This window comes from Monodelphis domestica, chromosome 1, assembly GCF_027887165.1.
Source record: "Monodelphis domestica isolate mMonDom1 chromosome 1, mMonDom1.pri, whole genome shotgun sequence".
Classification (NCBI taxonomy): domain Eukaryota; kingdom Metazoa; phylum Chordata; class Mammalia; order Didelphimorphia; family Didelphidae; genus Monodelphis; species Monodelphis domestica.
In genome coordinates this window covers 455,018,193-455,150,656 of record NC_077227.1, presented here as the reverse complement: position 1 = coordinate 455,150,656, position 132,464 = coordinate 455,018,193, and the positions used below count along the sequence as shown (strand labels likewise).

Here is a 132,464-nt window from a genome sequence, read left to right as displayed (position 1 = left end):
TGTTTGCCTCAATTTCTTCCTCTGTAGAATGAGCTGGAGAAGGAAATGGCAAAGCATTTTAGTATCTTCGCTAGGACAACCCCAAATGGGGTCATGAAGAGTCTGACATGATTGAACAACAAGATATATGTACAATATAGGTAACTTCATTCTCCACCAGTAGCTCTGTTTTGTTTTAACTTTGGGTACATCATGTCTCACCCAGTGTTGTGGGGGTGAAGAGGTGTACCCCTGGGGTTTGGGAGGGATACCTTTCTGCAAGAATGCAAGTCTCTGAAACTTAGCTTAAAAATAAAAAGAGAAATTTATTAATTTAGAAAGTAATGTTGAGAATGGCCAGGAGGATAGTACAGGTGGAACAGCAAGATGGAAGGCTGCTCCCAGAACCCATCAATTCTGGGGATTTTATACTCTTACAACAGATGCTGTGTCATGGTATGGATGGGACTCTAGAGTGGTAGCCACTCAGGCATTGGGGGGTGGGGTTTGGCCATCTGATTGGGGTCTGCCTAGAGACATAGGGAATGACCCTCATAAAAGATTATTTAGTTTTAGGGAACAGAGAGATGTCTAAGATGTTAGTATCAAGGTATAGCCTGGAGGTGCATCTCTCTGTCCATCTTAAATCTAAAGGAGGATCAAAGGAGCACAATCATCTCAGTGTCCTATAGGGGTCATTAGAGGTTTTAGGTTAGGAGTCATGAGGATGTAAGGGAGCAAAGGAATTTCCTTGATAATAGTTTGCCTGAGTTTCTGGGGGTACAATGCTCATGTCACCAGGATGAGGGCTCAGAACTTTCCAGGGAACTCTCCATTTTCCCTCTGCAGCTCTGATTGATTTTGACTCCATGGAACATTAGTCTCTGGTTCCACATTCTACCAGTTCCCCCCCCCCCCCCCCCTTTAGTCTTTAGTCTTTTATATTGTCTTCCTTCATTATTCAGTAAGCTCCTTGAGGCCAGGGACTTTCTTTTTCTTATTTGCGCATAGTAGGTGCTTAATATAGTAATTGAATTGAATATATAAGCACAAGAAATGGCTAATATTAAGAATCCAGAGAACTATGGAAAGACCTATATGAATTGATACAAAATAGAGTAAGTAGAACAGGAGAACAATATGTACAATGTCTACAATAAGGTAAACGGAAAGAAAAAATGCTGAATTCATAATTATAGTACCAAGCTTGGCCTCTGGGATGGTTGAGAAAAGGCACCTCTTTCCTTTTATTGTAGAGGTAAAGGACTATGTGTGTGTAAAATTGCATATAATTGTCAGACAGCTTAAGTGTTGGTTAGTTTTACAATTTCTTTGTTAATCCTTGAGAGATGGGAAGGATATATTTAAATTTGAATGATATAAGACCAAAAGGAATTTTTTAAAAAGAGATAAAAAAAAAACAACTTACTTTCTGTCTTAGAAACAACACTAAGCATTATTTCCAAAAGATCAAAGTGATAAGGTCTAGGCAATGGGGATGAATGGCTTGTCCAGGGTTACATAGCTAGCAAGAATTTGAGGTCAAATTTGAACCCAGGACCCCTCCTGCCCTTCTAGAGCCTTAGTTCTCAATCCACTGAGCCACTTAGCTGCCCCCTAAAGATAATTTTTAAAGTAACAAAAACCTTATTGTTAGCGTAATGGAAAAGTGACTTCAAAGGGAATATGGAAGAGGACAGCTCTAATCCTATATCAACTGTCTGTTGGACACATTGAACTAGATATCTCCAACTCAACATATCCAAAACAGAATTCATTGTTCTTTCCCCTTAATACTTCCCTTTTCCCAACTTCCCTACTTTTAATGAGGGCACTACTATCTTAATCATCCACATTCAACCTTTGAATTATTCTTAGCTCCTATCTTTTCTTCAGCTCCCACCCCATCAGCTACCAACCATTTCTGCCTTCCTATCTCTTACTTCTAACCTCTTTTCCTAATTCTGACTGCCATCACTATTTCAATAACCTCTCTTCGATCTCTGTCTCCTGCCTCTTCCCTTTCCAATCCATTCTTCACATAGCCAAGGTGACATAGGTCTGATCATGACACTGTGCCCAAGAAGCTCCAGTGATTCCCAGAGAGTGATTGCCTCTAGAGTCAAATATAAACTCTTCTATTTGTCATTTAAAACCTTTTACAATGTGACTTTACCTTATCTTTCTAAACTTATCGAACATATTCCATATCCTCCATATTCCAGTCCAGTTGGGCATTTTTATTGTTCCCTGTACATGATATTCTGATTCCTGTCACTGTGTCTCCATGCTTGTAACATACACCTTTTTTTTACCACTACCTCTTAGAACCTTTGGGTTGATCAAATGTGATAGATTTTGCTATTAACAGCAATACAACGATCCAGGATAATTCTGAGGGTTTTATGAGAAAGAACACTATCCACTTCCAGAGAAAGAACTGTGGGAGCAGAAATGCAGAAGAAAAGCACATGAACGATCACTTGTTTATTTGGGTATATGATTTGGGTAAGATGATCCTCTTACAAAAACAAATAATCTGGAAACAAATTTTGAGTCATAATACATGTATAATCCAGATTGAATTGCTTGTTGGGCTCTGAGAGAGTAGGGAAGAGGGGAAGGAAGACAACATGAATCATGTAACCTTGGAAAACTTGTGTGTAAATTTGTTACTAGAATAAAATAAAGATAAAAAAAATTTTTAAAGACTAAAAGAAAGAGAAAGAGAGAGAGCGAGCAAATCCCTACCTTCCTTCTGGGCTCAGTTCAGGTACCACCTGCTATTGTAGGGTTCTTCCAATCCCTTCAGTTGCCAGTATTCAGTTTTTCCACAAAAATGGCTTTATATTTCCTTTGTATAGGTTTTGTAGTACACTTTTTGGGATACTCCAATTTGTCACTTAGATATTGCAGGTCATGTTTCCAAGGACTTGCTGCTTTAGCTTCAAGGGATTCTGTAGTTCTGTGAGCCTAAAACTATAACTCCCACTAGTAAGCCTGCCTTTATTAATTGGATAATTAGACATGACTAGCTTGACAAAGGCCTTTTACAATGAAGGAATGATAAAACCAAAAGAAGAGTTGCAATAAAATATTTCCTCCATAAACCTGGGTCACATTCTCTTCTAAATGAATATACGTAGCATTAGTGGAAAGAGTGAGAACAAATAAAATATATATGAAGTAAAATATATACACAAAAATATAAATATTAATATGATATAATGACAAAAATATATAGTAAATAACATAAATAAAAACCATATATATAAAGGCACACATCATGAGCATACATGTGACCAATTCAAAGGGCTTTGATGCCCTTTCTCTTCCTGTGTTGTCCTCCCTCTCTTGAGCAGAGCATCTCTGCTGGGCAGATTATTCAGCTAGGTTTCCTGAGGCTATTTTCTTCACTGCTCAGTTCCAAAAAGTAAGGGTTGGCTCTTTTCTTGATTCACACAGGTGGCAATCCTTAAGACCTGGACTCTTTTTTTCTTTGCTTCTAAGGTGTGGGGTGTCTTGTTGGGCAAGTAGGCTCACCGCAAGATGACATACCTCTCTCCAAGAGGTATGAATGATCACCTCTCAAGGGCTTGGCTTTTCTTCCACAGCTGATCTATTCTCTTCTGCCAAGTGTCACACTTCTCAGAGCTTTCTTGCTTCAGTTGATTGACGTAGGGAGTGTTTTTTTTTGTTTTGTTTTTGAAAGTGCTACAAGGGACATGACTGATCCTTGGCTGGCCAAGGACTAAGCTACTTTCTAATTTCATCAACTTTGACTTGGGCAACTCCCACATCTCATAAAGGGTAAAGACATACCTTCGTACTTCATTTATGACCTTAATGCTTGATTGTCTCTGTTATTTTGTTCTTTTATGATTTCATCTGTTGGATTGGGGAAAATATATTGATCAGGGCTATTCTGATCCATTGACTCCCACAATATTTTGTATTTACTTATCTGTGTACATGATGTCTTCCTCTGCCTCAGAATACAAATTACTTCAGGACAAAGATTGCTTTTTTGTTGTTTTGTATTTAATCTTAAATACCTGGCACAAGTAGGTGCTTAATAAATGTTTGCTGTACAAATAGCCATTAGTACTTTCTACCTCATAAAATTACCTCCTTTAGCCTTTATTACTTACTTCAGTATTTATCTGTCCCCAGTAGAATGTAAATTCCTTGAGGGCAGGGGTTACTAAAAAAAAGTGTCTGGGGGGCAGCTGGGTGGCTCAGTGGATTGAGAGCCAGGCCTAGAGACTGGATGTCCTAGGTTCAAATTTGGCCTCAGACACTTCCCAGCTGTGTGACCCTGAGTAAGTCACTTAACCCCCATTGCCTAGCCCTTACCACTCTTCTGCCTTGGAGCCAATACACAGTATTGATTCTAAGATGGAAGGTAAGGGTTTTTAAAAAAAAGTGTCTGGCACAGGGTGCCTTGGACATCATCTAGACTCTAGAAATATTTGCTGAATTGATTTGGAGGCAATGTGGTGAATTTTAAGTCTGAAACCAGGTTCCAATCTTATTCTGAAAATCATTACCTTTGTGATATAGACAAGCCATTGTTAGCTTATTAGTTTAGCTTCATGATTCTGAGGATTGACCAGAGGTTCACTTAGGACCATTAAAAAAAATCTTTATCTTCCATCTTAGAATCATTTGTGTCTAGGTTCCAAGGCAGAAGAGTGGTAAGGGCTAGACAATGGGAGTCAAGTGACTTGCCCAGGGTCACATAGCTATGAAGGGTCTGATGCCAGGTTTGAACCCAGGATCTCCCTTCTCTAGGCCTGGCTCTCAATCCACTGAGCCACCCAGCTGCCCTCAGGACCATCCTTAATACTACATTCACTTTATCATGGTCTCTTAAGGTTAGTCTTTTCAGCCTGAAAATCTGAAAGGTTACTGTTTGGCTTGTTCTGCATAGGAACCTTGGCTCTAACCTGTGGCTCCTAGCGCTAATTATTCAAGAGAGGAGAATTTTGATATCCAGAGAGGAAGAAGATGGTTTATTTAGTATTCTCTCTGCCTTCTCCCAATCTTAATGTCTGATTCCCTTCTACCTTTCACCTGGACTGGCCTCCTCTGTCTCAGTTATGGTTTCATCGCTATCTTTTGCTTTTAGATCATATAATTTCTTCATAGACCCATAAATGCCCTCATCAATAAGCCTTACTTGATAACAAATAGGAGGAAAGAAGTGTCCACTCATTTTGATGACAAGACATATTTGCTCATGACTTCATTTAATACCAAGCCTCATTTGGGAGTGGAGAGGGTAGGTAAGGGTGGTGGTGCCTCTGAATTTAGGTGGATTTCCACATCTGAATTGATCTAATTAGATAGGCAGGCAGGTCCCAAGTTTGAAAGAAATTAAACGAGTCCTATAAGGTGCTCCTTCTTTGCAGGCATAGAAGAATATAATATGGAAACAGAATATATTGTTAGGCTCTTTTTGAGGTCTTCATTAATTTTGCTGAGCCTTTTCCCCCTCTTTTTTTCTTTCTATTCTTTGTTCTAAGAACTGTCTCTCTATGATGGGATCAAGTGGACAGAGACATATTAGGAGATGTAGATGATACAAAGGATATCAATAAAAGTTTACTTTAAACAAGTCAGCCAGTGGCAGGTGGGGTAGAGGGTGGAGAGGGGATTTTCCAACTCAAGGGACTGAGTTGGCTCCAGCCTAGTCTGGGAGTGAGCAGTGTATATCAGGCCTTCTTTAGGCTATAAATGGCTCTGTTGTTTAATCAACAGCTGGCAGTTTATTCATTTATTGGGAGTTTTGGACTTAGGCTGGGTCAAGGGTTAGGCATGGGGAAGATAAACAAAAAGCACAGAAAAAAACAAGAATATTTCCGAAGGAATCCAATGTCATGTTCTTGAAGAAGTCCAGCCACTCTGCTTCACCCAATAGATATTGGGCTTATGAATGACCTTATTCTCTCTCCACCTAGCATGAAACTTAGGGAACTCTGAAAACAAAGACTCTCAGAATCAAGGAATACTTAGGCTAAAGGGAAGGTCAAAGAATCAAGTCTTCTTTTGGGGTCTTAGTTTCCTCTTTTGTAAAACAAGGGGGTTGGACTGAAGTCTTTTAAAGCCCTTGCCAACTCAAGCATTCCATTCAGTGATTTAATGACTCCAGAGGGTGAGATTCATGTGTGTTAACTGGCTAAAGTTCAAAGGAAAGGGAGAATAGTAGTAGCCGGATTCCCATCTTCTCTCTTACAGGAGCCATCCCTGCCCAGGAGTCCCTCTAGGTCACCAAACTTGTCAGTGCATTAATCCCCATTAGGACTGGTTTTGGGGCACAGCATGACCAGGGCTGTGGCACTTGACCCTGAGAACTTTCCCCTTTGTGCCAGGTTGGGGCTATTCCAGTGACACCAAAGGTTAGGACCCAGTCAGCAAATTGAGTCAGGGAAAGGAAATAGACAAGAGTGATATTAGGGTTGGACATCTTCCCCAAAGCTAGCTAGGCAAATGTTCCTGAAAAATATTTCCTTCTCCATAGAAAGGGAACATAAAAATGTCTCCCAGAATTTAAAATGGAAATCTTGATTCTCCATTTCAGTCCAAATACTCAAATAATGCAGAAATTTCCAACAACCTCAGAAAGACTTGAGTGTAAATCCTACTTCAGACGCTTATTAGCTGTGTGACCCTGGACAGGCCACTTAACCTCTGTGGACCTCAGTTTTATATCATCTGTTAAATAAGGGAGTCAGACAAAATAGCCCCACAGGTCCCCCAGCTCTAAATCTATTATCCCATGAATTTCTCTGACAAATGGTTTTCCAGACTTCTCTCAAACATAAAATAGATCATTGAGGGAGCAGCTGGGTAGCTCAGTGGATTGAGAGCCAGGCCTAGAGACAAGAGGTCCTGAGTTCAAATATGACATCAGTTACTTCACAGCTGGATGACCCTGGGCAAGTCACTTAACCCCCATTGCCCACCCTTTACCACTCTTCTGCCTTGGAACCGATACACAGTATTGATTCCAAGACGGAAGTGTTAAAAAAAAATAGATCATTGGGTTGGAAAGCTCTCCTCTACTGGCCACTCTGCATATGGTCAAATCCCCTGGGTCAGGTCCCTTTTTTGTCGGTTTCCCTTCTGCCAATAACCTGAAATTTCATTCAAGTTACAAAGACCTCTCAGTATCGGTCTGCCATCTAGTGGTATTAGTGGAAGCTACATCCATGACTTAACTGGCTTCCCAGGAGAGGTCCCTCTAGGGATCACTCAGAAAAAGGTCATTCTTTCTAGAGCTTGCTGGCATCTTAACCACTCCATGCAGCTGAGGACTAGTGCTCTATAATTTTTCTTCTGTCTTTTCAGATTTATATTCTCTTTACCCAATTTCTTTATACAGTGTCAGAACTGGAAGCAGGCCATTGTTTGGTTGAGTGGTTCCCAACATTTTTTGTTTCTTTAATTTCCTTCAACAAAAAAAGTGTTTTGAACTCAGTATATTTTAATGTTACTCATAATATTCTTTTATATTCATTAAGTACTTATAATAACTATTTTCTCCCCAAGAGCTACAAGTTAAATTTTACATTATATAGTTATATTATAGAATGTAAAATTTTATTTTACCTATAAGGAAGGAAGGAAACAAAGATTTATTAATTGCCTACTATATTCCAGGCACTGTGCTAAGTTTTACAAATATTACTCATTTAGTTCTTATAGAAACCATGAGGAAGAAGTACTATATATCCTCATTTTTCAGTTGAGGAAACTGAGGTAGATAGAAGTTAAATAACTTGTTCAGGTTTGCACAGCTAGTAAGTACCTAAACTGGGATTTAAATGCAGATCTTCCTGCCTAGTTAGACTAAGTACTTTACCTAGTTAGGTCAAGTATTTTATTTGCTCTAATTATATAATAATTAAAAATAGTTTTATGTGGGATAACATAAAAATTAAAAGAAGTAATCTAGCAAGACTTCATATGCCTAGTTATTTTTTTTATCTTAACTTAATCAATCAAGTACTTGGAGTGCTCTACCCTTTTTAACTTAACAGTCAGGAACTTGAGGATCCTTTTGATAAAAGTTCACACCCTCAGACGACTGAAGGTGGATCCCACAGGCACTGCCCCCAGGTCAAATTAAGAAACTATGTGATAGATCAGCCTACAGTGAAAGGAAGTAGAAACCAGAGAGATAGGAAATGACATGGGAAAAGGATTATAAAAGACGAGACTGAAGAGCTGAGTATTGAATTCTGCATTGGATTCATTCTGGGTTCTGGAGCCTTCTGTGTTGGAGGGCTTCTGGGTTAGAGGAATTCTGCTGTGTTGGTGTCTCTGTGTTGGATTTCATTCTGTCTTGGTGACTCTTGCTGAAGAGACTACCATGACTCTTGGTTGGAGATTGGGACCTGAGGGAGCCTTTGTCAGAGTTGAGCTGGGTTTCTTTGGATTGGCAATTTTAGAGTATTTAGCTGGGCAATATTTTCTACATTCTTCCTACATTTCCCCCTTTACTACCTCTACCTTGCTGTAATAAAGCTACTAACAGTCTCATGACTTGAGTTAATTTTTATAAACAGCAACCACAACAACTTTTTATGACTCTTAATTTGACCAAAAACCATTTTAATTATTACAATTCCTTGCTCAGTTATTAAGCATTGGGTAATCAATCACCCTAATTATAAAAGTCTCATGCAAAGGGATTTGATAGGAAAGTTGCAAAAAAAATTAAAATGAAATGAAAATGCGTATTTACACAAATATATGGTGGAAAATGGTAGAATTTTATTTACAAGCTTTCTTGCAAAGAGAAAAAAAATTCATTTTTAGACTTTATTCCCAAATTTATAAGGCTGTGATAGTTCAGCTGTGTTTATAGTCTAATATCCATTGATATGTCAATTAAATTTTATTTTTTTCATTCATTGTTAATTTATCATCCAGAAATGTCAAAGATATCCAATTTAAATCCAATGTAATTATTGAACATTTCAGGAAAATACTCACTGAAAGTCACTTCTAAACTTTTCAAATGATCACTGGCATCCTTCTTGACAACTTGATTCAAAGAGTTCATATTTTAATGAGAAATTATGTAATGTCACAAGGAACTCAGTATTTGTTTTCAGTAATGTTCTAAAATTTTAGTTTCTTAATTGTACTTTTCACTTTGTTTTGAACACTTATATTTGCATTTATATCATAATGATGTATTGAATTTATTAATTTATGAAAAGATGACTGTTAAATGTGCTCATCTCTACTGTCATATCATATCACATGTATACTTACTCTGGTGAAAAGGATGGTCAATGAAGACAAGGAACTCTTTTCTCAATAGATGAATAATAACTCTGGTATGGGAAAGTTACCTAACAACTCTCTTTGTGAAAAGAGTAACATGCTTGCTGCTCATCTTTGCATGAAATGATAAACAAAGAGTTAATGGGTCTTTATTTTTTTGTAATTAATTTTTGATAGCATCATTTATGTCAAAACTTGCTTGTATGTGCACACATTAATTTTTAACATTAATAAATAATAAATTTAATATTTTAACATATCAAACAACAACCCCAATTTTATCAGGCATTGATTTTGCTCCATCTGTGCAAATTCCATACAGGAAAAATTGATTCATTTTCCTTCAAAAGTGTGTTTTAATTAAGAGCGTAGTCTCTTCCACTCTACAGAGGCATATATCTTGCAAATATAGTTAAAATGACTAGGTTTATAAACATAAAATGGGTAGGTTGACTCATGTAATTGCAAAGTATCTAGGACACTAAAAAATTCTTCCTACAATGGTTTAAAAACTATTAGAAATGTTATGTGTTGGAAGAGACAGGTATCAACTTTTTAAAACAGCATCTTTAAACATATACTTGACAATTACTTTGGCACATAGCAAAATTAATATTTCTTCAATAGTGAGCTCCATCTTCTTTTCCAATTTGATAGCTTATTATATGTAAGACTTTAATTATTTTTTGCTTTCTTATTCATAGAAATAAATGAATCAATATTTTGTTTCCAAATTTCAAAAGATTAGCATATCTTTCATATTTTGATTGTAAATGCTGAGACAAAAGAGAAAGTTTTAAGCTGCTATTTGCAAGAACTCCACAAATTATAAATTGTGGTCAAAGATATTAATAATCCCTAAGAAATTAAAAAACAAATTTAATGTATTTTTTCTTTTAAAACCCTTGCCTTTGGTCTTAGAATCAATACTATGTATTTGTTTCAAGGCAGAAGAGTGATAAGGGTTAGGCAATGAGGGTTAAATGACGATCTGGGTCACACAGGTATAACGTATTCTTTATTATATTTCTTCTTTCACACTTTTTTTTAACCTTACCTTTTGTCTTATAAATGATACTAAGTATCAGTTCCAAGGTAGAAGAAAAGTAAGGAATAGGTAATTGAGATTAAGTGATTTGCCCAGGGTCACACAGTTAGAAAATATCTGAGGTCACATTTGAACCTAGTACCAATTACCTCCAGGTCTGACACTGTCTTCTGTGCTATCTAGTTGCTCCAACTCCCATTGTAATATTGTTTTCTCAACTATCTTTGAGTATCATTTTAGAATCATGACCTATTGCAGTGATGGAGAACCTTTTAGAGGGGTGGGCAATGTCCTCAGGTGTGTGTGGAGAAAGGGGGGTGGTGGATCAGCCCAGCCCTGTGTCCCTCTGGCTTTCCAGTAATGAACTCTGGCAAACTCTGTGCTGGGGTGATGGCGCGCGTGCCCACAAGAGGACTCTGAGTGCCCCCTCTGGCACATGTGCCATAGGTTCGCCATCATGGACCTATTGAATGACTTATTAATTTTTTTTCTTTTGACTTAATAACTTCTTGATCACAATATGTTGAATCTGAATGAATATTTTGAGATTCCTTATTTAACACATTTTCCAACATTCTTATTTTGGTTCCATTTTTGTTTTTATCCAATGATCCTTTGGAATTGCTATATATTTTTTTAAATCTGCAAATTTAAATCTGCAAAACTATTTCTATATTTAATACTTGCAAGTGTAGCAGTACAATCACTGCAAATGTGTATTACTCTAAGCAACTTTGTTTCATAACAATAGATAGTCCTAAGAACCCTCCCTCATACCTAGACACCAGTTTTCCTGGCACACTCGGATTCCAGATATTACCTAACCAATAAATAAAAACAAATAGGTGATTTTGATATAAAATATTTACTTTTCTACTGGCTAATGACAAGCACTATAGTAAATGAGAAATGTACATAAGTTCAATTGCATAAATTGCTTCATTTTTTAAACAAGGTTTAGTTACTCAATTCAATGAACATTTATTAAGTGACTGCTCTAGCAGTGTATTGTAAAAGTGGACACTATTAGTGCCAAATACTATTCTAAGACCTGGTGATAGAAATAAGAAAAAGAAAGGCAGTTCCAGCCTTCAAGGATTTTATAATCTTATAAGGGAAGAAATCATTTAAAGGAAGCTGGAGAGCAGGGTTGGGGGATGTCAGGAGGTTCCCAGCTTATCTGAAACTAAGCAGAGCTATAAATGGAGACTAGCCTAAGTTGCAGGGTCTAGATTCTGCCGCCTATAAAGGAAAGCTTTAGATGGAGTTTATGCTTAGTTTCTGGCCCTCCAATCAGAGGGGAGAGGAGAGGGAGATAGGAGAGTGTTGGCTATCCAGGGCTGAGTTAGCAGCATGGTGGAGAGGTCTGAAGAGATGCACTTATCCTGGTAGAGGTATCTTGCTCTGTGGAGTTGAAACCAAGCAGGGTTGCAGATGGAGAGGGAAGAGGAGATAGAAACTAACCTTTGTTTGTTTTTTAACTCTTACCTTCTGTCTTAGAATCAATACTAAATATTGGTTCCAAGGCAGAAAAGCAGTAAGAATTAGGCAATGGGGATTAACTGACACAGTAACTTATCTGAGATCAGATTTGAACACAGGACCTCCTGTCTCTAGGCCTTGTTCTTAATCTACTGAGACACCTAGCTGACCCCTAAACCTCTCTTTGTGAGGAGCGAATCTCTTCAGACATGACTTTCTTTTCATCTTTCATTGGAAAACCTGCTACATTCCCGCTGAAACTATTAAATGTTTGATCCGTGTTGCCAACCAGTTAATTTAAAAATCTTTCAGTTAGTGTGACCTTGGACAAGTCACTTAATCTTAGTTGCCTAGCTCTTGTCACTCTTCTGACTTGGAATCGATGCTAAGTCAGAAGATAAAGGTTTGTTTGTTTTGTTTTTTTTTAAGGAAAGCAAGAAAAAAAGAAGGAAAGAATGAAGGAAGAAAGGAAGGAAGGAAGAAAAAAGAAAGAAAGAGGAAGGAATAAAGAAAAAATAAAGCAATAAATCTACCAGTTAGATGAACAGTAACATAAGTGGATGATAAGTTGAAAAAGTAAAACAGCCTTCATAACGCAATCTTCTTGCTCTGATGCCTTGTTGGCCAAGGCTGACACCTATAGTCTAGCCAGTAGGACATAAGTTCCTTAAGAGAGACTGTCTCACTATATAGTAGTCAATATAAAGTATATGGTAGTAGGCAATAAAAGATTTGTTTCTACAGAGTGTGATGATTCAGAATGGCTCTGATCATAGTTTTCCACTCTGACAGTGCACTACAAGAACAATTTGATCATGTGCTTACATAGCTACTGAGGTATGATTATAAGGTAAAGGAATGAGGGAGCTATTTCAGTACAGTAAAAATAATGCATTTGACTTGTAGCTATTTGGAAACAATTTGAGGACAGATGAAGAAACTAAGAACAGACCTTATTTTGAAGTGGTAAGAGTTTAATGTAATCACTACACAAATACCCAAATTTTACTGTGTCTGATCATGATGGATTCAAATCACTACTGAAACGAATTTATAATGTTTCAAACATGCACATGCTTGTTGTTAGAAGGGGGAAATTTTTTTTAAACCCTTACCTTCCGCCTTATACACCTTCCGTGTATTGGTTCTAAGGCAGCAGTGTAATAAGGGTTACACAGTGGTGGGTAAGTGACTTGCCCAGGGTCACACAGCTAAAAAGTGACTGGGATCATATTTGAACTCAGGACCTCCTATCTTTAGGACTGGCTCTCAATCCACTGAGCCACCTAACTGCCCTAAAATATCTTTGTAAAATAATTGTACAACTATTTGATATGTTAAGGTGCCAATAAAGAATTTTTAGTGCAAACTCCTTTTGTCATCATTACAAACTTCTAAATGGTTCATTAATCACTAAATGGGAATCACTGATCTAGTTTAATCCTCAACTTTTATAGAGGAAACTGAGGACCAAAGAGAAGACTTGACTTAGGTTAATGAGATTTAGAATTGGAAGGGACCTGAGATCATTTTGTCTAACCAGTTCCTTAAGGGCAGGGGCTGTCTCATTTTTGTACATAGTTCCAACCCCCAGTCCCTCATCTGAGTTTTCACAGTCATTTCAGGGAAGGAGGGAGGGGAGGCAGGAAGAGAGCTGGTGACAGGTGAGGGAGGGATCCAGTATATGGTTCAAGGATACAAGGAGGCCTGGACTGAGCCCTGGGGAGGAGGTCCACCCACAGCAGCAGTCTGCCCACTTTGCCACTCTCCACATGTCAGTTCTGCTTCACTTGGGAGGTTTTGGGGTTTTTTGGTGGTGAGGAGAGGGTAGGAGGCTACAGAGCATCTAGCAGGGCATGGGGCAGGAGCTAGGAGAGGGAGAACATAGTACTATAAAATAAAGTTAACAAAGGTGTTAAAGCAAGAACTCAATACTGTGTATTGGTTCCAAGGTAGAAGAGTGGTAAGGGCTAGGCAATGGGGGTTAAGTGACTTGCCCAGGGTCACACAGCTAGGAAGTGTCCAAGGCAAGATTTGAACCCAGGACCTCCCATCTCTGGGCCTGGCTCTCGATCCACTGAGCTACCCAGCTGCCCCCTTAATAAATACTTATTGATTGATTGAATCCTCTAGACTCTAGGCTTGGTGTTCTACTGTGCTTCCCAGGTGCCCTTCCACATCCAAACTAATTCAGTTAATTCAACTCAACAATTATTTAAAAACCTACTATGTTCAAGGCACTATCAAAACCAAAACTACACAGGACACAGAGAGGACCTTACCTCCCACTTTGTCAAGGAAATAGAGGTCATCCATTTCTACCATTTTGCTTTGAACTAATTGTATTCTCTGGACAACCAGACAAAAAGTAAGTGTGTTGGTGAGAAATTGTGAACTATAATTTTGGGCTGAATGTAAGTAGGATTCAGAGGTGCAAGATCATCTAGTCCAACTCTATAATTTTTTATAAATGAGGAAACTGAATCTGAATCCCAGAGAGGTTGTGACTTGCCCAAAGTCATACAGGTGATAAGTGGTCTACCCAGGATCTTGTCCTGAAAATCTAGCATTCTCTTCACTAAATTATGTGGTGGAGGCTCAAAACACCTTGAACTTAGAATAATTATTCTAGGTACTTCTTTCCCAAGGGGAATTTCCAAGAGCTACACTGAATTATCTGTTATAATTATATAGGGCTATATAATTATAATTCTACCTTTCCAGTAGAATTTAAGTTCCTCGAGGGTAGTGCCTTCCTTATAGTATGTCTATTTTATTTTATTTTTGAGACTGAATTGTCCTATCTTGCTCAGGGTGGAAGTACTACAGCCTCTCAAAGGCCCAATTCTCCTGCCAACTCACCCAGGAACTTTGGCCTGCTCTGTTTCGAACCCCTCCTTAGGCAGCTTTTATACATTTGGAGGCTCCCACAGTATTGGTGCTAGACTTAGTGAGGCTATCTCATTGGCATAGCTCACTGCAGTTCAGAGTGCCTGAGGTCAAGTTATGGAATCCCAGGTGTGTGTCATCACTCCTAGGATTCCTGTTGGGAACTGGGAAAGGCTTTCATGTAGAAGGTGTAAAAAATAGACTCGAATACAGGACTACAATCCCCACAAGCCTTTGCTCCACTTCCCCAAAATGCTTTGTAATCTCACAGAAATTCTCAGGTGGGCTGAGATGGAGAAGGTATTTAACCTGGTGGCAAAGGTTTTTGGATCTCTTTTTGGACTTCCGTTTTGGAGCAGACGTGGCTCTTTCCATAATGTAGGTGAGGTCTTGTCTAGGCCTCTGGCCTAGGCACATTTTCCTTCTTCTGTAATTTCTTTAATCCTTAATAAACCTCTAAAAAATATAATACTCCTTGCAGAGAGAAACTAATTTCTACCTGCCTCAGTCTCCCCTAAATTTTAATCTTAACAAAGTTAAGATTTTTGTGGAGACTTAGAAGAAGCCAAGAGGTAGAAATTAAGAGGGAGGCTGTGGGAATGCTGTTAAGGCTAGCAAATTCAAATGGATTTGTTATCTCATTAACAGTGGGTGAAAAGAAAAAAATTAATTTGTTCTTCTCAGGGTGGGGGACCTCTACCCTAGACCCCATTAAGGAATGGAAGCCTGCTTAGGGTTTCAAAATAAGACCTGAAGGACATTCTGTTATTGCTACGGGCCCAGTGAGTTGGGAGGCCTCTTATCTCAGGAAAGAAGACTAATAGACTATCCTACCTCCTTATCTCTTCTGACCTTTGGAAGCCAAAGGATCCCTTCTGAAGGTCATGGCTATGTCTCTATAACCTCCCCCACCTCTGGTGGAAGCTCTGCTATGTAACTTCTTATTTTTTGACTGGGTAGACTTTTGCACCTAGATTATAAATTCTGCCCCCAGGCCATGGGGTACAGGACAGAGGGGGTGGGGTCCTTGAGTCAGGAATCTAGAAAATGCTTGTATCTGTACCCATGCATTGGGCATTGCCATTAGGGCATGTCCCCTCACTCATGAGTAAGAATAAAGGCTGCATCTTCTACTATCCACTCTCTGACTCCAGGGTTGTAGTTATAATTTGGGTGGGTGGTCATTTTATTTCAGCCCATGTAATAGCAACATTCCCATTTATGTCTGATTATTCTGTGTAACTCTTGTCCATAGACTCCCATAAATTAGCCACTGTGGGCCAACCCAGGGTACGTGGGACCTTTCTTGATTTCTCTATTTGTCTCAAGCAATGCCAGTATACCATTTGGGCTGCTGTTATCCCTCAATCTTGCCACATGATTAGTACAATTTTTTCAATCTCACTGTTCTTTGATGACACCCTTTCTTCCAAGGCCTTTCAATGTTTCTTATATATGTTGCTGACCATTTATACCCACCATATGCCTCTTCAATTGTGCTACATTGTTTTATGTTTGATTTTTCATAGGCAGTAGTGTACCAACCAATAAATCCAATAGGAGTACCAGTTGGTACTCAAAAAATGGAGAAGTGTGGAGTCTGAGACTTAAAGATATAACCAAAGTCTCTGCCCTTAAGGGTGTCACCCTTCTCGAAGATTCTCTCTTGCCTACATCAGCCTTTAATGAGCTTCCCTTCTCTGATTTTCTGCCTCTCTATCTACAGTTCCATTACAATGTGGAACTCACCAAATATTGCCTTGCATTTTTCATTTGTGGTTCTGTGTCTTATCTCCAAAAGACTAATCACCACGACTTACACTTCTAATGTTTATTAATGTTTATTAATACATTTTTTTTCACAACCCTTTGAGGTAGATACATAGTTCATAGACCTAGAACTGGAGAAAACTTTGAAGCTATCTTGCTCAAACTCCTCATTTATAGATGAGGAAGTTGAGGCACCAAGAGTAACAGTTGGCCTCTGACTCCAGAATTAGTGCCTTTTTCATTGTAACAAGTTTGTTCAAGTAGGATAATAACCAAATCATTTTACAAATGAGGAAGTCAAAGTTCAGAAAGGATAAGATACACTTCCAAGTCACAAAATAAATTAAAGAAGTGGAACTTGAACTCAAGTCCCTTTCTTTCTAGTTCAGAGGAAGTCCACAATGCCCAGAGGGCTTTCATTGTATCCCTGCCCTTTCTATTCAAAGAAAGAAAAAAACAACAACAGTCTTCTAGAAGCTTACTGTATCAGTGGGAGATAACAGGAATAAGTACAAAATATTCAGTAGATGCTCAGCATCTGAATGAAAGGGGAAAGGGAAGTTTAGGGAACCCTGGGAGGAAACTGAGGCTGGTAACTTTATACAGGGTTGAATAATAGAATCTCAGAGTTAGAAGGGCCATTAGAGATCATTTCAACCCTTACAACAGAAGGTCAAAGACATCTAGAGCAGAGCCTTGGGGGAAATGACTTGGCTGAAGTCATATGTGTAAGTTGGTGAGAGATCTGGGACTAGAACCCAGGACTTCAGACTCTACAGTTCAAGCTCATTATTTTATGTTTACCAAGTGCTTGGATCAGTGCTGCCCTACTTTCTCTTCAACCCAACTGAAAGGTTTAGTAGGGAGGCTGGCTAGAACCTGTGAGGGATGAGGGAATGTTTCTCCATTTCAGTCATCCTAAGAATGAAATATGTACATATTTCATATATATATATATAAATACATATGCTTAATTTAAAAAAGCCACTACACATACACATGCATGGGCGCACACACACACATACATACATCCTCCATCAAACTTATGTTAGCAAGAAGTTGGTTTTTCCACCATCCATTGCATCATATTAGACTCTGTTTGAGCTGTATGGGGCCTTTACAGGTCATCTAGTTCAAATTTTTTTACAAATGAGCACACTGAGGTTAGAGAGAAGGAAGAACTTGCCAAATTTCACACTGACCAACAATGGGGTTGTCCTGTCTAGTCAGTCCAAAGTAAATACCTTTCTTGAGAGTCTATGCAGGAGAAGAGGGATCTGTCTGGCAGATTGCATCTTGATGACCCCACATCATGGAGACTCCAGGACAAGGTGAGGATGCCCTGAGTAACCAGGTGGGTGGATGAGGGTAGCACTAAATCTAGTTGGCTCCCCACTCTGCAAAAGGGGCATACATCGACCTTGCATGGATCTGGTGAGCTCGAGAGAAGAGTTCTGGGCCTCCACTGGGGTTGGTTAGGAGAAGTTCAGTCTAGGATCCTGTCCTTGGAGAAACTGGGCTATATCCTCAGGAACTGGGTTCTTCCACATGCTACAGAGGAGGAAGGAATGAGAGGCCAAATTAGTTCTGTTTTTTGGCATTCCCAGAGGTAATGGGGCCACAATATCATAGATTCAGACCTGGAATGGGACTCAAGGGCCAATTAATCTAGCCCTCTTGTCTTATGGCCCAGAGACATAAGGGGAGTTGGTCACACAGTTAGGAGGTGGCAAAGCCAGGAGTCAAAACCAGGACCTTTCATTCCAAATCTAGGGTACTTCCGCTGTACTTGGTTTATACTAGATGTTGGAATTGGGGACTATGATGCTTTTCCTGTGGAGTCTTCCAGCTCATCCCTTCTGGGGCATTTTTCCTTGTCTAAAGCCACATCATTTTTTTTTCCTGTGGAGCCTGGCTTTCCCTTCCCAATTGGTCAAATCTCCATCTTTTCCTACAGGAACTTCTTATATTAGTTAAGAGGTGAACAGGAAGGTTAGAGGTTTCTCCAAACTCAATAATCTTCCTTCACACCCTGATCTAGAAGATCTAGAAGAAAGGAAGAGGAAGGGTGATTGGGAAGCTCTGAACCATGTTTACCTTATGACTTGAATTCCAGGACCTTCAGCTAGCCCTTTTGCCAGCAGCTGTGCTCCCAGGGAACCAATCTGATTGCCCTCCAAACTTCCCAAAGAACCAGAGAAGAAAGAAATAGAGATAATGGGTGAGATCAGAAGCAGGGGTAGAAGAATGTAGTTATCATTCCCTCCCTTAATCTCAGACCTGGGTCTGGAGAAGGATAAGGTTTTTCTTTTTCATGGGTTCCTCCTTTAGCAATGAGACCCCAGTGTAAGGCAATGGACTCAAGTGCAGAAGAGGGATGAAGGATACCATCACAGGGGAGACCTGCCTAAGTGCCAGGGCAGACAGGCTGTAGGAGAGTGACTCAGGGAGGGTGGTGGCACTTTTGGCCTGGTAGATGACCTTTGTTTAGAGACAAAAGGATGGAGCTAAAGATCCTTCATCCAACTCCATCCAACCCCATCCAATCCAATCCCAGGGCCTCTGCTCTTTCATTAATCCTTCCCTGCCCATCTCCCGTGAATTGGACTCTGATTTCTTTCTCCCTCCCTTACAGTGTCCCCATACTCACTCCAATTTCTTCAACTGGTTCATCTGAGGCAGAACATGGGCTAGCTCAGTGGCTCCTTCATTCCCAAGAGAATTCCAGGCCAACCTGTGGAGAACCTCAAAGATAAGAAGGAAGAAGGAGGAAGGAGGGAGGAAGTGTTTGATGGAGGAAGGGAGGAGTCTCCTAGGATGGGAGAGAGTTTTTATGCAAAGGCAGGAGAATAGATTTAGATGGGGCAGATAGAAAGGGGTAGGCTCGTTTCCAGACCCAGGGATCTGAGGCTCAGAGAATCCTCTCTCCCAGTTCTGCTCCTTCAAGCTTACATTAAACAACCTAATAATCATTCATAGAGTAAAGCCTCTCTGCATCAATGGCCTCAATAGATTCTTACATCTATACCAGGGAAGCAAGGCAGTGTTTCTGAGACCCATTGTAGAGATGAGAAAATTAAGGCTCAGAGATGAAGTGACTTGACCAAGATGCCATCAGGGACAAAAGCCAGGTCTCCTGCTTTCTAGTTCTGATATTTTTATACTCACAAGATCTCTTCAAGGTCATGACAGAGAACCAAGCTACTGGCAAGAGATTTGGCCATCAGGTCATTAATCTTGCAGGATGTGAGGCTGGAAGAAAATAGTGGCATTTGACTGGGGGAGCCCTGAACAAGCCCTGAACAAGGGATCTACCAACCTCCCTTAGGCCCTGCCCACCCACCCTGGTCATTGGAAGTCAGAATTGGGATTGGCTAGGGTGGGGCAGTCTATAATTAGGTAGTGTCCAAGGCAGGGAAAGCTCCCAGAACCTTTGAGGGGATACCCCTGTGAGCTAAGCAGTGCATGGGAGTTATAATCTTGCCTAGGGAGAAGCAATGGCCCTGGGCTCATGCTCCTTACAAGGCAAGTCCAACCCTCTAGGGGAATAAGAAGGAACATGGCCTTTCTGTCTAGAAGAATGAAGCAGGGGGGACTTACTTAATTTTTCTGAGCTTCAGGAGCCCCTTTGAGAGGGGCAGAAATCCTTCGGCAAAGATGTTCCCTGCCAAGCTGCCAGGAAGATGAGAAGAGTCAATAAGAAACTTCCCTGACAATATATATCCCAGCCCTTTTCTCTCTTCCTCCTTCCCCCCTCTCTCCATCCTCTCCTTTACCTGATCTCTTCTATGCAGTGGCATTTGGCAAGGGCCTGGCCCAGGCTCAGGGTCCCCTCAGGGCCAATCTGGTTGAAACAAAGGCTGGATAGGTAGAAGAAACAAAGTGTAAGAGCCACCAGGAGGCCTCTGTGGGTATAGGGAAGCCCAAGGGGATGAAGGAAAGCTGGTGGGCTTTTCCACTAATACATTTACTTACAGACTACATCTGTGAGACAAGGTGAGCCCCTTGTGGAAGTTCAGTAGGATCATGTGGTCCTTCTTCTATGCTTCAGCTTCCTTTTTGCCTTCCCAGTTCCATTTATAAGTCCTAGGATCTTTCACTGCTATATCCCATTCAGGCCAGAGGGTAGAAGTACCCATGATAAATATCACCTGGCTCACAGTTTCACTGAAGACTGGCCCTGCTTACTAGTCTCTTTTGGTGAGTAGCACTCTCTATATTCTGCTCACCCCACAGACTACCCTTTGAACCATCTTCCCCAGGCATCAAAGGGTTTCCCTTCATTCCTCTCCACCCTCATATCCCATCCTATCACCTTCTTTCCATAGCACAAGGATACTCACTACAAAACCTTCAGGTGCCTTGGAAGATTCTGGGCCAACTCCATGGCCATCAGGTCCCCCATTGCATTGGCCCCTAAACTGAGAGGGAAGAAGAAATAACTCCAGGTTACAGAGATCCTCTGATCCCTCAATTCTGCCCTCATCACAAGGATCCCAGGACACAAAATCTGGAAGAATGGGAGTAGGGGCAGACTGGGCTGGGGATGGGGGTAAGGGAAACCATTTTCCCATCCAGTAGTTCCCAGGGGGGAAAACTCACTGTAACTCCTCCACTCTGTGACACAGTGCCAGTGCCTCGGCTAGCCTCCTGCCTCCTTCTGGGCTGATGCCATTCCATGAGAGGCTAAAATATACATCCCCACCCCCCAGAAAGGAGCCACATCACATATAGGAAGTTATATTGAGAAGAGAAGACATAGAAAACAGAAGTCATTTGCTAATCTACATTCCCCCATCATTCTGCCCAGCCTCCTTAACCAGATTTCAGCCTTGAGTTCCTGCATTTAAATCAGGGGCAGATGTTATCCCTCCTCTATTCTTTAGGCCTTGTGTCCTTGTTCAGATTTCAGCAGGGTTCTCTTGCCAAGAGTCTGCCTGAGTTCTGGGGAAGAGTCAGGGTAATAAAGGAGAAAGAACACCAGAATGGGAATCAGGGGGCCTGGGTTTAAATCTTAGTTCTACCACTTACTGCCTACATGACTTTGGGTAAGTCACTTGGCCTGTTTTCTCATTTATAAAATGGGGGAGGGGGTGTCTCTAAGGTTCCTTCCAACTCAAACTTTGATCTTATGACTCCAGAGAGGTTACCAACTTCTGACTATCTGAACCTGACTGCTACCCACTCCCCAATTCTTTTCTAATATTCTCTTTGATTTCTGGTCTTGGACAATGCATATGAGTTCCAATCTGTCCACCAGAAGAGGGTCTCATGGATGTGCAGGGGAGGCAGGGGCTTTTGGTGTCAGCTTGAGACTCAAAGGCCACATTGCTGCTCTATGAAATCAAGTATGTCTCCAATCCTCCTTCCCAGGCTACCCTGGGGAGGTGTTCAGATATGTATCTTCTTATCAGCTTTAGTACAGTTCTGGTTTGGGGGAGGAGGAATGTGGCCCAAAAGGGGATAATATTTCCCTGTGGGCCCCCAAGTTACTCACTCAATCTTTCTGAGTTGTGGCAACCTGGGCAGGATAGCTGCCAAGCACTGCACCCCAGCATCTTCTATCTTGTTGTGGCTCAAGCTTGGAGACAAAAGACAGTATTACTCAGGTGAGGTGCTCCATGGAACTTTAACTTGACCACTGATAATTCTAGCCAGCAAACATGTACTGTTGGTCACAAGGGGACCTGGACAAGGCAGTGGGGATGGTTCAATGCAAGCAGTTCCCAGTGCTGGAATTTCAATCTGAATAATAACAACAGCTGATATTTATATAAATGCTTTAAATTAGACAATAACTCTTCATAGGAATAGCTACTAGTATTAGACCTGTGATTTTATTGGTAAAAGACATTTCCAGGAAGGAAGAAAAGTAGGAAAGAAGGAATGAAAGGAGGGGGAGAGAAAGGGAAGAAGGAAGGAAGGAAGGAAGTAAGGAAGGAAGGAAGGAAGGAAGGAAGGAAGGAAGGAAGGAAAGAAGGAAGGAAGGAAGAAAGGGGGAGGACTTATTAAGTGCCTATGTGCCAGATCCAGTGCTATGTGCTTCACAATCATCTCATTTATCCCAGATGAAGAGATCCCTTCTACTATATCAGAGCAGCACATTCTTTCTGCAACTTAAAAATCTAAAGACTTGCCAAGAATACCAAGAGGTGATTTATCCAGGGTCATCCTGCCAAGATGTGCCAGAGGTGAGATTTGAACCCAAGTGATGTACAAGAGGTATCTCTATTTTACAGATGAGGAAGCTGAGACTTCAGCAAGTGTCAGAGTTGGGACTTGAACCCAGGTCTACCTTGACCCCCAAGTCCAAAACTCTTCCTTTCCATGACGTCTTATGTCTACACCACTCATAGAGTATGAGAGCATCAAGTATGCATGTGGATTAGTCAATCAATAAGTAATTATAAGCATCTACAATATAGCAAGCACTGTGCTGGGCACAGTAGAAAATAAAATAATAATAATAAAAAATAATAAAATAATCCTTACATGTAAGGAACTTGCTTTCTACATATATTCTACAAATACCTGTATCTATATGTGCATATCTATATGTACACATATATGTGGGTAGATTTATCTGCAAGGGACTCCCTTGCAGAGATATATACACATACATAACATATGCACACACATGTAGAATGTAAGTTCCTCACATACACACATATATACATATATCATAAATAAAAAGTGATTATATTTGTATATACTCATATGCCAACTATAGTGGTAGTCTCTCAGTGATTGAGTATGACTATTATATGCCAACTATGCCATACCTATATCTATCTATGTCCGGTTTCAGAGCATAGAAAACCTAGGACAGGTCCGAGCAGTCAGTCCACCTAAGAATATTATGTAACAGGACAATCTGTGATTATATACGTGTGTGTGAAATCATTATATAGATCATTAGCATAGAATAATTACATGTATAGAAATGATCTATATATTTATATAGACAGACTTGTATGAAATCATTAAATAGAATGTAAATTGGGAAGGAAGGTAATAGCAATTGAGAGGATGGGGAAAGGTGTTTTCTTTTTAACCCTTCCCTTCCACCTTAGAATCAATACTGTGTATTGTTTCTAAGGCAGAAGAATGGTGAGGGCTAGACAATGGTGGTTAAGTGACTTGCCCAGGATCACCTAGCTAGAGGGGTCTGAGGCCAGATTTGAACCTATAACCTCCGATCTCCAGGCCTGGTTCTCTTTCTACTGAATCACCTAGCTACCCCCACCTTATGCCTTCTCTTTAGAAGATCCCATCCTCCATATGCTTTATAAAGATCTCTGTGTTACCCAGTACCCCTTGGATCTCAGCTGTACAAATGAGAGGAGATGGGGCAGGGCAGGGTGGAAATCAGAGAAATCACAGACCTCTGCCCCACACCTGACACTTCTGAGGTCTGAGAGGCTGGAGAAAGGGACAGATAAACTTACTGCAGATCTTCTAGGTTGGTGGCATTCCTGAGGGAATCTGATAGGCAGGAGCAACTGATGCTGCTGAGGCCACTGTTGCTCAAACTGTGGAGAAATTTGGGAAAACATCTTTAGTGGCCATTAGTTGGGGATTTAAACTTGGGTGACAAAATCCAGATGAGAAGACTGAGGATAAGGCTGGAGTTTAAGAGTAAAATGAGCTTCCTGATGGGTGTGGGCAATACAAGTTTTCATGATGTTAAGCCAGTGGATGGAGCATTGTATGAAGATGGGATTAACTCTCCCCTGCCTATTTTTAGATTTAATCACCAGAAGCATAAACATCCCACTTATCCTTAAGTATGGGGAGGTCTGTGACCACTTGTGTGAAAGTGAGTGACAAATCAGAATGACTGACTGCTCCCTGGGCAGTCCTAACCAAAACTATAGCTGCAATTGGTTCATGTAAAATGGAAGGAAGGCACAGGAAGTGACAAAAGGAAGGATCTTTAAAAGTGGCAAGAACTTCCTGTGACCAGATCTTTCACCTTGGAACTTCACCTTGAAGGAGATCCAGCTAGGGACCTCAGACTGCTCTTTGATTTTCCCTTAGAACTACCATGTAGGTCAGTGAAAGGGGGTGGCTCCCTTTCCTGGATTTCCTCCAGGGAGGACCTATGAGGCCTCATGGCTAAAACCCTTGTTTAATATGCCTCTGGGCCCCATTTGCTGGGGCCTCTGTAGCCCAGCCTGGTTCTGACCGACTGGAGTAATTATCTACTTTCTCTCTGATTTTCTTATTTTCATTCTTTTCCTCTATTTCATAAATAAATTGTTATAAAGTCATTCTGACTTGAGTAATAATTTCTGGCAACCACATTTTTATATATTTAGTTCAACCCTTTAAACTGTAACCCTTACAGTTGGACATCAAGGGACTGATGACACCAGGGAATTGAGAGAATCTTCAAAAGTCCTTTCACTAATGCAGGGGATGGAGATGGAATCTGACAACATCTGTTCTCATGTCCCAAGAAATGCAGAGGCAACTTTGTGGCTTACAACACAACTTCCCAAATGCTCACTGAAATAACCTGACTCTATACTCTGATTCTTCCCATTGCAAACATTCCTGGAGCCCATTGCTAGAGATAGGGGAGGAGTTGATTTATTAAGGCAAATTAAGTGAATTTGGGATTTAGAGCGTGAAGGACCTTGAGATTTAGTCCAACTCCCTCATTTTAAAGAGGAAGAAACTGAGGAATTTAAAAGTGAAATGATTTGTCTAAGATCACACAGATGGTAAGTAGCATATCCTGGAGTTGAATTCAGATCCTCTAGCCCTATTTCTCTTTCTGCTATACATGACCTCCTCTGGTCACTAAGGACTATAGGGTTGGTGGGATAGAGATGACCCCATTGAAAATCTTGAGATGTAATAAGTCCCAAATGAACTTACTCAAGTCTTTGCAGGAGGGGCATTCTCTGAAGTCTCTGGGAGAGTACATCCAAGGCCATCTCGTCCAGTTGCAGGGATCTGAGGCTATGAGGAAAGGAATCCAAGGCATTTCAGTCTGAGTATCTCAAGGAAATTTGCTGAGGTGATGGTTTAAATGCTGCTTAATCAATGTCTGTTCTGGAAAGAGTTTTGTTCTTTTGGAAAAAGTATTATAACTGAATCTTGCAATTCCAAACTCAAGATTAGAGGCAAACTGTAAAGGTTGCTCTTGCTAAGGGAACACTTATATTGAAATTTCAGGGCATTGAAGACCTGGGAAAGGACAAGACCAAGGGGTCATTCTACCTATAAATATTATGTAACAGGAAAATTTGTGTTTAAGAGAGACAGTAGGTCAGCATTCTCCCCCTCCCCCCAATTTCACTCCCACCCTCTTAGACTAGCCACTTTACTTACTTCAGATTCTTAAGTTGGCACTTTCCTTCCAGAGCTCCCATTAGCACCCTGGTACCTTCCACACTGAACTCATTATTGGATAGACTGGAAAGAGCCAAGAATAGAGCAGAGGGATGGTCATATCCTTGTTCTCCCTATTCTGGGGCCTCTGAGGATATCTCTGGGTTTTTTTCTGAGTAAGACATCCAGTTTTGGAGCTAGACCTCCTGGTTTCCTTGTAGAATAGTCCACCTTCCTGGGCCCCAGATGAGGGGAATGCTACTGGCTGCAAGGGCTCAGGTCCATAGGCAGCCCTAGCATTAACTGAGGATGGGAAGGAGACTATGATAGGGTAAACAAGGTAGCTGAAGACCTGTACATTTGTACTCTGGAATCTCCTATGGCAGGAAATGGTGAGAAGGCAGGCTCTGATCCTAGAGGATCTGGGGTGGAGGCCTGGTGCTGGAGGGGGGGAGAGGTGGAGGGACACATGTGGTCAGAATCTAGCAAAAAAGTTCAGTTTGTGTCAGCCCCAAGAAAAACTGCTTCGCAATGGAACTCCTGGCTAAGAGTTACAGACAGTGGATTCAGAAATGACAGGTTGACACACAAACATGTAGAAGTAAAAAGGGGCAAACAGTAAATGTTCTCTTTTGGAAAATGGGGAAATTGAGCTCCAGTGAGCAAAAAGATTTGTCTAATAAGGTAACAACTATTTCCTTATAGAATGTTTCACAACACTCTTACAAGGTAGGCTGTAAAGTTATTATCATCCTCATTCTACAGATGAGGAAACTGAGACTTGGAGAGGTAAAAATCACTTGCTAATGATCACAAAATAAGTAAGTGACAGAAACAGAACTTGGGTCTTCTGATCTTCAGGTGGCTGAACTTTTTGACTCTACCACTTCCATGAATTGTGCCAAAGGACAAAGACCAAAGTCTGGGGCTATTTTGAAATGCTTTCAATTAAGCCTAGCAAGGGTCCACTGACCATATTTTCAGAAAAAGCATGGTGACCGTACCAACCATACCTCTGGCATGACTTCATCAGTTCAACTTACTCGAGTTCTTCTACAGTATGGCAGTGACTCAGTCCAGATGCCACCTGACACATCCCGACAGGGCTCATACTGCTGTCTGTCAGTCTGACAAGGAAATAAGGATGGCAACATTTGGTTTAGTGTTCTTGAGCATGGGGGGAATAATTGGGGGAGGGGTAGAGAAGGAATCAGAAAGCATAGGAAGACCATCAGGAACAAGGAAGACCTCTTTCACTGAACAGACTTCCCCTTCCCAACTTCCCTCCTCCAGCTTTCTGAGATCATTCATCTAAAGACTAAGAAGTAGGGAGTAGTCTAGATGATGTTTGGGGTGGGGGTGAAGGGATGTCATCTCTTTTAGCCCAAGTGTTTGGGATTAAAAGAATAGGAGCAGAAGTGGCTGAGCCAAGGTGTGCATGTGACAGTATTTTAAAATGTTTCCATGTCTTACCTGAATTTCTTCAATTCAAGGAGAGATAGAAGCAGAGTCTTGAGCAGCTGGGTGCTGGTATCACATAGGTGAACCTGGGACCAGCTGGGAGAGAGAATAAATTGTTCAGAGAGCATTAGAGCTAGAAATGATTCTGAAGATTACTTAGAACAACCCTTGTCTTAAAGGATGTGGGACTAAGACACAGAGAAATAGTGAAATGCCCCAAAGGTTACCCAGTGAATCACTGGGTGACCCAAGACAAGATGTGGGCTGAGGAATCTGCTGCCACCTGAAGTCTTAGAAAAGCTGCTACATTTTTGTAAAACAATAACAAATGTGAAGTATTATTACCTTTATCATCATCCTATTGCCCAAGTTTAGATATTTTCTCCCTCCCTCCCTCCCTCCCTCCCTCCCTCCCTCCCTTCCTCCCTCCCTTCCTTCCTTCCTTCCTTCCTTCCTTCCTTCCTTCCTTCCTTCCTTCCTTCCTTCCTTCCTTCCTTCCTTCCTTCCTTCCTTCCTTCCTTCCTTCCTTCCTTCCTTCCTCCCTTCCTTCCTTCCTTCCTTCCTTCCTTCCTTCCTTCCTTCCTTCCTTCCTTCCTTCCTTCCTTCCTTCTTTTGGGAGCCTGTCATTCAGTATATTTGCTAGCCAACATAGCTTTGTGTCATCTGCAAATCAAAGCACCATGCCATCTTTATCTTTCTCCAAAATCAATGATAAAGATTAGTCAACAACAGGGTCAAACACAGATCTCTGAGACACTCCACTCTTGCCAAACTGACACTGAATCATTAACAACCATTGAACTTTGAGTTTGACTCCTCAACCAGTTCCAAATCAACTTAATTGTTTTACCATCTGGTCTACTTCTCTTTTTCTTTCCCACCAGTAAGTATGGAAAATATTTTGTATTTATATTGTAATATAACTTATCTGGATCAGGTAACTTGAAGTCATCAAGGTCAACTAGGTGGAATCTTCCTAGCTCCTCACTTACTTGGGATATCATCTTCCAGTGAGTTATTTGTCATTGCCAATGCAAAAAAACCCCAAAAACAAAAGACCAAAAACAAAATCCAACCCTCAAAATGAAACCTAGAAGCAAAATGAGATTTGTGTAGCTCAATCTTCTCTGTTGTCAGTTATCATTGTCCTATCTACCTTGGGTTATGGAAAGATACCATCTGGGCTTTCCTGAGCCCAGCCAATATCACTCATCTCTGACATGACATTAGGGAGGGACATTTGGTCTTGCCCCAAGGTTCCTAATCACCTACACCAAAATTTTCACATAACCCAAAGGCAGAGAAACAAATGGAGGCTAAGTCTCAGAGATATACTCACCTAAGCTCTTGTAGTCTGATGTACTTCTCAACCACCCATCTGATAACAAATGTTTGGCTGGCTCCTAAGTCATCTTGGGTGAATCTGTAGGAAAATTAGGGGAAAGAAAATTCAGCTAAATTGCATAAACATTTAGTAGATGGCTACAATGTGATGTGTTGGGTATAACAAGTCAAAATGATAGTCACTGCCCTCAAAAAGCTTATGTTTCTTGTAAAACTCAGTGGAGTTGCTCATTGGCTACAGGAGGGGAGGGGTGGGGGGAAGGAGGGAAAGAACATGAATCATGTAACCATGGGAAAAGTCTAAATTAATTAATTAAATAAAAAATTTTTAAAAGCTTAAGTTTCTTTTGCATAAAGTCTATAATCTTGTGATTCTCTCAACTCTCCTCAGCCTTAAAAAAAATGATGCCACTGTCAAGAGGAGGTGATTTATAGAAAGACCTCCAAGGGAATGGTCATATGTGAATCCAGGAAAGTTCCAGGTTCATCATGGGCTTGGATGGTATTATCTTAGTGCTGAGATATTTAGTCTTGGGTCCATGAACTTGTTTTTAAAAAATGTTTTAATAATTGTATTTCAACATAATTAATTTCCTTTGTAATCCTATGTATTGTATACATTAAAAATATGATTCTGATAAGTGATCCATAGGCTTCACCAGACTGCCAAAAGGGCCATGATGCAAAAAAGGTTAAAGACCTATGAAAAGGAAAGTTTCTCTCTCCCCTTTCTGGAGTCAGGCAGGTGATGTTGACTACCTGGCATGAGCCTGAACTTGACCCAGAGGTGAGGATTGTATGAAGGAAATCATTGAGTGAATTGGATCTCGAGGATAGAATGGCAGTTGGAAAAAAAGCAATACAGTCAAGTGATCACGAGACAGGGGCAGGGTGGATGTCCCCTGCACTGCTCCCTGAACTTCTCCCCTGGGTGGCACAGGAAAAAATAGAAAGATACAGTTGGCTCCTGAGATGTGATGTGTGAATTAGTGGGTGGAGAAAAAGTTTGATAAACTGAAGCAAAAGGGGATTTCTCTCTCTTCTTTTCTGTGTTTGTTAGCTGACTTCCCTGTGAGCATAGCTAGGGGACCCTAATGGAGGCCCCAGAATAGCAATCTAAATGGAGAAAAAAGGAAAGTACCTATATATCTCTCTCTTGTCTTTCCATCTTTTCCCCCTACTATTTTTGATTAATAAAATTATTAATTTATGGCCAGTCTCATAATTTTCCCTCTTACAGAACCCTGGCTAAGTGAGTTAAAAAAAAAGTTCAGGGTAGTTGGGGCCAATAAGTTCCAAGAGGACATATCATGTTAAGTATTTAGTACTAGGATGTTAAAGAACATTTCTCCCTTCAACATGGCTTTCTAATGATGGTCACCAAAGTGTCTCTGGAGTTCCTTTTGAAATTAAAAAGGGACTAAGAGTGTCCAGTTTTGTTTATGAGGAGGCTGGGGCTGATGGACAGTTGGAGCTCTGTAGTTCTGAGTTGCTGTAGGGTTAAAGCCAATCAGGTATCCATACTAAATCCTTTACCAATATGGTGAGCCACAAGGGGAAGGAGGAATACTAGGCTGTCTAAGGGAAGGCAAAGTGGTCCAAGTTGGGAAAAGAGTAAGTCAGAGATTTTGTGTTTATTAGCAATAGGATCCTGCCATGAACTGCTGATGAGAAGGAACTGTAGAAAGAGGAGAAGAGAAAGAGGAGGACAAAGGAGTGTAACCCAGTTTGAAGATATAAGCAGCTTCAATAAAAGTCTGTCTGAATTCCTGCATGATAGACCCTTCCTGGGTCACTAAGTGAAACTGGAAGTTTGAGACCTTTCTCTTCTAGACCTCACAAAGCTCTATTTGTACGATGTACTTGTATATTGTGCTATAATTATTTGGGTTTGTGTTGTATGTACTTACTAGATTATAAGCTCTATGAAAGTAGAGGCTGTGCCTTATTTAAAATTTGCATTTCCCCCATAACCTGGCTTAGAAGCTCACAGAGAAGGCACTAAATTGTTTGCTGAGTTCCTTGATTTAGAATTCTGTTCTATAGGCTACCACCTTACCAGGGCATGTAACTGTCCACTAGGCAGGGAGAGAGAGAAGAGGGATGACTCCATGTAACTTTTATCCACTCTTGAGGAAAGAACGCAAAGCACATGTCTCCTGGGTCAAGAGTTTCACCCATCTTGGTATGGGTGAAATGGCCATGAGCTCTGCCTAGGGCCTAGACTTGTCTGTATAACTTTGAAATATGGTGCTTAATAAGGCTATGATATATCAAATTAATATTGGCTTATCAGGGTTAATAAATTAATCAATTCAATCTTCATACCATGGGGCAAGAGGAATTTCTGTTGTGTTCCATGGCATTAAATTAACTGCGGAAAGGGCTCTGGAGGATTTATTTAACACCAGGGCCTGCACATTCATCCTATCACCCTAGACCCAGCCTAGAACACAGAAGAACTACTTGAATACTAGAACTTACCTGAAAGTTGTAGCTCCAGAATTTTCTGTCTCCCCGGAAAACACTTCCTCAATTTGGAGAAGGAGTTCTTGCCTGGAGATGCTAGAAGAAAGAAGCACAGTGTGCCTAAGGGGAAGGGATGTTGTAATAGGGGGTAGCTGAAAGGGTTGAGAGGGAAGAGAGCCTCCTGTCTGGACCTTTTCTTTCATCATAGATTTTAAGCTAGAAGGTACCTTAGAGGTAATGAAGTCTAACCCTTCTTTCCTTATAGAAGAAGAAATGAGGCTAGAAAGGTTAAGAGACTTATCTAGGGTCCTACAGTTATTATATGTCTAAGGCAGTATTTAAAGCTAGGTTTTCCTATGTAATCTATCTACTATATACCATGATGTTACTGAGAATATATCAAGGACCAGATGACTCCTAAAACTGTTCCTAAGTAGCTCTGTAAAAAAGCCATTTTTTTTCTTTCAGTATATGATCCTTGACTTCCAAGAATCATGGAATATTAGACCCCAAAGGGTCCTTCAGGATCTTCTGGCTCAGAAAGAAGTGACTTGCCCAAAGACACAAAGCTAATAAATTATAGAGCTGGGTCTTGGTCCCAGGTTTCCTGACTTCAAGTTCAACACTCTTTTCAATAGAACTCCCCCATCCACTCTCTCTACCTCTGGTGAGCAGAAATTAAAATTCAAATTGAAAAATTTCAAATTCAATTTCAAATCAGTCCATGTTTTTCTTTGATAACAGTAAGAGGGTAAAGAGTTATTCTGGATCATCTCTCTCCCTGTCCCAGTTCTCCCTTGTTCTCCAAAGGGAAGAACTAGAATGAAAGATGAATTGGTCTTGGAAATTCTCTAGTCTAATTCCCTCATTTTACAAATGAGGAAACAAAGACTTGTCTAAGATCACATAGTCATTAAATGGAAAAGATAGGATTTGAACCCAGGGCCTTTGGCTCCACATCCATCATTCTTTCCACGGCACCATCTCTATAAGGCTCTGTAATTTATGGAACCACTCCCAAAGCAGAAAAGAGGAAGCTTTAGCCATGTGCACAATCTGGGGTATGATTTTAGGAACTCTGGATCCCTCAGGTTCCTTCCTGGCTCCCTTACCTTATCTTGGTGATATTGCCTGAAGTATGGATGCCTGCTTCCAGCAATGACGTAACACTGGTTTTAGCCACCCATGGCTCTTCAACACTGTAATCAGAACCAGAATGAACTTCTCAGAGCCAGCAGGGGAAGGGAAACTGGAGCCTATTTAATTCTTTTTAAAAGTTCTTTGTTGTTCTCAGTCTATTTTTTTAACCCTTACTTTCTGTTTTAGTAATAACTTTAAGACAAGGGCAAGGGCTAGGCAAATGGGATTAAGTGACTTTTCAAGGATCATATAGCCAGGAAGTATCTGAGGCTAGATTTGAATCCAGGTCCCCGTGACTCCAGGCCTGGTGCTTTATCCATTGTGCTATCTAGTTACCCCTCTCAGTCTATTTTCCCTAGGTCCAGATTGCAAACCACAGAAATATGAGAAACAGTTTTTTGGGGGTAGAGGTAGCAATATATTAGTCAAAGGAGGTTCTAGGTTGTTGAAAAGAACTGTTCTAGGTACATCAATAAAAACCCCAACAAGTCCAAATATCTCCAGAAATGGTTTAGAACACTACAAAAGAAGTCATGAGCTTCCATTTCCCATGTTCCACCCTTGCTATATATCAAAGAATTTCCTAAATTTGATTAATTCTGCCTATAGGCATACCTGATTCTCAGTATCGCCGAGGGCATCTTTACTAAATTCAAGAGGAGTTGCAATCCTTCTAGTGATATTGTATTATCGGTCAATCTAGGAACAAAGATTTTTGGAATGAAGTTCAACCCAGGCTTAGCACAGGAGTGGAAGACATAAGAATGGCTTCTTCCCATGGAGGAAGAACTGCCCTAAGGAGCCAGAGTCACTTGAGAAGAACTGAGGGGGGAAGATGGATATCAAGTTAGTAGTATCTTTTCTTTGATTAGTAGGATCTGGCTCCAGGATGGGACAGAACCTCAGAAGGGAATTCTGGTTGTTAGACAATAGGAAGACAAATGGGAAGTAGTGGAGAGTGCATCAGGTCATCTCTTTAAGTCATCTCTTGCTTGATCCTCCATCCCACAGGACTTTACCAATCACAAAATAACAATGCCCTATTTGTGGAAAGAGCTAAACTTTTCTATATGATGTTCTTTCACATACGGTCATGTGCAATATTTTTTTATTCTTAGACTAATTCTGTGTGGTAGGCAGTGCAGGGATTATTATTCAGTTTTACAGAGGATGAAACTAAGGCTCAGAAACAGTAAGAATCAGCACTGGTTTTTCAATTAGTGGCAGAACCATTAGAGTTCAATTTTGTGGTTGAACCCTTTAGCCTATGATGGTACAATCTATAGAGTTCTAAAAATATCATTCACTCAGCCAACACTCCAGGTAGGTGGATGGCAGCTGGAACCTTGGATTGAAACCATTTTGTGGTGGCACTGATCTGAGTGTATGGACATAGCTGCTCCTTTCAGAAGGTGTTGTGGTATTCTAGAAAGGCTCTGGGATTGAATCCTAGCTCTACCACTTTTTATCTCTGTGACTATAAGCAAGTCCCTTCCCTTCTGTGGACCTCATAGAATCAGAGATTTAGGGCTAGAAGAGGACTTAAATTTCAGTTAGCCCAACTGCTTCATTTTCCAGATGAAGAAACAGGCTCAGAGAGGTTCAATAATTTACCCAAATTCACATAGCTAGTAAATAGCAGAGCCAAGATACAAACCCAAATCCTCTCACTTCAAGACCAGAAGCCTTTCAGCAACCTGTCAGGATCAGGCCTCAGGATACCTACTGGGAAGGGCCAGTCCTCTAATGGGACAGAGAATCTTTGATTCAGCTTGTGTATCATTCTGCCCATTTTCTCTTCTTCCTCTGTAAAGTGAGGGATGAAGACAAGATGACTTCTAGGTTCCCTTCTAATTTTAAATCTCCTTATTCCAAGGATACACATACAAGATACATATATGAGGAGCAATCCAGATTGGTGCTTGATTATCCTGACTTCCAATCGAGAATTCTTCCTATTCTACCACATTGTCAAATGCCTCCCACAGGCAACAAATATTTATTAAATATCTACTGTGTGCAGGGACTAGAGTGAGTCACTAATAAAGCACAGATGAAAGAGAAATAGTCCATCCTTTAAGATGACACTGATGTGTTTGGAGCCTGCAGAAATTTCCTACTGGGAGCTCTTCCCAGTTAGGGTTGATCTTGGCTACTTACATGAGGTCAGTCAGTTTCGGTACTTGCCCCACCAGGGTGGCCAGCTTGGCAATGTGCTCCTGCTGGAAGCTGAATCTGGTCAGCCTGAGAGGGGAAAAGAGAAGGGAGGGGATCATGGTCAGGCTCATGAGAGGGAACCTGTAGCTTGAGAATGAGTTAAGGGTTTATTAAGTTCCAACTGTTTGCTCAGCACTGGATGGAAACCTCACTGTGGGCAAAGACTTGAACTAGAGCTGGGGATGGAGCTAAAGAAGGCAGGACACAAATCAGTCCTTGCCTTTGGGGAATGCACAGTCTAATGTAGAACTTTCTAACCTATGAATTTGCTTTAAAATATTTTGATAAGTGTGTTTCAATATAATTGGCTTGTTTTGTAATTTTTGAGTTTTTATCTTATTCATTTAAAACATTATTCTGAGGAGGACTCCTTAGGCTTCTCCAGACTGCTAAAGGGATCCACAGGAAAGAAAGGGTTAAAAAACTCCTAATGTAATGGAAGGATCAACAAAACACCAACAAGACAAACACACCAAAAAGCCAAGATGTCTAAGATCAATATTATGCCCATTTGTGATTCTAGAAAATGTTATTCCAGAGAGGTGATAGATTTGGGCTACAGAAAAAGACCTTATGCATAGCCATTGATGGAATTTGTTTTGTCTGACTGTGAATATTTGTTGTAAGAAATTTATTTTTCTTTCTTTCCCATTGTGGTGGGAGAGTGGGAGGAGAGAAATACAATCATGTTCATTATTTCTTAAATTGAGAGGTGGGGGGGTGTGTGTGCTACAGATGTGAAATGTCACATGTGCTTCCAGATGAGAGTACTTTATTATTAGTTTTACTTAACTGTTTTATTTTGTAACAAGACACCTCTCACAAAGTGGAAATAATCAGAAATTGCTGGAAATGTAAAAACAAAACACATCAATAAAACTTAAAAATAAAAGATAAAATGAGGATACAAGGACTGAAGCAACAAATGACAATGAAATGGAAGATCCAAGCTAGAGAGTCACAATCTAGGAAGACTTCCTAAGAGGAGTTATGGAATTGTAGATGTGGAGTTAGTGGGGATCTTAAGGCTGTGGAGTCCAATTTCCTCATTTTACAGAGGAAGAAACTGAGTCTCAGAAAGGGAAAAAGGAATTTTCTAAGGTCTAGCAGATGGCAGAACCAGGATTTGAACCTATATCCTCTGGCTTTAAATTCAGTGCTCCCTCTTTAATAATATGCTACCAGGATTTTGATGAAAGAGATATAGTTGGAGGAGAAGAAAGGAACTAACCACCCAAAGATAGAGCTCTAACTTCTCTTCCGCTCTCTATCTACCCCAACCTCATATTACCTCAGGGTCTTTCTGGCTTCTGGGTGTTCTGTGAACTGTATCAGAAACCTCTGCTCCGGATCTAGGCTGCATAGAGAGAAAAAGGTGATACCTGACAGAAACACTGTATAGTGAGCCCTGATCATAGGAAAAAAGGGATAAGATGTCAAGGCCAGGGTGGACCACAGGACTTCTGAGAGAGCTGGCAAAGATCTTTAATATAATTTAGTCCAACCTATCATTGCTTACATGGAAAAACTGAAGTCCAAAGAAGAGAAAGCACTTATCCAAGGTCACAAAACAAGTAAGTGTCAGAGCTGGGAGTAGGATTCAAGCCTTCTGACTCCCAGACGAATAGTCTTCCCAGTGTACTCCCAAAATATCAGCATCCAAGAGACTTTGAGAAAGTGAGTTAAGTCTCTGTTTATCCTCTTTTCCTTTGCTATTCTGAGGAGACTCCCAAATTCTAATGGCAGGAAAAGTGAAATTGGAGGGTGGGTCACTCACCTTACTGAGACTTCATGGACCTGTCTCCAGGCAGAGAGAGCAGTGATGAATCGCATAGCTCCTTCCCAAGAGATATCATTGTGGCTTAGGCTACAGTAGGAAAGAAGAGAGAAGGGGCTAGAGCTGTGTGGCTGAAATCCTTGGATGTCACTGTATGGAGAACATCCAAGAACTTCCCTTCTGACTCTTCTCCTCACTCCTCAAAAGATTCTTAGGATCAACAATGCCAGTCCCTTAGCTCCTCCTCATCTATCATTGCCATAATAAAAATAATAAGAATAAGAATAATTGGCATTTATATGGTGCTTTAAAGTTTGTAAAGTATTTTACATACATTATCTTGTTTGAATCCCACAACAACCACATGAGAAAGGTTCTACAGGTATTATCCCCATTCTACAGATGAGAAAACTAAGGGTCCAAGAGATTAAATAACTTGCCCAAGGTCACAGAGCTAGTTAATTGTCAAAGGTAGGATTTGATATATTTCCAGCTCCAAATTCACCACTTTAGCCTCTATATTATTTTGCATCTAGTTACATGCTTTTGGATCACCTCAGTGCCCCCAAACACCATTCATCCTCAGGAAGGGATGGTGCTGGTCTTTCATTGAAATCAGATCATTATTAGTTTGCTAGGAGTCAATTAGGCTGGTGAGTTGGAACAGTTTTAATGAGGATAAGGCCTCAGGTTCAATCTCTATGGGGCCAGCTTTGGAAAAAGAACACTACTATTTATTGATTACAGTTTACTGCCTTCCCCTTCATTAACCTTTGCTAGCCACAACTTAAATACATGGCTTGAAACCAAGGGGACTTGGATGAGAAAGCATGAGTGGCTAATTATACCACCATCCTCACTGCCAGGGACATAGTTCAAGGCAAGAAGTAATTTAGGCTAAAGTGAGATTTCTGGATTATTTGTGAATATCAATGATTTGTGCTTTCCTTGCCATCAATGATTATGCAACTCAAGTTCACAAAAGAAGAACTATTTGGGTGAAATGAATAGCAATAATAAGACTTTCAGGGGGCAGGTAGGTGGCTGAGTGGTTTGAGAGCCAAGAAAAGAGATGAGAAGTCCTGGGTTCAAATCTGACCTCAGACACTTCCTAGCCACATAATCCTGGGCAAGTCATTTAGCCCTCATTGCTTAGTCTTTTCCATTTTTCTGCCTTGGAACAAATATATACTATTGATTCTAAGATGGAAGGTAAGGTTCTATTTAAAAAATAAAAAAAGAATGAGACTTTCAGCTCTGGTCAATGTTTTTTCTCCCCTGTATCTAGCAAGAATTCTTTTTTATACAGTAAGTGGGAAGAACAAGGGACAGAAAGGACCTTAATTCTTCCTGAAGAGATACCAGAGTGATACTCATCCTTATATCTTTCCCTTCTTTACAGCAGAGTTAAAATTTTTTCCTTAATTTCCTATCTTGAGTCAAGTTCTTGGTCCCCAAAACTTGGGGTTCTTATTTAAAGATAGCCCAATAAGTGCCTTCAGTTGATGGTCTCTTTTTGTATTCCCCAACTTCATCCACTTCTCTCCCTTTATTCCATCTTTGCCTCCCCGCAATCCTGTAGGATACTCCCTTTCTTACTTAAGTGAGCCAGAGAGATTCATCTGAGGTAAATGCTCCAGAAGATATTTGAGTCCTTCATCACCCAGCAAGTTTCTCGACAGACTGCACAAGATGGAAAAAAGACTAGGTTACACTTATTGAAGGTTCATTATCAGCATCACTATCACCACCATCAACAATCTTTATCCATTTGCCTTAATAAGCATACACAAAACCTACAGTTTTAGGAATTCCAGAAAAATTGAATAGATATAGAATATTGCCTTCAGGGGCTTATGCTGTAGTAGAAGAGATGAGGAAACAAAAGAAAAAGGTAATATCCCAGAGTGCTACATGGGAGGAAGCCAAGCCTAGACCCAAAGCTACCCAAGATGAGAATGTTCAGTGATCCTCCCTCAGCTTCCATCTCTCTATCACACAAGGTATCTTCTATTTTTTTTTAGAATGTATGTCTGCCTCTGAAAGAACATGTATAACCCAATGGAATTGCTTGTCAACTCTGAGAGGGGGGTAGGTAGTGGGAGGGAGACAACATGAATCATGCAACTTTGAAAACCCTATGTGCCAATTTATTAGAATAAAATAAAGAAAAAATAAAATTACCATTTATCATTAAAAAATAATGTATCCCTGCCTCATTTCTGCCTCTCAGAATCCTTGTCCACCTTTAAGGTGTCAACTCCATGAAGCTTTCTCTGAATCCTCTCTCCACAAGTTGCTTATGGTCTCTCCTTCCTCACTTTACCTCCTTCTTTTTTTTTTAAACCCTTACCTTCCCTCTTGGAGTCAATACTGTGTATTGGCTCCAAGGCAGAACAGTGGTAAGGGCTAGGCAATGGGGGTCAAGTGACTTGCCCAGGATCACACAGCTAGGAAGTGGCTGAGGCCAGATTTGAACCTAGGACCTCCCATCTCTAGGCCTGGCTCTCAATCCACAGAGCTACCCAGCTGCCCCCACTTTACCTCCTTCTATGGCTATTTGTATATCTTGTCAGTAGGCTGGAAGTTCCTCAAGGACAAAGATTGTTTTTAGCTTTGTCCTTCTAGCACCTAGGACAGCTACCTTGCATACTCACTCATTTCTTAAATTTTTCCCCAGCTCTAACTTACTCAAGATGACTCAGATCTTTGCACTGTCCTAGAGTCCAGTACAGTTGCTTCATATCCACTTGGCTGATGCAGTGACCTGTGAACCTGAAGAAGGAAGGATAAATAGGAGATAGTGTCAGCAGCAGGAAAGTTTAGGGTCTTTACCCTTATCCACTTTCCCACAAGTGTGCAGCTCCTCTCTCTGCTTGGTCCATTAGGCAACAATAACAATAATAGCTTTTACAAAGTGCTTCAAAATTTGCAAAGCACTTTACAAATATTATCTCACTTGATCTTCACTACAACCCCAGGAAGGAGGTGCTGTTATCAGCTCTATTTTTCAGAAGAGAAGACTGAAGCACACAGTGGTTAAGTGGCTTGGCCAAAGTCACACAGCTAGGAAGTATCTGAGGCCACATTTGAACTCAGTTCTTCCTGATTCCAAGTCAAGCTTTCCATTCATTGTGCCACCCACCTAGCCGCCAGAGGATGCTGCCTCAGACTAGCGATGTGGTCACTACATCAAAAATCTTTAGCAAAGTTTTGACTATTATCATATTCTTGATAGTTTAAAGCTAGTCTCACAAATCTTCAGGGAAGGATTATTAGAGTGGCTGCTGGTTCCTAAGGAATAAAAAACGAAAAGCAGGGATGGTCAAATTGTGACCCTGGTGATGCCCCAGAGTTTCTCTAAGGGATAGAAGGGATGACCTCAGAAGGCTACAGCTTGGTGTCAAAGTGACCAAGATTGTGGCTTCTCCAGTAGCTTGCCTATTCCCTAGTCATAAGCTATGCTCCTACACCAGGCCAACTATCTCACAAATGAAAGCCCTTGGTCCCATGGGGGTGACCTGGAAGAGAAAATGTGGATGGTTTGGTGCAAATATGAACCTACTGATGAAGACACAACTCAAAGCAACTGTCTTACCAATGGAGACTTTACCTTCCTGCATTAAAGTTGGCATTATTATCTCAAAATCAACAGCACATTTTATTCCTTTGATAGTCAATCATCCTGTGCTGTGTATCTGAGCCCCCAGTGTTAAAAAGTTTGGGCATTAGTTGGGCTGTCAGTCTGGGCACTGGCAATATCTCTAATCTCAGCTGGGAATCCCTGAAATGGGCATGTGAAGGTTGCCTTACCCACAGGATACTCCTTTCCTCCTTCCAGGAGTAAAGTTCAGGCAAGCAAACTCCTGAGACCTGAAACATATTTAAGCACAGATCAGGACTCCCCCTGTAGCTCTCACTGCCAAAACCAGATCCCAGAACACCCCAATGGGATAGAAACAATCCTCTTAAGGGACCAGGCACAGAGATGGAGAATCTGGGGCTCAACCTATAAATTCCCTCATCTTGAGGAAAGGGATCACAGAGCAGGTTCTATGTTCTCTCTCAGCCTTTAAGGAGACCCCAATTTAGATGAGAGGCACATGAAACCCTTAAACCTGATTCATCTCAGGGGACTTGTTATTCCCATGGGATATGACCACATACCTGACTTCCACCTTTTGAATTTGTTTACATAGGTTAACAGCACTGGCCAACAAGAAGGTGCTCTTTTGAGATAAATTGGTTTGGCTGAATCTGTGAGGGATGAAAGGAAAGAAATTAAATCACTAAGAAGGAAGTCAGACAAAGCCTAGGAGTTTCCCTATTTCTTCATTGTAGTATGGCTTCTTTCACATCCAAAGATGGTACTACTGTCTCCATTCACCACTGAGAGGGACACTCTGGGAGTTGAACAAGACATTTCTTAGTGAATTAAAAAGAACACTGGACTTGCACTCAGGAGATTCAGTAGAATTTAGTACTAGACCTGATTCCATCATTTAACTAGCTTTCTACTTGTAAGCAAGTCACTTTACTTTTCATTTCTCTGAGCCTCAGTTTCCTCATCAGCACAACAGACTTACAGATACCTATTGTCACTGCCTCAAGTGGATAGAGTGCCTGAAATCAGGAAGAGTCCCCTTCCTCAGTTCAAATCCAGCCTTGGTTTACTATGTGATCCTAAGTCACTTAACCCTGTTGGGGGAAGATAATGGCAAACAAATCTTAGTCAAGAACACCCCAAATGGAGTCATAAAGAGTCAGATATGACTGAAAAATTAACTAAAAACCAACTCTCCCAGTCTTACAGAATTACCATGGATTTCAAGAGATAATGTAAGGTATTCTCAGAGCCTCAGTTTCCTCATCTACCAAATAAGAGTAATAAAACGTATATTGGGGGCAGCTGGGTAGTTCAGTAATTTGATAGCCAGGCCTAGAGATGGGAGGTCCTGGGTTCAAATCTGGCCTCAGACACTTCAAGATGGAAGGTAAGGGTTTAAAAAAAAAGATATGTTTTTTTTAACCCTTACCTTCTGCCTTAAAATCAATACTGTCTGTGTATTGGTTCCAAGGCAGAAGGGTGGTAAGGGCTAGGCAATGGGGGCTAAGTGACTTGCCCAGGGTCACACAGCTGGGAAGTGTCTGAGGCCATATTTGAACCCAGGACCTCCCATCTCTAGGCCTGGCTCTCAATCCACTGAGCTACCCACATGCCCCTATGTATTATCTTCTAATGACAAACTACTATATCATTAGCTCCTAGATCTAGAGCTGGTATGGACTTCAGAAGGAAAAGAATCGAATCCACTTATCTCATAAACAAAGAAACCTGGGTCTAATACACAGATACTGGTACCAGAGGCAGGATTTGAAACTACGTCCTCTGACTCCAGAGTCAAAGTTCCTGTTATCCATTCATGTTCTTTTGACTTATTTAATATTTGTAAAAAGGCCAACTTGGGTTAAGGGCCTGTAGGATAGAGTAAGCAACTTAGTTTACCCAGGGACAAAACAGGTGTCCTTGACCTCCTTGCAAGTATACTCTATTCTGTTGAGTTAGCCAGCCCCATTTATGAGCTGCCCTTCCCCTTTCCTGCCAGAGAAATTATTAGACTAAAAGGAGATAGAGATGTGACAGCTCTTTAGGATTCTCAGAAAGAAAAGCTCTATAGAAATCTAGAGAATTATTATTATTATTGTCATTATCATACTAGTTTAATTTCCTGTCATATTTTTCCAGCTCAGCTGGCCTTTTGGGGGGAGAGGGGGTGTTCTCTCTATGTATTTTTCTCCCTCTAACAATTTATCTGTCCCTTAGCCCTGCAGAAAATATTTAAAATAAATCCTTTCATTTGAATAAGTCCAATCTGAAATGGGAAAACGAGAGTTATAAATACAAATGAGGCCACTGCTCAAAAACACTTTCCTTGTACATGCCTGATTGTGACCTTTACAAATCTTTCCTGAAACATACTGCATTTGTAAGTTCCCACTCCTCAGGCCCTTTCTGTTCCAGGTACCACACACCCTACACCATGTTTAATTTGGCTTCCCAGTGACCTTAGAGATGATAAGAACAATGATCCCTCACATCCATGTATAGTACTTTGCAAGTTCCAAAGTCTTCCTAATTCATTATCTCTGGCCATAGTAATAAAGTACCAGAATGGGAATTTAAGGTCTCTTATCTCTGCCTTTTGAAACCAGAGAATAATAAAGAGCTGGTATATCATATGACTTTGCCAGGAAAGGTTCCATGAAATTAGTGAAAAGAAATATTTAAAAAATTCAGTAACATCATGGTATATAGTAGATAGATTACATAGGGAAAAATTCTTACTGTAATAGGTTCAGACTATGGAGCTGGGGTAGGTGGTTCAGTAACTCCTCAATGCTCTCATCACTCATAATAACATGGGAGAATCTGTGGAGGGAAAAATTCAGCAGCAGTTACAGACCAAAAAGAAGTATCGTGTTTAATGCAAGAGGGTGAGGGAGATAGGAGGACTACTTTATTTTTGAAAACCCTTATTTTTCCCTCTTAGAATCAATACTGTGTATTGGTTCTAAGGCAGAAGAGTGGTAAGGGCTAGGCAATGGGAGTTAAGTGACTTGCCCAGGGTCATACAGCTGGGAAGTATCTGGGTCCAGATTTGAACCCAGGACTTCCCATCTCTAATGGCTGGCTGTCAATCCACTGAGCCACCTAGCTGCTCCAGGATGACTAGTTTATAGTTATAACTGGAGAACTCAATATTTATTAAGTACTTGCTAATGAGGCAACTGTTCTAGGTACTGAAGATATAAAGATTAAAAATGGTAGTTGCCTTTGAGGAATTTTTAACCTTCTGAGGGCACAACATACACACATGCACATATACACACACATACATAATAATACTAAACTGAGGAAGGAGAGAACATAAGCAACTAGGGGAGTGGGAAGAAAGGGAATGAGGGGAAGAGGATTATCAGAGAAAGAGATGAGGATATAGAATATTCCAGAAGGGGGATAGTTTGTTTGAATGCATACAAATGGGAGACAGGAAACAACCAGAAGTTAGTTTGACTGGAACCCCAAGTTCCATGGAGGAGAAAGCATCAGATAAGACTGGAAAAATAGGTGGGAGCCAGATTGCAAAACACCTTAAATTTTAGACTGAGTTTGTATTTTGTTTTAGATGCGAGGGCAATAAGATAACCATTGAATGTGCCTGAGCAGAGGAATGACAGTCAGACCCTTCTTGGCCACTAGATAGAGGATGTGGGAAGGAAATGAAATGACGGTTCTCAGCCAATGTGCATGGCTCCATCTCTGATCCTTTCCAGAGATCTCTTTGAGACCTTTTGCAAACTACCCTAAGTTGAATCTCAGAATGGGAAATCACAGAATGCCAGAGTTGGAAGGGACCTCAAAGGTCCTCTAGTCTAACCTGTAACTAAATAAGAATCCCCCTTTTGCTCCCCTTAACAAGTGGTTATTCAACATGTGCTTGAATACCCAGAAAAGAAAGTTCTTGCATCAAAATCTTTGACACTGTCAAATGGTTCAACATCAGAAGCTGATATATATTATCAGTAGATGTACTATCCGAGAAAAGTCATTATCATCTACTTTACTGTTCCTCCTAAGAGCCATGGGACCTTTCTGTATGACTTGCAGCTGAAACCTTGCATATGAGTAGTCTCCCTCATTAGAAAGTGAGCTCCTTGAGAGCAAATATTACCTTACTTTTTTATTCCTATCCCCAGAGCTTGGCATGGTGCTTTGTACATAGAAAGCACTTAATAAATGTTATTGATTTATTTATGTGAAACAGGAAGACACAAAGAGATCAATCCAAGGCAGAAAAGTTTCTCTTCCCCATTTCTTCCCCTTAGTGGTCAGAATCACCTTTGCAGTAATTCTTGGGAAGGGGAAGATTAGTTGGTGGCCAGGACTAAGCCCAAGGCTCTCCAACCTCCCATTCTGTGGGATCATCGGCATATGACTTTTTACCTGAGTCTCTTTCAACAGAGGTTTTTGGAACCCAGAGGTCAAACTGCTCAGTGTTAATTCAAAGCCAGGTAGATGCTAAAACCAGAACCATTAAAGGAAGCAACAAAGAGAAAAGTATGTGCCATCCCCACCAATGAGTTAACTTGAAAACTGTTTTAGGAATATCTTCATGGAGGATGAAACAACCAAAAATCCTGGGTTTTATCCCTCAACCAGCAACTTATTTCATCTATTACACAAAATGCCCCTAATTACAGTATACTTACCATATAATTGGCATCTAGGCTATAATGTAGTAGTTGAGGAAGGAAGACAGGAAGGGGAAGAAGCTTGAGTTCCTTAGTGCCTGTCAGTTCTGCCTCATAGAAAAATGGAATGCCAATGTCCTTCCAAGAGATTCCAAATGATCCTTCCAAGTTGGCTCCTTCACCCCCACCCCTGTCCCACTAAACTTTTGCCTTGACTACCTCATTCCTCTTTGCCAACCCTTTTGTTAGGCTTTTACTGCCTTCAAATACAAATGAACAGTGATTTTCAAGGAAAGGTATGCCCTTTCTCATCCGCCAAGCATCTCTGCTTTAAGTAAACTTCTTTATCCTTTCAGAGTTCATTCCAGACCTCAGAGCCAAAGGTTGGGGATAAAGGACATTCTCATCTATAAGTCCTCCCATATATCTTCCTTTCCATTCCTGTTACTACCATCTTTATAAGACCTTCATTTTTCCAGATTGCTCCCAATCCTGTGGGGTAGGTAATAGATGAATTTTAAAATGAGGAAATTTGAAGCTCAAAAAGGTCATAGCTCAGTGTGGATAAGTGACTTGCCTATAGCACACAGAGCTAATTAAAGTCAGAGAAGAGAACAGATTTGAACCCAAGTTTCCTATTTGAATTCATAGTTTCTCCCACTCTGCCAAACCACAATGCTTCAACACTGGTCCAAGCCCTTATGATCTCACACCTGGACTATTTCAAAAGCTTCCAGCAAGGCATAGGCAGGTGATAAATATATTTGTTGATTGACTCACTGGTCTCTCTTTTTCCAGGTTCTCTTTCACATTCATCCTGCATCACAATGCCAAATGAATCTTCTTACAATACTATTTCAGTCTTACAATTGAAAGCCACCAACTTGTTTTACTCATACCAGAACAGGAATCCTCACTAAGCCTGGATGGAGTTGCAGGTGTGCCTAGGAAATGGTAGGCTGGCAGCTGTTTGTGTGCAAAAGGAGCCTTGTGGTTTCCTGGAGAAGATGCTTGAGGAAATCTTAGTTAAACAGTGACTGGCTAGTGGACTACCTCTCTTTTCTTTTGCTTTTGGGCTAGGATCAGGGCCAAGAAGGGAGCTAAAAGCCCTGACTTGGAGTAACTGGCACCAAAACCAGTCTCTCCTTGCCCCAAATGACCTTCCCTGTTGACTTTTCATAGGACCTATAATTCTTATCAATGCCCCATGGGCTCTAGCTTTAGAGGCCCTTTTAAAAATGGAAGGATGCTACTTGGGAGAGGTGACTCCTCAGGCCATAAACATTCTTTGGCAAAATCAGCTTAGCAGGATCTTAAGACAGAATACATAGAAACAGATCCTTCTTTATGATGGAATGGCCCAGAACACTGCACAAAAAGAATAGGCTCTTGGGGACACCATTAGTGGGGACTTAGAGTGGCCCTGGGTGGAAATATTCTGTGTTAGGACGCTGGGCTCTTGGAAGTCCACTAAAGACAAACTTCATCTCTTTTGTATTTCTGCCATGGGTGACATCTCTCTCACATGTGACATCACCTTGGTTTGGTACTTTTATCCCCCCATTCCTTGAATATATCTTACTGAAATATATTCATGTTAGAAATAAGCTTCTTGAAGGCAAGAACTGTTTTCATTTTTGCTTTTTCTATCCCAGGCTCTTAGCAAGTCCCTAGCACATAAGCTGATACATAAGAGCTACTTAAATGTTTGCTGGTTCATTGACTTAGTCCTGTGTAGACAGCTCCCCACAAACTGGCACCACTAGCAAGTCTTTTGTTAGTGGGTAGGAAATACCACCATTCCCAGCATCTTCCAGCAGGAGGAAAGGCAAACCCTGAACGGAGTTGGGTCAATGTTCTTCTAGGCATCCCTTCCCAGCATAAGACTTTGAGTCTAAGAGAAAGAGGCTGGCTGGATTGTATTGGTTATGATGACTGTAGGATAATATTAAGTGGTTTGAACCTCAGCAGTTATTTCCTTGGCCCCCCAAAATTGTGAGACTGACCAAGTGCCTGACAACCCTGCGGAGGCATCCCTGCCAGAAACCACCATCTTTGAGTTACAGGAGAAAGGCAGGGCAAAGTGAACCTGAGAAGACATTTATTCTACTTACTTGATCTCTAGACATCCATGACATGTCTTCAGAATCTGGAGCAGCTTTTTTAGGTCTGGGGGCTCCATTTGACACTCTCGGAGACTGAAATAAAAACAGCAGTTCCAGGGCCTGAAACCTTTCTCTTTCTAATTCTCCCAAACCTCCAGTCTTCTGGGAAGACCTTTACCTATCATGGGTTCATCAATTTACAAATGAAAGGGCACTTGGAGACCATCAAGCTCAACCCCCTCATTTTACAGATGAGAAAACAGGCTGAGAGATTAAAAGCTTCTTCTGGGGTCATACAGCTAGTACATATCTGAAATAGGATTTGAGTTCAGCTCTTTCTGGCTTCAAGTCCAGCATTCTATTCATTATATCTCTTGCCTTCCTATGTTCACTGAGCAAAGCTGCATTTGGAGTACAAGAAGTTCCTGGGGCCTATTTTAGTCTCCATCAACAAAAGAAGAAGTTAGAGAGGGAAGAGTACCATACCAAAAGCGCTTGGGAAAATGTGCAATCCTCTCTAGGGATTCCTGTTGAGTATTCTGCTTAGTCCAGTGTCCAGTGGTACTTTGTTCCCTTGAATAGAGGAAAACACTTTATGAGAAACCCTGTCCAGTAACTAGGTAAGTAAGAATTATAAGATATCTGAGCCAGAAGAGACCTTAGAACGTAGGGCATGGAATGTTGGAATTAGGGGGCACCCTAGAAGTTGTCTAGTCCAATTCCCTCATTTTACAGGGGAGCAAACTGGGACTTAGAGTTGCGAAGAGACTTACTTGTTCAAGGTCATACAACTAGGCACTGTTGAGACAGAGCCATGAGCTGTCCTCTCACATTTGGCCAGGCCCTACAGCCCCTGGAAGGGTGATTAGCTATTGCTTCTCCCTCTCTCCACCAGTCATGACTTTTGGTATCTGCATCATTTATCCTCTAGACCGGTGTTGCCTCATGGCCAGTTTCCTATCTCTTCTGGATCTTTGAGGGTCTCCAGTATCCAGAAGTAGCCACAGTCTCCACCAGTCACAGGCTACTACCCAGGTCTTATACAGACCCACCCCTAGAAGTAGATAACTCTGTTTCTCCATGTCTCAATGCCCCAAATGCCATTTCCCATTCTTTGATATGTGTCTGTGTCAAACTCTGTACATATCAGGAAAGTACAATAGAAACTCTGTTATATGGTATGTGCCAAGAGAACTAGTTTAAATTCATTCTTCAGATATTCTGACCGAGTTGTTGGCTTCTGGTGGACTCACTTTTGATTTTAAAGTATTCTACCTTTCCCTTCATAAAGCTTTTAAAGCACTTCTCTGGCAAACAAAAGTTACTATTTGCTCTAACGGTAATGAAGTTTTTCAGTGAACCCACTACTCTCACTGCTCTCAGCTTTGGAGATGCTCTAAGAAGTTATAAGCCGATAGTGAATTTGTAATGAATTATGCCTGGAAATTATCACTGTTTGCCAAAGTACTGTGTGACAGAAATTTAACTTTTCTCTTCCAAGTCATCATCATCCAGATTCCTGCAGCAGAAAAGTACATAAAAATCCTCTTACAACCCCAGGGTTTCATGATGGTGAATTCAGGAATCATTCATGATTACTTTACTGGATAATAGTCCTATTAGAATATCAGAAATGTCCCTTCAGACATCTGAGATGACAATATTTCCTACTGCATGTACTGGTGGAGTGGGTATCATGGATCAAGGTACTGATCGGGAGAGGGGAAGGGGAAGGATATTGGTCACTTTTGCCCTTACCTGGCTCTCCCGAAGCATTTCACATGGATGGACTGTTGTCTCCCCAAGCTAGAATTTAATTAAACATTTTTAGATACCGATTATGTACACTGTACTTGGCACTGGAAAAAAAAAGTTGTTTCTACAAGATAGCATCCTTGCATTTTGCAGAATTAGGAGGTGGGTGGGAATATTACATGTGACATATAAACTTTAAACTCTGATACAAAATACAGCCTAAGAATAGAAAAGAGACATAAGCAAAAACAGATGGAAAAGGAGGGCTCTTGGAAAGGCCAGAGAACTCATCCCCTAATACAACTAAAAATTGTTCCCTAAAAAAGGAAGTAGGACAATAATTATGCTTCATAATTTATATTTGGCTGATCCCTAGTCAAGGAAAACTAAAGCAATGTGAACTCTGGAATCCAGAAATTGAAGGTATCTTTTGATGAACCTGAGATCAAGAAGGGGAAGTGATATGAGCAAAGTAACCAAGGAAGTAAGATGCAGAACTGAAATGAGGAACCAGGTCCTCTGTTTCCATGATATCATGCTATTTTCTCTACTTCTTAGTGGCCAAATTGTCATATCCATTAGGATAATGCCCATTACCCTGCTAATACCTTTTACTAAACATGAACCAAATCTCCATTATTCACATTAATAGAGTGTGTATCTAGCACAGATAACTAACTAAAAGCCATAGATAATCCAAAACCAATTTGTATTTATCTGAGTCATAGTTTTGGTGGCAAATTTCCCTTCTTAGGTTCAGGTCAGCATGAACCTTTAGTACCTATTTCCTAAGCACATATAGGCTGGATTAAACTGCCACAGATAATCCACAAAGTAAACGAGTGATAATTGGTCAAATTCTGTCCTTTAGACATTAGAATTTCCCTGCTGTCTTCTTAGGATGAGCTTCATCAAAGGTTCCCAAATACAGATGTTCTAGGACTGTGCTGTGAACACATGGCATACATGCTCTGTGTGCCAGAGGGGGCTACTCCATTCCTCCTCTCCACAACTCCCAAGGATATTTTTCACATGCCCTGTCCCTTTGCCCAGCAGCCCAGTGCAAGCACTTCCTCCCTCCCCTGTCTGAGATAATGTGGGGATCAGCTTGAGGGTAATGTTTGGCCATGCAATCTCTAAAAGGTTCACCAACACTAGTCTGGGAAGACACAGAGAGCCAAACTCACCTGATATCTACCTCATAGATCCACTCCAGGTTAGAAAAGGTTGAGGCTAAGCAGAACACAGCTTCCAAGGATGTTCTATTCTCATTCAAACTAGAGAAACATGGGAAGGGGACCATTAAATCAGTCCTGCCCAAGAGCTAAAAGTACAGTTATGGTATATTCAGAGTAAGATTTTTTTAAGGAGTCAGAGAGAAAAACGTATTGACCATCAGAACAGAAAGGGCCTTTAAGACCATTTAGACCAATCAACTCATTTCCTTGTTTTTTAAAATAAGAATTTCTATTAACATCTTTTGGTTTTTTATCTCGGTCATTTATGAATATAAGCTGTCCCCTCTTCCCCCAGTAAGTTCTCCATTGAAACAGAGAAAAACAATTAAGCAAAACTACCTAACTCAGCGAGAGTATCCGGTGTTGTATGCAGCATTCTGGATCTGTAGTCAAGCATCTCTCTAGTAAAAGGATGCAGATGACTTTCCTGAGCTCTAGGGCCAAAATCAAATACCTTTATTTAAAAAACCCTTATCTTCTGTCTTAGAATTGACACTAAGTATCAATTCCAAGACAGAAGAGTTGTAAGGGTTAGGCAACTGAAGTTAAGTGACTTGCCCAGGGTCACATAGCTAGGAAATGTCTGAGGCCAGATTTGAACCTAGGACCTCCTGTTTCCAGACTTGGCTCTTTATCCACTGGGCCATCTAATTTCTCCCAGTCCCTTTATTTTCAAGATGACCAAACTGGTACCCAAATATGGAAAGCAATTTGTCTAATATCACAAAGTAAATCAGTAGTAGAGTCAGATAAAAGAACCCAAGTTGGCATTAATACATTGCTGGTGGAGTTGTGAATTTATCCAACCATTATGAAAGGCAATTTGGAACTATGCTGCCTACCCTTTGATTTAGCCATAGCACTGCTAGGTTTGTACCCTAAAGAGATCATAAGGAAAAAGACTTGTACAAGAATATTCATAGCTGCGCTCTTTGTGGTGGCAAAAAATTGGAAAAAGAGGGGATGCCCTTCTATTGGGGAATGGCTGAAGGAATTATGGTATGTGTTGGTGATGGATTACTATTGTGCTCAAAGGGATAATGAATTGGAGGAATTCCATGTGAACTGGAATGACCTCCAGGAATTGATGCAGAGTGAGAGGAGCAGAACCAGGAAAACATTGTACACAGAGACTGATACACTGTGGTACAATCAAATGTAATGTACTTCTCTACTAGTAGCAATGCAATGATCCAGGACAATCCTGAGGGATTTAAGAAAGAATGCTATCCATATACAGAGGAAGAACTGTGGGAATAGAAACACAGGAAAAAACAACTGCTCGATTACAAGGGTCTATGGGGATATGATTGGGGATATGGACTCTAAATGATCACCCTAGTGCAAATATTAATGGTTTAGAAATAGGTCTTGATCAATGACACATATAAAACCCAGAGGAATTATGTGTTGGTTATGGGAGGGGGTTTGGAGGAGGGCAGGGAAAGAACATGAATCTTGTAACCATGGAAAAATATTCTAAATTAATTAAATAAAATAAAAAATAAAATGGAAGTTAAAAGTTTTTATTTTTATTTTTTGACATTTTTACTAGGTATTTGTTTTTTTTTACTCTATTTAAATTTTATTTTATTTTTTGGAAAATTTTATTTAATTAGTCAATTTAGAACATTATTCCTTGGTTACAAGAATCATATTCTTTCCCTCCCCTCCCCCCATCCCTTCCTAGAACGGACACGCAATTCTACTGGGTTTTACATGTGTCTTTGGTCAAAACCTATTTTCACGTAGTTGATGTTTGCACTAGGGTGATCATCTTGAGTCTACATCCTCAATTATATCCTCCTCGACCCATGTAATCAAGCAGTTGTTTTTCTTCTGTGTTTCTGCTCCACAGTTTTTCCTCTAAATATGGATAGTGTTCTTTCTCATAAATCCCTCCAAGTTGTTCAGGATCACTGCATTGCCGCTAATAGAGAAGTCCATAACATTCGATTGTACCACAGTGCATCAGTCTCTGTGTACAATGTTTTCCTGGTTCTGCTCCTCTCGCTCTGCATCACTTCCTGGCGGTTGTTCCAGTTCACATGGAATTCTTCCACTTTATTATTCCTTTGAGCACAATAGTTTCCCATCACCAACATATACCATAATTTGTTCAGCCATTCCACAAATGGAGGGAGGTAAGGGTTTTTTAAATAAATAAATGCCCAACTAAAAAAAAAAAAGGAACCCAAGCTTCTAGACAACCAGAGCCATGTTTTTTCCTGTGAGATGCCTCCTCTGAGGAACTCTCTTTCCCCATTGCTATTTTCACAGCTAGTGATTTCTTGCAGGTAGTGAGAATTTCCCTCATTATAAGGCAATTCCTCATGCATCTCTAGATTCCAGGCATTTTAGTGGATAGTGCCCCATGTCTGGAATATTCTCCCTCCTTGTCTCTGCTCCCTGTCTTCTCTGGCTTCCTTCAAGTACCTGCTAAAATCTTACCTTTGACAGGAAGCCTTTTCCTTGACTCACTTAATGTCAATGTCATCCCTCTACTCCTGATTCATCTCATATCTATCTAGTTTGTATATAGTTGTTTGTTTATTGTCTCCCCTGCTAGACTGGGGAATCCCTTGATTAGATAGTCTCTTGAGAGAAGGGAGTCTTTTTTTTTTTTTGAATGCTTAGTGCTTAGCACAACATGTGACACAGAGTAAATGCTTTCATAAATGTTTATTGACTGACTATCAGGACTTATAGGCCAGAAGGAACTTCTTTTAGGGGAGAAGCCACTCTTATCTCCAAGGACACTTCCATTTCTAAATCAGTGATCCTGACATTTATAAGGTCCTGATCCCATATCATTCACTAGAATCCAGCACCTTATTATGAAGGTTCAGTAACTGAGTCCAATCATACTACCTGGCAGAAGCTGGTTAGACTCTACCATTGAGGCTAGCTGGGCCTCTTCAATCCTTCAATGTAACTCCTTCTACTGGTGCAGACTGAAACCAAGCCACATCTATTTCAAATATTCTATATTCTAAATCTCTTTATATTTTTCCATAAAACTTCAAAAGATGCCTAATACTATAATTATATATAATGTACATAATATAGATTGGTATACATTGTAAGGGGTAACTAGGTGGCTTAGTGGATAGAGCACCAGGCCTAGAGTCTGGCGGACCTGTGTTAAAAATTGGCCTCAGACTCCTCCTTGCCCTCTGGGCAAGTCACGTAATTCCCTTTGCCTCACCCTTGCCCTTCTGTTTCAGAATTGACACTAAGACAGAAGGCAAGGGTTAAAAAATGCATTGTAGAGGAATATGAAAATAGTACAAACCAATAATATAGTAAAAGGAAACATGGTGTAGAAGGAAGAGGTCCAACCTATGGAGTCAGGAAGACCTGAGTTTGTCTTGCATCTGATACCTGATGCAGATTGCATCTGCATACTAGTTATGTGGCCCTAGTGAGACTATAGCTAAGTACTTTGCCTCTCAGTGACACTGCCCACCCATCCCTCTATCTCCCATCCTGGCAATGCTTCAACATTATTACTTACAAATGAGTTGCTAATTTGCATTTATGGAGAGAGTTTCTTTGCTGAGAATTTCATATCTCAACGAAATCACAAATTGAGATCTTTCCTTCTCCCTTTCTCCCTCTGTGTCTGCCTCCCTTTCTCCTCTCTCTTTTAGTCTCTCCCTCTGTCTCTGTCTGCCTCCCTTTCCTCTTTTTCTGTCTTCCCTTCTCTCTCTCTCTCTCTCTCTCTCTCTCTCTCTCTCTCTCTCTCTCTCTCTCTCTCTCTCTCTCTCTCTCTCTCTCTCTCTCCTCTGTGTATCTATATCTGTATACCCAAATCTCTCTATTATGGAAAGAGAAATAATGGGTAATATTCAAATATGCTTTATGGATACAAAGTTCTTTACTTATATTAATCTCATTTAGTCCTTACAAAAACCCTGGAAGGCAAGAAGTACAAATATTATTATTCCACTTAGATGAAGAAATGGAGGCTTAGTATCTAGCCCAAGACCACACAGTTGGCAAAATGGCAAACCCGAAATCAGATCTCTTAATTTCAGGGCTTTATCTGTAAGTAAAAGCAAAAAAATAACAGGAGACTTCCTAGAGGGATTCTTCCTCCACCCCCTCACCCATGGATCCCAAGCAGAGGAGTCTTGCTGCAAGGTCAGATTTCGAATTCAAGATAGCTTAGCTTTCTGCCCCACATAGCAGTCAGTCTCCTCAACCCACCAAGTGCCACAGTCCAGTCTCATAACTTACGTCAGCAACTGCAGGGATCTCAGGCCTGGGAGGAGGTGAGTCAGTTTCTCAATGCCTTTGCTGCCCAAACAGTTGTTGGATAAGCTGGGAGGGGGTGGATAAAGCAAAAGGAAAGTTTTCTTTGAATAAAGATGGTTACATGGGAATTGAAGCAAAAGGGAAGAAATCTCCCTTCTGACCCAGTTCCTAAAGTCTGCCCAAGGTATATTGCTCACAGCTGAAATTCCACATTTTCATAGGTTTGGTGTTTCTTAAGTCTGGGTCTAAATCTTGAAAAGAAAGACCCAGCCTTCTGCCCACTTTTTCACTTGGGTAGCCACCCTTGGCCAATGGCTCCTGACAATGGCTAATAGCCAGTTCCTGCACCACAGATATTGGAGAAATGTCATATAGTGACAATGACTGGGGAAGGACAGTGGGGAAGAGATACTGAGAAATGCTGGTCATTTCCCCTTCCTGATTGGCTGAGGAGTTTATAAAGAATAATCTATCACAATTGCCTAGACCTTTTAACCCTCATAAGCACATTCAGGAACATTATTTTATTTGGTCTTAGGAGGAAGGCTGGGCTGGAATTATTATGTCCATTTAACGGCTGAGGAAACTAGAGATTTTGAAAGTTCAAATGACTTGTCTGTTGTCATAGTGGGCACTAGTGGCATAGTTGGTTTATTGCTTTGTTCCTTGGTTTCTTATTGCAAGATTATTTCCAGTTACGGCAGCAACAGTCTGGTAGAAGACAAAGGGGGACAGAGGCTTTGGCTCATCATGGATGGAGTAACTGAGGCAAGATTTCCTGATGTGGAGGGGAACCCTGTCAAGTCTTGGGAATATGCATAACTTAAAAAAAATCAGTGATCCATGAGAAAGAAAGCTCAAAGGTATACGGTAGCTTCTGCTATCAGACTTAGCAGACCTGCTGTTAGTTCTATGGCTCTTCCTGGCCCTGGGGAGGTTGTGGCCTGGCACTCACTCAAGATGGCTGCAATTGCTCAGCTCCCCACACAGCTTCTCAAGGTCCTTGGAGTGGAAACCACAGTGTCTTAGTCTGTAGAGAACAAAGACAAAACCATAGGTCTCTAACTCCTCACTCTAAGACAGGAAGAGGAGGGGGGCAGAGCAAGAATGAGGTCAAGAGACAAAGCTAGAGCTATAACAAGACACAGATCTTCAGAGAGAAGTAGCCATAGAGAGAAATAATGAATGAGAACCAGGGAGACAGGTACAAAACACCTCAGGTTTTTTGGAGGAAGGAACCACCCCAAGTTCCTCTTTCTCCCTCCCAACCCCCCCCCATTAAAAGAGAAAAACAAAATTCTTATAACGAATATACATAATTTAGCAAAACTAAGTACTAAGAAGCACAGACAGCCCAGAAGGTCAAGAGCTCTAGGGCAAAGGATGGGTTTCAATGTTATCCCTTGGGGTTATGGTTTCCTTCCCGGAAATGGGACAAGCTGCCTCCTCCATATTTCTATCTTTCATCAAAAGCAGTAGCAATGTTCTCTGACCCTTCAGATATACAGATAACAATGGACTGAACTGGCTCTATGTTCTGGGAAAGAAAACTGCAGAATGAATAATAGAATAGGGCCATCCCTAAGGTTGCACAGAGTGGCTGAGGAGGGAGCACCTCTAGAGGGTGGCAAGGGTTATATTTAGCCTGGGAGCTCAGGGTAGAACCTTGCTCTGTGGATCATTTTAGAGGAAAAGCAGAGAGCACCCATGGTTTGGGCTCCAGATGTTTAACCATAACCTGGGTGGCATCCCTGCTGCGTGGTGTGCTCACTGCCACTGCTATTTCACAGTGAATTTTTAAAGAGGAGCTGGATTTCTATTCTGGTCAGTGACCCCCTTGATCTGTTAAAACAAGAAGTGATTAGAAAGATCATATCCATCCAAAGGTCCTACCTGATCATTCTGGCAGACAGAGATGGCAGCTTGGGGCTGTTTTTGGATGGCTGAGTGACTGAAACTGTAGTTCTAGAAAGACACACAGAGAAGATGAGCTACACATACTTCAGCCTAGCATTCAAGGATCTCCATGATCTGGTTCCAAACCGCCTTTCCATGTGTACCTCTTACTATTCCCTTTCACATGCTGTACACTCCATCCAAACTGGTCTCCTTCTATTCTCCAAATATACAAAATATCCTTGCTCAGAAGAGACTCTGCATTCAAGAATCTCTGGTCATTTCCCTGTAGCTTCTCTCACTATCTTCTCTTTTCCTTCTCCCATCCCCCACCCCTTTTGACTATCAAAGGGAAGAGGAGCCCTAACTTGACTGTGTGACTTTGGAGACAATACTGATTCAGGTCTAACCAGAGAAATGGTCATACTACACACACATAGATCTGCTCACACCTTATAGCAGGTCCTCTCTGATGCTATAAGCCCCGTTCCAAAAATGGAAACTGGAATGGACAGATATAGTCCACACTAAAAAACAAACAAACAAGATATTGCAGACCACGAAAAAGCATTTGGGAAATACCTGGATTGGGTTTGAGCCTTCTCCTGATCTTCAGCAAATTTGAGGATGGCAGTTTTGTTCTTCAGGCTGCAAAAGGAAGGGAAGATGAATGAGAAGCTAGGAGACTCATTTGGTCATTGCCTTTCACAGAAACTTAGTATCGGCAGAGACCTGGAAAAGTTATTTTACACCATTTTCCTGAATCTACCTAAGACTTGTGAATTTTAAAAGTCTCCATCTTGGTCTAGCACCCAAAAAATTGTGCACACCCACACTACATGTGATAGTCAATGACAAATCAGAAATAACTAACTGCCCACCTGGGCTGTCCTAAGCCAAGCTAGAGCCACCATTGGCACTTGTGAGGCACAGGAAGTGAGGTAGGGAACAGCCTCTGGAATTCGCTGACTTCCTGTAGAGAGGGCTAGACACTAGTTCATGTTAGGAGCTTGAACAGAGAGGAGGCCCACAGACAGCTTCCCTTCAGATTGGTTACGTGAGTCAAGGACTGATTCCTTCCACCTTGGCCCTTTAAACTCCCTCTGCCTTGGTCAGAGGTTGAGTAACCCCTTTTCCTTTTCTCCTCTCTCCTCTCCCTCTCCTTTTCCCTACTCCATTGTGATTAAACCTCAATAAACTCCATTCTGACTTGAGTGTTTCATTTTAGGAATTTCATAAGTAAATTCCTTGGCAGCCATTGTTCAATATTATAATAATCTTAAAAGGTGAAAATTTTCACCACAACAGACTGCTGGTTTGCTTATAACAGTCTATGATTCTTAAAGATTTCTCTGACAGATGAAAACCAATATGATGGTCATAATCAATTTATCTTTTTTTTTTTAACTCTCACCTTCCATCTTGGAATCAATACAGTGTATTGGTTCCAAGGCAGAAGAGTGGTAAGGGCTAGGCAATGGGGGTTAAGTGACTTGCCCAGGGTCACACAGCTGGGAAGTGTCTGAGGGTAGATTTGGACCCAAGACCTCCCGTCTCTAGGCCTGGCTCTCAATCCACCGAGCTACCCAGCTTCCCCCGTTATCTTGATCATCCAATAGACCATGGTCTCAGGAAAGTTCTTTAAAACTAATTTAAATCCAATATGCATTTGAAACTATCTGTTGGTTAGTTTTGTTAGACTTTTTTATTCTTTGCTATAAGGATGACTATCTGAGAGGGACCAATACAGTGGAGAATGTGGATAACATTAAAACAAGATGCACTGATAAAAATGCATTTTTTAAATAAATAAAACATTTCAATATCTCATATCGATTTAGACATTTCCTTGTGGTTCAGTCCTCAAAAGTCAAGCATTTCCCATTCTCCTCTGCATGTCAACCCTTTTTGGGTTAGACCTCAATTACGTACTAACTATGGATAGTCACCTTCCATGATCTAAAACTAGCTTTGAAAAGAAAGGATATCTCACTCTATATCAGAGGAGCTTTTAAAAATCATATTTTTTTGCAAATACAATCCTATTTTGAATGTTGAAGAGGAACTGGTATTTATTTTATTTTAAAGTTTTATAGATGCCTTTTGTTTTTCCCAAAATACCATTCCCTTTCAGTTCCAAATGAACTCTCTGTGTCAAGAGATGCATATCTCATCATCTATGTCAAAGAAATGCAAGTAAGCAAAACTGACCAATAAAATGAACATATTTGGAAATGAAGGCAATGTTCTACACCTGTAGTCAACAACCTCATCATCTATTCTTCTGGATGGTGATTGGCCACAGCAATTAATCAGAGTTTAGTTTTCTTTTTATTATTTCTTTACTAGTTACATAACTAATCATGAAGGTGACTGTTCTGCTAATTTCACTCAGCATCAGTTTACACAAGTCTTCCTGCATCATCTCTGAATTTATCATATTCATTGTTTCTAAAAGTATAAAAATATTCTAATGTGTTACTATGAGAAAATTTGTTTAATTGCTTCCAAATTAATAGGCACCCACTTTGTTTCTAGTTTTTGGCTACCCCAAAATGTGCTACTATATATATTTGATATACATAATGACTTTTTCCCTCCTACCTTTGACTTCCTTGGGAATATATCCAGTAATGGGATTGTTGATTGCATCCAAGGGCATGAACAATTTGATGACTATTTTAAAAGTTGTCATTTATATGTTTACATAATAACATGTAATGTAATAACAACATAATATGTATTATTTATTATAAATATATTATAAATTAAAATAAATATGCTTATCTAGAGAAATAAATTCTCACATTAGCTCGGTCCAAAAATCTATGATTCTTTTCCTCCCACCTTTTTTTGCATATTATGAATTATTTTCCATAATGGTTGGATCAGTTCACACCTCTACCACCATTGTACTGGTGTGCTTGTATTCCCGTAGTCTCTCCAACACTGATTAATTCTGTGGTTTTTTTTTATCATCTTTGATAATTTAATGGATCTGAGATAAAATTTCAGGGATAAGAATTGGGTATTTAAAGAAATGCTGTGGGGAATACTTTGATAAATCAAATAATAATATTTTAGGAAGGTGAAACATCATGCTCTAATTTATCTGCTGTGTAAATGTAGAGTTTCAAATACTGCATTGAATCTACTTAAAGCAGGCTCCATGTAAAATATTGAGTGTTAAGAATAACATGGGGGCTTTCCTAGACACCAACAAGAAGATGTCCCAAACAAATCAGGATGGGTTCATGAAGAGTTGGACATGATTGAAAACACCTGAACAACAACCAAAGCCTAAGGAAGAAGTTGAGCAGAAGAAAAAGGAAGACAGAGCACCAAATGTGAAATGAGATGTTTTAGGTCCCAGATCTAGAGCAAAAAGTGAATTCTGAGCTGCCTCATTTGCCCCTGCTCCTAGGTTACAGATGAAGAAAATAAGACTCAAGAGGGGTCAAGTGATCTGTCAAAGGTCACTGGGTAACAAATAACAAAACAGGCACTCAAAATCAGGTCTCCACATTGTGACTTCAGTTTCAGCACTCTTTTCTGTTGGACCATATACTGGCTTGGGATTCAACCCCAAGCTTTAATTACTTTCTGCCTGTGACCTTGGGCAAATTTCCTCATCTCTAAAATTTGAGGAGTTGGATGAGATCCCCTCCAATTTATATTTTTGCCCTCCTGGATGGGGTCATCTTGTAGAACTCACTCTGTCCTGAAAAAGAGAATCTCAGTCATTGGGTAGAACAGAGAAAGCTGAGGAAACTTGCCTACTGAGCTCACATTACCTGATATCCAGCTCCATCACATTTTTGCAGGCATTGGCTGCTGTCAGCAAGCAATATACACTGGTCTTAGACAGCCCATTATCACTGATGCTGCAAAAGAGAACATGGAAATGGTCACCAGCCTTTCCTGTATTTTCATTTAGTGACACCACCAGTCACTGAAAGCATCTCTCAGCTTACAAAGGTACTGGTTAAGGTAGCCCAAGAAGATTCTTGGACCACTGTTACATGAACCTTATACTTCTTTCTCTGGACATATCTAGTTTGTCTCCTCATTTAGCCAAAGACTCTTAAATGCTTTGAGCAAGTTTTCCATGCCCAACCCTAATCCCTAATCATATCTATAGTCATCTACTAGAAAATGCTTCAGGTTGAGAGCTCTGGTTAACTCTTTGAAGGTAAGGCCTGTAACTTATTTTCCAGTGTATCTCTATACTGCAGAAAGTCCGGGGGCAGATGCTAGAAAAATCACAGAATCAGAGTTTCAAGGGACCCCAGAGGTCCACAAGTCAGTTACAGTGAATGGTTATCTAGCCTTTGCCGGAAGACCTCTAGTGAGAGGAAAGTCATTATTTAATCTCCCAAGATAGCTATTATCCTTTTGAACAACTCTAATTGTTGGGAATTTATACACACATACACAAATGTCACAAACACAAAACATGCATATATACACACACATGCATATTTCCAAGTATATGTATACATGCACATATGTGTATATTCACAACAAAATACAATACGTATATATGTACACTGCATATTTCTACACACATGCATGTACATATCAAACTGGAATCTATTTCTCTGCAAATTCTGCCCACTGCTTCTGCTTCTGACTGGGTCTAAGCAGAGCAAGTCTAATGGATCCCCCTTTGACAAAGATGCCTTTAAATACTTGACATCAGTTATCATGATCCCCTTTAAATCTCTTCTTCAAGGTAATCACTCCCCAATTCCTTGACTGAACTTTGTATGGAATGATCTCCAGGGTCCTCAGCTTCCTCTTCTGGATGTGGTTGTTAGTGTCTTAAAATATGCCGCCCAGAAATAGGGGCCCAATTCCAGATCCAGTCTGGCCAGGGCAGAGGACGTAAGGATTCTTGCTTCTCTCATTCTGGAAACTGTGCCTCTCTTAATTCAGCTTGGGACCCCAGCGTTTTTGTAACTGTCATTTCACACTATTGACTCACATTAAGCCTGCATTCAGTTTAATGCAGATCCCAGATCTTCCTCATTAAAACTGTGGTCTAGTTATACCTTCTCCATTTTGAATATTTGTTCACTGCGAGAATGAGTGAATGAATAAATAGTGAGAGAACTTGGGCAGAGACAGCAAAAACAAGTGCTAGTATATATATACACATGTTGATGTATGTATAATATTATATACATGTGCATATTTGATTTTAAGATTTATGAAGGGCTTTACAAATATTATCTCATTTGCTTCTTACAACAACACTGGGAGGTGGATGCTACTAGTCTTTTGAAGATGAAGAAACAGGCAGATAGAGGTTAAGTGACTTGCTCAGCTCACAAAGCTGGTAAGAGTCTATAGCCAGATTTAAACTCAATTTAGCCTACTGAAAAAAAAAAAAGCATTGGACTAGGAGGTAGATTCGTGGATTCTAGCGTTAGCTTAGCCGCTAATTCTAGATGCTCTTAATTTTAAAATTAAAAAAATTTAAATTTCATGAATATCAGTAAACATGAATATTTCTTCATACAAAAATAAGACTTTATATGAAATTATTCCTATCCACTATGCTCAGATTTTAAGAAAAAATATATAATTCATATTTAAAATGTTAGTTCTAACCCTGCCCTGCATGCCTGTGTCCTCTTCTAAACTTCCTTCTGTTCTCTTCTATGCATTTTACAAAGTACTCTTTGAAGGTGTTTTCTTTCTTTTTTGGCATCACTGTCACTTACATCTCTATGTCTTCCCTTAACACCCCCCTCAAAGCCCTTTCTTGTAACAAATAAATGTAGTTAAGTAAAACAAAGTCTATACACCCTTAGGAAATATACTCTTCTCTAACCCTCATTTTCCTCTTCTGAAAATGGAAGAATACATGATTTCTAATGGATCTTTCAGCCATGTCACTAACATAGGGTTTTCCATAGCTCCTATTTCTTCTTCTGATGACTTTGAAGGTAATTTCATTGTGTTAATGGCAGCTTCAGCAAAAGGTAGGCTTCTCAGAGACAACAAGCAAAGAACTGACAGTGAATCAGATGAATATTTTAATTGCATACTCTGCTCCTGATCAAGGTTTATTTTGAAAAAATTTTTAACCCTTACTTTCTGCTTTAGTAACAACTCTAAGATAGAAAGACAAGGGCTAGATAGATGGGGTTAAGTGACTTACCTGGGGTCACAGGGCTAGGAAGTGTCTGAGACCAGATTTAAATCCATGTCCTTCTGATTCTAAGCCTGGTGCTCTATCCACTGAGCCATCCAGCAGCCCCAAAGCTCACTGGAAATTGCATCTATCACTGCTATATTCTCAACATCTTTTGCTCCCCATTATAAAATTTGGTCTGGTACTTACTTAAATTGTTTGGTGATTTGCAAATCAGGCAGGATCTCGGCTAGTTTCTGGCAGCCTTCATCTTCCAATCGATTCCCTGATAAACTGAGATACAGATGAGTAGGAAGTGATTAGTGCTTCCCTGTTAGGGAAGATAGGGGCACTTAGAACCATATGTTCAACTCCCCCTATAGCCACACCCTCACTATTTGTCCCACTGGTCCTAGATGGAAGTGGGAAGATCTATACTCGTTTCCTGTAACAGATGCACTTACTAGTACTTAGGCTCTGTCTGATCACTGAGGAATCCTTCCTGCTCTCTCTAGACCCTACTCTAAAAGAGAAAGGGCAAGAATTCAGATCAGGGCTACATTATTTGGAAAGGTATTCTCTTTTTTGCCCCCAAACTGTATTTTCTTTGAGAAAAGAATGGAGTCATGCCAGTGGTTGTTCACTAAACTCTACCCCTCCTGACATTCATGGGGCTCCATCAGTCTCAAAGAACCACCTAAGGTGGCCTATAACACACTCCCAACACCTCCCTCCCCAACCAAAATGAACCACTTGGGAATTGGTCTAGTTTTTTTGCTGGGAAATTGTCCCACCTTGACTCAAGGAGTGATTGGTAGAGAGTGAAAGTAGGGTGTTGTAGGCTGGAAAACCAGGGAGAATTGCATTCTGCTCCTTCTCTTTCCCCTCCCCTCTAGCTGAGAAATGTATCTAATTTTCCACTCATCTAAATCTCTAGATTCTCAGGTGAGATATTCTCAGGTAGCTAGGAGTCAAGCCCACCCACACATATCACCTGTTTAAACACAGCCATTTGCTCACCCTATTCCCTGATCTGGATCTAAAATAAGAGGGCCCCTGAAGCAACAGTGCCACTAGGGACACTCCTCTAAATGTTATTCTCTAGTCTACAGTGTAATATACAGTGCAGAATGAATGCCTGGGGTCCCACAAACCTGAATATTCCAGGACAGCTCCACCCACCTCTTTCTCTTCCCATCCCTCTGGCCTCTTCCTCCAGTGTCCCAACCCAGTTAGGACCCATGAGATTGGAACAAGAAGCTGAGGGGTTGTACTCACTCTACTTCTTCCAGGAAGGGCCTGTGCTTGAGCATCTCTGCTATTTCCTTTGCATGGTGGATAGCAAGGCCACATTTCTGAAGCCTGGGAGATTTGGAAGGGAGGTGAGAAAGGAAAGGGAAAAAGACTGACAGAAGTGGCCCACCAAGTCAGGGGAAAATGATGTATTCCTTATCTGAGCCAGAATAAGCTACCAAAGAACTGGTTCTTCACTATTCACACCTTACTAAGACCAGGTAGCATTTTGCTGCTTCCCCTAACCCAAACATCACTCCTACACAACTCCCAGGAGCACCACTGGACCAAACCCTTTACCTGTTTGGAAATCATATACTAAAATTATATACTAAGGTTTGGAGGCACTGTGGTCTGCCTTTGTTAAAGGAATGTACATATGGGCAGCTAGATTATTCAATGGATTGAGAGTCAGGCCTAGAGAGATGGGAGGTCCTGGCTTCAAATCTGGTCTTAGATACTTCCTAGCTGTGTGACCTTGGGCAAGTCACTTAACCCCCATTGCCTAGCCCTTACCATTCTTTTGCCTTGAAACCAAATACAAAGTATTGATTTTAAGATGGATAGTAAAGATAAAAAATAAAGGATTGTGAATGCTGATGAAATCACTGATTCTTGCATTATCAATATTTTCAACTTCACCCTTCTTACCTGAATATTAGCTTTCTGTCCTGAGTCACCATCTTATCTTGGGGCTCATTTTTCTTCTCTTTCTGCAATCTACAGAAAACAAACTGAAGATGCTAAAGGGGAAAAAGCCTTCAAAACACCTTTTAGAGACCAGAAAGTATTATTAAACAAAATATGCCCCAATCTACACCCCAACTGGAAAACTTGTTAGACTATCAGGTACAACTATAACAACCACAGTCATTTTCAAGCTTACACTGGTGGCCAAGGTGGAAAGGGAAAATACTCAAGCCTAATAAAGGTAGTAGTTAGGAGCTGTAGAACTCTACTTGCAGAGAATGAATTTTCTGAATACAGTCATACTAATGCTGCTATTAACACGACCAATAAGAAAGGAAGTTTCTTCAAAGAGTCTGATGCATTTTGAATAAGCATGTAGTCAATAGTTGTTACTTGTCACAATTTTTCAAGGGAAATGAGACAAAATAGCAATGGGGATGAAGAAAATGGAAACCATCAGTGGAATTTAATGTTTCTAACTGGCAGTGAAAAACTTCAGCTAAAGATTTAGAGCTGTCAGAGATCTCCTTTAGAACTAGAATATGTTAAAATGTGACTACTTAGCAAAAGGACTGATGGGGGGGGGAGAAACAAATCAGAATTTATCCATCCAAATAAACCATTTCATTGGAGAAGTCATACACTTATTCCAGGGAAACTGGCTGATTTTGATCAATATACCTCTTTCAGAACTGCTATCAATTCTAGACATTTTTGTCCTTTTTGTACCATCTTACCAGTGGCAGGTCTTCCTTTAAGGCCAGACTTGATTTTCAGAAACAGCCAGAAGTCCCTCAGAAATATTTCAGATGGCCAGAATCATTAATATTTTTAAGTGCACAAAATAGTTTTGACTGAAGGGAAAGATAGGGATGATGTGGGGCAAAAATAGAAGCAGGGTGGGGAGAGAAGGAAATGTCAGAGTGAAAAAGCCAATGACTGATCTAATTCACTCCTTTTGCATTTGGTGGAATCTCTCAAATGCTTCAGAATTTTCAAATAATGACTCTGGGGGAGTCTTAGACCTTATGGACTGAATTCTGCTTCAATAATGCCACAGATGCCAAAGGAACAAATGGGTAGGATCCTCACATGTGGTTTTGACATAATTTCCTGAACCCAGGTTCAGATCTCAGCTTTGCTCTTTATTGTCAGTGTGACCCTTGGTAAATAATTTCATCTCTGTGAACCTTAGTTTTTTTTATCTGTGAAAGAAGGTGGTTAAGATTGTAGATCTCTACAGTCCCTGGCAGCTCTTAATCTTTAGCTGGAGTTTTTCACTGCCAACATAATATTTCACTGATGGTTTATTTCTATTTCTTCATCCCTATTGCTATTTTGCCTCATATCCTTTGAAAGATTAGAGTAAGTAACTGCTAGACACTGCCATGGTTATTCAAAATATATCATAGAAACATAGAAAATAATTTTAAATTAAGTTTAAAATTAATATATATCTCAGAGTCTTTGAAGAAACTTTTTCTAGGTGTGAGTTTCTTTCAGAATAAGTGGACCTGACTAAAAGCGAAAAGGTGTAGGCGAGGACAAGAGGGATAAGGGAAAAGGCAGAATCTAAGGAGGAAGTCAGAATGGAAGGAAATACACAGACAGTAATCATAACTGTGAATGTGAATGGGATGAACTCACCAATACAAAAGAAGTGGATAGCAGAATGGATTAAAAGCCAAAATCCTACCATATATTGTCAACAAGAAACACACCTGAAACAGGTATACATACACAGGGTAAAGGTAAGAGGGTGGAGCAGAATTTACTGGGCTGCAACTGAGACAAAGAAAGCAGGAGTAGCAATTGTGATCTCAGAAAAAGCTAAAGCAAAAATAGGTCTCATTAAAAGAGATAAGGAAGGTAATTACATCTTTAAAAAAGGAGCATAAATAATGAAAAAGTATCAATACTCAAAATATGCACCAAATGGTACAGCATTCAGATTTCTAAAGGAGAAACTAAAGGAGTTTACTAGTGGGGGACCTTAACCTTTTTCTATCAGAACTAGATAAATTGAACAAAAAAAATAAATAAGAAAGAAGTAAGGGAAGTGAATGAAATGTTAGAAAAATGAGTGCTAATAGATATCTGGAGAAAAATAAATAGAAAATTTGTCATTACTTCTCTACTCTAGATAGCAGGCAGTCATAAAGATATGAGCATAGAGGACAGCCAGGTGCTAGGAGGTTCTGGGTTCAAATGAGGCCTCAGATACTTTCTAGCTGTGTGACCTTGGGCAAGTCACTTAACCTCCATTGCCTAGTCCTTACCACTCTTCTGCCTTCAAAACAATACACAGTATGGATTCTAAGACAGAAGGTAAGGGTTTGAGGGGAAAAAAGATGTGTGCATAAGACCTATACTGCTAGACAAGACCACAGGAACATATTGGCATTGTTAGACTGGGCAAAACACAAGCATATGTTAGCCAATCTCAACTGGTTCTTCATTTCTACTCACCAGCCCTTCCCTGATTTATCCCATCAATATCCACACAAATCTTTTGTCTCTTCCCTCTCAGCAGAGGGCCTTGTGTCTTCTACTTTACTGAGAAAACTGAATCTATTCATTAGGAGCCCCTTCTTAATAAAGGCTTTTTTACTTCCTTTCCCCTTTCCTCAAGGACTAGGCACCCTGGGGAATATACAGTCTTACTAGAGTTACTTCATTCTTTCAATAGATTTTAAAAGCTTTTAAATTGTTTTATTTTCTTCCCAATTACAAGTCAAAACAATTTTTAACATTCATTAAAAAAAATTTTTTTGAGTTCCAAATTCTCTCTCTCATCTCACTTTCCCCTCCCTGAGAGGGCAAACTATTCGATATAGGTTATACATGTGTAATCATGCAAAACAGATTTTCATAGTAGTTATTCAACAGGAGATTACTGAGTGTCAAACTCTTCTTTGGAAGACCAAGAAGGTTTCTGCCCTCAAGGAGTATACCATCTGGTAGAGGAAATATGTAAATCAAATGTGTCACCAATTATGAAACATGATAAATACTAGAAGAAGAACCATAAATCAAACCAAACCAAACCAAAACAAAACAAAACAAAAAACCCTTGCAAGTTAAGTGGATTACCAATCATTCTCTGGTTTTGATAAATTTCTCTTCACATAAAAGGCTAAGAAAAGTTAGAATCACTGATTATCACAGTCCCATCAGAAGGAGAAGAGGAAGGAGAGATTATCTCATTTATTTCTCTTATTTCAGAAGTGAGAAAGTATATTCATGGAAGTGAAATGGTGGAACCAGAGCCAAATAGTTCATCACGGGCAGAGACTCTACAGTTCATTACTGAACCGGGACTAACATTTCTTCCAAGTTTGTTCGAGCCTCAGGTTTTCCAAATAGATTTAGCTTTATAGTCTTTCCTTCCCCAAGTTTTTATTCCACTTCAGTCTAATCCCTAGGAATAGTCCAACTTTGCTAATTTAGAATAGAAACAGCCTGAATTAGTGAAAAAGTTGAATGAGAATATTTTTCAAAGAAATGCACTTTTATTATTTGTCAACGTAGACTAATTTAAAACATGTACCCTACCAGCTAATAGATTTTATTTAATCAAGGAAAGGTCCTGCTAGTTCCTTTAATGAAATATATAAGGGTCACTTGTAATTATTGCATTAGTTAAAATTGGTTAAAGATCTTAGATCTTAATCTGGTTCAATCCCCTCATTTTTCAATTGAGGAAACTGTGGTACAGAGGTGAAGTGAATTCCTAAGGTCACATGAAGGGACAGAACAGCCAGGATTTGAACCTAAATTTTTTGAAGTGAAGTACCTCTCCCATTATGCCGAAAAACTACTTTGCATGGTTCCCCTAAAGTACACAGGCTACCTCTTTGAGACTAATTGGGTACTGTGGTCACTTGGAAGAGGAACGTCAGAATTCCCTCTGGTTTCTTCTTACCGTGACATTTCCAGAGCCTTTCCTAAGGATTCAGAGAAGTGAATGATGATCTGTGCTTGCCTGGGAAGAGGAAGAATAAAGTATGGGTCAGACTGGCAGTCCACAAGCACGTAATAATAATAATGATGATAACAATAATAATAACTAACCTCTATAAGAGTGCTTACTATGTGCCAGCCAGGTACTATGCTAAGTACTTCATGATAGTAATCTCGTTTGATCCTCACAACAGCCCTGGGATACTGTTATTATCTCAATTTTGCAGATGCAGAAATTGAGGTAAACAGGTTAAGTGATTTGACCAGGGTCACATGGCTAGGGTCAGAAATAAAATTTGAACTCAGGTCTTTCTGACTCCAAGGTGGACACTCTGTGGACTGTGTCACCAGAACTGGTATGAAGTAATTCCTCATTGTGCCTCTGAGTAACCAATCTGAGTAACTCATCTCTGAGGTCCAAATTCCAAGCACATGGAACTAGAGGGGTCCCAAGTCCCATCAGCAAAGATCACTGGCCTTTTCTTCCTCCCCTCCACTCTGTGGCCCTCTAACTTCTCCCTGGCCCTTGAGTACCAACCTCTGAAGGCTCTGGCCAAGACCACATGGCTCACCTAATCTCCAAGGTGGTGATCTGGGGATAAGAAACTGCTTTCTTTACCAAGGCAAGGACTGTCTGGACAGAGACAGAATTTCGACTTAAGCTGTGGATTAGAGACAGAAGATCAAGGGCAAAGAATGACAATGAGGATGGAAGTTCTGCCCAGCCCCAACTTGTCGGTATCACCCCTCCACCTTAATGCATTAGTTGTGTCTACATTTTGCCGGCCCCACTGCTCAGAGGGTTCTGATAATAGCTAAGTGCTTTGTGAATATCATCAGTTTTATTGAACTGTTGAGATGAAACTATGACTCAATTTGTACCATATTCCAAGTAACATCACAACAGAAGGATGGAAGACTTGAAGAGAAAAAGAACTCAAACCCCATCAATCTAGCCCAGGAGATGGAAACAATGTTTTCTGTTCAACACTTAGAAAATCAAGCCAATATGACCATCTATACCAGAGGCTGTCTGGCACCTGACACAGAGACACATATTCCTTTTCTGTAGTCTCCAGGCTTAGCCCTTGACCCTGGATTCTTCTCCCTGGACCTTGCTTCTGAGCTCTGCCCCTGAGGCTTGGCCAGGAGGAGCCAGAGAACCCAGAGGGCTTCCCCCAGCCCAGGGCTTGCCCCACTAACCCTAGTGTTGCCTGATAACTGACTGGGGGGACTGACCTTACTCTACTCCTGGGTTTCATCAGAATGGATTCTAGGGGACCCTTAGATACTTGTGGTTGGTAAGAGGAGGGGGGATCAGGGAAAGACTGGGGAAAACTGCTTACAATAAGCTTTGTCTTGACCTAAAATGAGCTGGCTACTTACTCAATTTTCTGTAACCGGTGCATGTTGTGGAGTGACTTGATGACCCTTAGACATGCAGGATCATTCAATCGATTGTCCTGCAAACTGAAACAGGACACATCATTACCTTGAGGCTGACTAATCTTGGGATCCTCCTTATTGAGAATATCAGAGCACTCTGCCAAGCTCAAGGAGACAAATAACTGTCATGACTTTCTCTGATATGAGAAGTCGTAGAGAGGGCAAGTCACTTGCCCACCCACCAAGCAAGGGGGAAGTGGAGATTCTTCCTTCCTCTTTCTTTGGGGTTTCATTCTTCTCTCTGCCAATTGCATTTGCCTTGTCACTTTCCCTTTTCAGGTACAGTGGAGAGTTCGGACTAAAGGACTTCTTATCTTATTCTTCATGCTGGTAACAGTACCAGAATGTTAAATTTTAGGCTTTTCCATAGCTTAAATCTGGGGAGATCTCTTAGCACCAGGGATCTATGTAGAGGCTAAGTAAGGCAGGACCAGAAAGGCAATGTGAGGTAGTGGAAAATAACAGTGGACCAAGAGTCAGAAGACTTGGGTTCTAATCTGAACTCTGTTACTAACTAGCTCTGGGACATTGAGCCAGTGGCTTCTCCCCAAGACTCAATCTTCAACTGTCAAGTAGAAGCAATAACCCCTTCCCCAATTGCTTTGAAGAACAAATGAGATATGGATGCAAAAGTACCTTAAAAAGTCCAAAGTTCCATATCTACGTAAGTTATAGTTATTAAGAAGCAAGTATTTCCTAGGCCACCATTTTCCAACTTTTTTTAAAGTTTGAAAAACACCTATAAATTTGTATAAACACACTGGTGGGAACTAGAATAACAATTGTTCATATTTATGTGGTGCTTTTTTTTTTTATCAATAAAAATGCTTTCTATATGCCAGGCACTCTGCTAAGTGCTGGGGATACAAAGAGAGGCAAAAGACAGCTCTTGCTCCTAATCTAATGGGGGATGGGGGGATAACAAGCAAACAAATATGTACCAATAACCTATGTATAGGATAAATAGGAATTAATTAAAAGAGAGAAAGCTCTAGAATTAAGACTAGTAGGGGAAGGCTTTCTAGAAAAGGTGGGATTTAAAAGAAGCCAGGGAAGTCAGTGGTTGGATTGGAGAGGGGTGAGTGTGTTCCTGGCACCAAAAGATGCAAGGAGCCCGGATTGAACAACTGGATTGAAGAACATGTGGAGAAGACTGGAAAGGGTTTTTGATGAAGGGCTTTGAATGCCAAACTGAGGATTTAGAGTTACAAAGTGCTTCACCTATGGAACCTCAGTCACAGACTTTATTATGCCATTAAGAAAGAAGGAATAGAAACTTAGGGACTGACAGCTAACTGTCATCTATGGAAGCCCTGAGAGACAACTGAGAGGACTTCTTTCCACGGACACTTGGTTAGTTAATTACTCTTGAAGAATGAGTCTACACAAGATGACAAGCATTAACTGTTGTCTTTGAGAGAGTCTTAAGAAACAACTTTAAAGAACTGAGTTTAACATTTACTTGTGGAGACAACCTTCTGAGAGACCTAAACTGCATCTTGAGAGAAAAAGATCATTGACTTGTGGTTCTGTGGTTGAGAATTCAGTAGTTAGTGAGATGTGACTAATTGTGACCTGTGATCCAGCTCATAGCTTACCCATTGCTCGAACATTTCTCCGCTTCTCTAGTCTTTTGCATTATTTGTTTAACTGTTTTTTTTTGTTTTTTTTTTTTAAACCCTTACCTTCCATCTTGGAGTCAATACTGTGTATTGGCTCCAAGGCAGAAGAGTGGCTAGGCAATGGGGGTCAAGTGACTTGCCCAGGGTCACACAGCTAGGAAGTGGCTGAGGCCAGATTTGAACCTAGGACCTCCCGTCTCTAGGCCTGGCTCTTAATCCACTGAGCTACCCAGCTGCCCCCATTATTTGTTTAACTGTTAACAAACTACACAGCCAGGAACATTGATTTCTATTTAAGCCTATAAGGCTGGGGTTCGGCATTGAGAAGAGAAAAACTTACAGGGAAAGAAAGATTTCTTTGATTTTTACTAATGAGAGACTTAGAGCTAATTAATTAATTATTGAGAGGGTCCTTTATTTGTGAAAAATTATAAGGTAATTTCAGAATTTACCCTCTTCTTTGCTTTTGGACCCAGTGAGAGAAAGAATAAGGTTACTAGCCAGTAAAAGGGGTTTGATGCATTTGAAGCCAAGAACCCCTAAAGAGTATTTATTACTTTCACTTTGGACCACCCACTCCTATCCTCATCCGGGGAACTGCTAAGGTGTCAGTGTCCTCACCCAGCTCTCTGAGGAAGTTAATGTATTACCATCTCTAGGTTATTTATGAAAAAAATTGAGGTTCAGAAACTTGAAGCAAATGTTCGGGGTTTATGAGTGTTTGTGAGTGGTTGAGTTAGTATTCAAATTTTGTTCTTCAACCATTCCATCTAGAACATGTATTCTTTCTATAATTATGATCAGTAACCTGTATATCTATACTCCCCCAATCTCAAACACATAATATATACGTGTATATGAAACAATGTCCTTTCCACCACAGTTGCCACCCTCTTCACTTCCTGATGTCCTGCCTCAGTAGCCCAAGGCCAAAATTGAAAAATCTCCCTTATCTCCCATGGACTCCGATGCCCTCTGGGATCCAATCTTATCACTCTTGACTCCAGGATACTCCTCTTTTGGGATTACACTCCTTTGACTGGGAAGAAGCATCCTGGACCAGCCACTGGAGAGAGGAGAGGATTTAGGCCAATTTCATTCAGTTCAAAAACCCTGGATTGGATTGACCCCATTCCATTGCTCCACACTCACTTAATCTCTTCCAGTTGAAGACAATCTGTAAACGCTTGTACCAGGTGGTCAATGCCCCAAACTGAGATGTTATTTCCAGTTAGCCTACAGAAGTACAGAAACAGACTTTAGGTGGGAACTGAGAGAATAAATACCAGAATAATACCTGCTCACAGGCCAAAGAGGTCTGTGCTTGAGGGTCTGGGGGAGGGGAATAATTTTAACATCAGCATCTCTTCCCCAGGGAGGCAGGGGAAAACTCTGGCTTAATCTCCTGGGTAACCCCCCCCCCCCATGGCCTGCCAGGGATAGGCCCAGCCAGCTGGAGGAATGGTCATATACTACTGGAAGTCAGCTGGTCTCTAAGAAAAGAGCTCACTCCAATTTCTTCAGATTTCCCATTGTTGGCAAAGTCCTGGAAAGGGCTTCGGCAAAGGCATCTCTGCACTTACGGCTTCGAACACTAGAGGAGTAGAAAAAAGACAGAGAATGGAAAAGAGTTTAAAATATTAAAATTATATAAAATCACTGGATCAGAGATAATAAGGAAACTGAGGCCAATCAAAGGGAAAATTCATAGATTCAAAGGGTAAAGCTAGAAGGAAACCTAATCTAGTCATCTAGTTCAACTTGCTCATTTTAGAGTTGAAGAAACTGAGACTCTTGGAAATTGAGATGTGCCTGAGGTTACCTATGTATTTAACCTTGGAGATGGTATTTGGACCCAAGCCCTTGTATTCTAAAGACAGTACTTAAAAAAAAAACAAAAACAAAACAAAACAAAAAAACCTTACTTTCTGTCCTAGTAAAAACTCTAAGACAGAAGGATAAGGGCTGGGCAAATATTAAGTGACTTGCTCAGGGTCATACATCTAAAAGGTGTCTGAGGCCAGATTTGAATCCAGGTCCTCCAGACTCCAGGCCTGGAACTTGACCCACTGTGCCACCTTGCTGCCCCTTAAAGGCAGTATTCTTTCCACTTTTCCACAGTGATGCCCAATATTGATTTATACATTTCTGTGTCACTCTATGGTTCATGATTTACCCAAAGTGAATAAATGCTTGAGCTGAGGCTAGAACCCAGGTTCCCTGACTTCTAGCCTAGAGCACTTTCTGCCATACCACACTGAAACTAGATTCCTGAGACTGCAGGGCTAATTGTCTTCATTTGACAGATGAGGAAAGTTTTTTTTTTAAAAAACCTTACCTTGCATCTTGGAATTACTACTGTGTATTTGGTTCTAAGGCAGAAGAGTGGTAAGGGCTGAGCAATGGGAGTCAAATGACTTGCCCAGGGTCACACAATTGGGAAGTGTTTAAGGCCAGATTTGAACCCAGGACCGCCTGTCTCTAAGCCTGGCTTTTAATCCACTGAGCCACCCAGCTGCCCCTGAAAGTGTGTCTTTAAGAGGTTTAGTGATGCAACCCAAGGTTACAGAGAAAATTAAATACAAAATGACCAAGAATCAAAGTGTCTGGTCCTATAGGGTTAGTGATGATACCTGTGACCACAGAACTGAGAAATTAACTTCCTCACAATGACTGAACCTATGGCTATGGCCTTGTTAACACCACTCCACTGAACTGACCTGCCCTATTAGAGCACTCAGTCCTACAATGATTACAACTCCTATAATTTGTTGTGGTTCTGTTATTTCAGTCATTCCTGACTCTTTGTGACCCATTTGGGGTTTTCTTAGCAAAAATGCTGGAATAGTTTGCATTTCCTTCTCCAGCTCATTTTACAGATGAAGAATCTGAGACCAACAGGGTTATGTGTCTTGCCCAGGGAATACAGCTAGTGTCTGAGGCTGGATTTGGATTCAGAAAAATGAGTCTTCCTGACTTCAGCCCCAGTACTCTATTCACTTCGACACCTCGCTGCCCTATCTCCAGTAATACCTTATTTTATCTCTGTCCCTTCCTTACCTGAGACTCTCAATCTTCTCACAGTCAGCAAGAGCATCGAGGCACCGAGGTTCCAAAGAACAGCCAGAAAAAACAAGATGGACAGAAGTAGGAGCATGGTTGATGAGAGAGGTCAGTGCAGCCAAATCGGTGTGGGTCAGAGGGAAATTATGGAAATCCAGACTGAAAGGAAGGTGTTTGCTAGCCTGCTTAACCAGCTCAAGGTCCTGGGTCTCCACCACACAGTGGCACAGTTCTATCATTTTGGGACCAGTTAGGCTTCGGGCTGCCAGCCTTTGCAACACCTGCCGGATGGCTGCCTGCTTGGTACCAACCCAGGCTTCATCCTGTTGTGACAGCTGACTCAGGAAAGCCTGGCAGGTTTGGGAAGAGAAGCCCGATAAAAAGGTATGGAATTGATCCAAGAGTTCTGTCTTGGCTTCAGTCCTCAGGGACCATTTGGACTTGAGGAAAAAGTGCCGGCGCAGCTCAGTCTCATCTGTGGTGGGGTTCACCATCAGATACAGGGCTGCAAAGAACTCTTGTAAGCTGAGGTGGACAAAGGCATAGCATGTCTCTTGCTGACTGATTCCCGTCTTTACCCTGAAGGAGGACAGTAGGTTGTAGGTTGCTGCAAAGGCCAGCACCTGTTCAGGAATATCACTTGGGTAGAATACTACTCGCTTGGTCTTTAACCCCATAAGGGCTAATTCACCAAGGCCCAGAACAGCCTGGGAGTTCTTGCTCAGCCAGGTGCCTTTGTCCCCACAGGCCCCCTGCTTCCGGCTGACAAAGGTATGGAGCATTTGCATATAGAATTGGGTGACTGTTGTGGGGAAGTTCATAGTATTTCCCTGGAGCAAGAGGTGATAGAGACAGATGCAGATGATACAGCACAGAGCTGGGACAGAGCACAGGCTCTGCAGTCGGGCATTGTCCCTGAGCTGGGTGAGGGCCATGTCCTGGCAGGGCAGTCCATGGAAGAAGTTGCTGACGTACTTCTCGATCTGCAGCCAGTCAAAGCCCCAGACCTCAAACACTGATGTGGCTGTAGTCAGCAAGAAAGCTGGGATCTTCCCAGGTCGGGAGGTGGTTACCACCCAGCAGCCTGGCAAGAGAGATCCATTACAAAGGCTAGAGAACAGTGTGGAGACTGTCACAGGCTGGGTAGGGTCTAGGTCAACTTTAGGGCCTTTATTAGGCCAGGGGAAGAGGAATTCATCCAGCCCATCGAAGACTAGCAGGACTTGATGGGCATTCTCCTGCAGATGATGGAAAATGGCGCCAGGCTCATCCTCTGGGCTCAGGTATAATTCAAAGAGAAGCTGCAGAAAGGTCAGTTCCTGCTTCATTAAGTTAAGCTGGCGAAATTCAAAGTAGAAGACTTTACTGAACTGGTCCAGCTCACCGTCTGCCCACTTCTGGCAGATTCGATGCATCAACATGCTCTTTCCTGCCCCTGGCTTCCCAAGCATAACTGTTACCTTGGTGCCTGTGCCTGAATGGCTCTTGAATAAGTCTTGCACCTTCAAGTTAGCCCCATCGTCTCCCTCAGGAGCATCACCCTGTGGTTTCTCTGGGTTCTCTTTCAGCCAGGCTACCTTTCCCCGACGTATAACTGGCTCCACATAGGTCTGGCTGAATGAGAATGGTCGTCCTTGCCTGGGCATGGCAGCTCTTGTTTGTGCACTTCCATATCTTTGCTGGAGACAAACCCTCAGGAGCCTCTCATAACTTCTGGCTGATTCTGCATAAGATCCAGGGTTGGGGAAACAGGAATCCATGAGTTTCAATTTCCCCTACAGCTTTTCCCTCCCCTTGAATATGTGACTTGTGATTGTGTCAGCAGATACAGTTAGGGAAGCATGGTACAAGGAAAAGGAATGAGTCTACTTCTCTCCCTGTTGGCTTTCATAGAATCACAGAGTTTGAGAGTTAGAAAGAATCTCAGCAGCCATCTAATTAACCCATACACCCCCCCCCCACAATCTCTAGTATAATGTAGATGATAACTGGTCATTTGGCCTCTACGAAAAGACCTCCAGTGATGGGAGGTCATTTTACCCCTTTTCAATTTCCACTCATTGGTGCCCCCAGGAAAGAGTATCCTGGAGCCAGCTCTAATCAATTCAAGAGAGCCAGTTGTTAAATATTATTTTTTCTTTTTTATAATCCTTACCTTTCATCTTGGACTCAATACTGTCCAAAGGAGAAGACTGGTAAGGGCTAGGTAACTTAACTAACACCCAGTATTGATTCTAAGATGAAAGATAAGAGTTTTTTTTTTTTAAAGCTATCCTTTGAGATCTGTTCCAGAACCATGCTTGAATCACTGGCAAATGCCTTCAATAAATGAGAGGGGTTTTAGTGAGTGTGGTCTGGAGTCTCTAGTTTGCTCTCCCTCTTTGTTTCTTTCCACTCCCTCCATCCCTAATAATGGCTAACTGAGCCAAGTTACCTAGCTGCTGTTGCTTGGACCATTTTCGACAAGGTGAGGAGCCTTTCTCAGTAGATGGTCTCTTGAGGCCTAGGAGAGAAGGTGATGGGGATGTTGAGATTGCAAGCCACAAGCCTGGAACTATGAAGAATCTCATAAGCATCCCTTTGAATGGTCCCTACCTGTTCCTCCTGGGGAGGGGAGTGAGACGGGGGAAGAAAGTAGACAAACAAAAGGAGACAGGTCCAGAGTGCAACAAGAAACCAGGTAAGGAGCCAAAAAACCAGAAGGATCAATTTGCTTCTTGCATTTGAGTTTATCTACAGGAACTGGAGTCTGGGATGGGAGAGTGGGAGGTAACCCAGTGTGTCTGTGGGAGGCAGAGAACAATGTCCTAGTATAGCAATAAAAGGAGTCCATAGTGGGACAATATGAAAGAGGGACGGGCATGTCTGATAGGCTAGAAGACTCAATACAGGGACTGTTTCTACATGAATTCCCCAGACCCACAAAGGGCAGAGTTTGTAGGCAGGATGATGGGGACCATTGGGTGGTATCCTCAACTCCTTCAGTCAGGAAAGGTTACAGTCACATTGTTCTCAGAGTTATAGAGTAGGGAAAGGAAGAGGCAAAAAGGGGCTACTCAGTCCAACCTCTAAATGAACAGGAATCCCTTAACAAGAGGTCCTTCAGCCTCTGTGTGTGGGAATAATTATAGTTTGGGGCAGACTATTTTACTTTAGAACAACTCAAATAGGAAAGTTTTCCTCATTCCAAGCCCAATGCTGACTCTTGTAAGCAGTTAGGTGGTTCAATGGAGAGAACACTAAGTGTGGAATCAGGGAAACTCGAGTCCAAATTTGACCTCAGATACTTAGTAGCTATGTGACTTTGGGCAAGTCAAAAACTTCTGTTTGCCTCAGTTTCCTTAACTATAAAATGGGATGGTATTTATAAGAATATGAGCCATTCCACAATTGATAATGGTCAAAAGATAGGAACAGAATTTCTGGATGAAGAAATCAAAGCCCTATATAGGCATATGAAAAAATTCTCTAAATCATTAGTTCAGAGAAATGCACAGCAAAATGGCTCTGAGTTATCATTTCACACTTATCAGATTGGCTAAAATGATAAATGTTGGAAGAGATACAGAAAAATGGGAAGGTTATCAGTAGAACTGTAAATGGGATCCAACCATTTTGGAGAACAATCTGGAATTATGCCCAGAGAGTTACAAAACTCTGGATAACCTAAGAACCAGCAATACCACTGTTGGGTCTGTTTCCCAAGTAGATCAGGGAAAAAAGGAAAAGAATTTATATGTTCTAAAATGTTTATAGCAGCTCTCTTTCTAGTGGCAAAGAACTGGAAGCTATGGGGATGTTCATCCATTGGAGAAAGGCTGAACAAGTTGTAGCGAAATGATGCCTAGGTTCATTAAAAAAAAACATGGAAAGACTTAAATAAAATTATAAAGAGTGAAATGAGAACTAAGAGAACATTTTTTTTTAATAACCCTTACCTTCCGTCTTGGAGTCAATACTGTGTATTGGCTCCAAGGCAGAAGAGTGGTAAGGGCTAGGCAATGGGGGTCAAGTGACTTGCCCAGGGTCACACAGCTAGGAAGTGGCTGAGGCCAGATTTGAACCTAGGACCTCCTGTCTCTAGGCCTGGCTCTTAATCCACTGAGCTACCCAGCTGCCCCCCTAAGAGAACATTTTATGTAGCTACAGAACTAAATTTTTTTTAAACCCTTACCTTCCATCTTAGAATCAATACTGTGTATGTGGTTCCAAGGCAGAAGAGCAGTAAGGGCTAGGCAATGGGGATTAAGTGACTTGCCCAGGGTCACACAGCTGGGAAGTGTCTGAGGCCAGATACAGAATTAATGTTTGAAGAATAACTTCTGAATGTCTACCTCCAAAGAAAGAAACTGATATATAGAAATATGAAAGATATAGCTTACATATGCATTTTTTGTCAAGTGATGCTTTTTCTGGTATATGGAGGGGAAGGAGGGAAATACCTGGGAATTTCGATGACTCCAACAAACAGATAAATTAATAAAAATTTTTAAATAAAAAATATAATAGGGACAATAATAGCACTTACTTGCTAGGATTGTTATGAGGAACAAATGAGATAATTTGTAAAAATGCTTGTTTTCTTCAAGCCTGTCAAGATCCCTATGTGTGAGGTATCCCTCCTAGTTTCATGATATCTGCCTTCTAGGCCAAAGCTCGGTCTCTGACAAGGGCATTGAGGAGCAGGTTAGAAAGGGCAGGCATGTTATTTAAACATCATATTCTTCTTTAATAATCCCTTAAGAAATTCTTTATTTCTGCTTTCTGGGCCTAGGCAGAACAAATCTAATCTCTCTTCCACACAACAATTCTGCAAATACTTGAGGGCAGATCTTATGTCCCTACTCATTTCCCTTTTCTCCAGACTAAACACCTTTCATTCCTTCCATAGATCTTTTTTGTAGCATCGTCCCCTCACCATTTGTGACCTTAAATGTGGTGCCCAGAAAGAAGCCGAATGCCAAGATGTGACCTGATCAGAGTAGAGGGCAGCAGAACCTTCTGTATGCTGGACACTATCATTTTATTAACATAATCTAAGACTGAATTAGGCCTTTTGGCTCCCATGTCACAATTTTTAGTTATTGAGCAGTCCTTTAAGTTTTGTCAAATCATTTTTACATGAACTATTGTCTGGTTAAACCTTCCTCCTTTTGTATCTTATAACTGATTTTTTAATGGAAAGTTTTATTAAGAATCAGTTAAATCAGCTAAACCTTGCTTGATATTCCAAAATATTTTTAGCAGTAATTTTTGTGATAGCAAAAGCCTGGAAACAAAGCTGATGCCAAATGAAGAATGGCTAAATAAATTGTGCAAATACATGATGGAACGGGGCAGCTAGGAGGCACAGTGGATAGAGTGCTAGGCCTGAAGTCAGGAAGACTCTTCCTGAATTCAGATTTGGCCATAGACACATATAACTGTGTGACCCTGGGCACGTCATTTAACCCTGTCTGCCTCAGTTTCCTCATCAGTAAAATAAGCTGATGAAGGAAATGGCAAATCCCACTTACTTGACAGATGAAGAAACTGAGGCAAACAGTGTTAAATGACTTGCCCAGGATCACACTGTGATCAAATGTCTAAGACTGAATTTGAACACAGAAAGAGGAGTCTTTCTGACTTCAGGTCCAGCACTCTATCTATTATATCACTTAGCTGAATTTCTTACAGGTACAGAAAGATGATCAAAACAAAAGTCCTTTATTTGCTTGTTAGTTGTTCCTTAATTCTTTTGGTTCTGTCTTGTTAAAGACAAGAGGGTTTGGTAAGATTTTGCCCCTTGTTTACATGTTTATTTGATGGGTTTTTGTTGATTATTAAGTTTCATCGATTATTTAGTTTATGGTTTAATTTATTTTTTCCCCTTTGGAAATTTTTATTTAATTAGTTAATTTAGAATGTTTTTCCATGGTTACAAGAATCATGTTCTTTCTCTCTCCTCCTCCCACCCCCCTCCCATAGCCGACCTGCAATTCTACTGGGTTTTACATGTGTCGTGATCAAGATCTATTTCCATATTATTGATATTTGCACTAGAGTGATCACTTAGAGTCTACCTCCCCAATCATATCCCCATCAACCCATGTGATCAAGCAGTTGTTTTTCTTCTTTGTTTCTTCTGAATGTGGATAGCGTTCTTCCTCATAAGTTATGGTTTAATTTTAAAAAAAGACTAGGACTCATGCTCTAGTTTGTCGAGATTGACCTAGATTCTATAACTCTCAACTAGCCTGCTAATTATTTCTTCTTATTTCTATAGAATTCCCCTAATCTATCAGTTAGGTGATGTTGGGAGTAAGATCAGTAAACCTGGTCTGAAAGAAAATGAGGTCAGACTGATTGATTCTTGATGAAATGCTGCTTATTTTCAATAGTGGTTCAGTCCATTATTTATAACTGCTTAATAACTATTTGTATTTAAATTAATTAATCCTACACATCAACTATCATAACTTTTCAGGCACTTCCTCTACTTCTCTATCAGGACTCTCTGTCCACTCATTCTCCATTGGTTATCTGTAATTCAGCCAGCTGGCTGAAGTCCATTAAGCTCCTCAGTTGACAAAACATTCATCTGGAAAGTCAACTGCCCAATGATAAAATTATTAAGATGACTAACCTCCAGTCACCAGGCTAATCAGTCAGTCTTTGAGAAAGTTAGTTGGTCTAGTTTGAATGAGTCACAGCTACAGGTTTCTTGGAGGGAGAACTCCCCCTATTCTAGGCACATGACCTTGAAGTTTGGTGTCAGAGGAATGAAAACCAGTTTCTCCTAGTGAAACCAGGCAGGGAAATTCTGTAGGAACTGTGGGCTAAGGGAGATAGTTTCAAACTCAGATGATCCTCCTTCCCTCAAGAGCACTGAGGAGTTCCAGGATCTCTCAGATTTCCCAAAAACCTCTAGGTTCATGCCAGCAGACTGGCCTGTGCATCCAAGGCCTATAAAGCAGTGCACAGATCTATACTTTGGCAGAATATTCACTTCCTCTTTGCTTTTCCTAGAATCTGTCTGTCTTGGAAGAAAATTCTCATTCCTAATGAGCACAATGTGTTCTTTATAGCCAATTCACTGAGAGTTCTTTTCTAGTTCTAAGGGAGCCTGGAAGCAAAAGGAAGTGGTGGAGGGGGAAAGGGAGAGGGTCTTGTTAGGGACAATGAAAACTTGAAAGAAAAATGAAGAGCTGGTTCTTGGAGATCTTTGTATAGCTCTGTTCTGTGCTACCTCCTGCCAGGGAATTCGTGCTCTCCTGAAGGTCCTTATGACTTCTTCCTGACTGTTTTTAAGTCCTAGGGTCATAGAATTTATAGCTGACCCCTTAAGGTTCATGGAACCCAAATGTTCAGTTTACAAAGACTCAGAAATGATCTGTTCAGTCATACGGACAGAAATTAGCCACATAGGATCCTAGATCTGGACCTGGAAGGAACCTCTAGGGCTACCTAGTCCAATCTCCTCACTTTATAGACCCTTAGAAGTTGAATGACTTGTCTAACCTCACATGAATAGAAAGCATCAGAGCCTGGCCTTGGATCCAGGTCCTCTGAATCTAAATTGAGTGCTCTTAATTATTTTTATTATTTTAAAAAGGAATTTTACTTTCTGTTTTAGTAACAACTCTGAGATAGAAGGGCAAGGGATAATACTGCAAGTGGGGCCACACAGCTAGGGAGTGTCTGAGGTAAAGTTTGAAACTAAGTCCTCCTAGCTCCAGATCTTTCTACAGCATAAGATCTTGGAGCTTTAGTATCAAAGAAAACCTCTAGTCTTTCTCTATCCATTCCCATTGCCATCTCAGACTCACCTGAATGAAGGAGCTGGGACTTGGCGAGTGTATCTTCGCTGTTTTGGAGATAATTGTTCTGGTTCGGAGCCTCTGAAAGAGCAGAGAAATTAGGCAAGTGTCTAGTGGGTACAGTGGTGAAGTGAGACAAAGGGTAGATTCTATCTCTGATACAGACACGTCCTTTTCTTAAAGTTCTACTTTGCTGCCTTGTTTTGGGGTGATACCTGTGAGTTTTCAAAGGCTATGCCAGTTCAGCAAAGCTCTTGTAAGGCCTGATAAACTGGAAAGATTTCAAGTCAGGCCCAGAAACTGACCATGTGTCTGGTATCTAAGGACCAGCCTGGCTGAGCTTGGGAAGTCTCTTCAGTGGAGGGTTGGCTGAAACAATTTATAAAGCCCTTTGCTAGGTCCCAGAGGAGGAAGAGTCTACATTGAAAACAATCATGGATCCTCCATGGCTGGTAGGTAAAAGATGTACTAAGTCTTAGGGAAAGGAGTTGTGAATGAGTGGGAAAGAGTGGACTAATCAGGATGACAGAATGCTATAGTGGCACAGATGACTGGTTTTGGAGTTAGAGGGCCTAAGTTCAAGTCCTGACCACCATCTTTACAATTATCTATATGACCTTAGGGCAAGCCACTTAAACTTTCTTACCCAAATTTCCTCTTTGGAAAAATGAAAGAGTAGTATGATATGGTTGCCAAAGTCTTTTCTAGCTTTAAATCTTTGAAACTCTGAAATAAGAGATAAATAACAAAGTCCAGAACAAAGGCAGAAACCAGGGAAGCTTCATCCCTTGAAGGAAGGCTCCTAGTTTCGTTCCTGAGGCTGATTAATGGAAAGAACCTCTAGCTACACTCCTTTTCACCATGTGTAGTGACATTGCTATTATCACTGGGCTCACTAAAACTCCTTTAAATATGCATTTTTGAAGAGTAATTAACTATGAAGAATGTTTAGGAGACTTGTGGGAACCAAATTCCCAAGGCTATTGACAAAAGACATTCTTTCATATCCATAATACAAATAGGTAAGGTACCCAAGCGATCCAATAATGAGAACCTGATTTAACAAATATTTATTAAATTTGTGGCTGGTAAAAACTTTGGAGATTATCTGATAAAAATAATAATGAGGGCTAACATTTATATATCACTTTCAAGTTTGCAAAACATTCTATAAAATTATGTTATTTGATCCTCACAACCCTGGGATGTAGCTATTATTATCCCAATTGTACAGAAGAAGAAACTAAGTCCCAAAGAGGTTAAATCAGTTGGTCAGGGTCACATACCTAGCATGAGGTCAGATTTGAAGTCAGGTCTTTCTAATTTCAGGCACAACCCTCTAACACTACACCACTTAACTTCCTCTTTGTCCAACTGTAACTTTCATTACCCAATGTTACACAGATTATCAGTAGCAGAGCTGGCACCTAACACTTAACTCTTGCCTGATTTGAAATCTAGGGTTCTTTCCATTTTACTGCCCTGCCTCCTTTCAGGTGAGGCTCCCTTCAGGGTGATATAGTGAATAATAGGACACTGGACTTGAAAGTCAAGAATACCTAGACACCTATCAGCTATGTGACCTAACACAAGGCACCTAATTTCTCTGAGTCTCAATTTCCTCATCTGTAAAATGGGGACAATAATAAGGTCTACCCTACAGAGTTCTGAGAATCAAATGAGATAATGAATATACAGGTCTCTGTGAACCTGAGAGTGCATTATAAATGTAAACTATCATTATGATTTTGTTGTTACTACTGTATTCTAGAATGCAAAATGATGGGGTGGGACCTCTCAGATTTGGGGATTTAGGACAAGTGTCCCTTTTGCCCCTTGAGAAATTAAGGAGGAACCCATCTTAAAATGTAAGGTCAAGCATGAGCCACTCATTACCAAGGCATGGGGACAGATCTCCAAGAGCAGGATCATCATGGCTAAGTGACTAGGAACCATAAAGCAGGCTCTGGGGGAATGGGGAACTGGAAAAAGAATCCTTGGCTTAGCTCAGCACTGGATAGCTCCTGGTCTACAGCAAATGGGAGACTATCAGAGCTCTTAAATATGGTAGGCACTGTCAGAAAGAACTTGGGGAGACAGCCACATGTCTCTCTCTCACTTCCCCTTCCAAAGTGCAAAAGGCCTCCTGGAGAAACAGGATGGAGATTTTTTAAAACCTTTACCTTCTACCTTAGAATCAATACTATGTTTTGGTTCCAAGACAGAAGAGTGGTATGGGCTAGGCAATGGGAGTGAAGTGACTTGCCCAGGGTCACACATCTAAGAAGTGTCTGAAGCCAGATTTGAACCTAGAACTTCCCATCTCTAGACCTAGCTCTCAGTCTACTGAACTGCCCAACTGCCCCTTGAGATGGAGATATTTAGAGATAGCTGTCTATTAATTTTCTGACTGATATTGGATAAAAGTGAAATTTGGAATCACATGAAATAAGGAATGAGTTATAAGAAAACAAAATGGCTAGTTAAGAAACCTAAGCTCCATTCTTAGTCCTGACTTACTAAGTGAATTTGAGTAAGTTGCTTCTTCTATTGAGAACTCAGTTTTTTTTTCAAGCTCTACCACAATGTTCTGTGATACACACTGGCTCTGATGTTTTATATTCCAATATCCCTTCCAGCTCTGCCATCCCATATCATGTTCCTTATAAGATTTTTGTTGGCTCTGCCATTCTAAAATCTGAGCTAAGATCTCTTCTGGGTCTCACATTTTCTACTCTAATTTAAGGTCCCTTCCCTTGGAACTTGGCCATTCTAGAGTACTTACCACTGCTTGTACCCCAGACACTCAAGAACATGGTCTCCAGATACAGAGGCATAGTATGTTCCATGCAGACACAATCGATGAAGGATCGCCATATAGAGCCATGGGATCTCAGATGCCTGAGGAGCAAGTCGACTTTCTGGTTGAGGTCTGGAACCTTTTCCACTGGAGCCAGGTCTAGGCCAGGCAGATAGAACTTGGCCTTTGAGATCAGCCATTCAAAATCCTCACTGAGCAGTCCCACCAGGTGGTGATGCAGGCTTTCCCCATCCTCCTGCATGCTTAAGGAGTCCATTTGGATCTAGCACTGAGGGCCAAAGAGTGATAGGTTAGCTGATGAAGGTGACGATACCAACTGAGGATGGAGAAAATCCTTAGCCTAGCCAAAACATTTTTTTTGTTTGTTTAGTGAAGCAATAAAGTGGGAAGGGCATTGGCTCTGGAGGCATGACTTGGGAAATTCCCCGGGGCTTCAGTTTCCTTGTCTATAAAATGGAGAAGTTGGACTGGATGGCCTCTGAGATCCCCATGTCCAATTCTTCCAAAGACCTTTTTTCTTTCCCCCTACCTGATATCTCTACCTTGATTTTATTTCCATCCCCATTGAAGTCCTTCAGCATCTGAACCACACAACATAGAAAACATATTTTCTTATATTGTTAGCAATGTTCCTCATGTCTAAGCCCCTATATCCATCAAGACCAAAAGCCCCTTGGGGGTGCTTAGCAAACTATGGAGCAGACAGCAGTCATTCAGAGAACATTTGGGTTTTTTAACCTAATTTATTTTGTTTTTACTTTATTTTCAGGTCTGGTAAACATTTGTTTAATGTAAGTATTCAACTGATCACAGATTTAGAGGCAGAAGGGATTTTTAAGGCAGAAGGGAGATCTAGTTCACAGGTTCTTAACCTGAGGTCCATAGATCTATCTTTTTAAAAATATTTTGGTAATTCTGCTATAATTGTTTTTCTTTGTAATTCTATATATTTTACTTTATGCATTTAAAAACATTATTCTGAGAAGAGGTTCATAGACCTCGCCAGACTGCCAAATGGGTTCATGACATGTTCAAAAGGTTAATAACTTCTGTTTTCATTGAATTCCACATCTTGCAGATGAGGAAACTGAGGCCCAAACATATGAGATAAGAAGGAAATATGGTATAATGATGAGAGTGCTTCACTTACAGTTAGAAAGACCTGAGTTTAAATCCTGCCTCAGAAACTTAAGAGTCTTGTGAGCTTTGGTAAGGCTTTGAGCCTCATATTCATCTGATCATTTATCTCACAGGTTGTTGTATGTATCATTTGAGATAATGCATATAAAATCACATTGTAGGGGCATCTGGGTGGTTCAATGGATTGAGAGCCAGTTCTAGAGAAGGGAGACCTTGGTCTCAAATCTGACTTCAGATTTCCTAGCTGTGTGACCTTGGGCAAGTCACTTAACCCCCATCCCCTAACCCTTACCACTCTTCTGCCTTGGAACCAATACATATATTGATTCTAAGACAGAAGGTAAGGGTTTTTTAAAAGTCACTTTGTAAATGTTAAAATATAGACAGCTAAGTGGTGCTGTGGACAGAGCACTGGGCCTGGAGTCAAAAGGACCTGAATTACAATCCAGTCTCAGATATGTCCTAGCTGTGTGACCCTGGACTAGTCATTTCACTCATTTATCTCAGTTTCCCTTATCAGTGAAATGATCTGAATAAGGAAATGGCAAACCACTCTAATATCCTTGCCAAGAAAATCCCAAATGGGATCATTTAGAGTCAGACATGAGTAAACAACAACAAATTTTAAAGTGCTAGATGATGATGATGAAATCCTTTGCCCAAGTTAATCACAGATAGCTATAGCAAAACTCAAATTCAAACCCAGGTCCTTCGACAACAAATTCAGTACTCTTTCTCTTACAAGATGCTAAAACTCCATAAGTTTCAGGAATCATTTACTAAGCCATGCCAAGCCCCATGGAGGACACAAAGAGGAATAAGCAGCATCTCTTGTCCTAAAAGAGTGCCTGGGCTAGTTGGAATAATAATAATGACACTCATAAATAGCCAGGGAGAGAGAGTACACCAGTAAGTGCACCTGGGAAAGGAATTGGCATTCTGTGCCTTAGAAGTTCAGAGCCAGGGGAAAGTTCATTGTAGCTGAGGTTGATATGAAGGGCTTCTTGGAGGAAATGGCCTGGGGGAGGTCACTTCTATTTCTCTTTTAAACCCTTACTTTGTCTTAGTAACAACTCTAATTCAAAAAAGCAAAGGCGAGACAGAGTTAAGTGATTTGCTCAGGACCAAAGAGCTAGGAAATGTCTCAGGTCAGGTCTTCCTGACTCCAGACCTGATGATCTATCTTCTGTGCTACCTAGCTGCCCCATCACTTCTACTTCTTAAAATCAATTCCATTTCTAAAGTCTCTTTGTTGCTGACATAGGAATGGACAAGGGGACAGGTGGGTGGGGTGAGATACTGGTTTGAAAATATCCTACCCAGTTCGTAGGATGAGAAGATTCATCATTAATGTTCTAGGATCCCTGATGAGATAGTGACAGGCTTCAAGTTCTCAGAGACAGAAGAGTCTGGGGTCCGGTTCCTGAGTGTGTACCAAGGCATAGTATTCTGAGAATCACTCCACTGTAGAGTATCCTGAGGAGAGAGAGGAAACAGGTGGCTTACCCCAGAGACCAGAGAACTGCCCAAATTCCCTTGCCTTCTTCATTTGTCCTAATCCCAATGAGTTTCTCCCCCAACAGAGAGAGCTGGAAGTTCTCTTTTGGTGGCACTGGGGGAAGAGAGAAGTCTGAGAGAAGAACTTTCCCAAGGGGGCTCCGCTCCTTCTTTTACCACTCTTAGCATCATGCCTGACACATACTAGGTACTTAATAAATTCTTGTTGGCTTGTTAACTACACTTAAATTAATTCATTTCAGGACATACTATGTATAAGGAATTTGCTTTGTCTATTCATTCTCATTCATCAAGCAATTCAGTTAGTATAAACTCCAGTCTTCTAGTTCTGCTTTTCCCCCCTTGTCAGTATTTTGTAAAGGCCTTTCCTAATCTTTGTAGTTCTCATCCTTGTCTGTCTTAAGAAGGTTATCATACTTCATTATATTGTTGTTTAGTCATTTCAGTCATGTCTGACTCTTTGTGGCCCTGTTTGGGGTTTTCTTGGCAAAGATAGAGGAGTGGTTTACCATTTCCTTCTGCAGCTCATTTTACCAATGAAGAAACTGAGGCAGACAGGGTTAAGAGACTCACCCTGGGTCACACAGCTAGTAAGGGTCTAGTCAGATTTAAACTCAGAAGATGTTCTATCCACTGCTCCACCTAGCTGCCCTCACTTATTACTACCAGTCTTTTTTGTACAAATTACATTTAATGCTATGGAAATCTTCAAATAGCTCTTGTTTATTTTAGGTATGAAAATTTTAATTTGTCTTAGGTGTTTCTAGCTACAGAGAATCAAATGGAGAGGAACATTTATATTTAGTGGAAAAAAGAGGGCCAGGGCCACCCAAACTTCATCCTCTTGTCATCTAGAGATAATCTGTGGTTCACTGCTATGGCCCAGCATGTTCCCCTTAAGGGCCACATGCCTGGGTCCTTAGATGATGTAAGCCACAGAACACAGGATCCAGCAGCTTCCAGAGGGCTTAGGGACATTGGGGCAGGGCTGTGTGTGTAAAGAATACAACTCAGAATTATGTTAGCTTTAGGACAGGCCATGTTGTTCAAAATCCCAAGAATGCAGAGCACAGGTAATCTTTCTGTACCTTTTTTCTCTTACCTTGGACTCCCTCATCAGAGCTTAAAGTTTTTCCTCTGGTCAAGATAAATATCTATTTTCCTCTCTTAGTTATATATACATTTTTCATCTTGGTCAAAGGGATTACCCAAGGGTATTTGCTGATTTGGATTTACTGTACTTATTGGGAACCAAGTTGGGAGAAGGCAATTGAGAGAAAACATGTCCAGAGAGAAGGGAAAATTAAAACTAAGATATTTTGACAGTGTCATCTTTGGCTGAGGCCTTAGGGCTGAAAAAAATTCATTATGTTTTTTCAGAGCAGAAAATGTTTCCTTATCTAGGCAATGAACCAATGGTAGGACAAAGAGAAATGAGAGGTTAAACAACCCTTTCCCCTACTCAACTTCTGTTAAGTATAAAAATATTTCCTTAAAGTGCTGTACAAATGACAACTATTATTTATCTTTAATTGTCATCTCAATTTAAATGGTTCTTCTTAATATACTAATTAACAGCTGTGCTTTCAAGGAACAATTTCTCAGCTGATGTCAAAGGAGTATGGAAACGAGAGAGAGAAGAGAGAAATGAAGGACATTACCCTAAACTGGCTCTGGGTATGGGGAAAAGTTCTTGTTGCCCCTGAAATTTTTGTGCTCCACTTCCTTTCTTGGAAAGTTTATTGACTTTTCAGTTAAGTGATTGGGGGGGGTGGGGAATTCCTGAGTCATATATATATCTTAGTGAAAAGATCAGTGGAGATGTGGGTTCTAGTCCAGACTCTGCCAATAACCTACTGGGGTTCTCTACAGGTTATTGCCCTTTTCTGGTCTCCGCAAAAATGGGATACTACTACCCATCCTGTCATCTCTGGATTGTTGTAGGGATCAAATGAGATGTTAGATGTAAAAGCTCTTGAAAGTATACAAGGCTAGGGGCAACACAATGGATAGTGTGCCAGACCTGGAGTTGGTCAGGAGAACCTGGGTTTAAATCTGGCCTCAGACACTTCCCCAGCTGTATGACCCTGGGCAAGTCAGTTACTCGACCCCCTTCCCCCCCAGCCCTTACTGCTCTTCTGCCTTGGAACCAATACATAGCATCAATTCTAAGACCAAAGGTAAGGGTTAAAAAAGAAAACAGCTCTGAGAGATACTGTTGTATAATGAATAAGGGTAAGTATTTGGTGTCAGGAAAGTCTGAGTTCAAATCCTACCTCTGACATATACTTAGTGTGTCCCTGACCAATAATTTAACCACTCAGTGTCCCAAACTCCCTAACAGGAACAGCTACTGATCTACATTGATTTGGAAAATTTCCTCATTGGGAGTTCCCTAAAACCATGAAGTCACAAGTTGTATTGTTCCCTTTCCCCCTCAAAAGCCCCCCAAACCAAAAACTACAAAGCCTTATATCCTCCTATGTTGATCCCTGGGTGTTGAAGTGGAGGGGAAGCTGTCCCGTCATCTAGATGGTCTTATATAAAGAGAACTAACTTGAGAAGGGAAAAGTCTAGATCTTGGGCCCTAGTTTTGTCACACACTCCCTGAGCACAGATGAGAGCTGTCATTTTTGTGAGGGGTCTCAGCACCAGCTGGGTTTTCCCCTGGTCTTTCCTCCAAAGTCATGAGTTACATGACCTGAAGTAAGAGCTGAGAATAAAGAGGAATAAACCCCAAGGTGTAAGGAGAAAACAGTGGGTGAGTCATCTGGTGCTTCTCTCTTCGACAGCTGCCAGAGAAGATGAAACATCTCAAAAGGATGAAGTGGTGGGGAGGTGAGAAGTCACAGGACCAGGGCTCAGACTCAGAGCTAGAGGGGACCTTAGAGACCATCAAGTCCAACCCTCTTCCCCTTCTACAGATGAGGCAAACAGATTTCATTTGAGTCAGTATAGAAGTGGCAGTTATTATCTGGGAGTCTCTGAGTTGATTCCTCTCCACCAAGAAACCAATCTGGTAAGGAGGAGGCACAATCAGCTAGTCAGTGATTTAATTCCCACTTATTAAGCACCCGAGACACAAAGAAAGGCAGAAAAAATACGACTTCAACTCAGTCCTGTACTCAGAGTTCACAAGATAAAATGAGGGCAGTCTCAGGGAAGGCACTAAGATTAAGGCTTCTTGCAAAAGGTGGGTCTGTGGCACAGACTTAAAAGAAATCAGGAGGTGCTGCTGAGAAGGGAGAGAGTTCCATACATGGAGAACAGCCATGTTTCAAGTGCCTGGAGTCAGGAGATGGAATTGTCATGTGTGAGGAATAGCAAAGAAGCCAATGTCATTAGAATGTGGAGGATGTAGAAGGAAGTAAGGTTTAACTGGTTTTTAACTGGAAAGTTCGAAAAGATTTAGATTGTGAAGATTATGAAAGTCAAATAGGATTTTATATTTGAACCTGGAGGTAACCGGGAGCCACTGGAATTTATTGAAGGGAAGGGAGAGATGGTTAGACCTTCGTTTTAGGAAGATCAGTTTGACAGCTGATTGGGAAAAGACTAGAGGCAAGGAGACCAACCAGCACTGTGTGTGTGTGTGTGTATGCATGCATGTGTAGATATGTATATATAGTTGTGTGTATATATGGATATGTGTATGTGTGCATGTGTGTATGTATGTGTGTGTGTTGGGAGAGGAGAAAAGATTAGTGCTAGACCAGTATGAAAATGTCAAACACAAAGGGCAGCTAAGTGGCTCAGTGACTAGAGAGCCAGGCCTAGAGATGGGAGGTCCTGAGTTCAAATGTGACCTCAGACACTTTCTAGCTTTGTTATCCTGGGCAAGTCAACTAATCCGACTTGCCTAACCCTTGCTTTCCTGCCTTGGAACTGATACTTAATATCAATTTTTTAAACAGAATATATATTTTTATTTATTTCATCATATATTTCCCAATTACATCTAAAAAATTTAACATCTATTTTTAAAGTCTGAAGTTCTAAATTCTCTCACTTTCTTTTGTCACTCTCCTCTCCTTAAGAAGGTAAGCAATTTGATATTGTTTGTGCATGTGAAGTTATGCAAAACATATTTCCATAGTAGCATGTTACAAAAGAAAACACAAACAAAATAAAACAAAAAGTTAAAAATATATGCTTTAATCTGCATTCAAAGTTCAATTCTCTTTCTGCAGGTGGACAGCAGTTTTCATGAATCCTTTAGAACTGTCTTGAATCACGGTCTTGATCAGAGTCTTAGTATCAATTCTAAGATAGAAGGTAAGGGTTTTGTTTTTTTTTAAAGAAAGAAAAAGAAAATTTCAATCATAAGATGAAAGTAGCCAGTTGTCTGGAAGAGTTATACACCTATTCTTGGAACCCAGGCTAAAAATAGGTCAGTCTGTAGTGTGATATGGCAGTCAAAAAGTTGAACGTGTTCTTTGGTCACATTAAGAAAGCTTCAGCTTATAGGTCTGAGAAGATGATCATCTCCCTTGATTGGCCTACATCTGGGAGACAATATTTTCTGAGGCTCACCATTTAAGAAAAGTCATTCACAGATAAGATGAGGAGACCAAAAGGGGGGCAACAACCAGGATAGTGAAGGCTCTTGAGATTATATCATATGAATCCCATCTTAAGGAACTCAAGATGTTTAACCTAGAATAAAAAAGAAGACTTAATAACATGATAGCTGACTTAAAATAAAAGTATTTGAAGGGTCCTCATGTGGAAAAGGGATTTGACTTGTTCTGTTTAGCCCTAGGACTGGAGAAAATGGTCAGAGGTTGCAGAGTTGATTTAGACTTCAGTAATTGTAGGAAAACCTTTCCTAATAACATGGGGTGGAATGGTCACATTAAGAGGTAGTGAATTATCTTTAGGGAAAGTCCTCTTGCAGACTGGATGACCATTTGCTATAGTTATTGGGATTATGGGTTGGACCTGATGGTAACTATGATACAATTCAAGTTCTGTAATCTGGGGATTCTGAACTGCATAGGAACCTCTTGAGGGAGATATTACAAATATTACTATCTTCATTATCCAGATGAAGCTATCCCATGACTTGCTCATGGTCACATAATTAGTACATTTCAAAGCTTAGATTTGGACCTATGGCTTCCTGATTCCAAATTTAGTACCATGTCCATTAAACCATGTTTCCTAAAACATCTGAGCTAGAATGGATCTGAAGAGACCCTCCAATATAGCCTTCTCATTTTATAGAGGAAAGAAGCAGTGACTTGTCCAAGATTTTATAGCAAGTTAGGGACAAAACCAAGAGTAGAACCTGAAATAGTGTCAATTTGATTTGGGAAACATGTATTACAATGTCTACTATGTGTAGGATACTATAATAGGCAGGACAGATAAAATATCAAAGGGAAACAATTACTCACCCTCAAAGAGATTACATTTTTCTGGAGGGATACAAATGTACTGTACATAGATAAACAAAGTATCTTCGCCAAGAAAATCCCAAATAAGGTCAGAGTCAGACACTGAACAACAAAGAAAAGCAAATACAAAGTATATGCAAAATAATTTCTATGGGAAGGAGGGGGTAGATTGGAGATCATTTACCAAATTAAGCAATTTTGTGGGAGGTGGCATTTGAACGGAAAGACAGGCTGTAGCCAGATTTAGGTAATGGACTTGACTAAAGTTTTTTGAGCAGGGGTAGGGTCAGACTCTCTAGGGGGATGAGTGGAGCAGAGCAAAGGTCTCAAGCTGCACCTGGATTTGGCAGTATCTTTACCCTCCTCTATTATTCTGCTTTCCTTTGGAGGGATTGTTTTTAAAGGGGTTTTTTGATGATTGGTGGGTGGCAGGCCATGGAGTGCCAAGATTAGGGGCAGGAGCAAAGAGTAAGAGCACAGTACTCAATTGTAAAGTTAACATAAGTATTTTTTTGGAATATGGATTTCTGCCAGAATTCCTGATGCAAAGTCAATCTTGCTAATGTGAATTTATGTAAAGTGAGAAGTGTGTGTGTGTGTGTGTGTGTGTGTGTGTGTGTGTGTGTATGCTACTCACTATGACCAATTTGAATTTATATTAAAATTGTTCTACACACAATACTCCATCTCCTATCTCTGGACATTTGCTTTGATCACCCCAATGTCCAGAATGATCTTTCTTATACTTCTATCTTTTGGAAATTCTTCCTGGTCTCCTTCCCAATTCAGTTCAAATACCAAACTCTTCTTTAGTCTCAGAGATGCTGATGTACTGCCTCCCAATACTACCTTGCATTTATCTTGTATATATCCTATATACATTTATAAATGAACATTTCTCCTCTATTAGAATTAAGCTCCTTGTGAACACAGAATATTATTTCACTTTCGTTAATGTCCGGGCATATAGCAGCAGGTTAATAAATGCTTGTTGATTCAATGAAAAAAGAATTGTTCAATAATAAGAAATAGTAAATACAGTCATATTTAAAACATACAAAATCATGATTATATCAGCAGATATAATTGACAAAGTACAGCACTCATTTTTGTTATAGTCATACAAAGTATAGGAAGAGAAAAGCCTTTTTTAAAAAGTATGGGGACTTCCGGGCTAAGATGGTAGCAGAGTAGAAGGAAGGGACTTCTCACAACCAACTGATATAAAGCATCTCAAAGGATTAAAAAAAAATCAGATTAGTGAAGGGGCTCTGCTGTGGGGCACAGCTTTGAAGGTAGGCAGGGTTTGGGAATTTCCACATTATAAGGGGGGGTAAAATTACACCTACCAAAGGGCGAGCTGATCACCCCTCCTCCACACCACCTACTGTGCCAGAGTTAAAAAACCAAGTAAGAAAGACAGAAGAAACTTGGGAAGAAAGATGGGAAATAGAAATGAAAGTAATTTAAAAAAGAAAATAACCAACAGAATCTGTCACTTGGAAAAAGAAGCACAGAAATCACATGAAGTAATAAGCAAATTAGAGACCAGAATTGACTTGCTGGAAGCCATGAAAAGCAGGATAGACCAAACCGAAAAGTAAAATCAAAAGATTATAGCTGAAAATCAGTATTTAAAGACTAGAATTAAGCAAGTAGAAGCTAATGATCTCACAAGACAGTAGGAATTAATAAAGCAAAGTCAAAAGAATGACAAAATAGAAGGAAACATGAAATATCTCACTGAGAATCATTGGTCTACCAGAAAACCTGGAAAAAATAGAAGCCTTGATATCATATTACAAAAAATTATCCAAGAAAACTGCTCTGATATTCTTGAACAAGAGGGAAAAATAGACATGGAAAGAGTCCATAGATTACCCTCTATATTAAATCCTCAAAAGACAACCCCTAGGAATGTAATTGCCAAATTCAAGATCTTCTAAGCCAAGGAGAAAATATTTCAAAAAGTCAGAAAAAGACAACTCAGATATCAAGGAGCACCAGTCAGGATTACACAGGACTTGGCAGCCTCTACACTAAAGGACCACAAGGCTTAGAATATGATATTCAGAAGGCAGGAAAATTGTGTCTACAACCAAGGATCACCTACCCTTCAAAACTGACTATAGACTTCCAGGGGAAAGTATGGGCATTTAACAAAATAGAGGATTTTAACATTAACAAAATGAATAATTGTGATTACATTAAACTAAAAAGGTTTTGTACAAACAAAATGAATGCAACCAAAACTAGAAGGAAAACAACAAATTGGGGGGGGGGGTTATAACAAAAACCTCTGACAAAGGTTTAATTTTTCAAGTATATAAGGAACTAAATCAAGTGCACAAAAAATCAAGCCGTTGCCCAATTGATAAATGGGCAAGGGGCATAAATAGGTAGTTTTCATATAAAGAAATAAAAACTATCAATAAGCATATGAAAAAGTATTCTAAAGCTCTTATAGTTAGAGAAATGCAAATCAAAACAACTCTGAGTTACCACTTCACACCTAGCAGATTGGTTAATATGACAGCAAAGGAAAATAATAAATGCAGGAGAGGATGTGGCAAAATTGGGACACTAATACATGGTTGGTAGAGTTGTGAATTGATTCAACCATTCTGGAAGGCAATTTAGAATTATGCCCAAAGGGCTTTAAATTACTGCTTGCCCTTTGATCCAACCATACCACTGTTGGGTTTCTACCCCAAAGAGATAATAGGGAAAAAATACATGTACAAAAATTTATAGCCACACTCTTTGTGGTGGCAAAAAAATTGGAAAATGAGGGGGTGTCCATTGATTGGGGAATGGCTGAACAAATTGTGGTATTTGTTGGTGATGGAATATTATTGTGCTGAAAGGAATTCCATGTGAACTGGAAAGACCTCTAGGAATTGATGCAGAGTGAAAGGAGCAGAACCAGGAGAACATTGTACACAGAGACTGATACACTGTGGCACAATCAAATGTAATGGACTTCTCTACTAGTAGCAATGAAATGATACAGGACAATTTTGAGGGACTTATGAGAAAGAAGACTATCCACGCCGAGAAAAAGAACTATGGGAACAGAAACACAGAAGAAAAACATTTCCTTGATCATATGGCTTGATGGGGATATGATTGGGGATGTAGACTCTAAATTATCACTCTATTGCAAATATTAATGTGGAAATAAGCCTTGATCAATGATACAGGTAAAACCCAGTTGAATTGCTCATTGGCTATGGGAGGGGAAGGGAAGGGAGGGAAAGAATATGAATCATGTAACCAGGGAAAAATATTCTAAATTAAATAGAGAAAAAAAATTTTAAAGTATGTTTCTTAGAGATCTGACATGTGTACAGATCCCTTCATTTCACTGTTTTTTTTTTTTCAGTCTCTTTACATGGAAGATTCTGGGAGATGGCTTCCAGGAGAATCATGATGACATAAAAGGGAAGTGTACTGAAGAGACTTTAGAGCATTCACAGACATCCTGTCAGTGACTACACTTAGGAAACCACACATTCAGAAGGAGCTTATTGATGAGCTGAATAGCCAAAACTGTTAATGTCATCAAAAAAGCCCAAGTTAGCCTCTATCTTCTCTCTGCTTCATTCACATCAGTGGGAGCTCGGTAAATCTCTGGTGGCATTTGGTAAGCAGCTGCAGTAAGGAGAAAGTCCTTAGGGCCTTCTTTCCCCTGAGGTCATACAAGTCTCAATCCTCACAACCCTGGGAATTTAAAAAGTTATTATGAGGAATCCTGGGGTGTATGGGGTGCTCAGGGAGGGGTAATAGCTCTGGTATGGAGGGCTTGTCGTGTCCTCCTAGGGCAGCTCTCCAACCTCTGACCCTCACCTGATACCCAGCTCTCACTTGTGGCTCCCAGTAGCTGCTAGCTTGCGGCAGCGGCCACACCTCGGGCAACGGCTTCGACAGGCCGGCTAAACCTTGTGAGAGTAGCCATCGGGTCGTTGTGGACCCCTGGTGAACCAGGGCCTTGCTCACCCAGCATGTGAAGACTGCTTCGGTGGAAGAGGCGGAAGAAACCAATAAGAAGGTTCAACGGCTGAGACGGCGACGCAGCAAAGCACTGTGGAGTGCTTAGGGCATGTTGGAGCACAAAAGACAACATGGCCATCCAATGCAGCTGAGGAAGTCTCCAGGTGTAACGACTTTTTGTGCCACTGGACCCAGGCTTCCAACGCCGAGAGAGAGTGGGACTGTCTCTGTGCATCGACTTTTCCACTTACATCTCCTACACGCACAAGTGTTTTTTGTGCACACTCATCTATATCACAGATGAAAGTGCACAAAGACAAATGTCATCCTCGGTTACCAAGAGACTACTACTATGAGGCATCCTGGTGCTACATGCCAGGTGCTGCAGTCAGCCTAGAAGTGATGTCTCAGGAACAAAAAGTGATTTTCTGGACCAAGCAGCCATAACAACCTTTGGACATGAACTTGCTATTCTTGATTAGGACTTGAGTTAAGTTTTGAATATACTTCCTTCAGAGATCATGATGGGTGTAGGGGAGAGTATGCCCTGGAAGTACTGGAGAAATTATTTGCACATCCATTCTTATTATATCTTTGAAGTAAATATCATGTAGTTCATCTCCTTTCCTACATGAGGACAACCACAGCGCCAAAGAATATTCCAGCTGGAAAAGCTATCAAGTCCAACACCTTCATTTTACGAAGGAAGAAACTAAGGCACAAGGAAGGGAAGGGATTTTTCCAAAGTCAGATGTGAATGGACAGCAAAAGCTGTACTAGAACCTGGGGCTAAGTCTATAGTAGTAGTTTCTCGGTAACCGAGCATGACATTTGTCTTTGTGCGCTTTCATTTATGATGTAGATGAGTGTGCACAAAGACACTTGTGCATGAAGGAGATTTAAGTGGAAAAGTCGATGCACAGAGACAGTCCCACTCTCTCTCGGCGTTGGAAGCCTGGGTCCAGTGGCCCAAAAAGTCGTTACACCTGGAGACTTCCTCAGCTGCATTGGATGGCCATGTTGTCTTTTGTGCTCCAACATGCCCTAAGCACTCCACAGTCCTTTGCTGTATTGCCATCTCAGCCGTTGAACCTTCTTATTGGTTTCTTCCTCCTGTTCCACCGAAGCAGTTTTCACATGCTGGGTGAGCAAGGCCCTGGTTCACCAGGGGTCCACAACGACCCGATGGCTACTCTCACAAGGTTTAGCCGGCCTGTCGAAGCCGTTGCCCGAGGTGTGGCCGCTGCCGCATACTAGCAGCTACTGGGAGCCACAAGTGAGAGCTGGGTATCAGGTGAGGGTCAGAGGTTGGAGAGCTGCCCTAGAAGGGCATGACAAGCCCTCCATACCAGAGATACTACCCCTCCCTGAACACCCCATACACCTCTGGGGCTAAGTCTATAAGATTTTCTAAAATACCATCTTGCCTCCTTTATTTAGGGAGTGAATGTGATTTAATATAAATTCTGGGTCTATCCAAAAAATATTTTCAAAGATTTCCCTTCTGTTCTATTTTTGTCTACCAAGGCCAGAATCACATTGTAAAGGGATCCTTCCTTTTGTGAGTCTCTAAGCTCTGCATGGGTTGACAGATTTCAGAGAGCCATTGAGTCCATTCCTAGGCTTTGAAATAGCACAATGTTTGATTTATCCCAGTTGCCTTCAGGATTATAACTGAATTTCTCTCCCTCAAACTCTTTTATATCTCAACAGTGGCACAATACTGTCTTCCTCCTGTGACCTGAAGAGGAAGTAAAGTGAGCACCAACTCTATCTAGGGATCTCCAGTTTAGGACAGTGACCTGATAACAATGGCAAACTAGCTGGTGGACCTGCTTAATGGACCGTCTTTATGATAAGGACAAGAGAATAGCTGTGACATGAGCACAAACTGTTCAACTGTTTGTCCTGGCTGATTCAGAGGACCATGGTTCTCCATCCTAATTTATGCTCTGGTCCTCTCCTCTAGATAATTCAGGTTTCTGCCTCTTTCCTCTTATAAGATTTTGATCCATCAGTTTTTTAAAATAGTAATTTTTAAAATTCTGAATTTAACAAACAGAAAATAAACTGAGCATACACACACACACACACACACACACACACACACACACACATATTAGAAGAGAATTGTACATGAAACTGTGAATCCCTATTATAGAGAGTTTGCTTTTTTCCCCCCCACTGGAAAAGGCTTTTATTTCACCTTAAAAATGCAAACTGGAATAAACACAACCTTTTACCACCCAAAGGCTACAACTATTTTTTTAAACCCTTACCTTCCATCTTGGAATCAATACTGTGTATTGGCTCCAAGGCAGAAGAGTGGTAAGGGTTAGGCAATGGGGATCAAGTGACTTGTCCAGGGTCACACAACTGGGAAGTGTCTGAGGCAAGATTTGAACCTAGGACCTCCCGTCTCTAGGTCTGGCTCTCAACCCACTGAGCTACCCAGCTGCCCCCTACAACTATTTTTTAAGTATTCCCAACATTCATCTTGAGAAGCAAAAGACTAAAAAATACAAGTTTGCAGCCTTGAATTTGTTTGAAACATTGGAAGTAAAAGTAATTTAGCAAAACAGCTTCTTAAAAAAAACCCACATATATACTAATTTGTACTAGAAACAAAAGCTTTTAACTGACTTTTTACTCTCAATTATTTTAATTTTTTAAAAATCAATGTTTCAGAAGTAATGGAACAACTCCAGATCACTCTGTCTCATATTCTGATTTACTAGAATCTTTAAAAAATATAGTGCAGGACTTCCGGTTAAGATGGCGGCTTAGAGAAAGCTAAAGTTCAGATCTCCGGAAAACCCTTCCCTACCGATCTCAAACTATAAGCTCCTAAGGCGCCGAAATTCAAAACGATCAACAGCACAGACCCTGGGAACCCTCCTCCTGGACCTGGACCCGGTTCAAAAGGTACGGCTCCCCTCAAAAGCCAGAACCCGAGATCACTTGGACCTCAGGGGTAGGAGCGCAGAGTCCAAGGCTCCCGGAAGCCGCAGCCCGGCCCGGCTCAGAGAGCAGGGTCCTCGGAACAACAACCCTCAGGGCCTTCTACCCGAGTCCCAGTGAAAGTTACTGCCTGGGGCTCCCGCTGCAGAGAGCTGGTCGAAACAACAGCAACCCTCAGGGCGGGCAAGACAGCCTCACGGGCTGGATCCTGCTATCCAAGTCTCAGTGAAAGTCCTTGCCCTCGGAGCTTGGGGAAGCTGCAGCCCATCCCCCCGCAGGCCAACGAAACAGCCTCACGGCCAGCGATTCTGAAGGCAACTTCCGGAAAGCAACGTGGTCCGACCCTTCCATTCCAGTTCCAGTGAGGCATATTCAGTTTAACCCAGGGAAAGCTCATAGAACCAACATCTGCCCAGGACTAAAGCCTCTGAACACCAGACAGAGATAAGAAAAGCTAATCCTCCACATTCAGAGATGGCAAACTCCACAGAAGCACAGAAGCCCCAAAATACCAAGAAAAATAAGAAGAAAGGGGCGACTTTGGACACATTCTATGGAGCCAAAATACAAAATACAGAGCAGATAGAAGAAGATATACAAGAAAATGCTCCAAAATCTTCCAAAGGAAATAGAAACTCTCCACAAACCCATGAAGAATTTGAATCAGAAATGACCAAAAAGATGGAAGCCCTCTGGGAGGAAAAGTGGGAAATAATGCAAAAGAAATTCACGCATCTACAAAACCAGTTTGACTAAACTGTAAAAGAAAACCAGGCTTTAAAGCAAGAACTAATAAAGCAAAGCCAAAACACCAAGAAATTAGAAGAGAACATAAAATATCTCACCGACAAGGTGATAGATCTGGAAAATAGAGGGAGAAGAGAGAATTTAAGAATAATTGGACTCCCAGAAAAGCCAGAAATAAACACCAAACTGGACATGGTGATACAAGATATAATCAAAGAAAATTGCCCAGAGATTCTAGAACAAGGGGGCAATACAGCCACTGACAGAGCTCACAGAACACCTTCTACACTAAACCCCCAAAAGACAACTCCCAGGAATGTAATTGCCAAATTCCAAAGCTATCAAACAAAAGAAAAAATCCTACAGGAAGCCAGAAAAAGACAATTTAGATATAAAGGAATGCCAATCGGGGTCACACAAGACTTTGCAAGTTCTACTCTGAATGATCGTAAGGCATGGAACATGATCTTCAGAAAGGCAAGAGAGCTGGGTCTCCAACCAAGAATCAGCTACCCAGCAAAACTGACTATATACTTCCAAGGGAAAGTATGGGCATTCAACAAAATAGAAGACTTCCAACTTTTTGAAAAGAAAAGACCAGAGCTCTGTGGAAAGTTTGATACCGAAAATCAAAGAGCAAGGAATACCTGAAAAGGTAAATATTAAGGAAAGGGGAAAAATGTTATCTTCTTCTTTTACTCAAACTCTCTTCTATAAGGACTACATTTATATCAATCTATGTATACTAACATGTGGGGAAAATGTAATGTATAAATAGGGGGTAAAGAAAGACCAAATAGAATAATGGTTCTCACACAAAGATTCACATGGGAAGGGGAGGGGAAGAAAACTCCTATAAGAAGGAGAGGAAGAGGGGGGGGTTACTTAAACCTCAATCTCAGGGAAATCAACTCTGAGAGGGAAAAACATCCAGATCCATTGGGATCTTGAATTCTATCTTACCCAACAAGGGTAAGGAGAAGGGAAAACCAAAGGGGGGAGGGGGAGAGGGAGAACAAAAAGGGAGGGAAAGAGAGGGGGGAGGGGGAGGGAAGAAAAAGGGAGGGACTAAAAAGGGAAACATCAAGGGAGGGGACAAGGGGGACTGATTCAAAGTAAATCACTGGACTAAAAGGTAGAGCCGAAGAAGAAAAGGTTAGAATTAGGGAAGGCTATCAAAATGCCAGGGAGTCCACAAATGACAATCATAACTTTGAACGTGAATGGGATGAACTCACCCATAAAACGTAGACGAATAGCAGAATGGATTAGAATCCAAAACCCTACCATATGTTGTCTTCAAGAAACACACATGAGGCGGGTTGACACCCACAAGGTCAGAATTAAAGGATGGAGTAAGACCTTCTGGGCCTCAACTGATAGAAAGAAGGCAGGAGTGGTAATCATGATATCTGATAAAGCCAATGCAAAAATAGACCTGATCAAAAGGGATAGGGAAGGTAATTATATTTTGTTAAAAGGGACTCTAGACAACGAGGAAATATCATTAATCAACATGTATGCACCAAATAATATAGCACACAAATTTCTAATGGAGAAACTAGGAGAATTGAAGGAAGAATAGACAATAAAACCATACTAGTGGGAGACTTAAACCAACCATTATCAAATTTAGATAAATCAAATCAAAAAATAAATAAGAAAGAGGTAAAAGAAGTAAATGAAATCTTAGAAAAATTAGAATTAATAGACATATGGAGAAAAATAAATAGGGATAAAAAGGAATACACCTTCTTCTCAGCACCACATGGCACATTCACAAAAATTGACCATACATTAGGTCACAGAAACATAGCACACAAATGCAAAAAAGCAGAAATAATGAATGCAGCCTTCTCAGATCACAAGGCAATAAAAATAATGATTAGTAATGGTACATGGAAAACCAAATCTAAAACCAATTGGAAATTAAACAATATGATACCTCAAAACCGTTTAGTTAAAGAAGAAATCATAGAAACAATTAATAATTTCATCAAGGAAAATGACAATGGCGAAACATCCTTTCAAACCTTTTGGGATGCAGCCAAAGTGGTAATCAGAGGCAAATTCATATCCCTGAATGCTTATATTAACAAACAAGGGAGAGCAGAGATCAATCAATTGGAAATGCAATTGAAAAAACTCGAAAGCGATCAAATTAAAAACCCCCAGCAGAAAACCAAATTAGAAATCCTAAAAATTAAGGGAGAAATTAATAAAATCGAAAGTGATAGAACTATTGATTTAATAAATAAGACAAGAAGCTGGTACTTTGAAAAAACAAACAAAATAGACAAAGTACTGGTCAATCTAATTAAAAAAAGGAAGGAAGAAAAGCAAATTCACAGCATTAAAGATGAAAAGGGGGACAGCACCTCCAATGAGGAGGAAATTAAGGCAATCATTAGAAATTACTTTGCCCAATTATATGGCAATAAATACACCAATTTAGGAGAAATGGATGAATATATACAAAAATACAAACTGCCTAGACTAACAGAAGAGGAAATAGAATTCTTAAATAATCCCATATCAGAAATTGAAATCCATCAAGCCATCAAAGAACTTCCTAAGAAAAAATCCCCAGGGCCTGATGGATTCACCTGTGAATTCTATCAAACATTCAGAGAACAGTTAATCCCAATACTATACAAACTATTTGACATAATAAGCAAAGAGGGAGTTCTACCAAACTCCTTTTATGACACAAACATGGTACTGATTCCAAAACCAGGCAGGTCAAAAACAGAGAAAGAAAACTATAGGCCAATCTCCCTAATGAATATAGATGCAAAAATCTTAAATAGGATACTAGCAAAAAGACTCCAGCAAGTGATCAGAAGGATCATTCACCATGATCAAGTAGGATTCATACCAGGGATGCAGGGCTGGTTCAACATTAGGAAAACCATCCACATAATTGACCACATCAACAAGCAAACTAGCAAGAACCACATGATTATCTCAATAGATGCAGAAAAAGCCTTTGATAAAATACAACACCCATTCCTATTAAAAACACTAGAAAGCATAGGAATAGAAGGGTCATTCCTAAAAATAATAAACAGTATATATCTAAAACCAACAGCTAATATCATCTGCAATGGGGATAAACAAGATGCATTCCCAATAAGATCAGGAGTGAAACAAGGATGCCCATTATCACCTCTACTATTTGACATTGTACTAGAAACACTAGCAGTAGCAATTAGAGAAGATAAAGGAATTGAAGGCATCAAAATAGGCAAGGAGGAGACCAAGTTATCACTCTTGGCGGATGACATGATGGTCTACTTAAAGAATCCTAGAGATTCAACCAAAAAGCTAATTGAAATAATCAACAACTTTAGCAAAGTTGCAGGATACAAAATAAACCCACATAAATCATCAGCTTTTCTATATATCTCCAACACAGCTCAGCAGCAAGAACTAGAAAGAGAAATCCCATTCAAAATCACCTTAGACAAAATAAAATACCTAGGAATCTACCTCCCAAGACAAACACAGGAACTATATGAACACAACTACAAAACACTCGCCACACAACTAAAACTAGACTTGAACAAATGGAAAAACATTAACTGCTCATGGATAGGACGAGCCAATATAATAAAAATGACCATCCTACCCAAACTTATTTATCTATTTAGTGCCATACCCATGGAACTACCAAAATACTTCTTCACTGATTTAGAAAAAACCATAACAAAGTTCATTTGGAAGAACAAAAGATCAAGGATATCCAGGGAAATAATGAAAAAAAACACATACGATGGGGGCCTTGCAGTCCCTGACCTAAAACTATATTACAAAGCAGCAGTCATCAAAACAATTTGGTACTGGCTAAGAAACAGAAAGGAAGATCAGTGGAATAGACTGGGGGAAAGCGACCTCAGCAAGACAGTATACGATAAACCCAAAGATCCCAGCTTTTGGGACAAAAATCCACTATTCGATAAAAACTGCTGGGAAAATTGGAAGACAGTGTGGGAGAGACTAGGAATAGATCAACACCTCACACCCTACACCAAGATAAATTCAAAATGGGTGAGTGACTTAAACATAAAGAAGGAAACCATAAGTAAATTGGGTAAACACAGAATAGTATACATGTCAGACCTTTGGGAGGGGAAAGACTTTAAAACCAAGCAAGATATAGAAAGAATCACAAAATGTAAAATAAATAATTTTGACTACATCAAACTAAAAAGCTTTTGTACAAACAAAACCAATATAACTAAAATCAGAAGGGAAACAACAAATTGGGAAAAAATCTTCATAGAAACCTCTGACAAAGGTTTAATTCCTCATTTATAATGAGCTAAATCAATTGTACAAAAAATCAAGCCATTCTCCAATTGATAAATGGGCAAGGGAAATGGATAGGCAGTTCTCAGATAAAGAAATCAAAACTATTAACAAGCACATGAAGAAGTGTTCTACATCTCTTATAATCAGAGAGATGCAAATCAAAACAACTCTGAGGTATCACCTCACACCTAGCAGATTGGCTAACATAACAGCAAAGGAAAGTAATGAATGCTGGAGGGGATGTGGCAAAGCAGGGACATTAATTCATTGCTGGTGGAGTTGTGAACTGATCCAACCATTCTGGAGGGCAATTTGGAACTATGCCCAAAGGGCGACAAAAGAATATCTACCCTTTGACCCAGCCATAGCACTGCTGGGTCTGTACCCCAAAGAGATAATGGACACAAAGACTTGTACAAAAATATTCATAGCTGCGCTCTTTGTGGTGGCCCAAAACTGGAAAACGAGGGGATGCCCATCAATTGGGGAATGGCTGAACAAACTGTGGTATATGTTGGTGATGGAATACTATTGTGCTAAAAGGAATAATAAAGTGGAGAAGTTCCATGGAGACTGGAACAACCTCCAGGAAGTGATGCAGAGCGAGAGGAGCAGAACCAGGAGAACATTGTACACAGAGACTAATACACTGTGGTATAATTGAATGTAATGGACTTCTCCATTAGTAGTGGTGTAATGTCCCTGAACAACTTGCAGGGATCCAGGAGAAAAAAACACCATTCATAAGCAAAGGATAAACTATGGGAGTGGAAACACCGAGAAAAAGCAACTGCCTGAATACAGAGGTTGAGGGGACATGACAGAGGATAGACTCTAAATGAACACTCTAATGCAAATACTATCAACAAAGCAATGGGTTCAAATCAAGAAAACATCTAATGCCCAGTGGACTTACGCGTCGGCTATGGGGGGTGGGGGGGGGAGGAAAAGAAAATGATCTATGTCTTTAACGAATAATGCTTGGAAATGATCAAATAAAATATATTAAAAAAAATATAGTGCATTTGCATTCTCAATTTTAAAGGAATCTACATTTCATATACGGCTTACTATGCTATGATCATTTTGTTCCCATGACTTTCCACTACCATCTCCATGTTTTTGAATCAGTTAAATACAAAATAAAATCAAACTAGCAAGTTTTTTCTTTTAATTGTCCTACACATTTTTGTGGTTGTTCATAACACTTAACATTTGGCAACTTATCTCAAGTTCACTTAAATTTGCCCTTTATTCTGCAGTACATGTTGACTTCATTGAATACATGAAGAATATTTAGTCAAGAATTCTGCATACATTTCTGTGGTAGGTCTGGAAATCTTATACTGTCAGTCTATACAATTCTCTTGATTAAAAAAAGATTGGTGACATTAAAGCAATCAGATCAAAATATTTAAAAAGAAAAAGGAAAGCTAATGAAAAGCAAATTACCAACACAGTTGAAAATGAAGCACAAATAATTATTCAATCTTAAAAAAAGAAAATAAATTTCCAATACAATTGTGTTTCCTTTCATAAAGGAGTTCACTTTACATTCACTAAGCAGAGACTCAGTTTTCTTAAGGTGGTCAAGAAGTCAGAAAGTTCAGAACCCCTTGCTGGTCCTGGTCTATCCTGTAATGGGTCTTAAGGCAAAGTCTTTTACCACCTGCTCCAACTACTTCTGGATTTGCTCAAGAATCTTCCTCTTCCACAGTACTTCCTACCCACTCTTCTTCTATCCCTGCTTCCATTCCTTCAGCATATTTGCATTTGCTGTAGAACACTCTGGTACCTAGATCTATCAGGGCTTATACTGCTGGGAGCCATCAGACCATGATGCCTTGACAGAATCACACATGGTAGCTGGGGAGACCACAGAGTGGTCCTTGGCAAGATGTGATTGCTCACCCAACCCCCTTTACATGACCTCTTTCATCAATGCCCCTTACCTATGAATTGACATGATCATTATTCTCCCTAGTCTCAAAAGAAATAATGCAAGAGCAAAACACATGTACCCTTATTCCCCAAAACATCACCAAAAGACTAGACCCTCAAATCCAATCCCAAAAAGACTATCATGGGTTAACTTTTATTTAGGTACATAATTCCCAGCAAAACTGCAGCTAAGGCCAAGGCCAGAACTTCCCCACTCACAGAAGCCCATTCTCATGAAGTCAGTACACAAATCAATCATAGAGGCCCAAGTGATAAGTACAAGTACATCAAGCTTCAGTATGCCTCAGTGACTCAGGAACTCCCTAATAAAGAACCCTGAGAAATGACCAGTCTAAATTTGAATTGTGTTCCCAGTACCCTCAGTCTCAATGGTATGATTGTTGAATTGTCTTCTAAGAACTGTTGATTAATTATTCCATTTTATTAAAAGCAACATGTACACAGAATAGTATACATGTCAGACCTTTGGGAAGGGAAAGACTTTAAAACCAAGCAAGACTTAGAAAGAGTCACAAAATGTAAAACAATAATTTTGACGACATAAAATTAAAAAGCTTTTGTACAACCAAAAAAAAATCTAAAATCAGAAGGGAAGCAACAAATTGGGAAACAATCTTCATAAAAACCTCTGACAAAGGTTTAATTACTCAAATTTACAAAGAGCTAAATCAATTGTACAAAAAAATCAAGCCATTCTCCAGTTGATAAATGGACAAGGGACATGAATAGGCAGTTTTCAGATAAAGAAATCAAAACTATTAATAAGCACATGAAAAAGTGCTCTAAATCTCTTATAATTAGAGAGATGCAAATCAAAGCAACTTTGGGGTACTATCTCACAACTAGCAGATTGGCTAACATGACAGCAAAAGAAAGTAATGAATGCTGGAGGGGATGTGGTAAAGTAGGGACATTAATTCAGTGCTGGTGGGGTTGTGAATTGATCCAACCATACTGGAGGGCAATTTGGAACTATGCCCAAAGGGCGATAAAAGACTGTCTGCCCTTTGATCCAGCCATAGCACTGCTGGGTTTGTACCCCAAAGAGATAATAAGGAAAAAGACCTGTACAAGAATATTCATAGCTGCACTCTTTGTGGTGGCCAAAAATTGAAAAATTAGGGGATGCCCTTCAATTGGAGAATAGCTGAACAAATTGTGTTATATGTTGGTGATGGAATACTATTGTGCCCAAAGGAATAATAAAGTGGAGGAATTCCATGGAGACTGGAACAACCTCCAGGAAGTGATGCAGAGTGAGAGAAGCAGAACCAGGAAAACACTGTACACAGAGATTGATACACTGTTGTACAATCGAAAGTAATGGACTTCTCCATTAGTGTCAATGCAATATCCCTGAACAATCTGCAGGGATCTAGGAGAAAAAACACTATCCACAAGCAGAGGACAAACTGTGGGAGTAAAAACACCGAGGAAAAGCAACTGCTTGACTACAGGGGTTAAGGGGACATGTCTGAGGAGAGACTCTAAATGAACACTCTAATGCAAATACCAACAACATGGAAATGGGTTTGAATCAAGAACACATGTGAAACCCAGTGGAATCGTGTGTCAGCTATGGGGGGGAGGGGAGGAAAAGAAAATGATCTTTGTCTCCAATGAATAATGTTTTGAAATGACCAAATAAGATATTGTTTAAAAAAAATAAAATTAAATTAAAAAAAAGCAATACGTAATTTTCCTTGATTGTTTGTAAGCTCAAAACTTCTCACAGGGTAGTGAGAAAATTAAGCTGCCTGTGATGAAATAATTTATCTTTTGTGTAACCTTTATTCTGTCTTAAATCACAATACAAAAATATAGAATGTTAATCAAGTGATTTGTTAAACATTAATGTATCACTTTTCCAATTATCTCTCTTTGATTTTGTGTATCTGCATGCTAAGAATATGGGTATAAAAATAAAGACCAGACATCAGGATGGTGGAGCAGCTGTTAGATGCAAAGCAGTCCCATGGCTGTAATGATTAAGCTGTCTTCCGTTTGTTATTTACTTTATTTTATTTATTTTTGCTGATCGTTCACCTCCTGTCAGGAACCCTAGAGTAATGAATGAGGCTGGACCCTGACTGCAGCATTACACTTCTCCAATGAGGACTAGAAGCCTTCTAGTTCTAGTAAGAGTGCCTTCTATGAAGGTTCTTTTTCCTTTGTCTTTCATCTTCTTTATTTGTGTCCCTTCTATGCTTGCTCCTATCCCTTTTATGCCTCTCCTCAGTACTTGTCTCTACTGAGCCCACATTTCTCCTTACTCATTTCTCTATTACATTTGTCTTGTTCAAAAGATGACTGTTTTTTTTTTTTACACATTCTGGTTACAGTTAGATGTACCCTTTTGTTGTTAGTTATTGGCAGGAAGACAAGAGAGCACATCTGAGCACTGTTTTGCTGTCCAGCTTTCATTTGTTTTCTTGCTAGTTAAGTTTCTTGCTTTCTTTGCACTGAGCTTCTTCACTTAAGTTGCCATTCACAGTTTTGGAATTAAAATTAATTTCCTGATTTGAAAGCATTTCTCTTTGACAGAGCTGAGTTGGTTGACCCATAAGGGAATGTAAGGAGGTAGAGGTAACAGAGCTTGAAGACACTGACTGTATAATATTTAAAACAGGTTGTAGTAGGGCAGTATGAGACGCCACTGCTTCTTCCTTGTTCTGCTGTATCTCATCAATTTTCTTGCTCAACAAAATATTTAATAGCCACTCCCTTAGCTCTTTCTTTTTTCTCTGGAGTCTGAGAGCTCACTCTTTTTCCTCCTCCACCTGTCTGAATTCAGCTTCCTGAAGTTATCTTCTCTCTTCAAGTTGTCAAAGGCATTTTTTCTACTTTCTGTTCCTGCTCTAGTAATTTTACTGCCTTTACTCTACTTAGTAGTTCCACAATTAATCTCATTGAAAATTTCTTTGAGCCATTAATAATTTCCTCTCCTCCAATTTTATCTTCTTTTATAACTTTTTCTGCTCTTCTGCTTGCATCTTTTCTATTTGTTCTGATTTCAACAACTTCACAATCTTTTTGTTTTCTTCTCTCTTGTGAAGCTTTTCTTGTTTTCTTTCTATTTCCAATTCCTCTCCATCTTTCTGGTTTTTTCCTCTCCTTTTTGCCTTTTTCTTCAGCTTCTTTGTCTTTATGTTTTTGTTCTTCTCTTTGTTCAAGTTCTTGGAAGTTTCTGTCTTTCAAGCTGATGTTTTTTTTTTTAATAGAGGCCTCCCTAAGGTGTTTAGTTGAATCAAGAAAAACCTTTATATTGCAGGCTGCCATCTACATTAGTTTCATACCATGCAAGGCAATCATAGCTTTGATGGAGTCAACATATTCTCTATAGTGAACACAAGCTTCAAAATTCAAATGTCCACCAAACTAAAAGTATGAAAATTTCTGCCAGTCATTTCTTCTCTTTAAGTAGGTTTAACATTGGAATGTCCACCTTCTGTATTTCTCCAAATGTCTAAAATACCCTAATGAAGGGAGGAAAGAGGTCAATGAATTGGACATGCAAATCAAAAAACTTGAAAGTGAACAAATTAAAAATCTTCCAATGAGAGATCCTAAAAATTAAAGGAGAAATTAATAAAATCAAAAGTGAAAGGAGTATTGTCCTTTAGAAGCTGATATTTTGAAAAAAAACAATAAATAAAATCGACAAAGTACTGGTCAATCTAATAAAAAAAGGAAAGAAAAAATCAAATTAACAGTATCAAAGAGGAAAAGGGAAATCTCACCTCTAATGAAGAGGAAATTATGGCAATCATTAAAAACTGTTTTGCCCAATTTTATGGCAACAAATATGACAATCTAGGTGATATGGATGAATACTTACAAAAATATAAATTGCCTAGACTAACAGAGGAAGAAATAGATTACCTAAATATCCCCATATCAGAAAAAGAAATTGAAGAAGCCATCAAAGAACTCCCTAAGAAAAAATCCCCAGAGCCTGATGGATTCACAAGTGAATTTCATCAAACATTCAAAAAACAACTAATCCCAATATTATACAAACTATTTGGCATAATAAGCAAAGAAGGAGTTCTACCAAATTCCTTTTATGACACAAATATGGTACTGATTCCAAAGCCTGGTAGGTCAAAAATGGAGAAAGAAAACTATAGGCCAATCTCCTTAATGAACATAGATGCAAAAATCTTAAATAGAATACTAGCAAAAAGACTCCAGAAAGTGATCATGAGAGTTATTCATTATGATCAGATGGGATTTATGCCAGGAATGCAAGGATGGTTCAATATTAGGAAAACCATCCACATAATTGACCACATCAACAAGCAAACCAACAAAAAAATCATATAATTAGCTCAGTAGATGCAGAAAAAGCTTTTGACAAAACAACACCCATTCCTATTGAAAACACTAAAAAGTATAGGAATAGAAGGGCCTTTCCTAAAAATAATAAACAGTGTATATCTAGAACCACCAGCAAACATCATTTGCAATGGGGATAAACTAGAAGCAAGGATGCCCATTATCACCTCTATTATTTAATATTGTACTAGAAAAACTAGCAGTAGCAATTAGAGATGAAAAAGAAATTAAAGGTATTAAAATAGGCAATGAAGAGACTAAACTATTACTCTTTGCAGATGATACGATGGTCTACTTAAAGAATCCTAGAGAATCAACTTAAAAAGCTAGTGGAAATAATCAACAACTTTAGCAAAGTTGCAGGATACAAAATAAATCCACAAGTCATTAGCATCTCTATATATTTCTAACACATATTAGCAGCAAGAATTAGAAAGAGAAATCCCATTCAAAATCACCTTAGACAAAATAAAATACTTAGGAATCTATCTCCTGAGACAAACACAGGAACTGTATGAACACAACTACAAAACACTCTCCACACAACTAAAACTAGACTTGAGCAATTGGAAAAACATTAACTGCTCATGGGTAGGATGAGCTAATTTAATAAAAATGACCATCCTACCCAAACTTATCTATCTATTTAGTGCCATACCCACTAAATTTCCAAAAAAAAATTTTATTGAATTAGAAAAAATCATAACAAGTTCATTTGGAAGAACAAAGGATCAAGGATATCCAGGGAAATAATGAAAAAAAAATACAAAGGAAGGTGGCCTTGCAGTCACAGATCTCAAACTATATTATAAAGCAGTGGTCATCAAAACAATGTGGTACTGGCTAAGAGACAGAAAGGAGGATCAGTGGAATAGACTTGGGGTAAGTGACTTCAGCAAGACAGTCTATGACAAACCCAAAGACTCCAGCTTTTGGGACAAAAATTCACTATTTGGCAAAAAGTGCTGGGAAAACTGGAAGACAGTGTGGGAGAGATTAGGTTTGGATCAACACCTCACACTCTACACCAAGATAAACTCAGAATGGGTGAATGACTTGAACATAAAGAAGGAAACTATAAGTAAATTAGGTGAACACAGAATAGTATACATGTCAGACCTTTGGGAAGGGAAAGGGAAAGAAAAACCAAGCAAGACATAGAAAGAGTCACAAAATGTAAAATAAATAATTTTGATTACATCAAATTAAAAAGGTTTTGTACAAACAAAACCAATGTAACTAAAATTAGAAGGGAAGCAACAAATTGGGAAACTTCATAATAAAACTCTGACAAAGGTCTAATTACTCAAATTTATAAAGAGCTAAATCAATTGTACAAAAAATCAAGCCAGTTGATAAATAGGCAAGGGACATGAATAGGCAGTTTTCAGCTAAAGAAATCAAAACTATTAATAAGCACATGAAAAAGTCTTCTAAATCTCTTATAATCAGAGAGATGCAAATCAAAACAACTCTGAGGTATCACCTCACACCAAGCAGATTGGCTAATATGACAGCAAAGGAAAGTAATGAATGTTGGAGGGGATGTGGCAAAGTTGGGACATTAATTCATTGCTGGTGGAGTAGTGAATTGATCCAACCATTCAGGAGGGCAATTTGGAACTATGCCCAAAGGGCGATAAAAGACTGTCTGCCCTTTGATCCAGCCATAGCACTGCTGGGTTTGTACCCCAAAGAGATAATAAGGAAAAAGACATGTACAAGAATATTCATAGCTGCATTCTTTGTGGTGGCAAAATAATTGGAAAATGAGGAGATGCCCTTCAATTGGGGAATAGCTGAACAAATTGTGGTATATGTTGGTGACGGAATACTATTGTGCCCAAAGGAATAATAAAGTGGAGGAATTCCATGGATACTGGAACAACCTCCAGGAAGTGATGCAGAGTGAAAGGAGCAGAGCCAGGAGAACATTGTACACAGAGACTGATACACTGTGGTACAATCAAACATAAAGGACTTTTCCATTAGTGTCAATGCAATGTCCCTGAACAACCTGCAGGGATCAAGGAGAAAAAAACACTACCCACAAGCAGAGGACAAACAGTGGGAGTAAAAACACTGAGGAAAGGCAACAGCTTGACTTCAAGGATTGAGGGGATATGATTGAGGAAAGACTCTAAATGAACACCCTAATGCAAAAACCAATAACATGGAAATGAGTTCAGATCGAGGACACATATGATAGCCAGAGGAATCACACATCGCCAATGGGAGGGGTGGGGTTGGGGGAGGAAAAGAAAATTATCTTTGTTTTTAGTGAATGATGTTTGAAAATGACCAAATAAAATAACATTTAAAAGGGGAAAAAATCACCCTAGACAACATAAAATACTTAGGAATCTATCTGTGAAGACAAACACAGGAACTTTATGAACACAACTACAAAACTCTCTCCACACAATTAAAACTAGATCTAAATAATTGGAAAAACATTAATTGCTCATGGGTAGGATGAGCTAACATAATGACAATCTTACCCAAATTTATTTATTTGTTTATTGCCATACCCATCTAACTGCCAAGAAATTTTTTTACTGAATTATAAAAAAACCATAACAAAGTTCGTTTGGAAGAACAAAAGATCAAGAATATCCAGGGAAATAATGAAAAAAAATGTGAAGGAAGGTGGCCTATCAGTACAAGATTTAAAACTATACTATAAAGCAGTGATCATCAAAACAATATGGTACTGGCTAAGAGACAGAAAGGAGGATCAATGAAATAGACGGGGTAAATGGCAAGACAAATCCCAGCTTTTGGGACAAAACCCCACTATTTGACAAAAACTGCTGGAAAAATTGGAAGAGAGTATGGGAGAGACTGGGTTTGGATCAACATCTCACACCCTACACCAAGATAAATTCAGAATGGATGAATTACTTGAATATAAAGAAGGAAACTATAAGTAAATTAGGTGACGACAGAAGAGTATACATGTAAGATCTTTGGGAAAGGAAAGATTTTAAAACCAAGCAAGCATTAGAAAAAATTACAAGTTATAAAATAAATAATTTTGATTACATTAAATTAAAAAGGTTTTGTACAAACAAAACCAATGCAACCAAAATAAGAAGGGAAGCAACAAATTGGGAAAAAATCTTCATAATAAAAACTTCTGACAGAGGTCTAATTACTCAAATTTATAAAGAGCTAAATCAATTGTACAAAGAAGCAAGCCATTCTTCAATTGATAAATGGGCAAAGGACACAAACAGGCAATTTTCAGATAAAGAAATCAAAACCATCAATAAGCACATGAAAAAGTGTTCTAAATCTCTTATAATCAGAGAAATGCAAATCAAAGCAACTTTGGGGTACTATCTCACAACTAGCAGATTGGCTAACATGACAGCAAAGAAAAGTAATGAATGCTGGAGGGGATGTGGCAAAGTTGGGTCATTAATGCATTGCTGGTGGGGTTGTGAACTGATCCAACCATTCTGGAAGGCAATTTAGAACTATGCTCAAAGGGTGAAAAGAATGCCTGCCCTTTGATCCATTCATAGCACTGCTGGGTTTGTACCCCAAAGAGATAATAAGGAAAAAGACTTGTACAAGAATATTCATAGCTGTGCTCTTTGTGGTGGCAAAAAATTGGAAAGTGAGGAGATGCCCTTCAATTGGGGAATGGCTGAACAAATTGTGTTATATGTTGGTGATGGAATACTATTGTGCCCAAAGGAATAATAAAGTGGAGGAATTCCATGGAGACTGGAACAACCTCCAGGAAGTGATGCAGAGTGAGAGAAGCAGAACCAGGAAAACACTGTACACAGAGATTGATACACTGTGGTACAATCGAATGTAATGGACTTCTATTCTAGCGGCAATGCAATGATGCAGGACAATTCTGAGCAACTTATGGGAAAGAGCACTATCCACATCCAAAGGAAGAACTGTGGGAGTAGAAACACAGAAGAAAAACAACTGCTTGATCATATGGGTCAATGGGGATATGATTGTGGATGTAGAACTGTAAGCGATCACCCTAGTGCAAACATCAATAATATGGAAATAGGTTTTGATCAAGGACACACATAAATCCCAAAACCCAGTGGAATTGCACTTGGCTATGGGAAGCGGTGGGGGGTGGGGAGGAAAAGAACATGATTCTTGTAACCAAAAAATAAATATTCCAAAATGCCCAATTAAATAAAAATTTCAAAAGAAAAATAAAATACTTTAATGAGAACTTCATCTGGTCTTCCTTCAGTTTTCACCAGATTCCTTCAGTGCAAACTATTTACAAGTTATCCTTCCAAATGAATTGTATCCGGTTCCTCTCTTGTTAGTCTCATTCATTATCTTTTGCATCAGGAAAGAGTCCCAGTTATGCCAAGTTGGAAAATCTATTTTAAACTTAGTAGCCTGAACTTTTAAAATATCAGAGAAACCAATAAGTTTTATTGTTTTGCCATCAAGGCATGAAAGAAAAGATTTAACCAAACTCTTATTTTCAAATTCTCCCTCAAAATGGATTAAATAGTGCTTTTAGACATTTGAAGAGTGGAAAATTGATGACTTTGTACCATCCCTTTCAATCTTTTCATCACTTCCCAATTAGAAATAGAGTTTCCAGGTTGCTTCAATTGTGGAAGTGCTACACTATTTGTCATTTTTGTAATTGGCTTAAGGTACAATCCAGATAAACTACAAAATTTAAACTGCTTCTGATGTATCATAAACTATCTAGGCAGCTGCCATAGCCAAAAAGTTAAACCTGCTCTAGGAGTCTCTGAGTGACTCTTCAGCAGTTGGAGGCTTGCTCCCCTGCATTCAATACATTCCTTGCCCTCCCCAACCCTCATCCAGAAACTGGGAGTGCCCCTCCCCCTTTTCTTTTTAGGCATTTGTAAATTCAATATGTAATTTTCAAAGAGATCAGCTTTCTTCATGCTAGTGGCATCTTTGCCAGAACTCTGGAATTTCACCTGAACTCTCCTCTAGGGCCATTTTTCTGGCTGAATTTAATCTCTTGAGGAAACCAACAGCTCTCTCATTCTAATCACAACTCTCTCAGTAGTCCTTGAAGGTATGTCCTTGACTTCCCAAAGCTGTCAGATGGCACACAGGAAGTGGCCAGCCCTGGGCAAGCAGCCAATAAAACAATTCCCATTGGTCACCAAAAGCACCCCACCCTCCCACAATTGTGTAATATAGTAAATAATGGCGGCTTGTGTTCCGAATTTCCATTAGGAAGCTTTTTCCTCTGGTATTATAATACTGCCCCTTCTTCGGTGATCCCCAGACCTTATGACAGAAATAAAAAATTCTAAGAATGAGAGCTTATTCAATTACTTTGCTATAGCTCTCCAAGTATGGAAATTCACCTTGGAAAATTTCAGATAAAATATTTCGGTGAAAGACAGAAGATAGAAGGGAAGCTGAAGTCAATGTGCCAATAAATGAGGCTGAGTGGAGTTTCAGCGGGTAAACCTGGGGATCAGAGCCCAGAGTAGTCCTGTCCCTGCCAACCATGACTGAAGGAGAATTTTTTATGGCTTCTTCAGGACCCCAAAATAGCTTCAGAGAAACTTAAGAGGCCTTTTCTACTTGTTAACTTTACAACCCAATGCCAACTGTCCCCCTTCCTCCATTTCACTTCCCAGAAAGAAATAGGCATAGCTGGCTTCCATAGATCTTTCTCACCTTGATATAGTGGGTACTCACTGTCAGACGGCACACCACCAAGATCTCCAAATGGCGATTTAGAACTAAGAATAAAAGGAACCTGGTCTTTAACCATCCAGCCTGCCAAGTGTCCTCCAATGATTCTGACTGCCCATACCTCCTCCTTTTTTCTCAGCCCAAGCCCTGTTGGCTTGCTTGAGGATACTTTCAGCCAAACTGAAAGTAAAAGTGCTGGAAATCCCCTTGTTTATTAGCAGAAAGTATGGGATAGGAGGAATCAATATTTTGGTATGGTCAGGGGTCATCAGTGAGACCTACTCAAATACTGAGAGGTTGGTATGTTCTTAAACCTTGGCTATCCTCCAAGTTAATTAGGTCACTTTTGAAGAATCTTAAAGGTTGGATCAGTGTCCTCTAAGCCTAGAACTATGGAGGAACACTCTGGGAATTCACTTCCCAGGGTGAGAAGAAAGTGTCAGCCACATCATTCTGAAACATGTGCCCTGTTTCTCATCCCACAAAGACTGTTGGTCAAATCAATGGGCCTTAAAACTTTCCAAATTTTCCCTTCCTACAATAACCAAGACTAGACACTTTCCGTCCTTGTTCCTGAGAGTTGGGAGAGGCCAGGAAGTTTATAATTAAGTCAGACAGAGAGAGGAGAGATCTAGAAGCAGCGAGGTGGCTCAGTGAATACCCTATCTTCTGCCTCGGAATGGATATTTCTATGACTATGATGAATGAGCTCCCCTTCCTAGAGAAGTCTTTATTTCCTCATCAGAAAATAAGAGGAATGAGCACATATCCAACCTTTTTGGAATGACCAAACATATGGTGGGACATTAAACCAATAGAATTCTGTTTTTACCACAAGAAAAAACAAATTTGAAAACTATAAAGAAATATAGGGATGGAGTCATACAGAGTGAGGAAAGCATAGTCTATAAACAGCAAGACTGAAACTGACCATAGCAATATTAAAAAAAAAAAGAGCAACAAAATCATAAAAAAAACTATGTAGAAATAAAAGAGATAAGAAAAGGACCCGGAAACAAATAGAATTTTTTGCAATTATTTTGTTCAAGTTATATATTCCTTTAAAAACAAATTATGGAGGTAGTTAGGTGATCCAGTGGATAGAGTGCCAGGTCTGGAGTTGGGAGGACCAGGGTTCAGAAGGTAAGGATTTTTTTTAAATTACAAATCAAAGAATTATAGTTTTTACTTATAGTCATTCAAAAAACTGTATTTGAATGTTTTTATTGATGCTTACTGTGTATACTTTTTATTTACTGTATATATTTTCTTTTTTATTATTTACTTATTGAAATTTTTATTTAATTAATTAATTTAGAATAGTTTTCCATGTTTCCATGATTCATGTTCTTTCCCTCCCCTGCCCCCAACCCCCTCCTGTAGTTTATACCCAATTCCACTGGGTTTTACATTTTGTCATTGATCAAGACCTATTTCCACATTATTGATGTTTGCACTAGGGTGATCATTTAGAGTCTACATCTCCAATCATATCCCCATGGAACCATGTGATAGATCATGTTTTTCTTCTGTGTTTCTGCTCCCACAGTTCTTTCTCTAAATGTGGATAGTGTTCTTTCTTATAAGTCACTCTGAATTGTTCTGGATCATTGCATTGCTGCTAGTAGAGAAGTCCATTACTGTATACATTTTCAAGAAAAAAATTTTTAAATGAAGGAGGTTGTGCTGATGTATTTTATAGTTCCTTCCATCTCTGACATTTTGAGATTGAGTATTTACTAACAATGAATTTTCCTTTTCCTTTTTTTTTAACTCTTCCTTTTTGTCTTAGTAACAGCTATAAAACAGAAGGGTGAGAGCTAGACAAATGGGATTAAGTGACTTGCCCAGGGTCACCCAGCTAAGAAGTATCTGAGGCCAGATTTAAATATAGGCCCTCCCAACTCCAGACCTGGCTCTCTATCCACTGTGCCACTGTGCCACCCTAACAATGAATTTTCAATGGAGCCAAGAATGAATTCTCTTCTGAATAAAAAAAAACAAAACATGAGCATTAGGAGATATTTTCCCAAATCTGCCATAAATTTGATATCACCCTGAGCAGATCACCTTTTGAGCCTCAGTTTGCTCATCTGTTAAATGGAGAACATATTTTTCATTCTACTACTCCACAGAAGTGTTGTAGAAATAAAAGAAACTAAGGCATGTGTAAGGCCTTGGAAAAATTAAAAGTGCTAAATGAGTCCTAAGTAATCATGATCATTTTAGCAATTTTCACAAAGGGGATCATGGAATCATAGATTAAGAGCTAAAAAAGATCTTAGTCTTTAGAATCCTTGAGGAATTCCTAACCATTTTTGTGTCATAGTCCCTTTTGGTGTGTCTGGTGAAGCCTCTGGACTCCTTTTCAGAACAATACTTGTTTAAAATGGATAAAATACATTGGATTATAAAGGAAACATGCATGTAAGTATTTGAGGCTGGGTTTCCCTTTCTTGCTCAGGCTGGAAAAGAAACAGCTGCCTTTCGCCTGATCACACCACCACTGGCTGGGAAACTTGTGTCTGACTCTTTGCGAACCACAGCAGGCCTGGCCCTTCTGTCCTTCACTATCTCTCTGGCACAGACCAACTTAATCCAGAAGACTCCTCCTTAGCCAGTCTGGTGGTCCCACCCTCCCCTGGGCTCACTATATTGGTGCTAATTTAATGAGGACAGCTGATCAACTTTAGTTCTACTGTAGCTTAGATCTCAAGAGCTCAAGTGCCTCAAGGCCTGGAAAAAATTTTTTTATTTTGTCTTTTTTTTAAAGAAAATTTGGTTTTATTATTTTTTTTAGTTCCCAGTTCTCTTCCTCCCCTAAACTCTCTTCCACCTATTGAGAAAGCAAAAAAGACAAAACCCACTATAAATGTAGTCATATAAAACAAATGTCTGAAGCAGCCATATTGGGGGAGGGGGACAAGCAAGAGAAAGAAAGAGAAAAAAAATGTGCTTCAATCTGCACTCTTGAGTCTATTGGATGTCTATCTTAGAGGTGGTTAACATTTTTCATCATGAGTTCTTTGGAACTGTGGTGTTGGTTATTGCATTGATTAGAGTTATTAAGTCTTTCATAGTTAATTACATCGGTATTATTGTGTTAACAGTAATTCTCCTGGTTCTGCTCATTTCACTTTGTATCAGGCCATATAAGTCTTCTCAGGTCTTTCTGAAACCATCCCCCTCATCATTTCTTATAGAACAATAATATCCCATCATATTCATATACCATAACTTGTTTAGCCATTCTTCAATTTAAGGCATTTCTTCAGTTTCCAATTCTTTGCCACAACAAAAAGAGCTACTATAAATATTTTTAAACATATAGATCCTTTCCTTTGATCTCTTTGAGGTAGAGACCTAATAACAGTATTTCTGAATCAAATGGTATGCACGGTTTAATTACTTTTTGGACATGGTTCCAAATTGTTTTTCCAGAATGATTATGACTATATCACAGCTCCACAACACTGCATCATTGTACCTATATGCCCAGAGCCCCAAAATATCTTTCAAAACAAATTCACATAATCGAGATTAAGAGCAACTGATTCTAGTACAACCCCTTCATTTTAGTGATGAAGAAATGAAAGGTTTAAAGACTGCCCAAGATCACACTGATAATAAGTGTCAGAACCAGGACTGGAGCCCAGGTCTTCTAACATCAAACCCAGAGCTCTTTCCATCACACTACTCTACCTCCCTATGAAAGAGAGATAGGGGATGAAATCATGCATATTTGATGGCCATCACCTTGTTCCTTGGGGATCTTTTCTGGTGTTTTGACACCAAATCAGAAAGTGTGATGGCCACATTCCTCTCAAAACCTTAAGAAATTTTGGTCATTGCAACATGGAGAAATTTCACTTAAATGAAATTGAGTAATAAACCCATGAAGGAACTAACAAGAAAACAAAAAAAAAAAAACAAACATAGTCTAGATAGATTTACAAGTGAATTTGATCAAATTAATTAGATCAAAAGAGCAACTATTACCAATGTTACACAAATTATTTTCAAAAATTCAGAAAGAAAACACTACCAAACTTGTTTTATGAGACAAATATAGTCTAATGACTAAACCAAAATGGGATAAAGACTAATACTGAGACAACAAGATTAAATAAAATCCTAATGATAAATTTATAACAGTATGGCTAAAAATGATGTGCTATAAGCAAATTGCCAGTATAGTTAGGAAAACAATTCCCATAAATAATTATAGTAAAAATTTTAAAGCCTTTATCAATAGATGTGGAAAATGTGCTCAACCCATTTGTGATAGGCATAGAAAGACTATTTTTTTTGTATAGTAAAAGAATCTATTTCTAAACTCCAAGCTAGCATGATTTCTTTAAAAAAATTTTTTTAAACCCTTACTTTCCATCTTGAATCAATACTGTGTATTGGCTCCAAGGCAGAAGAGTGGTAAGGGCTAGGCAATGGGGGTCAAGTGACTTGCCCAGGGTCACACAGCTGGGAAGTGTCTGAGGCCAGATTTGAACCTAGGACCTGTCTCTAGGCCTGGCTCTCAAGCCACTGAGCCACCCAGCTGCCCCCAGCATGATTTCTAATGGAGAAATACTAGAAGCTTTCTCCCACTCTGCCCTGTCATTGGCATAGTTCTAGAAATGTTCCATATAGAAGTAAGGGAAGAGAAAGAAATTAAAGGCACAAACATTGGAAAGAAGGAAATAAAACATCTTGATTTGCTTACAACATGAACATCATAATTATTTATTTATGGTTAAAAAATGGAGAAAAGTAGAGCAGGCTAACAGACTAACTCTAAAGTTAGAAAACCACAAAGAATCAACCACAAGATCAACCAACTAATCATGATAAATATAAATACCTTTTGTAAAGTAGCAAGATATAAAACAGATCTAAAAATCAACATTTTTACATAGAAATATAACACAGGGGCTCTTAATGTGGGAAACCATGAACTTAAATTTTTTTTGTAATTTTTGATAATATTTGTAATCCTCTATTTTATTTGTGCATTTGAAGACATTCAGAGAAGGAGTTCACAGGCTCCATCACACTGCCAGAGGGTTCCATGACATAAGAAGAGGTTAAAAATCCCTGCCATAAAAATAACTAAAAATGTATAAAACATCTTGGAGTCAATCTATCAAGATAGACTTAAGACAATTATTATGATAACTACTATTTATAAGACAGTTTACAAATATTGTCTCATTCTATCTTCACAACAACTGAGAGATAAATTCTATTATTATTTCCACTATATAGATGAGGAAATTGAGGCTGAGAAGGATTAAACAACTTGCCCTGGGACCACACAGCTAGTAAGTGGTGTGAAGTTAAATTTAAACTCATCTTACTGATAATCTTCCTAATGCCAAGTCCGGGGCTCAAGATATTTGATGGAATTGAATGATGTGAGTACAGTTATATTATATATTAACTATCAATCACATCCTACTAGAATTGAGAGGAACCATTTAGGTGCTATTTGTCAAACTTTCGGTCCTATGATAGGTAAATTCCAGACAAAATTCAGACCTCCACAGTAGACCTTAGACCAACAGGACATTAAAAAACTTGGGATGGTGACTTTGACCTATTACCTATAATTATCAGATGATTTGGATATGTTAATAAACTAACCCCAAGGTGGCACAGCTAGGACTTGGTCTCTTCCCCCCACCTGTCCAAACCCGTATGAAAGTGAGATTTCAACCTCCTGCCTTCTAATCACTCTTCCATCTCCATCATGTCATGCCACTGAGAATGCTCTCAACTCTCATCCACAATTATGTGAGATTCTCTGCCTCTCCCTCTACCCATCCTCTTTCCCATGCTGCCTTCCTTCACCATCCTAATTTCTGCTCCTCCCTCTACCATCATCTGCAGCTGTATCTCTTTTCATTGCTTGTCCTTCTATTTACTCTGCTGTTTGCCCTCACACTCATTGTGCCTTATTAAAGTGTGACTTGCCACACTTGAAACTTTGTTTTTATAATTTTTATAGTTAAATTAAAATAAAAATTTTAAAACTTTTATCTTCCTTCTTAGAATCAATAGCAAGGCAGAAGAGTGGTAAGGGCTAAACAACGGGGGTTGAGACTTGCCCAGGGTTACACAGCTAGGAAGTGTCTGAGGTCACATTCGAACCCAGGATCTCCCATCTCCAGGCCTGGCTCTCAATCAACTGAGCCACCCAGCTGCCCCCTAATTAAATTCAATTAAATTAATAATTGCCACACTCTAGTCTTTCCCAACAAGTACTCAAAATACTGCCCCATTATATTTCATAATCTCAAATATAGTTATCTCAAATATTCAAATAGATCTATGATTAAACAATTATAGGCACTCTTTCAGAGATGAAGATTGTAACCCATACATACATTCCTTTCCATCTCATGTAACTTTGCATAAATTATATGTATAAATTAGTTCTCAGTTCTATTATTTATACTCTTCTTATGTTTATATCAAAAAAAGAGGCATAGGGTTAATCTTTGGTTTCTCAGAAAACACAATGTCCTGATCTAGCCAATATTCTGTGACTAGCAGAATTCTCCACATTTTGTCATTCAAGCTTACATAGTGGCAATGAATTTCCATCCAATTAAAAAAAATAATGATGCTTGTGCTTTTCAGCCAAGGAAAAGTTTAAAGTTTTTCAAATGAATACTAGTGATAGTTCTGCTAATATGATCATTCTCATTTGCCAAGTGCGTCTAAAATGCCTAGTATTCAAGACTCTGGCACCACCTCCCCTTTCCAGATGTATCCCATATCAATTCCTTCTACATGCTCTATGCTACAGCCAAAGTCATCTACTCCATCCTCTGAACACAAAATGATACTCTCCAAACCTTGAAGACCCTTTCCCCCTTCTTTATCTGCTGAATTCTTCCCCATCTTTTAACATCCAACTCAAATTCCATCTCCTTCCGGAAGCCTTTCCTGACTGATCTCACCAAATGGCAAGAATCTTTCTTCCCAGAATTCACACAGCCCTTGTTTTGGAACTCTGTCATCACTGATCATGTACTCTCACATGTTATAGCTATCTTTGATGATAGCTGTCTGCTTTTTGCACATAAAGCCACATTTGTTGCAATGAATAAGCTGTAAATCATGAAATATTACAGTATTTGGGAAATGAGAAATTAGTATTACTAAGATGGCAATGCAGAAGTGTATGGTGAGTATGAGCAAGTTGAAACATATAGCAAATGAGGAATAGTTAAGAGAACTGGGGGAGAGGATATCATCAAAGAAACTGACAAAGATGGGCTGGGTACATGGCAAGAGCAAGGGACAACTGTTGACCCTTCCACGTGTTCCACTGATATCCTCTCAAGATCATTAGAAATTGAAGAAGGTCCCCTGGAATGTTTGGTGGGGGCCCTTGCAGCGTATCTATGACAAGACATAGGCAAAGTTACATAAGATGGAAAGGCATGTATGTGTGGGTTACAGTTTTCATTTTTGAAAGAGTGCCTATACTTGTCTAAACACAGATCTATTTGAATATTTGAGATGACTATATTTGAGATCACAAGCTACTTCAGAACAGAGGCAATATCTTATTGCAAGTCTGTATCATTCTCAGCTAGGGCAGCTAGATAGAGCACTGGGATCTAGAATCAGAAACACCTGAGTTCAAATCCTGCCTCAGAAACTTCTTAACTGTATGATCCTGAGCAAGACGCTTAGCCATGTCTGCTTTGATTTTCTCATCTGTAAAATGATCCAGAGAAGGAAATGGTAAACCACTTCAATATCTTTGTGAAGAACACCCCAAATAGGGTCATAAAGAGTCAGATATGACTCAGCAACAAAGTCATTCTTAGCCTCTACTGTAAAATTCTGCACATAGCAAATTCTTTTTTTTTTTTACCTGAGCTTATGACTCAGATTTATTTTTTTAATTAATTAATTTAGTCAATTTAGAACATTGTTCCTTGGTTACAAGAATCATATTATTTCCCTCCCTCCCCTACTCCCACCCTTCCTGTAGCCGACGCACAATTTCACTGGTTATTACATGTTTCCTTGATCAGAAACTATTTCCATGTTGTTGATGTTTGCATTAGGATGTTCATTTAGAGTCTACATCCCCAACCATATCCCCTCAACAAATGTATTTAAGCAGTTGTTTTTCTTCTGTGTTTCTACTCCCACAGTTTTTCCTCTGAATGTGGATAGTGTTCTTTCTCATAGATCCCTCTAGAAGTTGTTCAGGATTACTGCATTGCCACTAATGGAGAAGTCCATTACATTCGATTGTACCACACTGTGTCAATCTCTGTGTACAATGGTCTCCTGGCTCTTCTCCTCTCACTCTGCATCAATTCCTGGAGGTTGTTCCAGTTCACATGGAATTCCTCCACTTTATTATTCCTTTGAGCACAATAGTATTCCATCACCAACAGATACCACAATTTGTTCAGCCATTCCCCAATTGAAGGGCATCTCCTCACTTTCCAATTTTTTGCCACCACAAAGAGTGCAGCTATGAATATTCTTGTACATGTCTTTTTCCTTATTATCTCTTTGGGGTACAAACCCAGCAGTGCTATGGATGGATCAAAGGGTAGACAGTCTTTTAGCACCCTTTGAGCATAGTTCCAAATTGCCTTCCAGAATGGTTGGATCAATTCACAACTCCACCAGCAATGCAATAATGTCCCAACTTTGCCACATCCCCTCCAGCATTCATTACTTTCCTTTGCTGTCATGTTAGCCAATCTGCTTGGTGTGAGGTGATACCTCAGAGTTGCTTTGATTTGCGTCTCTCTGATTATAAGAGAACATAACAAATTCTTAATAAATGTTTGGTGTATGGAATTGTTTGTCAGCTCCGAGAGAGGGGAGGGAAGAGGGGTGGTAAAAATCTTGAATCATGTAACCTTGGAAAAATACTCTAAATTAAAAAAAATAAATGTTTGCTGTGTAAACACTGTCCCAACAACTAATATCTTACATGGATACATACATTTTACATATTATCTCAGTTTTTTAGTTCAGGAAACTGAAGTCCAAAGAAAGCACTAGAATTCAGAGCCAAAGAAGGCTTTACAGTGCCAGCTGATGCTACCCTAGCCTCTAATCTGGGAGCTACAGAATAGCCTAACTGTCATCTTGGTGTTTATTTCAGTTTCCCAGTGCCCACAAAGGAACATTTCTCTAAGAGCCCAGAGAGGAAGGGGATGGGAAGATAAAGAAGAAGAGTAGTAAGAGGTTAATAAATGTTTGTCCACTACCTGATCTGAATAGTGACAGACAGTGACTGGTGACTCTCCCTCTCCAGAGGAAAAAAACAGAAAGTGGAAGATATTACAATGGAAGCATCTTCTTAAAAAGTCTCTAATGAAAATGACAAATGGAGAGGATGTGGCAAAATTGGGACACTGATACACTACTGGTGGAGTTGTGAATTGGTCCAACCATTCTGGAAGGCAATTTGGAACTACGCGCAAAGAACTTTAAAAGATTACCTGCCCTTTAATCCAGCCATACCACTGCTGGGTTTATACCCTAAAGAGATAATAAGGAAAAAGACATGTACAAGAATATTCATAGCTGCGCTTTTTGGTGGCAAAAAATTGGAAAATGAGGGGATGCCCTTCAATTGGGGAATGGCTGAACAAATTGTGGTATCTGTTAGTGATGGAATACTATTGTGCTCAAAGGAATAATAAAGTGGAGGAATTCCATGTGAACTGGGATGACCTCTGGAATTGATGTAGAGTGAAAGGAGCAGAACCAGGAGAACATTATACACAGAGACTGATACACTGTGGCACAATTGAACATAATGAAGTTTTCTACTATCAGCAATGCAATGACTAAAGAAGCCTTTAAGCAAGCTGAGAAATTTCATATGAATTTTCCTTGTTTAGATTGGTTTATTCAAAGTTGGTAGAAGAAAGGATTGTTTATGAACAACATAAGTGTGAGACCAATATCCACCTATTGTTAAAAAAAAAGAAGCAGAGTAAGACCTCAAGAAAATGGAATGGCTCTTTAATTTTTAATAATAAATAATAGAAACATATATATACACATATGCTATATGTATCTATCACTTTAAGGTTTAAAAGTTACTTTATGTACCTAAATGATAATGCACAAAGACAATAGTCATTCTCGATCACCGAGAGACTACCACTACATTATGTACATTAGCCCATTTGGTTCTTACTGGAACCCTGTAAAGTAGGTGCTATTATTATCCCTGTTTCATAGTTGAGGAAACTGAAGCTCAGAGATTAAATGACTTGCTCAGCATCGCATAACTGGAAAGAATCTGAGGTAGGACCTGAACTCAGGTCTCCTTGACTTCAGGTCCAGCATTTTATGCACTGATATGCTCCCTCCAAATTAATGAAAAACCACAGACAAAAATAATCCAGAATAAGAAGTGGCTAGGTTGTGACTTGTATTGGTAAAGGGAGTGGCCACTTGAATGAGTGTTGGAGGATTTATTCATAGTTCAGTAGCCCATATGTATCCCACCTTCGATACTATCTTATTCTGGCGACAATGGGAAAAGATGCTGGGACCATGATTCATCTATGATCAACTATTCTCCCACTTACCACCCTCCCAGGTCATTCCCCTAGGGCTCTGACTTCTCTTCTCCAATAAATCTAAAATCACAAACATTCCAGAGACATTTCCTTGAACAGTACTTAATGGCAAGAAGATTGGATAGAGAGATGGGATTGGGATTCTCAGATACATTCGGGTTCTGTTTAGGAATGGGGAAGAAGCAGGCAAGATAGGGACAGGGAAATGATCTGACTTCTTCCCTTGGAATTTCCTTTACCGAAATCCAAATATGAAAGAAACCAAAATTCTATAGCTCCTTATCCAGAAGCCTCAGTTAATACCTGTGAAGACAGGTAGATTAGTAAGAAAAGCACTCATCTGGATTCTTTGCTGAGCTTTTCCTACTAAGCCAAGTGAGCATTGCATGTCTCTTGGCCTTGGTTTTCCTCCTCTGTAAAATAGGGATGATGAAAGGTGCCCTGCTTGAGGCTTTCAAATAAGTTCAAATAAGCCAGTGAGTTCACTGTGTGTGGAAAAAGCTTTGAAAGGTTATAGAGCTTTAAGTATATACACTATGTATTGTGATTATAGCAAATCAACCTCATTCTTGCTGTACAGAAGGAACTGTCTCCCAAGGATGTAGAATCCTCAGGATGAAGACAACCTGCTCAGCTTGAAGATCCTAACTCCCTTTATCTGTAAAGAGTTTGATGAACTAGATAGCTTACATTGCTAAAGTAACTTAAGGTTTGCTAAGTGCTTTACTTATATAATTTTTATTTGACATTTACAAGATCCCTATGAAATAGGTATCGTTATTATACCATTTTTACAGATGAGGAAACTAAGGCCGAAAGAGGTGAAGGGGGGTGTAGTGGATAGAGCACCAGTCCTGGAGTTGAGAGTTCAAAGCCATCCTCAGACATGTCCTAGGTGTGTGACCCTGGATAAATCACTTAATTCCATTTGCCTAAGGTTTGTCTGTCTTAGAGTTGTTACTAAAATAGAAAGTAAGAGTTTTTGAAAAAAGAAAGAAATAGGTTAGAGGACTTGCTTTGGGTCACACAATTGATAAATATCTGGAGGGGGGCCTCAAAATTCAGGTCTTCCTGACTTCCAACCCTAGATTACCAGGCTGATGGCAGCGTGGTCCCTTCCAACTCAGATTCTGTTTGCTAGGGACAATTCCAGCTTGACATTCTGTCTTATAAGGTCCTTCCAGTTGTGTTCAAAGATCCCTTCCAGGGCTAACATTTTTTAAGCCTACTATTCTAAATTAGCTCAATTCTGAGTGTTTTCAAAAGCATCCCTTTTCATCCTTAAATGGTAGGAAAAGGCCATGTAGACCAGTAGAAGAGAGGAGGGGCCTTTTCTCTTTGTTTGAAAGCATGCTTGTTCTAGTCCTGTCCTGACCTTTTTACCCACCTGGTACTAAAAACACCCAGTTCATCTTTAGGATCACCAAAACATGAAATGAGCTTTCCAGTGCCAGTTTGAAGATGCCAGGGTGTTAATTCCGAATAAAATAAAAGCAGAGGATAAGAATTCAGTACCAACTCTGCTCCACTTTCCTGACACTTACTGGACCTCAGAGGAAGCAGATCGAGATGGGTTGGACTTCCTGAGACGCCCATAGCTTTGGTAGAACAGAAGTATTCTCAACGATGAGCACTTCAGAACCCCGAGCTTCTTTCCAAGAAAACAGCAAAAGTCGGCTCCCTATCCCCCAGCCCGGACCCTCTACTGGCTAAGAAATGTTCTCCAGAGTAAGTTCTCTCCTGCCCTCGGGGGACTCCTCCGTTCCGGACAAGGGATTCCTCACTCGGGAAAAGTTCGGCTCCCAGACTGACTCTTAACTCCCGACCTCTCCTCCTCATCTCTTACCCCCAGGACTGTAGCTATTGGGTCGACCCCTCAGTCGGGTTCTCAGGGCTCCATCCCAGCGGCAAGAGAAAACCCCACAGACTAGGCGCTCCGGAGAGAAATTGCATCCCAGGACAGAGGAATCTCTGGAGCCATCCCACCCCCGGCCGGGCAGATGAGTGTCGCCCCTAAGCAGGACTCACCTTCGGAGTGTGTGCCCCTCTGGGTTTCCGCGGACCTCTCAGGCGATTTCAGCATCACCCCACCTCGGCCTCTGCCCTACGCTCCCGTGGGTCGGCGGGGCTGGCGGGTGCACCAGGAGAGTAGTAACGTGTAACTAGTGCCTGCAAAAATGAAACTTCGCGGCTCCAACGCAGGCTCATAGCTGCAAAGAAGAACCATGTAGTTGCCGGGAAGTCACGTGAATTATTTTTTCTTCTCAGCCTGGAATGGGCCGGACTATTTTATCCTCCGAAATTACCATTTCTCATTTGAGGTTTAGCCAGGGACGGGCGTCGTTTAGTTGCTTGCTTTGGGCACGTTCCGTCTTCCAGGTGAGACTGTAAATTTGGGCGGGGCTGGGGGTGTGTGGAGAAGAGTGGTCGGGGGAACGGGGGGGGGGGGGGGGGGGAAGGCACCTAGGTGTACAGTAAGAAGAAAAGAACAGGGATTTAGTCCTTCACGACTGCATGACATTAGGGAACTCATTTTGCTGCTCTGAACCTCAGTTTCTGAATCAGTAGAATGTGGATAATACTTGAAGAGACCTTAAACGTCAACCCATCCGACACTCATTTTATAGCTTCTGGAAACTGAGGTTCATAGATATTAAGTGATCCTGAAGGTCTTGAAGAGAGTAAAGCACTGAACCAGGGTAAGAACCCAGGTCTTCTGTCCCTCAGATCCAGAACTCTCTCCTCTATAACACAGATTTTGAGGGCAAATGTGTTTTGGAAACCATAAAACACTGAAGTTACTGGGGGCTACTGGGTGGCTCACTGGGTTGAGTGCCAAGCCTAGACATTGAGAAGTCCTGGGTTCAAATTTGGCCCCAGGTACATCCTTGCTGTTTGACTGTGGGCAAGTCCCTTAAATCTCTTAAATCCCGCTGCCTAGCTTTTAATGGTCTTCTCCCTGGGAACCAATACACAGCATTGATTCTAAGATTAAAAAAAATAAGGGTTTAAAAAAATAAATGTGAATTATTTTCCCAAACCCTGCACAGTGCCAGGCATATTATCTATGCCTAATAAATATTTCTTTATTATAACAACAAGAAAACACTATAGTTGCACATCTTTCTAACTTCTTTTAAAGTACTTTAACTTTCCTTATATGTGTCACTTGATTTTTACCATAATCTAATGAGATGGGCAAGCTCTTCTCCAGAATCTCCCATAAAGGAGAGGTGATTCCAGATCAGTGAAAGTACTGGTAGGACTTGCTCAGTTGGGAAGGATTTGAAGATAGACTCAGTGATGGACTTGTAGGTGTGTTACCTTGAGGACAGTTTCAGCTAAGTCAGAGAGGTTTAGGCAATAGGTTGGTCACAGGATGAGGAATTTGTGGGCTACACTGATGTTGCACAACTGTCTATTAAGTCATGGTGGGTTTGTGTTCTAACCTGGCCATGCTAACGAAGTCATGGATCCTTGAAATTTTAAAATATGGAAGAATTTAACAGTGTTGTTTAAAACATGATCTTATAAAACATGTGCTTATTTCCAGGTGCTATCCCAGAACAGTTGCTGAGCTATATTTCTTTAAGTGTTCTGACATAGCAGTTGCTCATTTTCATAAGACCAGCTGTGGAATTTGGGAGTGAACACAGAAGAAAAACTGCTTCACTGATTGCTGCTTCAAAGGTGTATTCGTTGGGGGAGCGGCTAGATGGTTCAGTGGTTTAGGAGCCAGGCCTAGAGATTAGAAATTCCAGGTTCCATTCTGCCCCACACACTGCCTAGCTGTGTGACCCTGGGCAAGTCACTTAACCTCTATTTCCTAACCCTTACCACTCTTCTACTTTGGAACCAATTTCAGTATTGTATAATGTGTATAATAAGATGGTAAGGATTTAAAAATAAATTATTTTTGTATGCAAATTGGAGAATTTTGAAGTTAATAACTGGGAAAATACATGCACCAGAACACTCGCCCTATCATTCTGAGAGATCTCTTTTGAACAGCTGTGCAGACCATGCTTTGAAGAAAAATGTCAAATTTTTCCATATTTAAAAACTTCAATGATACATAACTTTGTATATGACTAGAATAGATCACCAGTCCACCATGACTTATTAGACAGCTCTCCAGAGCCAATATAGCCCCCAAATTCATCACCCTGTAACCAGTCCATTGTCCCAACCTCTGAATATTTGATTATTATTGGTCAAATGTGCTTTACCTGATTATGGCATTGTGACAGAAAATGAAATCTTGGCTCCTAATTATGAAATAAAATGATTATCTCTTACAGAGAAGAAAATCAGGAAAAGTTTAAAAAAAAAGCCCAACCCAAACCAGATTTCAGACATATGGCCAAGAACTGCTGAAATTCCACACTATCACTTATGAGACAGATTTGTTTGGACAAAGGGAAACTGAGATCCCCTCTCTCCTGTCATTTGTTGCTTAAAAGAAGAAAGGACTATAAAGAAGTTATTTCCCTTCAATGCTTTAAGCTACTGCAAAGAGGTTTTTGCCAAATTTAGAAACATAACACTACTTCAGCAGAACCCCACAAGATATCAACCACTTCACAACCAGAAGTGAAAAATACTGCATTTGCTGTCCAGGAGCAAACCCAGCTGAGCAGAGAAATACTTAGAAACAAACCATCAGAGAAGTTGCATAGCAGAATCTCTTAAATAGCTGAGATGCTATAACCAATGAAATGGCTCAATATAGCATGGATTAACTCAGTTTAGCAATGAAAGCATTTTTCCTCACACAGAAGCTCTTTTTATCATGGAATATTTATGGAGAGTTTTTTATTAATATTTTAATAACAAATTTCCATATAAGTTTTCCAAAGCTATATGATTGATATTGTCTCTCTCCCTTCTTCCTCCCACCACCCCCCCCATGGCAAGCAATTCAATCTGAGTTATACATGTATTATCATGCAGAGCATATTTCCAAGTTATTCATTTTTGTAAGCAAATAATCTTATAGAACCAAAACCCCAAAACATATATCCAAATTAACAAGTGATAAAATGTATGTTTTCATCTGCATTCCTACTCCAACAATTCTTTCTCTGGTGGTGTACAGCATTCTTTTTCATAAGTCCTTAGAATTATCCTGGATCATTGTATTGCTGTTAGTAGTAAAGTCTTATCACATTTGATTGTTCCACAATATTGCAGTTTCTTTGTATAATGTTCTCCCTGCTTATTTCACTCTGCATCAGTTCATATAGGTCTTTCC

The 132,464-nt window shown here is 40.0% G+C and overlaps 1 protein-coding gene and 1 pseudogene across 2 annotated transcripts; both read right to left on the bottom strand.

Moving 5' to 3' along the window:
• Positions 1-16,520: 16,520 nt before the first annotated feature.
• NLRC5 (NLR family CARD domain containing 5) lies at positions 16,521-129,373 on the bottom strand. Of its 2 annotated transcripts, none has more exons than XM_056812335.1 (49): positions 129,239-129,373; positions 87,024-87,180; positions 84,529-84,832; positions 81,753-81,824; positions 76,379-76,447; positions 73,942-75,667; positions 72,392-72,475; positions 72,034-72,117; positions 69,200-69,283; positions 68,386-68,475; positions 67,776-67,835; positions 63,812-63,880; positions 63,146-63,229; positions 62,078-62,161; positions 59,520-59,609; positions 56,308-56,373; positions 55,723-55,794; positions 54,785-54,859; positions 53,812-53,895; positions 49,519-49,608; positions 48,335-48,382; positions 47,063-47,149; positions 46,586-46,669; positions 42,565-42,648; positions 40,386-40,475; positions 40,032-40,091; positions 38,910-38,993; positions 37,818-37,901; positions 36,219-36,308; positions 35,733-35,798; positions 34,385-34,468; positions 32,840-32,923; positions 32,197-32,283; positions 31,100-31,180; positions 28,611-28,694; positions 27,284-27,367; positions 26,854-26,937; positions 25,811-25,894; positions 25,355-25,438; positions 23,917-24,000; positions 21,966-22,049; positions 21,071-21,154; positions 20,812-20,889; positions 20,245-20,328; positions 20,069-20,140; positions 19,637-19,720; positions 19,119-19,202; positions 18,566-18,649; positions 16,521-18,019 (listed from the first exon to the last, which is right to left on the bottom strand). In XM_056812335.1, the coding sequence occupies exons 3-49, from the start codon at positions 84,818-84,820 to the stop codon at positions 17,944-17,946; spliced, it is 5,622 nt and encodes a 1,873-aa protein (XP_056668313.1). In that variant the 5' UTR covers positions 84,821-84,832; positions 87,024-87,180; positions 129,239-129,373; the 3' UTR covers positions 16,521-17,943. The 2 variants fall into 2 exon arrangements, with proteins under 2 accessions (XP_056668313.1, XP_056668314.1); XM_056812336.1 differs by lacking the exon at positions 129,239-129,373 and adding an exon at positions 116,610-117,484.
• Positions 105,850-115,664, bottom strand: LOC100620035 (A-kinase anchor protein 17A-like; annotated as a pseudogene).
• Positions 129,374-132,464: the final 3,091 nt, after the last annotated feature.

Bases quoted from the DNA above. Each gene is read 5' to 3' on its own strand.
- NLRC5 (XM_056812335.1), bottom strand. From the start codon at position 84,820: ATGGACTCCTTAAGCATGCAGGAGGATGGGGAAAGCCTGCATCACCAC. The intron at 49,609-53,811 runs GTAAGTTATGAG...ATGTTTCTCTAG, and splicing joins AGATCCCTGCAGTTGCTGAC to TTTGAATGAGAATAGAACAT. The intron at 32,924-34,384 runs GTAAGTAGCCAA...CTTTGTTCCTAG, and splicing joins CCGAAACTGACTGACCTCAT to ATTGACCGATAATACAATAT.